Below are 121,896 nucleotides of genomic sequence, written 5' to 3' on the forward strand. Positions count from 1 at the left end.
CGAACTTGACCTAGATATCATCAAGATGAACATTCAGACCAACTTTCATGCAGATCCCATGAAAAATATGGCCTTTAGAGAGGTCACAAGGTTTTTCTATTATTTGACCTACTGACCTAGTTTTTGAAGGCACGAGACCCAGTTTCGAATTTGACCTAGATATCATCAAGGTGAACATTCTGACCAATTTTTATGGAGATCCATTCATAAGTATGGCCTCTAGAGAGGTCACAAGGTTTTTCTATTTTTAGATCTACTGACCTAGTTTTTGACCGCACATGACCCTGTTTCGAACTTGACCTAGATATCATCAAGATGAACATTCAGACTAATTTTCATACAGATCTCATGAAAAATATGGCCTCTAGAGAGGTCACAAGGTTTTTCTATTATTTGACCTACTGACCTAGTTTTTGAAGGCACGTGACCCACTTTCGAACTTGACCTAGATATCATCAAGATGAACATTCTGACCAATTTTCATGAAGATCTCATGAAATATATGGCCTCTAGAGAGGTCACAAGGTTCTTCTATTTTTAGACCTACTGACCTAGTTTTTGACCGCACGTGACCCAGTTTCGAACTTGAGCTAGATATCATCAAGATGAACACTCAGACCAACTTTCGTACAGATCCCATGAAAAATATGGCCTTGAGAGAGGTCACAAGGTTTTTCAATTATTTGACCTACTGACCTAGTTTTTGATGGCACGTGACCCAGTTTCGAACTTGACCTAGATATCATCAAGGTGAACGTTCTGACCAATTTTCATGAAGATCTTGTGAAACATATGGCCTCTAGAGAGGTCACAAGGTTTTTCTATTTTTAGACCTACTGACCTAGTTTTTGATGGCACGTGACCCAGTTTCGAACTTGACCTAGATATCATCAAGATGAACATTCTGACCAATTTTCATGAAGATCTTGTGTAATATATGGCCTCTAGAGAGGTCACAAGGTTTTTCTATTTTTAGACCTACTGACCTAGTTTTTGATGGCACGTGACCCAGTTTCGAACTTGACCTAGATACCATCAAGATGAACATTCTGACCAACTTTCATAAAGATCCCATGATAAATGTGACCTCTAGAGTGGTCACAAGCAAAAGTTTACGGACGCACGTACGCACGCACGCACGGACTGACGACGGACACCGCGCGATCACAAAAGCTCACCTTGTCACTTTGTGACAGGTGAGCTAAAAACACATGATTTCTAGATTTTTAAAGACAAAAATAACACCAACACCAAGAAGCACTTGATTATTAAACGACATTTTCTCTTTCGTCATTAAAGCAAGCAATCCAGAATAATGTAAATTATTTGGAATTTAGAAAAGCCTTCTTTTAGTTTGTGACTGCAATAAAATAAAATAAATTTTAAAGGTGATTCAAAGCATTTTAAGACTTTTTTACCTAAAACAGAACTATTTTAGTCAGGAAAATACGCAGAAAACTGTCAAAAGTGTCAGTCTCGCTACAGAAATCTGACACAAAATGAAATTAATATATATTTCAACAATAATACCGGTATATAATATCAGCTTTGATATCCAACTTAAAACTTAGACTTTCTGAAACAAACATTATAAACAAACATAACAAATTTTTTAACACAATTTTGTCACATTCTCAAGAATATTATATTGTGAAAAAAACAGAATTTTTTAAAAATGCAGACATGATTTCATTCATTTTATAACCTCTTCCAAAGTCACAAAAAATAAACAGAAAAGTTTTCTTTCACAAAACAAGAGAATGACAAATGGATGTAAGGAAAGTTCATTCCAACTGGTAATCTCCAAAGGCTCAGTGTGAGCTATTAGAATAAGTGGACTGTCCAGTATCCATAATTTACATCAACATCTCCTCTAAAACTACTGGTAAGATTTACACCAAGCATGGCCTGTAGCAACATTACAAGTTCCTCTCTCAAAGTTGTTCGAATGAATGCACTTGATCCCTTTTAGGGGCTATTAGAACAAATAATATAAAAAAAAAATTTCATGAACCCTTGATGGATCTCCATTAAACTTAGTTCATAGCATCATTCTAACATGTATATGAAAAGATCTTCTCCAAATTTTTTTCACAAAAGAAAATGAGTCGCACTATGAGAAAACCAACATGGTGCATTTGCGACCAGCATGGATCCAGACCAGCCTGCGCATCTGCGAACAGCAAGTTAAAAGCGAACAGCATATATCCTGACCAGACTGTGTTGATGTGCAGACTGGTCTGGATCAATGCTGGTCGCAAATGCACTATGTTGGTTTTTTCAGGGAACATTTTAGCTGAAAACAGAAATATACTGAAATAACATTTTCTTGTGGATCTTTAATATTTAGTTTCATCAAAGCAGCCTTGGAAGGAACTCTCTCAAATTAATTCAAACTGGTGCACTAATCATTCTAATACTGTGAAATCATTAATATTCGTGGGGGACTAATTTTCGTGGATTTCGTGGTTGAGTCAATCCACGAAATTTAATCCCAACGAACATGTAAAATTGCCATTCATTTTATGTTCAAAAGCTGAAATCCACGAATTCATATCCCCTCGAAATTGCCGTTCTGACCAAAACCATGAAATTTCATGCCCACGAAATTAAATGATTTTACAGTAATCTGTTTCAAGATTTCTGTACTAAACACCATAGCTACTATTCAGGGTTCAGACTGTGTGATACATAAATGTAAGACAGTCAATTTTCAGTGAGCAACTTAATCCACTACAGCCCTCATGTTGTCATTTAAATCCAAGTCATATAAGATAGCAGCCCGCTTCATCAGATTGAACTTTCTTTACACACTTTATATCAACTAAAACATGTATTATAATAATTGATATTGGTATTTCCTCAGAATATTTATTTATTTGTTTTGGGTTTAACGCTGTTCTTCAACAGTATTTCAGTCATGTAACGGCGGGCAGTTAACCTAACCAGTGTTCCTGGATTCTGTACCAGTACAAACCTGTTCTCCGCAAGTAACTGCCAACTTCCCCACATGAATCAGAGGTGGAGGACTAATGACTCCAGACACAATGTCGTTTATCAAATAGTCACAGAGAACATGCGCCCCGCCCGAGGATTGAACTTGCGACCCCGCGATCTGTAGACCGATGCTCTTACCTACTGAGGTAAGCGGGCGGTCCTCCTCAGAATATGGTTAAAAATCAAATTAAATGCTCTACCTGCCATCTCACAATAATTATGGATTCTAGGTATTTACATTGACATTTTGCGAAATTTAATATAACAAATGTATGCCAATGAGCAAAATGTTGAGACCGCCAGCTATCAATTGTGACCTTGACCTTAGGACCTAATTCTTGTGCATGACACTTCGTCTCATAATAGTGAACATTCATGCCAAGTTACATCAAAATCCCACCATACATGAAGAAGAAATGCTCCGGACAATCTTCAATTTGACCTTTGACCTCCAACTGTGACCATGACCTTTGAGATAGGAACATGGTGTTTATGCATGACACTCCTTTTGATTGAGGTGACCATTCATGCCAAATATAAACAAGATTAGTCCATGCATGTTGTCAAAGTTATGGTCCAGACAAAATTGGACGATGCACGAACACACGCACATACACCGAACCGCCAAAAGTGACAACTAGGTCGATCAAGCTCACTGCAAGCAGGCTCAACAAAAATGGGATAAAGGTTGAAATGAGGTAATGAATAAAATCAGATGCTGGCATATTTTGAAATTTTCAAATAGCATTAGCAACATATCTCGCCTCAAGTATGGCAAATTTTAAAAAAGAATCTTTATGAGTATCTAAAATATTGGCAAAATAATAGTGTAAGAAATATGTTTGCAAGTATAAAAGTATAAAGGGAAATTCTGGTCTGTGAACTTCCTAGGCTTTCTGATGGAAGAATGGCACCAAAATCACTTTTCAATGCATTTATTGCTGGCCTTCATCAGGTTTGTTTCATCTTCTTCTCTGGATCATAAATGTATCTTTTAAATGTAAGAAGAATTTTTATTGGCTCTCTGTCAGGTGTATCTTCATCCTGATTGGCCGACTCTTCACTTCCTTTTCCCTTTGACTTCTTCTTCCCACCAGAATATCTCTTCACAGTTTCTGCTGGCAGTCCACCTAGGATTCAGAAAAAAATAAAAATCTACAATGTTCCTAATTTTATATTAGTGTAAACATTGAGATGTAACTCAGCTGTAAAAATATAAAAAATATCGAGGGCTGAGCGCGAAACTATTGTATCTTGTTCTTTATTCATATACAGTTACAATAGTTTCGCGCTCAGCCCACGATATTAAGTTACTGCAACCTAAGATTTATCATCTTCATTTCACATTCAATATTTTGACAAATTATTTTAAGGATATATATCCTAGAAAATTAATCAACAGTAAAAGTTATACTTAGAATAAATATGTACATATAGAAACAGTTAGTGTATTAAATGTAATAGTATGTATAAGGTTTAATAACCATACAGTACATTTAAGTAAACACAGAATAAATACCAGGTCCATATTCATAAAGCTCCTAAGGGAAAATTTTCCCTAAGGGACTAACTTAGGGAAAAGTTCCAAGGCAATATGTGGACAATCCTAAAGACTGTTGGGATATCTGACATTATTGTCTCATAGAGTCTGGCATAGAAATGAAGATTATCAATAGATCTTACAAAGTTTACACTTTTCTTTTGTGCTATGTTGTTAAGGAAATTTTACAAAGTTAAGGATTTTTCTAAGTTTTCTCCTTAGGAGCTTTATGAATATGGCCCCAGGTATGCAATGTCACTTAAAAAAAATGGAAGTTTTCTTTAAAAAAAATGCTTTTAAATTACTACTGTAACAAGACATTGCATTGTGATTGCAAATCTACATGCATGCCGTAGCTAGCCTACATACTGAACCAAGAGAATATAGCTAACAAGAATTGTGGAACAGCCACAGTTAGCTTAACTGGTGTTCCTGGATTCTGACCAAGTATTTACTTGTTCTACAAGTAACTGCCAACTTCTCCACATGAGTATGAGGTGGAGGACGAGATATTTCAGACACAAAGTCTTATCAAATCGAGGGATCATTCAAACACACAACCCTGTGATTTGTAGATCTGCACACTCCCTACTGAGCAGAACAAGTGAGCTGGCAAATTTTCAGCAGCTGATATTACATATTATGTTTTCAACATCTTTTACATTTCCAAAGTATATCGTTAAGAACATGCAGATTAAATCTTACATATATTTAGTGTTTAAATCAATTCCATTTTAAAACATGGAACTTGTGTAGATTTGTAGATTTACCTCATGCAATAACAAGAGGGCCATGAAGGCCCTGTATTGCTCACCTGACCTATTGACCTAAAGATCATCAAGATTAACATTCTGACCAAGTTTCATTAAGATATGGTCAGAAATGTGGCCTCTTAAGTGTTAACAAGTCGACCTGGTGACCTAGTTTTTGACCCCACATGACCCAGATTCAAAGTTGTCCTAAAGATCATCAAGATTTACAGTCTGACTAAGTTTCATGAAGAAACAGTCATAAATGTGGCCTCTACAGTGTAAAAAAAGCTTTCCCTTTGATTTGACCTAGTGACCTTGTTAGTAACCTATAGATCATCAAGATTAACATTCTGACCATGTTTCATTAAGATATGATTATAAATGTGGCCTCTACAGTGTTTCCCAGCTTTTCCTTTGATTTGACCTGGTGACCCAGTTTTTGACCTTAATGACCCAGATTGAAACTGGACCTTGAGCTCATCAAGATTAACATTCTGACCAAGTTTTTGTGACGATAAAGTCATAAATGCTGCCTCTACAGTGTTAAGAAGCTTTTCCTTTGATTTGACCTGGTTACCTAGCTTTTTACCTTAGATGACCCAATATCAAATTCGTCCAGACTTTATTCAGGGTAACATTCTTACAAAGTTTCATTAAGATTAGGCCAAAATTGTGACCTCTAGAGTGTTAATAACCTTTTCCTTTGATTTGACCTGGTGACCTAGTTTTTGATCCCAGATGACCAAATATCAAATTCATCCAAGGTTTTATTAAGGGTAACGTTCTGACCAAGTTTCATTAAAATTGGGCCAAAATTGTGACCTCTAGAGTGTTAACAAGCTTTTCCTTTGATTTGACCTGGTGATCTAGTTTTTGACCTTAGATGACCCTATATCGATCTCTTCCAAGATTTTATTGAGGGTAACATTCTAACCAAGTTTCATTCAAATTAGGCCAAAATTGTGACCTCTAGAGTGTTAACAAGCTTTTCCTTTGATTTGACCTGGTGACCTAGTTTTTGACCTTAGATGACCCTATATCGATCTCTTCCAAGATTTTATTGAGGGTAACATTCTGACCAAGTTTCATTCAGATTGGGCCAAAATTGTGCCCTCTAGAGTGTTAACAAGTTTTTCATTTGATTTGACCTGGTGATCTAGTTTTTGAATGACCCTATATCGATCTCTTCCAAGATTTTATTGAGGGTAACATTCTGACCAAGTTTCATTCAGATTGGGCCAAAATTGTGACCTCTTGAGTGTTAACAAGCTTTTCCTTTGATTTGACCTGGTGACCTAGTTTTTGACCCTAGATAATCCAATATCAAACTCGTCCAAGATTTTATTAAAGGTAACATTCTGACTAAGTTTCATTAAGATTGGGCCAAAATTGTGACCTCTAGAATGTTAAAAATCAAATTGTTGACGACGACGGACGGACATCGACGGACACAGGGCGATCACAAAACCTCATCTTTGAGCACTTCATGCACAGGTGAGCAAAAAAGTAAAAAAAAAATGTTTAAAGATTAAGTTCCTACCTGGGATTCTTATTTTTATCTTTCCGCTCTGGCCAAACCCTCCCTCTATCACTCCCGCCTCACCCGTCGACAACATGATCTTTAGATTGGTGAACGTTGCTATATTTGTCTCTTTCTTGAACATGTTCTTCCCTATCACAGTGTATTCATCCATCACCCGCTCCACTAATCCTTCTTTCACTTTTGTCTTGTAAACTTTTATCTTTGGTAACACAGTTTCCACATATTTTGGGTCGGTCATTCCCAAGAGCAGTTTTCCATGGAACGCTATCCGACAAATGTTTGCATGAATATCTGTATCAAGTTTCGAACCAATCACTAACGCTGAATTTTGACATGTGACCGGTTTCTCAAACTGGACTAGAGCATACTGTCTTACAGGTATTTTATTATCGTCTCCGCCCTCGGCTGAATGGCCCTTACTTTTAGAGCTTTTTGAAATCAATTCCTCCTGGTACAGATATTCCTTTGAAAGATCAATGGAGTTTTCATCGCTGATTTTTATTTTAGCAGTCTGATTTTCGAGCGGTGTTGAGTCTGTGTTGTCATAGAAACCAAAGAATGTTAATCGTCCCATCACAGTGTCATGACCCGTCGTAATATGAAACTTTGCTTTTGATGTGATACTGCCCTGAAAAAAATGTTTGAAGTTGCTGTTTTTTAAATTTTCTAACACAGAATAATCCACAATCTTACATTGTCATATAGATAAGTATACATATGCAAATTATTAAATGTTCCTTTGAATTAATTGCAAAACATGTTATTTCAGTTTCAGATTTTCCAAATTTTATGATTTTTCCCCGATTTCAAACCTGTTGCCAAAGAAAAGGAAAAAAAGTAAGTAAACAATATATGAATGATTATTCAATGCAAGACAGAAATCAAACTCATATCTATCTGGATATGAACTCCTATGCTCAATTCAAACACTCGTACATTGTATACATGCTCAAAAATGCTTATTATAAGTTATATTTTAAATGCAAGCGATGAAGATTTTAAATGGAGATGCTTCGAGACTTCTGTCATTTTTTTCGTAATTTTTGAAGCTGTTGAACTCGTTGAATAAAACTGATAAAATGCCCGGCAGAGCCTCGCATTTTATTATTTTATTCAACTTGTTTGATAAATTCAATATGAAAAGACACTCATGTAATATCCTCTATATATATATTTGTTTATAATTTATGGCATTAAGTATCTATAGCTATCCCTGTTACAAAACCCACCTATTTTGGTTCATCCCGAGGCATGCCTATTTATTATAGAGCAGAACTTTTGGAACATTCTAGTAAATCTTGCTAGAAGTATGCAATATGGCTAAAGCTGAACCTGTCTAATAGCACCCACCTATACTGAGCAGCCACCTGCTTTAAGCAGCTACTCATTAAGTTCCTAAATTGATTTTATTGTTTTCACTGCAACTTGTCTTATGCGAATGCCTGTCTTAAGTAGCCAAACTGTGTTACTCCACCAGCTGGTTGCTTAATACAGACTTGACTGTAACTACTTCTATACTTTAAAAGAATTTTTCGTTGTATATTTTAACTGATAGTTCTAGTTAATAAAATGTACAGATAAAATAGTACTAACTTTGTAATAAGGTATTTTTTGTACAGAAATTACTGCAGCTTCTATAGTTGGTAGAGCTCCTGGGGTACAAATGGTCCCTCTTTCCAGCAACTTTGGGTCAAACTGGGTCACACAGATACCAGCTCTGTCACCCTGAAATATGAATAAATGTTTCATTAGGAAATGCTACATTAATGAGGCTAGAGGGCTTGTAGAGATCAAGGACATAAGACTTGTAAAACACAATATACTACATGTTTATAGCATCAAACACTATCCAGTCCAAAAATCTCTGTGTCTAATTTTTGGAAACAAGTAACGTACAGGTCTATCTTTTGGCATCAATCAATGTCTGTATGTATCTCTTGGATGTAGTTGATGAACTGGAGTATCATTTGGCAGTAGTCAATGCATTAGAGCAATGAATGTTTGTGATGATCATTTTTCAGCAATCAATGTACAGGACTATTTTTCTGCAGCAATAAATTTAATGGGCTCTTTTCTCAGCAATTGCTGAAAGGGTGTCTTTCCAAAGCAATGAATGTAAGGGTCTATCTTTTGGCAGCAATCAATGTAAACATTCATCGTTTGGTAATAATCAATGTAAACATTCATCTTTTGGCAACGTAAACATTCATCTTTTGGCAACAATCAATGAAAACATTCATCTTTTGTCAACAATCAATGTAACCATTCAACAATCAATGTAAAAATTCATCCTTTGGCAACAATCAATGTAAACATTCATCTTTTGTCAACAATCAATGTAAACATTCATCCTTTGGCAACAATCAATGTAAACATTCATCTTTTGGCAACAATCAATGTAAATATTCTTCCTTTGGCAACAATCAATGTAAACATTCATCTTTTGTCAACAACCAATGTAAAAAATCATCCTTTGGCAACAATCAATGTAAACATTCATCATTTGGCAACAATCATTGTAAATTTCATCTTTTGTCAACAATCAATGTAAAAATTCATCCTTTGGCAACAACCAATGTAAACATTCATCTTTTGTCAACAATCATTGTAAACATCCATCTTTTGTCAACAATCAATGTAAACATTCATCTTTTGTCAACAATCAATGTACAATTCTTTCTTTTCATATTCACTATAATCTGCAGCAGTTTTGTTCTCCCTTTCGTATTTTCTTTTGTGTCTTCCAATGAATGAAATAATTATACATTATTTTGTTTATGCATGGAAAAATTCATAAATATTTTTTAAAGATACAAATGGAAGAAAAAACCTTTAAACATTACCTGAACCACTTTTTCTACTGGTTTTCTAAACATCTGCATTGACTTGACTTTCTTTGTTACTTTCATTGCTGGAATCTCTATAGTCTAGAAAACAAGATGTAAATACTGTAAAACATTTCAAGCACCCAGGCTTTAAACCTAAGCATCTAGTCTCATTCAAGCAGCAGGGCTAGTGCATTTGTGCAAACCGGAGTCACTCCAGTATACTTGCTCACCTTCGCAGTTACATGCGGAGAACAGGTTTGCACTGGTACAGAATCCTGGAACACTGGTTATGTTAACTGCCTGCCGTTACATAACTAAAATACTGTTAGACAAGAGCTGTCTCCATAGGATGACACATGCCCCCGATGGCACTTGAATGAATAGTTATGGCTGATGTTAGAGTTTAGGACCTTTGACCTACGGACCTGGGTCTTGCGCATGACACGTTGTCTTACTGTGCCACACATTCATGCCTAGTTATTTTAAATCCATCCATGGATGACAAAGATATGGACCGGACACGCCCATCAATGCACTATCATAAAATATGACCTTTAACGTCTAAGTGTGACCTTGACCTTTGAGCTACAGACCTGGGTCTTGCGCGAGACACGTCGTCTTACTGTGCCACACATAGTTACTTGAAAATCCATCCATGGTTGACAAAGATATGGACCAGACACGCCCAACTATCATGAAAAATTACCTTTAACGTCTAAGTGTGACCTTGATCTTTCAGCTACGGACCTGGGTCTTGCGCGCGACACGTCGTCTTACTGTGGTACATATTCACGCCAAGTTATTTGAAAATCCATTCATGGATGACAAAGATATGGACCGGACACGCCCAACTATCATGAAAAATGACCTTTAACGTCTAAGTGTGTCCTTGACCTTTGAGCTACGGACCTGGGTCTTGCGCGCGACACGTCGTCTTACTGTGGTACACATTCATGCCATGTTATTTGAAAATCCATCCATGGATGACAAAGATATGGACCAGACATGAAAATTGCGGACAGACCGACATACTGACAGACCGACGGTTCAAAAACTATATGCCTCCCTTTGGGGGCATAAAAAAGCACTAAACCCAAAACAAACAAGATAAAACAATTTCTATTCTAGTTAGACTTAAAGCTGCACACATTTCACTGAGGACTGCAACTATAATAACAGTCCCCTGGTTCCCTATATTAAAGTTGCTTCTTTATATACTGTGAAATCATTTATATTCGTGGGGGACTAATTTTCATGGATTTCGTGGTTTAGTCATTCCATGAAATTTAATCCCAACGAACAAGTAAAATTCCCATTCATTTTATGTTTAAAAGTTGAAATCCACGAATTCATATTCCCACAAAATTGCCGTTTTGACCAAAACCAAAAAATTTCATGCCCACGGAATTAAATGGTTTTACAGTACTCTATCACACCTTACAAGTGAGTGTATATACATAAATATACAAGTACATAAAGGTACTTACATCATTGACCGACACACTCCCACTGAGGGCTGTCCCAGTCATCACAGTCCCCTGACCTCTAATACTGAAACAGTGATCAACAGAGAAGATGAACGGTCCCTGGACATCACGCTGAGGTATGTACGTGTTGGACTTGAGGGTGTCTATCAGATCTGTTAGTCCTATACTTTCTGTTTCCGGAGACTGTCACAGATAAAGATAAAATAATGCAATGAAAATATTAGCATTTCAGTACTACCAAACTAAGCAAAAGTACCATAAACTCTCATTCAATTAGATTTATTTGTTGGGTTTAACGTCAACACAAATTTTAGGTCATATGGCGACTTTCCAGCTTTGATGGTGGAGGAAGACCCCAGATGAACTTCCGTGCATTATTTCATCATTAGCAGGCACCTGGGTAGAACCACCGACCTCCCGTAAGCCTGACGGATGGCTTCCTTACATGAAGAATTCAACGCCCTGAGTGAGGCTCGAACCCACATAGATGTGAGGCAAGTGATTTGAAGTCAGCGACCTTAACCACTCGGCTACGGAGGCCCCTTTCAATTAAATTAAGTGATTATCATAACTAGTTAGCAATCAAACAAATATGGCATGATAAAATCATCACTGACTATACTGTTCTACAGTGGAAAAGTTTTTTACATGGAAATATTCATGATTATTCGAGAAAATTGTGGAAATATAAGTCAGTGTGAATTTCTATATTCACCAAGGAAGTTCATTATTGTCAGATAAATAAAAACAAACACAGCTTTGGCACTTTGGAACTCAACAGGACTGGCAAAATTTGTTTGAATTATAGGTTGTTCAAACCATCATAATATAATATAGATTATATATAGGGATTTTGCAGAGACCTAACAATAACTTCCAGCAAAGGGTAGCATTCAAATAATCCAAATTTTCATGAGCAATTTAAATTCAACTGTACCTCAGGACCCCCTGGTTTAGCAGCCACAGCTACTATAGGACTGCCAGCAAATCTTGTACTCTCTAGGGTCTTTAACATTTTCTTCTTCATCTGGAAAATAAATGTTTGGAACAATTTAAAGTGCCTCTTTCACAGACAGTTTTTTCTCTCTCTCAAAAATCCATAAAACTCTGGTACTGTGAAAATGACCAGCGGTACAAACTTAATGATACATGTACATTGTTTATGACTTTTGCAAGGCACATTCCATCATCCATGCCAAACATTATGGAAATGAACATCCTGAAAAATTTCTTCCTACCTATGGTTGTGTTAAATCACATTATAAATTTTTTAACAACCATTAATTTCGATAAATTTTAATGACTTATCACAATATTTAGTATTTGTATAAATATATGAAGTTCAAAAAATGATCATGTAACTGTTTTTTTACAATATGATGCATAGAAATGATTCTATCAAGTACATACAGTGCAACCGCTTCAGAGCAACAGTCTTTTGGAAATACAAATATTGACTGTTATGTCTAGGTTGTTGTTCTGGAGGGGTAAGTTTAATAGTACATTTCAGCTTAGGGAAATTTTGATGCTGTTCTTATAGAGAGGTTTTTTGCTCAAGAGAGGGCCACTCTGGAGAGGTTGTACAGTAGTATATTTCCAATAACCCAATAACTTACCAAAGTGAAGATTCATAACACAAAGAAGTCAGAATTATAAACAAACCTTGTCTATCATAGAGTCCTTCTTTTCCGGAGGTAAAAGATCCACTTTGTTTAGGACAATGATCATTTTGTTGCAGGTGATTTCGCCAATCACGAGACATTCAGCAGTTTGTGTTTGTAATCCTTTCACAACATCAACAACTAGAAGCATAAGATCAATGATCTGAGCACCTGAAACATATGTGAGTCAAACTGATAATGATTAAGAATTGGCTAAAAAATGTGTACAACAAAAAATGGGGTATTTTTAATGTGAAAACTGACCAGTGGATGTATCCATCAACATTTAAAGTCTAATATTTAGACCTTTAAACATTCATAGAGGACATAATGTTTGTTTTGAGTGAATATGGAATATATCTCAAAGAGAAGTGAGAAAATTTTAAGCGTGTAGCGCAAGTGAAAATGTGAAAAGTTTCTTACTTTGAGGCGAGATATTTCATATTCAGGAAAAACAAACAAATTTTCATTTTATTTCATGCTTAAAAACGTTAAAATATGCATTTTACAAAAAATTTTAATCTCAGTGCAGGAAACAGACGCATGTAAATGGACATGAAGTCAGATGTGCATGGACATGAAGTCAGGCGTTTTGTGACATTGGAAAGACACACATGACATAAAATTCCATTTTATTTTACTTTTAAAATAAATTTTACCATTTAACTCCCTTATAATAAATATTATATTGCTGAAACCTTGCTTAGCATTTTTGCTGTTGTATATGCCACATGTTCATTAACTTCAACTGCCTACTGCCGAACAATATGCCAAGTTTCATCAAAATACATGCATTATATTAACATAAATAGGGCAAAAGGTAATTTTAGTGCTTCATTATTTTAACAATCATGACAACAGTGTTCATATTTATTTAACTTATTATAATAAGTTCTGATAATTTAAATATTAAAATATGTCTTAACTTTTTTTTTTACTTTTTACAATGTTCAGTTTTTTATTGCTAAAATTTTTTTTCTTCGTGCATCTTATCAATTTGTTCCTTTTTGTGATAATGTTGTAGATGACAGTCAGATGCGGGAGTAGCACTGTGATTGACCCTCTTAAGCCCTTTTTCACATTCTACATCTTTCATTCTGTAGGTTGGGACACAATTACTCTACAAGGGGAACTAGGTTTTTTGTGTCACACTTATCAAATTACACGACTGCCGACTACTATTTTGAATTTCTTATGTCTATTGACTTGTTTTTTACTTGCATCTATTATTTGCATGAATATTATATATATACTTTAACAGGGTTACCTCCCATACCTTTTTATGCTGTGCTGTAACCGTGTGCTTTTCCTTTACAGCCATTTTTTAGTTGTTATTATTTTACCTTTGTTTGTCGGAAAATAGCTTTAAGCTAATGTTTTTGTTATGTAATATCCGACGTAAAGTTTCTTGTATCTTGTATGCATGCATCTAGTCCAACTTATCTGACGCCCTCCTAGGAAATTTTGAGATATTTTTTTCATATGGGCAATATCCCCACTCTTGTCAAACACTTGAATGACCAAAATAGTTGAAGCAACTTCCGACGAAATTTTCATCGCTGCCAACGATTTACATGCTTTAGGTTCTGACGTTTAGATTGTCTGTCACAAATATAAAACAATTTGAATGTCGAATTATTTTGACTAGCATGCGTCAGATAATTTCGACTAGATTAGGCAGCACCGAATAATCATACTGAATGGTTGAACTTTTCCTCCGACAAACAGAAAACAAATAAATACCTCCAATTATTGTTTTTATTAAGGAAGCGTGTCCTGGGCAATCTACTAGAGTGTACTGCACAACTCCTTGCTCCCCTTCATGAACCAGATGGGTGGGGAGATCCACTTGGAATGAAGAGAAGCCAAGATCAAGAGTTATCCCACGTTCTTTGCTCTGCGGGTTCTTGTCAAAGCTTGCAGTACTAGCTGTGGTACTGAGAGTTTTTGACAAGCTAGTTTTACCGCTGTCAACGTGTCCCAAAACACCAACATTGAAATTGAACATGGGCGCTGCCATTTTGTACGTCACGTGACACAAGACTGTGATATTTCCCGTGCATATGTAGTACCAAAAGTACGGAATTTGCTCATTTAAATACTTTTTAATTGTGGCGGGTTAGCTAAGTAGCTGTCACAAAACTTTATGAGATTATCTATATAAAGTGATTTTTTCTTAAAAAGATTATCTCAGTCCTGGAAATTTACATTATTAGCGATAAGTTACATTTTCTAGTAAAATTAATTATCCGTTGATCAATACCTTGTGAGCTACCATTTATTAGCTAGATAGTTATTTCGATACTTTCAGCAATTATCTTGATATTTGGAACTTTTCTGTAAAGTTCATTTTAATATAGCCTTCGTGAAGTTTCTTGCAAGAAAGAAGCACATCTAGAACAAATCATTGATTTATTGGAAAAAAAAATTCGGAAAAAATGCATGTAACTATGCTATGAAGTGTAAAATATAGGCCTAACATGATAGCGTCAAAGTATCTCATGGCAGTTTCAAGCACCATTGCAAAATTTTGCGCAAAAACATTTTCAGGAAATAAATTTAAAAAATCACATCTAGAAAATATCAGGCGCAACTATATATTTCTGAAATGTTTTCAGAAAGCAAAAGTGCACAAATTCCTCAATATTTTATATTACTGCGTACGAAACATCTACCCAGTTTTCTCATGACAGAAATATGCCACCATATTTTATGCATTTCTTACTGCTTTTGCATGATACACGCCAGTATTATTCATTTACTGATTCCTGTTTTTATTTTACATTGGCCCTGCCCGCTGTTTTGTGACTTTCTTGAAGTCCATTGTGCTTATTTGCATCAACCATCTCAACAGCAATCTTTAAGTGCATTGCGGCGGCCGTAAAAACTCTCCATACTTAGATTTAGTGTTGTTGAATTTTCTGTTCCTTTAGGATCATGAAGTCCATTCAGTATCAATGTAATAGATTTCTCTTAAGCCGCTGCTAGTAGTGATCGAGGGGTGCTGCATTTTCCATTACCTCCCATGAACAAGACTTGGTCAAACTGAGTCCGCTGCTCATGATTTTGTTTGCATTCTGATTCTAAATGCTCTTCTTACAGATTTTATTTTCAAGGCCTTTGACATCCTTGGCTTATTTATAGGTTGCACATTAATTGCTGAATTTTTTCGAACTACATTTTTTTCTTTTGTGTGTGATATAAATGATAATTTGAGGTTGTATGGATTTGCATGCTTTGATCTTTTTATGAAATGCCTAGCATTTCTCATAATTAGTTTTAATTAAATTGTTCTGTCTTCACAACTTTTTTTTGCTATTTACGCTCTATATTTGCGTATTCATAACCTAGAATGTGATACCTGAAATTTTATTAGCTCACCTGAGCACAAAGTGCTTATGGTGAGCTATTGTGATCACGCTGTGTCCGTCGTGCGTGCGCCCGTCCATCGTTAACAACTGTGTTATACATGCTAACATTTGGATACTAACAATAGGTAAATGCAATATTTCTTTGATGTCATTTATTCCGTAAGCTCTTATGTGGTTAATTTTTCTCTTAGGTGGTTAAAAGAACAATAGGGAGACCACATAAGTATTAATTTGTAAAGACGTCCGATCTCTCCAGAACTATTGGATAGATTTTGATGAAACTTAGCCTGGATGTTCTGTGGTTGCTCATCTACCAAATTTGTTCAAACTGTTGAGCTTGGTTACCCATAGGAACCATTAGAGCTAAAAATAGAAACATCTCTAAACGACATCACCTCATAAACCGATGGTCCGATTTTGAAATAACTTCACACAAATGGTCCTTATGTCACCCTCTACCAAGATTGTTCAAATTATACCGATTCGTCAAAAAAACAAAAAAAAAAACATGGCCGCGTGGCATGTATATAGTGGAAATTTAAAACATATTCTTGTATGAAACTTCTGGTCCAGTTTTAAAATAACTTAAATTTACACAAAATAACCTTGTGTGACCCGCCTCTACGAAGATTGTTAAAATTATTTTGATTCGTCAAAAATATGGTCGCCAGGGGGCGTGGTCACTTTTCCCTGCATGTGTATAGTTGAAATTTAAAACATCTTCCAGCTATTTTGATTCGTCAAAAAAGCACAAACAAAGAAATCAGGGCAATCAGAGTGCGTGATTACTTTTCCTTGTACTTTATAGTGGAAATTTACTTTAAAAATATTCTGGTGTGAAACTGCTAGGACAAAACCAAATTTTAAAATAATTTTATTCATATGGTCGTTTCGTTGTTTTCTACCAAAATTGTTCAAATTATTCCGATTCGTCAAAAAACTTGTCAAAATTATTGCTCTAAGGTCAAAAAAGGCCATGCCCGTGTCTTACATGTACTTAAATTAGGTATTAATGCGTGGGGGTATCTCTCCCATAGGCTTATATATAAGGAACTTTGAAAATCTTCTCTGAATCAATAACAGCTTGAGCCTTGATATTTGGAGTATGATATCAGATTTGTTACGTCTACCCTTATTGCTCAAATTATTGCCCTAGATTAAAAAATGTGTGTGACGTGTATTTGATATAGCTCAACAAAATCTTAGAAGAAACCCAACACATTTGAAGCCTTGTACACAGATGAGCGCTTTAGGGTCAATGACCCTCTTGTTCTTCTTTTGTCTAAATTTCTGTGGTAACATTTTGATCCCATACTTACATCAATTCTTCTCATAGTTAACAATGTCAATAGACAGCTCTTCTTTTACAAAGTTATACCCCTTTTTTGATGGAACTATTTTTGGTTAAATTTTTATATGTATACAAGCTGGTATCTCAGGAACTGCTTGATGGAATGGCTTAAAACTGAACGCACTTGTTAACGGTGACATATCCCATGGTCCACCCGCTCAGTTCAATAGGGAAAGTGCAGATCTACGTATCTCGGGGTCGCGAGTTCGATCCCCAGGCGGGGCGTATGTTCTCCTTGACGATGTGATACAAGACACTGTGAGTGACATCATTCATCCTCCACCTTTGATTCATGTGGCGAAGTTGGCAGCAACTTGCAGAGCACAGGTTTGTACTGGTACAGAATCCAGGAACACCGGTTAGGTTAACAGCCAGCCGTTACACAACTGAAATACTGTTGAAAAACGGCGTAAAACCAAAAACAAACAAACATATCACATGACTCTGTTCAGCTTTTCAGCGAAGTTATGTCCCTTATTTTCGACTTAACAGACTTTTTTTGGTGTAATCTGGTCTTAAGAGGGGGAAGTTCTATGACTCAGAGTTGTTGCTCCTTTTGTACTTATTTATGTATTTTAATTTATTAATTTGGAGATATCTTTTTTGTTGTTGACAGTCGGACGGACGAATGCATGTACACAGGCACGAAGGACACAGCATTATCACAACAGCTCTTCATGAGCTTTGCTCAGTTGAGTTAAAAATAGATAAGACAACCAATGTACCTGTATTTATGGATCTGGATAAGTATTGCACTATATGGCGATGTTTGACCGTGATGGTAAGCAAGTGTTCAAAGTATCAAAGCCACATATCAAATAGTTTAGAATAAATATTGAATGATATGCAAAACTTCAATAATTTTTCTATGTCCTAAAGGGCCATAACTGAGCAAAAGTCCTTGTTGTAGTTATGCAGTCTTGCCTAAATAATTATGTAGACTTTGATAGTAAACAAATGGTCAAAGTTTCAAAGCCATATGAAAATCTGGTTAGACAAAATATAGACTGGCACGAAATATCTAACTGATTTCCAAGTCCAAAAAGGGCCGTAATTCTGTCAAAATACTTGACAGAGTTACGTACACTTGCCTGCAAATGTTCAAAGTTTCAAAGCCACATATCAAACAGTTTTGACAAAATGTGGACTTGTATGAAAACTGAACCAATTGCAAAGTCGAAGGAGGGCCATGGTTCAGCCAAAATAGTTGACAGAGTAATGAACTCTTGCCTTTAGACGGAGATTATGATGATAAGCAAGTGTTCAAAGTTTCAGAACCACAAGTCAAAACAGTTTTCATGAAGTCTGGACTGGTATAAACACTGATTTCAAAGTCCAAAAAGGCCCATAACTCAGCCAAAATACTTGACAGAGTTGTGAACTCTTGCATACTGATTGAGACATTTATAATGAACAAGTGTCAAAGTTTCAAAGCCATATGTAAAACGGTTTCCACAAAATATGAACTGATACGAAAAATTTAACAACTTAACTTCCGAAAACCGCACACCCTTGGGACCTGAAGAAATGCCCATTTTTTTTAAGTTTCCGGTACTTGAAAGTACGGAGTGATTCAGACAAGTACAGCTGTGTACCGCAAGCTGTGTTTTGTAATTTAGAGCAAGTTCAGACTCGAGAATTATCTTAATATTGTCCCGTAAGTGCAGTTCAGGATTAGGACATTTTGAAGGCACCTTATTCTTTTTAAGTATGAAAATAATGGAATGGTTGTAAAATGTTATACTCTAAAGGGTTTACTCATTTTTTACCTACTGCATTTCAGCTTTGGAGTTACGCAGTTTGTGTAACTGTTGAACCAATCACAAAATTAGATTATTGTCCAAAATTAAATTTTCACACTACTTAATTAATTTCTCAACTAAATGCATGCCTTTAAGGATACTGCTATTAAAAGTCAAGGAAATGATTGATGTAAACATTCAAATTAAGTCTGCTAAACATTTCTTTAATGAAAAGTCATTTTATAAATATCACAACCTTCATCCTGCATTTGATCCTTTGATCAACAGGCTACTTTGATTTATATGATGTCAAAGTAATCAGTCAGTGATAATTGAGCCGTGCCATGAGAAAACCAACACAGTGGCTTTGCGACTAGCATGGATCCAGACCAACCTGTCAGGATCCATGCTGTTCGCTTTCAAAGCCTATTGTTATTAGAGAAACCATTAGCAAACAGCATGGATCCTGACCAGACTGCGCAGATACTGGTCGCAAAGCCACTATTTTGGTTTTCCCATGGCACGGCTCAATTATAAACAATGGAATCATCAGGGCTCCGGAAATTTTGATAACTCAATCGGTCCGAAACGAAAATCCTGACATCGGCGCTACCCCACCCACTGCATTCCCAATATTACATATTTTGTAAAACGTGATAGAGTAAAGATATAATCATGTCATGCATTAAAACTGAGTTACCGGTCACCGCGTGTTTCCATACAATGAAGACAGTTATTCAGTGTTATGTGTGATTGTTACTTTGTTTAAATTTCGATTTTTTTCCGAGAAAATACTTGTAAGGATAAAATTACCGAGGCATTGACACCGTGTGCGTAACTAGTCTAAAAGCCAATGCACGTGACCGGTACCGTATACACGGCAGATACTTTGTGATGTTTCCTCATTCTTTGACGGAATTCTATAAAATACAATTACATGACACATATTCTCTGCTAAACAGTCTCGGTATTTTAAGAATACTCTGCCGCGGACCGAATGTGTACGTTATATGAACGCTGAGATCGAATTTCCCGCATGTATAGTACCAAAAGGTCACGCGTGTTGGCCACGGATATTTCATTTCACTTATGTTGTACTTCAATAAGCAGCTACATTTTAAAAGTTATATGTTCTCTTCTGATGTAAACAAAATTTCATTTTGAAACGTTTTTTAAAAGACCGATTTGATAAACAGCACCACTCCGGTTTGCTTTATCATTCGTGTTTTTTTTTCTTTTTCTTTTTTGCACCGTCGGGTTGCAAAGACGATTTTCTGCACTTGTTTCAACTGGAGCCCCAACAAATGAATCTTGTAATTTTTTCAAATCAAGTAATTATAAAAAATATTTTGATTGGTTTTCCGTGTGATGTCTCATTAAATCAAAGACCTATAATGTACAATTATAGCTCTTTGATTAAATGCAGTGACCATTTGTTTTTTACCATGATGAAACATAGCCTTTTGAAATAAACCATCCGTCGGATTTTAAATAAAAGAAGTGGATCCCAGTCGAAATGAGTTGGATCCAGTCAGACATATTTGGAAACCAGTCAAAAATGTTTAATACATTGCAGTCGGCTGTCTGCAAACATTAAAGGATGTGCCACGCTAGTACTGATTGCGTCACGTGCTAGTTACGGACCGATTATCAAAGTGACAGTCAGACTGTTTGACACGTTTATTGATTATCTGAGGGTGCGACCAACAATTTCCTGCTTGGCAGTAGATGGTGTATTGAGATATCAGACAGAAATTTATACTTTTCTCCATTTTTACGGGACCGATTTTTTTTGTTTTTTCACTTTATGAATCGGTCTGAAAAGTAAAAAATCGGTCCAAAACCGACAAACCGGCAAATTTCCGAAGCCCTGGGAATCATCAATGAAATTTTACCATAGACATAGATTTGCATTCAAACAAATATCTACTTGTCTGTATTGTGCAGTTTCTGGAAGAAAGACTATATTGAAATTACTAAAGTCTTTTTTTTAAATATTGTCCGGTGTTCAGAATATGAAGGTCCCGTATTGAGAAGTACAAGTTACAAATATATATAGAAAATAGAAAGGAAAAATTGGGAACCAGAAAATCGTGCGTTTTTAAGAAGTTTCCGGTTTTTGAAAGATCCAGTATTCAGAAGTTTCACTGTACCAGCTTGCATATAAATACTTACTTTAACCAAAGCTGGATACTGACACAGACAAATGGGTAAGGGCAATATTCATGATATCTATTTTTCGAATACTCAAGCTAAAATAAATATTAAGTTGAAACTCAAGTAATCATGCCAAGAACATAGCAAAATATGAAAGCAAAGAAGGTTTTATTCAAGAATGCGTAATTTAACAGGAGGTGTTTTATTCGAGTTTCTCAAATAACTCCAGTAAAAAAATTGATCACGAGTCTCCCTCCATGGCTACTTCTGCCTGCGCTCGCACATAAAATGGTCCCTGGCTACAATAAGCCTTTAACTGTACAATATATGGCTGTCCAAAAATCTCTGCAGAAGTTGGTGAATTTGCTAGAGTTGAAATAATTGCAAATTTCCCCTCCTTTCCTTCTTTAGACTTCTCTGTCGAACGATCGAGAAGGTATTCTCGAAAACCTGGATGACTGTTCATTATAGCCTGGCTCCAAGGTTGCAATGCCAGAGAATTGTAAAAACTAAGGAGAGCTATGCGTAAATCTGGAAACGGCTGATCAGCCAGTGACACAAGGTAGTCAAAAGTTCGAGTCCCTAAATTGTTATACCAACATTCTGTAAGTTTCAACAGCTCTGAAGTTTGATCTGGAACCTATAAAAGACAAAAGTCAAGAGGAATATGAAGCAATCAAAGTCACTGTTAGGTATTCAGTCACAACAACATAATTAAGGTCATATTTAGATTTTTCAGCTTCAACTACAGATAAACAAGAAGGTCGTGATGACCCTGGATCGCTCACCTGAGTAATATGAGCTACATGTTTCAAATGTCAAACTGATGATAAAATATAAAGGAAGTCAGTAGGTCACATTCATGGTCAATGAAATTCAGTATTACGATTTGTGTGCAAAACTGTGTATGTCATCAAAATTTCAAGGCTGTATCTTAAACAAGAGGACCATGATGGTCCTGAATCGCTCACCTGTCCCCACATGACCCAGTTTTGAACTATGACGTCGTTTTTTCTATCATTTGGCATAGTGACCTCGATTTTGAGCTCATGTGACCCAGTTTTGAACCTGACCTAGATATCATCAAGGTGAACATTCTCACCAATTTTCATGAAGATCTCCTGAAAAATATGGCCTCTAGAGAGGTCACAAGGTTTTTCTATTTTTATACCTACTGACCTAGTTTTTGAACGCACGTGACCCAGTTTCGAACTTGACCTAGATATCATCAAGGTGAACATTCAGACCAATTTTCATGAAGATCCATTGAAAAATATGGCCTCTAGAGGGGTCAAAAGGTTTTTCTATTTTTAGACCTTCTGACCTAGTTTTTGACCGCAGTTGACCCAGTTTCGAACTTGACCTAGATATCATCAAGATGAACATTCAGACCAACTTTCATACAGATCCCATGAAAAATATGGCCTCTAGAGAGGTCACAAGTTTTTTTTATTATTTGACCTACTGACCTAGTTATTGACGGCACGTGACCCAGTTTCGAATTTGACCTAGATATCGTCAAGGTGAACATTCTGACCAATTTTCATGAAGATCCATTCAAAAGTATGGCCTCTAGAGAGGTCACAATGTTTTTCTATTTTTAGACCTACTGACCTAGTTTTTGACCGCAGTTGACCCAGTTTCGAATTTGACCTAGATATCATCAAGATGAACATTCAGACCAATTTTCATACTAATCCCATGAAAAATATGGCCTCTAGAGAGGTCACAAGGTATTTTTATTATTTGACCTACTGACCTAGTTTTTGAAGGCATGTGACCCAGTTTCGAACTTGACCTAGATATCATCTAGGTGATCAGTCTGACTAATTTTCATGAAGATCCATTGAAAAGTATGGCCTCTAGAGAGGTCACAAGGTTTTTCTATTTTTAGACCTACTGACCTAGTTTTGGATCGCACGTGACCTAGTTTCGAACCTGACCTAGATATCATCAAGATGAACATTCTGACCAACTTTCATAAAGATCCCATGAAAAATGTGACCTCTAGAGTGGTCACAAGCAAAAGTTTACGGACGGACGCACGGACAATTTGAACAATTTTGGTTGAGGACCATAAGACAATGCTACAAACCAAATATCAAAAGTGTAAGTGTTGTGGTTTCAGACAAGAAGATTTTTAAACTTTTTTTCCTATACAAGTCTATGTAAAACTTGGGACCCCCGGGGTGGGGCCATATTTGACCCTAGGGGGATAATTTGAAAAATCTTGGTAGAGGACCACTAGATGATTCTACATACCAAATATCAAAGCCCTAGGCCATGCGTTTTTTTACAAGAAGATTTTCAAAGTTTTCTCTACATAAGTCTTTATAAACCATGTGACCCCCCGAGGCATGGCCAAATTTGACCCTAGGGGGATAATTTGAACATTTTTGGTAGAGGACCACTAGATGATGCTACACACCAGATATCAAAGCCCTAGGCCCTGTGGTTTTAGACAAGAAGATTTTTAAAGTTTTTCCTTTCGGTTGCCATGGCAACCAGAGTTCTGCATGGAATTCAATTCTTTGAACAATTTTGAAAGGGAACCACCCAAGAATCATTCTTGTGAAGTTTGGTGTAATTCTGCCCAGTGGTTTTCAAGATGAAGAATTTTCTAGAAATTGTTGACGCACAACGGACGACGAACTACGGACATCAAGCGGTCACAATAGCTCACCTTGCCACTAAGTGACAGGTGAGCTAAAAACCCATTTGCCTGACACATTCTTGTTTTGTTGGATTTTAAGGCACACTTACACAATTTCAGGTTGTCTGATGGCTTTTCAGCTTTTGATGGTGAATGAAGATAACAGGTGCAGCTTTGGGCATAATTTCAGCAAAGACGTTAGTTTACTTGCTTGATTTCAGGCAAAGACTGGCACCCAAGTATACACAGTGACCTTCCATAAACCAGCTGCATGAATTGTGCCTCTACAGATACAGGTAGAGACACCGACCTGCTGAAAGCCAGCTAGGTAGCTTCCTCATGAAAATGTTTTACAACATACACCTGAATTCCAACATGCTAGAGTGGAGGCAAGTGCTTCAAAGTCAATGGCCTTTTCCACTCAGATATAACCCCTGCCACACACACACCCCTAATTTGAAATGTTATGCAAAATATTCAATTTATAATTAAGTAGTGACTAATATATACACAGTTTAAGAAGCCTTAATTGTACTTTCTCCAGTACTTGACATTAGAGTTAGATTTCTTATAATTGCAAACAAGTTCACAAAATGAAAATGAGGTGGAGAACAGTATACCTTTAATTTGAGAAGTGTAGCAAGAGCTTGGAGAACAACAATCTTTGTGTCATGCTGGGTTTCTCTCAAAGCTTTACCTATACATCTTACACCTGTATCCATCTTGTTACCTGCAATATAGAAACAGTAGAACATGATCATGGTCATCGAGTTTTACCTATTTATCTAACCACTGAATCTAAGGATCCCATATTTACATGTTTAAACGAGTCAGTGTCGTGTTTGACTGCTAAACATTTACAAAATTTCTATCTGCTTAAACAACACAATCACCCTTCCAATGATCAATGTTTTTCTCTGTTCATGAAATGGAATGAAACAAGTGTTTTCTGGCTGTTAATGATATTAAGGTCTCTTTTTTCAGTTAAAACAGTAAGCCGCCATTTTGCACATCTGAATAGTGATAAATTCCGTAATCGGTACGAAAATATACTGTGTAAGAGTTCACATGTATACAGTGCTAAATTTGATTCAATTAAAATAAATTGTTCCATTTCACATTGGAATTACATCAAGCAGTGCCAAACCCAGCGCGGAAATGTCAAAACATCCTGAACTTGTAAAAATGTTACCAAAAAATTACCGCGAATTTATGATATTTTTTTCCTATCAAATTTCAGAAAATAATGCATTTACGATTATGGGCTCTCGTTATAAAGGGAAAAAGCTAGCCAGAGTCATGGATGAAGACAATATACTGGGATAATTTATTGCCGCTTAAATGGTATCGTTTCGTGTTTGAAAGATCGTGTAAACGTTTACAAAAATCTGTAAATGTGGTAGCCTTACCTGCATCTATCTAGTTGCAATTTAGAAAGAGTATAACATGATGAGCAACTTACCATAGATACATGTATCTAATAATAAGAAATTTTTTTAACACGTTACAAACATGATGACAGTTTTCGCAAGTAGCAAACATAGAGCTAACGATACCTAGCTTTTCCAGGGCCAGCTTTCCCTCCACTGAGCTTCCAATGAAGCCTACGGTCTGTATGGCCAGACTGTGCATTGAGTCACTCTGTGGTGCTGAGAGATTTGTGAACACTGTAGATACAAATGTCTCATTGGCTGTCATAACTTCTTTTGGGTGAATTCTTGCAACGCATCCAAAAAACTTTATTAAACCTGAAAAGAAAAAAAAATGTTATAGAAAATCCTACCAATAAATTAAAGATTTTTCATTCAAATAGAAAAAAAAAAATTCTAAAGAAGCTTTGCAATAACAAATGGCATCAGTTCCATCACATTCATCTGGGCATACTGTAAAATAAGGTGTTTTTTGAATAGTACAAATTTTCACGGATTTGGTGGTGGAGTCAATTCATAAAATAAAATCTCAATGAACAAGTAAAGTTTTGACTCATTTTTAATTATTCCCAAAAGCTGAAACCAACAAATTCAAGTTACCTCCTTTTAGTCAAATACACAAAATTATTTCCCTGTAAAGTAAAATGATTGCACGGTATATCAACTATTGAAAGTCATCAGAAAGATGCCCTTGCGGCAGCAGTATAGCAGACGTCACAAATAAAATTTCTGATCAGTATCTTAAAGTCTTATTTTCATCATATAAATCTTTTTTTAGTGCCAAATTCCAACTTTTCTGACAAAATTTGAAATGCTGTTTTTGATGGCTTTAAGCTGCCATCTTGTTACCAGTTACTCTCCTTTCAGAAGCCTGGCACAAAAAGATATGATTTGGGAGGTAAAAGTAAACAAGGAAAAGGTGTTTCACCAAATGGCTGTCAATTTCAGTAGGAGTGATGCTATACTGAACAGACAATTTTCAATTTTCTTTTAACTTAACAGGATGGTAGCATTATCCCAGTAGGAATAAAGAAAAACATTCCACTGTGTCATCATTGACAAGTGATCTACCTCTCATTCACATTCTATGGAAATCACAAAAGCAACAAGAGCTGTCACAGAAGACAGCACGTTCGACAATTTCTATGCTGAATAGTGAAACTGGACACACCTGAGGAAACTGAAGCTGTCACTGGAGTGTTTAATGACTCCAGTGGTGGATGAAGATATTGCACAATGGCTTGAGTCTGTGTCAAAAGTATTTAATTTAAGTAATAAGAGAGGTAAAGACAGTGTATCAAAACACTATATAAGTATAATTCTAAGCAAAAAGGGGGAATAATTCATAAAATATTGGTGAAAGAGTTATGCAACTTGTGTCATATGATGTGGATAATGATGTGGAACAACTACTTCAAGTTTCAATGAAATGCATTTCGTAATAAATGAGATATAATAGTGAAAATGCATCAAAATTAACCTTAAATTCTAAGTAAAAGGAGCATAATTCATGAAAAATTGGTTCCAGAGTTATGCACCTTGTGTCATATGATGTGGGTGATAAGGTGAAACAACTGTTTTAAGTTTTAATCAAATCCATTTAGTAACAAGAGCACCGCCTTGCGGGTGCTGACGCTCATCTGATTTTTTTTGTATAATAGAAATATTGTCCTACCCATGATTTTCTAAGTCTAAAAAGGGCCATCATTCTTGCAAAAAGCAGGATAGAGTTATGTTTCTTGATGTACAGTGTCCACTTATGATGGTGAAGAACTGTTGCAAGTTTTAAAGCAATAGCTTTGATAGTTTATGAGAAAAGTTGACTTAAACATAATATTCAACCAAGAAAATGATTTTTCTAAGTCCAAAAGGGGCAATTATTATTGCAAAAAGCAGGATGGAGTTATGTTGCTTGCTGTACAGGGTCAGCTTATGATGGTGAACAAGTGTTGCAAGTTTCAAAGCAATAGCTTTGATAGTTTAAGAGAAAAATTTTACCTAAACATAAAACTTAACCAAGAAATCTGATATTTTCTAAGTCCAAAAGGAGCCATAAATCTTGCAAAAAGCAGGATGGAGTTATGTTTCTTGCTGTACAGGGTCAGCCTATGATGGTGAACAAGTGTTGCAAGTTTTAAAGCAATAGCTTTGATAGTTTAGGATAAAAGCTGACCTAAACATAAAACTTAACCAAGAAACTGATTTTCTAAGTCCAAAAGGGGCAATAATTCTTGCAAAAAGCAAGATGGAGTTATGTTTCTTGATGTACAGGGTCTGCTTATGATGGTGAACAAGTATTCCAAGTTTCAAAGCAATAGCTTTGATAGTTTAGGAGAAAAGTTGACCTAAACATAAAACTTAACCAAGAAATCTGATATTTTCTAAGTACAAAAGGGGCCATAAATCTTGCAAAAAGCAAGATGGAGTTATGTTTCTTGCTATACAGGGTCAGCTTATGATGGTGAACAAGTATTCCAAGTTTCAAAGCAATAGCTTTGATAGTTTAGGAGAAAAGCTGACCTAAACATAAAACTTAACCAGGCAACGCCGACGCAGACGCCGACGCCGACGCCGACAACCGCTCAAGTGATGACAATAACTCATCATTTTTTTTCAAAAAATCAGATGAGCTAATAACTGAGATGGATTGAAAAGTGTATCTAAACTTAAACCTGTGTGTGTGTGTTCGGGTTTAACGTCTTTTTCAACAATTTTTCAGTCAAATTAATAACGTTGTCTACTTGTAGCAGTAAGCACAATGCCAAGCTTTATAGTGCTGCCTCACTGGAATATCACGCCATAGACACGTGGCATGATACCATACCCAGTCACATTATACTGACACCAGACTGACCAGTCCTAGCATTATCCTCTTAATGCTGGGCATCAAGCGAGGAAGCTACTAGTACCATTTTTACGTCTTTGATATGAAGTGGCCGGGGATCGAACCCAAGAACCACCTGCACTCTGAAACTCTAGTTAAAAGGTTAATTCATGAAATACTGGTGTAAAAATTATGGCACTTGTGTCATATGATGTGTGAGATCATGTGGAACAACTACTTTTGGTTTAATTTAAATCCATCTATAAATAACTGCCATCGAGTAAAAGTGCATCAAAACTTTGACGTGAAATTCTAAGGGGAATAATTTATGAAATATTGGTGTGAGAGTAATGGCCCTATTTTAAGTTTAAAGCCAATGCATCTAGTTATTACTGAGATAAGGAGAGAAAAGAGACAGTGTAAATAAAATTTAACCAAGGTTTGGACACGGAAAGATGCCAACATTGATGCTGGGATGAGTAGGTTAGTTCTCCATATACTTCGTGCAGTCAAACATAAAATCTTACCCAAGCCCACACTTGGCAACATGGCAACATCACCTTTGGATGACAATGTCCAACCATGTCAAAGTAGGTAAAGATCTCATTTTCAGTATAACAAGATTTTTATGTGTAAAGTGTCCTGGAGTAAAACAACAGTACCTGGTACAAGAAATCCTGCCAGAGGGTCAGATTCTGATGACCTCATCATGTTTTCCAGTGTAGCCAAAACTCCTTGCTGGTCCAGGTATGTGAGGCCATGTTCTACAAGGGCAAGGTCAGACAAAAGCTCGAGACAATTGAGCTGCACGAGGATATCGTCACGATGAAGCTCATTCAGAAACTGTTGTAGTAATCCGCTCTCAGAACAACTGTGTAATCCAGATATAGACTGACTGCTGATGGTCACAATTACCTTCCAAATAAAATTCATACACATTATTTTGTAGATTAGTGGTTATTCGTGATTTTGCTTATATTCTAAAATACAGAAACAAACAAACTTAAAACACTTGTAAATGCTAAGAATTATTTTCAGAAAGAAAACTGACAATGAAGTGCTAATTCTTAACACAAGCTGGCAGAAGGACTGCTGGCTCAACTTTTTTTAAAACATCTGCCAAAGATAACTGAAACTGAAATAAAAGATTGAAATGCATTAAATGGAAGAGCTGTTTGTAATACAGATACGCATCCTGTCACTGCCTTTTCTTAAATTCAATCCTGAGATCAATATGACCTTGACCTTTCACATACTGACCCCTAAAACAAATAGAGGTCATCTACCATACTAGACAAAGGCAATTTTTCTGTGATGTTTGAAGGCAGTAGGCTCAAGGGATCTTTACTTATTTAGTGGGAACCATTTAAAGTCTCCAGGTCACTGAGATTTTGTCCTTTGACTTACTAACCAACAAAATTATTGGGGTCAAATATTGACCTCAGGCAATCATCCTTTGAAGTTAGAAATCAGCAAGCCAACCATTCTCTAGTTATTGAGTGAATACCGTTTCAAGTCTCAATGTCACTGTGACCTTGGAACTTTGACCCCTTAAGCAAGATGCCCCATCTACTGACCACAGGTAATCATGCTATGAAGTCTGAGAACTGTTGGCTGAAGCCTTCTTTACCTTAGACTGAGGGGAAATGATTTTCAGTCTCAAGGTCACTGTAACCTTGACCTTTGACCTACTTAACCTCAATGTAATAGGGTGCAATTTTCACTGTTTGCCTTGTTTTCGTTGCTTCAGAGGGATCTACTTTTCAGATTTTATTCATCAACTGATTACAGACAATCATCCTATGAAGTTTGACTCCTGTATGCTAAAGTGTTCTTTAGTCAGTGTTAGTTATTGAGCAGAAACTGTTTTCAGTCTCGGTGTCTCTGTGAACTTGAACTTTGACCTACAGAGTCCCAAAAAATAAGGGTTCATCTACCAATAACTGGCAATCACTCTTTGAGAATAATTCAGCAACAGCTCTAGGCCAAAGTGTTCATGTGTTACTAAGTAGACTTCGTTATCAGTTTCCAGTGTACTGTGACTTTGCGCTTCGGCCTACTAATAACCTTGTATCTTGTATAATAATTGACCACAGACCATCATCCTAAAAGAATTTGATCATTGTGAGACAAAGCATACACTACTTATTGATAAGACCCAAAGTGTCTATGGACCGATATTCATATAATGACAATATACCCTCTGTTCTTCAAAATTGGGGTTAATTGGGGATGGCATAAAAATCTGGAACCTGTGACGGGATATGGTTGGTTCAAGAAAGGAACCAAGATCTTATGGTGATACAATTTATATGCAAGTTTGGTGAAAATCCAATTACAAATGAAACTGCTATAGCCAATTCCTGGCCCTTTCGGAGCAGTTACTCTAGAACCAACATGTATAACAGAATATGACTGGTTCAAGAATGGATCTGAGATAATATGGTGATACAAGTTGTGTGAAAGCTTGGTTTAAGTCCAGTCATAAATGAAACTGCTATTGTGTAGACAAGACCAAAACAGCTTATTTCTGGCTCTTTCAGGGCCATACCTCAAGAACCCATGATGGAATATGTCTAGTTAAAAAAAACTGGAGATCTTATGGTGATACAAATTGTGTGCAAGTTTGGTTAAAATCAAATCATAAATGAAACCACTATCGTGCAGACAAGAAATTATTGATGCACGCACAATGGATATCAAATAGTCACAAAAGCTCATCTTGAACCTTTTGCTAAGGTGAGCTGAAAATTAAGTAAAATATTTTACCTCTATGTTTGACCTTGACCTTTGAGCTACAGGTTTAAGTATATTAATCTGACATGACATCTAATAATGGTAAGTGTATATGCAAAATTATATAAATATTCATATGTTCATAAAAAGCTATAACATAAAAAAACGTAAAATCTTTGACCTCTTAGGTTGACCTTGACCTGTCAGCTTGGGGTCTATGTGTTGCAGACTACACACATTGTGTAGTTATGGCAAATTGTACAAACAAAGACACAGGGGTTACACTGTATGCTCTCTTTCCCACACCCCAAGTGTTATGGTGTGCACATAAAAACCTTAAAGTCACAGAGCACTGCATTATGACATAAGAAAATTCAGGGGAACTCTTACATGCTGATTTTCAAATGTTCTGAAGCAAACAGAAATATCATACCTCATACACTCTGAATCGTACAGTGTCATTGGAGGAGAGGATGTCCTGTAAAGCTGACATCACCGCCCCACCATACAGTGTGGTTATACTACCGGTGCTTCCACCTGTCACAAAGACGAAACTTTAAGTTACATGCATAGTTATGAGCCATATCCAAGATAGGGACCTATATCAGTACAGCGAAGCATCTAGCATAAAAAAGTCCAACCGATGTTATCTACCTATCTAACACTTAGAATGTGCATTTAGAAGTGTTTTATGCTGGTTATATAGCTAGATTCCCCTGCCTTCGTTGACACAACACTTACCTTTTAACTTTTTTTTTTAAATTAAGAAAGACTTTATGTTTAAAGTCTCTAACGCTGAGCATTAAATTGCCCTAAATCTTTCCCTTTTGGTTAGTTGTATATAATATTTTCATTTAAGAATTGAAAATGTATAGTTCTAGAACAAGGCAGATACATGTAACTATGAGAATCCTTCCTTCTACACAACACTTAAAAGAAGTAGACCAGTTCTCAGTTTGGAGAAAAGTAATGGTCAAAAAGGTTTTGAAAGTTTTCAGCAACAATTTAATGCACTAGTAATATGTCATGTTCCACTTTAACTTTTCTAAAATATTTACTGCACACGGCATCTAAATTATTATGCTATGTATCATGGAAAACTACATGTAAGATGAACTGGCAACCTGTATTTACCAGCACCATCAAACAGAAGATACTTAAGGTATTAGGCCCCTAATAGTAATGTTTAAAAAATGGCATTTGCTTGGTATATTCTTACAATTGACCATGCTTTGCACTTATATGCAAATTTTTAAAAACTTTTACCGTGCCGTTTTTTTATAAATTTTGTGTAATTTATGGTATTTCCTAAAGCTCAAGTAGAGACAAATTTCAAAGTGTTGGCCTTTATCCAAAACGTTTTCAGAGAATTTATTATTCCATTATTTTTTATGAAAGAAACATCAAACAACTGGTAAACAATCATAAAACTTAAAATAAAAACTGTCAATATCCTTTTTTCTAGGGTGCCTCGAGTAAACGGATTTAATCAGACAGAATTCCAACTCCAATATTGAAAAATTATGGTCGAATCCTGCGGGTCTGTTTTGAATTTTGCTCACTTCATTCAAAAATAAACTTGGGGCAGAAGTAAAACCTACCTACATTTCTTCCACAATATGTAATCTAAAGAATGAAGGCAAAATAGAGAACTTTTACCGCACGTAACTCAGTATTTTTAAAGATGTCTAACTCTACCCCTTCTGTTTTAGAGGTAAATTCACTTTTAACAGCAAGAAATCGCATATCAAATGATTTTTTTTCCATTTTTGTACAATAAATCAATATCAAGTCTTGAAAGAAGTAAAAACTTACTAGAAAAAAAGGAAAACTGGGAAAAAAAATTTGGTCCCAGTAGGGCTTGAACCTACGCACCCGTGAAAATTGCTGTCAAAGTAGGTTTATTGTAGGAATTGAATACTCTTCAAAAAGGAGGTACTCTATTATGGGCCTAATACCTTAAAGTGCATCAAGCAAAAACTTACCAATATTAACCAGGGTGTTCCCAGCAATTTTAGCAACCTCAAGAACGTCATCTGCCATGGTTTTAACAACTTGTATAACCAATTCTTCATACTGTAACAACTCATTTACCATTTCTCTACTGATTCTTTCAATCTTAAAAACAGCAATTTATCACTGATATTCACTGAAATATTAGGGTAAAATACATCTGATAATTTTACAGAGAAAAATAGGAAATATAATTTCCATTGAGTAAATCTGACTTAATACTGAGTTATAATCTAACTACCTCAGTTTCAGTGGCGACACTGACATTGTGGGTATATAAATTTGTGAATTTCAATATAAAAATTATGAACATAAAATGAATGGGAATTTTACTTTCATAGCTCGCTGAGATTAAGTTTGAGGACTGCAATATAGTATTCCAATACAAAATTGATTATCTTTTTAGTAATAAACATTTACACCTGTACATAGATATACATTAAGTTTTTTCATTACTCTTAGAATTCTTAAAAGTATTTCAGTTTTGTGAAGTTTTTCATATGACGAAACACAATAACAACAGCTGTATCATGACAGCATGCTAGCCTATATTTGCAGATTTGTAAAATGGATTTTCTATCTAAGTATATTGTCCATATTCAATGAGAAATATGGGACATGTTTTTGCGCTTGTGTTTTATTGCACCCAGAACATGCATGAAGTTTCAGTTACGTACCTGTATCAATTTTAGACTGTAATTTTCAAAAGTTAACAAACGGTGTTTACTAATTTTTGCTATGATTTGACCCAGTGACCTAGTTTTTGATCACACGACCCAGATTCAAACTTGACCTAAAGATCATCAAGATTAACATTCTGACTAAGTTTCATGAAGATACAGTCATAAATGTGGCCTCTACAGTGTTAACAAGGTTTTCCTTCGATTTGACCTTGTGACCTAGTTTCTGACCTCAACTGACCCAGATTTCAATGTGACCTATAGATCATTAAGATTAACATTCTGACCAAGTTTCATTAAGAAATGGTCATAAATGTGGCCTCTACAGTGTAATCTAGGTTTTCCTTTGATTTGACCTGGTGACCTAGTTTTAGATCCTACATGACCCAGATTCAAACTGGACCTTGAGATCATCAATATTAACATACTGACTAAGTTTCATAAAGAAAATGTGGCCTCTACAGTGTTAACAAGCTTTTCCTTTGATTTGACCTGGTTGCTGACCCCATATGACCCAATATCGAACATGTCCAAGATTTTATTGAGAGTAACAATCTGACTAATTTCATAAAGATTGGGCCAAAATTGTTACCTCTAGAGTATTAACAAACTTTTCCTTTGATTTGACCTGGTGACCTACTTTTTGACCCCAGATGACCCAATATCAAACTCGTCCAAGATTTTATTAAGACTAACATTCTGACCAAGTTTATGAAGACTGGATCAAAATTGTGACCTCTAGAATGTTAAGCTTTTCCTCTGATTTGTCCTGGTGACCTAGTTTTTGACCCTAGATGACACAATATCAAATTTGTCCAAGATTTAATTGAGGGTAACATTCTGACAAAGTTTCATTCTTATGGGGCCAAAATTGTGACCTTTAAAGTGTTAACAGTCAAACTGTTGATGACAACGGACGACTGTCGAACGAGGACGACAGACACAGGGCGATCACAAAAGCTCACCTTTAAGCACTTCATGCTCAGGTGAGCTAAAAAATTGCAATGTAGTGGCAGTTTATATCCTGCCTCACCTCTGAGATACAAAGCTTCCGTACAGCTGCTTCATCATTGGTCAAGCCAGTCTTTATTTCGTCTTGAAACTGGGTCAGTACAACATCAGGTGAGAGAGCTTTTAACAACTTGTTCAGCACATCACAGCACAGTTCTAACTGCTCTCTGAAAAGGAGGAAAATAAGGTGCCTTAATGTCACAAAACACAGCCAACATACAGTTACCTTAGCCTATTATAAATTAACACAGATCCATACGCTCGAGATGTTATTCCACTGGTCACCAATCTTCCTTCCTGTGTAGTCTGGGCTTCAAATTTCAATTATGACAACTAAGTATCATGACCCCCTACCCCGCCCCACCTCCCCACCAACGTGCTACTCTCTGCAAAATGGTAAAGATTCCTTCCCATTGGTGGTCACCCAATTATTATCGAATTATCGAGATGTATGAAGCTGTAAGTTGTGTCAAAGTAACAAAGTAATTTGATAAAAGCCATTAAATAAAATCATCTTTGCTTGTGATAAGAGTAGAAAAGTATTTTTACTTAATCTCAGAAAAGCAAAGAAAAATAAATTTTGTTCTATTGCTTTATAAATCACTTTGCTTATTGCTTCTCTGCATATTTCTTGTGTATTTTTACCAATAAGCACATTATACCTCTGCTGACCAGCCCAAAAATGACAGTAACATTATGCAACCAGTTTTTGAAACAATAACATGGTTCGAATTTTGTTTTGAGCAAAATCTGAACAAGAGGGTCATGATGACCCTGGATCGCTCACCAGAGTAATATGAGCTACATGTTTCAAATGTCAAACTGTTGATTTTTAGAATTTTTTTGGAAGATTTTCTGATGTACAATCAAGTAACCCCTGGGGCGGGGCCAAGTTTATCCCGGGGGTCATGAATGGAACAAAGTTTGTAGAAGTCTACTAGGCAATGTAACATATCAAATATCTAAGATCTAGGCCTTCTGGAAAATATCTTTAGCAAATTTTTGAAGATTTCCCTATATACAATCAAATAACCCCTGGGGCTGGGTAAATTTGACCCTGGGGGGTCCAGATTTGAATTTTTTTTGTAGAAGTCTACTAGGCAATGCTACACGTCAAATATCTAAGATCTACGCCTTCTGGTTTATTTTTAGAAAATTTTTGAAGATTTTCCTATGTACAATCAAGTAACCCCTGGGGCGGGGCCAAGTTTATCCCGGGGGTCATGAATGGAACAAAGTTTGTAGAAGTCTACTAGGCAATGTAACATATCAAATATCTAAGATCTAGGCCTTCTGGAAAATATCTTTAGCAAATTTTTGAAGATTTCCCTATATACAATCAAGTAACCCCTGGGGCTGGGTAAATTTGACCCTGGGGGGTCCAGATTTGAATTTTTTTTGTAGAAGTCTACTAGGCAATGCTACACGTCAAATATCTAAGATCTAGGCCTTCTGGTTTATTTTTAGAAAATTTTTGAAGATTTTCCTATGTAAAATCAAGTGACCCCATTGGGCGGGGTCAATTTGACCCCGGGGGTCATGATTTGAAATTTTTTGTAGAAGTCTACTAGGCAATGCTACATGTGAAATATCTAAGATCTAGGCCTTTTGGTTTATTTTTAGAAATTTTTTGAAGATTTTCCTATGTAAAATCAAGTGACCCCTGGGCCGGGTTCAATTTTGATCCAGGGGGTCATGATTTGAACAGATTTTGTAGAGGTCCATTAGGCAATGCTACATGTCAAATATCTAAGCTGTAGGCCTTCTGGTTTATTTTTAGAAAAATTTGAAGATTTTTCTATATACAATCAAGTAACCCCATTGGGCGGGGTCAACTTGATCCCGGAGGTCATGATTTGAACAAACTTGGTAGAAGTCTACTAGGCAATGCTACATGTTAAATACCTAAGATCTAGGCCTTCTGGTTTATTTTTAGAAAATTTTTGAAGATTTTCCTATGTAAAATCAAGTGACCTCTGGGGCGGGGTCAATTTTGACCCTGGGGGTCATGATTTGAACAAATTTTGTAGAGGTCCACTAGGTAATGCTACACATGAAATATCTAAGCTCTAGGCCTTCTGTTTATTTTTAGAAAATTTTTGAAGATTTTCCTATGTAAAATCAAGTGACCCCTGGGGTGGGGTCAATTTTGACCCCGGGGTCATGATTTGAACAACTTTAGTAGAGGTCCTCTAGGCAATGCTACATGTAAAATATCTAAGCTCTAGGGCTTCTGGTTTTTGAGAAGAAGATTTTTTAAGATTTTCCTATGTAAAATCAAGTGACCCCTAGGGCGGGGTCAAGACCCCGGGGTCATGATTTGAACAAACTTGGTAGAGGTCCACTAGGCAATGCTTCACACCAAATATCTACTGGTAAGCTCTAGGGCTTCTGGTTTTTGAGAAGAAGAATTTTAAAGTTTTTCCTTTCTGTTGCCATGGCAACCAGAGTTCTGCATGGAATTCAATTCTTTGAATAATTTTTAAAGAAGACCATCCAAGGAACATCCCTGTGAAGTTTCATCAAAATTGGCCTGTTGGTTTAGGAGGAGATGTTGTTTAAAGGAAAGTGTGGACGGACGGACGGCTGGACGCCGGACGGTGAGCGATCACAATAGCTCACCCTGAGCACTTTGTGCTCTGGTGAGCTAAAAATGGGAGACTTGCAAAGTTTTGAGAGCGCAAAATCTAGAAATATGTAGCTGCTGAATGTGTTTATAATGTATATATGTATGTATATAATTGGTCTATGATATATATCGATTGTCCAATTAGCTCAGTTGGTAGAGCATCTGACTTGCAAGCAGAAGGTCCCAGGTTCAAGCCCTGAATCCAGCTGCACATTTTTCTCTTCCTATTAGACATTTGCGAATTAAGTCTACGTGGACTGTGGACACCTAAGATGAAAGATTTTTCAAGGGGACCTTCTCAACATAATTTGATTATATTATGCGTGGTAGGAAATTGAGTTTATAACGGCAATACGGTTTGGGTTATTATATCATCACTATGCGGTAGGTGATATAAATTCAGATGTGCCTGTTTTTAGCTTGACTTTTCGAAGAACAATTACAGCTATTGCACTCACTCCGGTGTCAGCGTTGCCGTTGCTTAAAGTTTTTGATAAAGTCAAATATCTCTGTTGCTATCAAAGCTATTGACTTGAAACTTATAATAGTTATATACAGTTGTCTTACGACAGCTCTTCGCTGTCTTACGGACAGCTCTTGTTCCCTGTTTCTGTCCGTCAGAGAGAAGTTATGCTACACATATTGCCAAAAGTTTTAAAGTGAGCCATGCGCTCTGCATGTTGTCATAATGTGGTGAACATTTGTACCAAGTTTCTTTAAAATCCTTCAAGCAGTTCAAGAGTTACACATTCCACTCAAAACAAAGTTATATGACCTTTGACCCCACCCCTAAGTTTGACATTGACCTTGTCTCGATGTGGTGGACATTTGTGCAAAGTTTCTTTAAAATCCCTCAAACAGGTCAAGAGTTACAGAGTGGACACAAAACAAAGTCATATGACCTTGACACCTAAGTGTGACCCTGACCTTAAAGCGAGCCACCTGATACAGGCGCTCTGCACGTCGTCTTGATGTGGAGAACTTTTGTCAAGTTTGTTTAAAATCCTCTAAGGGGTTAATGAGTTACAGAGCAGAGTTGACAAGAAATTGCTAACAGACAGACGGACACACACACAGACAGACAGATAGACAGATGGCCAGATGAACACCTGTGGTATCCCGAAATACGTCCCCTCGGGTGTAAAAGGAAAGGAGAGGCAAGCTATTAGGTTTTCCACAATGATTTTTGTGCATATCTATTGCAAAAATAAAAAAAAAAATCCACTAATTAAGCAAATACTTGCAATGTTTACAAGTTTGTCTACCAGCCATTCGGCAGTTTTCCTCATTAATATGCAAATTAAGTCCCGCCCATAGGTAAGAGAACACCAGATTTTACGTAACATCCTCCAGCTAGACAAAAATGAATGAAATATTAGTATTCGGCGAAACATGAAAACGTCTAAACTCGACGGATTTTATGGGGGAGGAGGGGATGGGGGCCCTGCGACCATCCCCTCAAAATACACCCATGATACTTAACAGTAAAGTGGAACATGCACATGTTAGATAAGTATCAGATAGAACATATTCAGTAGTAGTACAATTCTTAAAGTTCCGATAAATTATGACCACGCCCGCGACCTTGTGGTTTATTTGCAAAATATCTGGTATGTCCACTTCCCTGAGAAGAATAGTTCCGATAGTGCCAAATGTAAACAAATGTTTAAATTGGCGCTTATGACTTTTGAGTGTTACTGTTAGTTTGGCTTAAATAGTTTTTCAATGTTTGAGTAATATTTAGTGCTTTTTAACCTACGATAGTTTGATGGCCACAATTGTTAACCTATACCGCAAAATTAGTGATGTGACATCACATGATGAGAATATATGGCTGACTATTGTTGTTTGAAGTGCACATGAATGCTTCTTGAATGATATCTATTTATTTTCACACAGTTATTGATGCATATGACATGAAATTTTGCGGTAAAGATAGTAAATATACTGTTGTGTTGTTTCTTATTTCATGTCGTTACTTCGAATGTCAAGTACTGCGGCATTACAGATGGAATATATTTATAATCAGTATTTAAACCTATAGCATGTTAAGCGTTGGCAGCGAGGAAAATTTCATCAGAAATTGCTTCCACTACAATTGTATTTTGGTCTTTTGAATGTTTGACACAAGTGGGGGATATATTGCCCATATGAAAAACTTATTTCAGTATTTCTCAGGATCACATCAAATTTGTTGGACTAGAGCACAGGCTAGGCGTCTGGCATACATGTGATATGTCCCGAATTGTCTGGGATTGTCCCGGAAATTACATACTCGTCCCGGTGTCCCGGACAGTGTTGAAATGTCCCGTAAAAATAAAAATACAGGAACAAATAAAAACAATCCCCTAAAAACTTGTTTTTTGTCTATAAGTTGTTGAATTTTACACAATAAACAGTCCTCGGTGTCACATTGTTTATTCCTAATTATCCAATATCAGTTTCATGCCCTCAAGCAGGATACGTGTTGATAAAGCCCGCTTTGATCACGCGACGATCTTTTGATGACACTGATTAAGTTACAGTCGGTTATTATGATGACCCTGATTAAGAATTGACAGGATTATGCAATCAATAACTGTTTTATGATACTGAAATTAGGAACAATAGTCGAAAATCTCGTTGTTTTTAGCACACTGGCGGTAAAGCTACATGTAGCCTTTATGGAAGAGATTATTGAAAACGGTCAATTAAACGATAATTATTTTGAAAGGTTGTAATAATTTAAGATCTAGATCGCTTGTCACACATATTCTAAATTAAAATGTTGAATGCCGTTGCCGACCGACCCATGAAAATTGACCCGACTCAAAGTATTTTATATCATCGATTTTATCTAAAAGATTTATTTTATTCCTTTAAGGATTCAATTTAATTATTAGATAAACGTTTAAGCTTTAAAATGATACCAAATTAGCTAGAATTTAAATCACGATAACCAGGTTGATTCTTCGTATATAGTAAGTCTCCTAATTCTGTTCACCTTGGGACCGCAATAAATTCATGTGCCGAACTATAGATGTGTATTGCCTGTACTTACCTCCCTTAGAAAGCTAGACGACATTTGTAGCAAATAATTACGCTTGTAGTTACAAGCCAGTGAACAATATTTATCTCAGAAAACTACATGTAATATTATGATATTTTTGCATGAAACAGACGAATACCAATGTCACGGTGTATGTCCCGGACAAAAGGTAAAAATCCCGGAAATTTTAACTCAGAATCCCGGAAATGCCCTGAAAACATTGGCTGTGACTAAATACAGAGTTGGTGCGCCCGTGATATATTACAGACTCCGGTATATACCGGATTAACTAAATTTGAACAAAAATACCTTAAATGTATATATTTTGTAACCATGGTGATTCTAACCCTAACCTTTAGTCAATATATTATGCACATTATACACTAAATGCATGCGGACATGCAAAAAAAATGAGTATTTTTGCCGTGCGTTCCATTTGATAATAATTCCGCGCATGCGCCGAACGGCTGTACCAACTCTGCAATGAGAAACATTCGAAAACATTATGGCATGTATGTGTCTGGTTACCGGATGGCTAGTCACACTTCATTTATTATGCTTCAATGTTAGCTAAGGGTGAAGAGACTTCCCCCTAAGATCTATGTGTTAAAGCCCTGAGATTATGTGGGTGGGGTAATTATGACAAAGCAATTTACAATAACAAACCTATTTTCTGTAGAAAGACAGTCAAAGACACTGCTAAAAGATACATTGGCAACAACAGAACATATTGACTGAACTGGTATATTTCCCAATAAAGCCTTCAAATCAGACAAAACTTCGATTTTATCCTCTTTATTTGGCAGAGAATCAATCAACGAGTTTATGGGCGCAGCCATGTTGTTGTTGGATCACACTAAAATGCTGACGACTTAGATGACGATATAGGTATGACAGTTGTAAATGCCAGGGCTTCCATTAGGATTCAATTTCATGGAGTCAGGACTGCCTTACATTCAGATTTTGGAGTCCCTCTTAAATTTTCTTGGAGTCCTTTGTAGTATCACTTTGTAAAATGACCTTCAATATCATCATCATATCTAAATGGTTCAGAACAATGTGTAAAGTAACAAGGAAGTGTCTAGCCGTCCGGTAACCGGACGCCTAGCCTGCGTTCTAGTCGTCCGGTTACCGGACGGCTAGCAAATCCTCGGGGGATTTTCTAGTCGTCCGGTAATTGATTTCTTAATGAATAAGTAATGATTTTATATAGTTTTAAATGTTATTTACTTAAAATATGAATACTTATCTGATTTTTCAGTCGATTAAACGCAAGAGACCGTGTTTGTTTACAAATCTGTTGATATTCTATTTTTAGAAATGATAAAACATTGAGCGCCGAACGTCCATATGCTATTTTGTAAAAAGTGATGTTTTTTTCTAACGGCCTAAACTTTAATTATTAAAACACAAATTTATATTTATTTTTTGAAGAATGGAAAGCTTAAAAAAGGCAATGCATTCATTAATTTTGACTATTATAATTATTTCAAAATAAAATGGATTAATTATGAACGCTTAACTACTGCTTTTCTTAAAGTTTTGAACATCACGCTCCCGCTTTTGAAATTAGATGTCATTCAAAACGGTAATTCATTCAAAAATATTTGAATACTAAAATATGAAAATTGAAAGTTCTTCAAAACTGTTTTAATTTTAAAAATTCCGATCCCATAAAAGCCTCCAGATGAACAGATTTTAATAAGTGACGTCACGTCGATCTCGCCATTATTGAGTTCGGCAAACTTCCATTTTATCGGCTGAATAATGCAGTGATTTATTGTAAATGATTATTGTATGTATTTACACAAACTTTTGTTTACAGATAAGTATCGATATCTTAAGTAAATAACATTAAAACTATATAAAATCATGTCTTATTCATTAGAAAATTAATTACCGGACGACTAGAAAATCCCCTGAGGATTTGCTAGCCGTCCGGTAACCGGACGACTAGAACGCAGGCCGGTTACCGGACAGCTAGACACTTCCAAGTAACAAAGTAACAGAATTTAGAGAAAAGTACCATTAGAACGATTAGAAAATATTTTATTTTACAAAAAAATATTTTATTGTTTCATTATATGTATAGCAACAATCAACATTTTTATTAAAATCAACAAACTTACTGTTGTTCAGCTACATAATGGAAATCCACTACATTTTACTTGGAGTAGAATCCACAGGTGCCCGTCCAGTCTTGGTGCCCATATGGGTGCCGCCCCTCCAAAAAAAAAAAAAAAAAATTAAAAACACTGTTTTCAGCCCAAAACGAAAAAAAAATTCATTCACCATGCATTTATAAAATAGTAAACAATCCTATTCTACCTAGTAAACAGCCTTAAAAACTTACATTTAAATTCTAAGACGCAAACAACGGAATAGGTTTTCTACTTTCGTTTTGAAACAAAATGGCGGATCGTCACTGTTATTTTGCAAGTGTCTAGACAATTTGGCTTGTTTGAATTTAAATGTAAGTTATTTAAGGCTGTTTACTAGGTAGAATAGGATTGTTTACTATTTTATAAATGCATGATGTGTAAATTGCAGCAGGGTAGCTTGCATTGGTACTGAACTGGACATTTTGGTTGTTCCACAGCGTGTCCTAGTAAACCTCCATAGCGTTACGGCAAGACATGCACCTTTTCCATATGAGTATATATAGGGGGGGGGGGGGGGGGGGGGGGGGGGAAATCAAAAAAAATTTTTTTTTCGTTTTAGGCTTAAAACAGTGTTTTTATTTATTTATTTTTTTTTTTGAGGGGGCGGCACCCATATGGGCACCAAGACTGGACGGGCACCTATGGTAGAATCCTGGAATTATGTCAAATTACGTCATTCACCTGGCAATACCTAACCGGTTAACTTTCATCCCACATCAAAGAAAATCAATAAAGGAAAATTATGCCGACGTTTAGCTGCCATGTGCTTGTGTTTGTTTCAGGCTATTCATCAAAATGTGTCAGAGATATCAGTTCTTAATAGAAGACAAATTGAACGTTTTGTTGTTGTTGTTTTTTTTCTAAAAAATACTGAGAAAGTAGGATTTATCATTTAAGAAAATCCAAAGTAAGTAACAAATTTATTACCAATCGGGAAAAAAAAACGTTTAATTTAAACTGAGTGTGAAATGTCATTTGCTAGAAGAATATAGTTACTTGCCGAGGTTTTTTCAACTTTTTTGTGTTGAAATTATCGATAAATTTTCCACAGTTAGTTACTTTGTCTTCCAACTTCGGAGCTTCTTTCATCAACTTAATCTGAGCCAAATGCATATAATGTTTTATTGTCGGCAATTAATGCATTCTAAACATGTCAGCTGATCCGGATTTATAACGGTTTACATTTACAGACATATATGGCCTAAATCTGGTGGTTGCTACATACCCTAGTATTTTTGTTGTATTTTTGTACCAGTAACAAATGTTCTGTGTCTTAGTAACAAAATGTCACATCAGAACCATGCAGACATATAGTTCATGTGAATAAAAATGTCCGCTTATCTATGCGTACCTTGTAACACTAGTAACAAAAGGTAACAGCCTATATACTTAATTCTAGTAACAAAAAGGGCACAAGGGGTAACATCCACTACAGTTATAAAAGTTAAATATTCTTTCATTTACAGGCCCCTTAGTAACACAAGTAACAAAAGGTAACAGCCTATATACTTCTAGTAACAAAAAGGGCACAAGGGGTAACATCCACTTTAGTAATAAAAGTAAAATATTCTTTCATCTACAGGCCCCTTAGTAACACTAGTAACAAAAGGTAACAGCCTATATAGCTTCTAGTAACAAAAATGGCACAAGGGGTAACATCCACTACAGTTATAAAAGTAAAATATACTGTCATTTACAGGCCCCTTAGTAACACCAGTAACAAAAACCTCCAGATTTGAGCCATATCTAGGAAAAAGTGTTCCTTATAACCGAATGTTCTATTCGGTTACAGTAAACCTCACTTATAAGGAACTCGGTTATAAGGAACAATTTTCAGTTCCCCGATCTAATTCTTTCTTTATCCAATGTAAAAATCCTCGGTTATAGGGAACTCCGTTATAAGGAACATTCGGTTATAAGGAACACTTTTTCCAGTCCCAAAGAACGACCCCTCGGTTATAGCAAACAGACATAAAGAATAAAAAAAATTGAAAACCAGAAAAAAATGGGAGTATCGCTGGTAACATTGGAGTAACGTCGGCACTTGCACGCGCTTTCATGCACATGAATAAACACAAATTATTAATTTAGAATTACGATCTTTATTTTTAACGGATACGATAAAAAGAAAATAATAATAAATAATAATAAATAATATAATATCATTATTAACATTTACAGAATAATAGACGATAGTAGGCTAATATACTCTCAAGATTATTTTCGAGAGCTACATGTATTAGGTGTTTCATGTTAACAATGGTGAACGAAAATCAGTAACAGTCATGTAATCCCTGGGGTATCAATATTGGTCATTATTGTCTCATACTGTCCTAAATAAACGTGCTAATTACGTGTAATTAACAATGGCAAACAGTCCATTTTACCAAATCTTTAATTGTAAACATTATAGCAGGTGCTAAAATGGACTATAGCAAAACTATATATAGGTATAAGTTACACTTTAATCCGTATCTAGTGTCTTGATCTTGCTGTATTAATGTTGAAGGTTTGATTTCTATACGATATTTCCCTTGTACATGTACATGACAACATGGATAATGTGTGCAAAATAAAAATTTGAACATTTATTTGATATAAGTATTGATGCCAATTCTCGAACAAGGTAAGGGGAGAAACTGTAACATATCTTATAGTCATAATGTAGCGCTCTCTAAAAAGAAGATAGAAATAACAGACAAAAATAAACACAAATTTAGAAATTACGGACATTCTTACCGACGTACATTTTTGCTTATTTTTATGGTGGCTGATTTCTGCCATTTCGCGTTTTCACACCGCGACCCCGCCAAGTGAAAACACGAGAATTAACAAGTTAAAATGGCGGGGGCGCGGGGCGAAAACTCGCTATTTAGCGGGGTCGCGGAGCGAAAACTTGCTGTTTAGCGGGGTCGCGGGGCGAGATTTTAGTAACTGGTATGTCGGGGGCGCGGGGCAAAAACACGATAATTAGCGCTGCTTAAACGTCGAGTTTTCGCACCGCGCCTCAACATCCCAGTTACTAAATCTCGCCCCGTGACCCCGCTTATTATCGTGTTTTCGCTCCGCGCCCCAGCTAAATAGAGAGTTTTCGCCCCGCGCCCCCGCCATTTTAACTTGTTAATTCTCTTGTTTTCGCTTGGCGGGATCGCGGGGCGAAAACTCGCTATTTAGCAGCAGGGTCGCGGGGCGAGATTTAGTAACTAGAATGTCGGGGCGCGGTGCGAAAACTCAACGTTTAAGCAGCGCTAATTATCGTGTTTTCGTTCCACGCCCCGACATACCAGTTACTAAATCTTGCCCCGCAACCCCGCTAATTATCGTGTTTTCGCTCCGTGCCCACGCTAAATAGCGAGTTTTCGCCCAGCGCCACCCGCCAGTTTAACTTGTTAATTCTCGTGTTTTCGCTCGGCGGGGTTGCGGGGCGAAAACGCGAAATGGCAGAAATCAGCCACCATATTGTTTAGCTTTAACGCCGTGTTTCAACACCATTTCAGTCATATACATGCAGACAGTTTACCTTACCATCTCTCCAGGAAAGTACCGGTACTACTACTAGACTCACAACTTTCTCACATAAGGCTTCATGGTCGGCCCGGAGTCTGAACACATAGCCCTTTTCAAATGTGGGTCTAGCCCTTTTCAATCGTGGGTCAAATAGTGTTCGCTATACAAATTGTGTTCATTATACAAACCTCGGTTACAAGGAACTAGATCGCTATACGGATATAAGGAACCTCGGTTATAAGGAATAATTTTTAGAGGTCCCAAGCTGTTCCTTATAAGCGAGGTTTACTGTATCAGCTGATCAACAAATCAGCTCAAAATCCTACATGTTTTTTCATAGTCCCTATAGTCAGCGACAAGGAATAATATATATTCTACTTTCATTTATACTGAAAGTACTTCAGTCATTGACTAATTATTTATTTCTTACAGGGATATAGCCCTCACGTATGTGTTTCCTATCTGATGATCGCGTGAAATATTTCAAAATAGAAGGAGGCATTGCTTGCATTTTGACAGTATATTCACTGCGGGATCGAATAAGGGTAATTTAAAGAAAAAACAGTTGGTTTAACTTTACATCTCTTTGTCTGAAAACTGATTTTGACTTTTTTTCCTGTATAGGAAATGCATTGATTTGTCTTTTCATTCAGATAATGTAAGTGTATATGAATTCACGGAGACAAATTTTCGCTGAACGGTCGTAGATATTTTTGCGCAATTTTGAATTCACGGAGACATAGGCTGTAAATCATAAATTCGCTCATGGCAAAATATCCACTCAAGGAAGGCAACTTCAAGATATAAAATAGAGACAAATCACGACTATGTCAAGAATTAGTCATAGGTACATATCGATACATAGTAAACAAAATACGCTTTTGTTTACAGACATAACAATTAAATAAACAGACATTTTCTTTTTGTTCTTTCATTTAACTGTTATGTGATTTATTTTTCATTATCTTATATCTTTTAGCTCACCAGAGCACAAATTGCTCAATATGAGCTATTGTGACTGGTCATTGTCCGGCGTGTGTCCTGCGTGCGTCGGCGTGCGTCGTGCGTCAACATTTGCCTTGTGAACACTCTAGAGGCCACATTTGTGACTCAATCTTTATGAAACTTGGTCAGAATGTTAGTCTTGATGATCTCTTGGTCAAGTTTGAAACTGGGTCATCCGGGTTCAAAAACTAGGTCAGTAGGTCAGATCAAAGGAAAAGCTTGTGAACACTCTAGAGACCACATTTTTGAACCAATCTTTATGAAACTTGGTCAGAATGTTAGTCTTAAGATTTCTAGATCAAGTTTGAAACTGGGTTATGTGGGGTCAAAAACTAATTCAGTAAATCAGATTAAAGGAATAGCTTGTGAACACTCTAGAGACCACATTTGTGTCCCAAGTTTTATGAAACTTGGTCAGAATGTTAGTCGTGATGATCTCTAGGTCAAGTTCAACTCTTGGTCATGTGGGGTCAAAAACTAGGTCAGTAGGCCAGATCAACTCTGGTGGGCGATATATAGGGCCATCATGGCCCTCTTGTTCCGAATATTCGAAACTGGGTCATGTTGGATCAAAAACTAGGTCACCTGGTCAAATCAAATGAAAAGCTTATGAACACTCTAAAGGCCACAGTTGTGTCCCAATATTTATGAAACTTAGTCAGAAAGTTTGTCTTAATCACTTCTAGGTCAAGTTCGAATCTTGGTCATGTTAGGTCAAAAACTAGGCCAACCGGTCAAATCAAAGGAAAAGCTTGTGAAATCTCTAGAGGCCACAGTTGTAACCAAATCTTAATGAAATTTAGTCAGAATGCTTGTCTTGATGATCTTTAGGTCAAGTTCAACTCTTGGTCATGTGAGGTCAAAAACTAGGTCAGTAGGCCAGATCAACTCTGGTGAGCGATATATAGGGCCATCATGGCCCTCTTGTTCCGAATATTCGATAAGTGAAACAGTATTCAAATATTCATGTAATGAACGAATATTCGTTGCCATCCCTTGTAAAAGGTGATTGTCATACATGTGTAACTATATTTATGAAATGTATTCATTCTCGGAAAGGGAAGTGCGCCGAAGAACGGCAGGAACTATAAGACAACAACAACATGGTTCAATGTGGCTTGACTGCCATTCTGGATTCAATACGAATTCATTTTCATTTATGGTTCAATCTGACTTGACTGACATTTTGGATTCAATAAGCGTAGATTGCCCTACATGGTTCAATATATGGCTTGACTGACATACCGAATTCAGAAAGTGTAGACTGCCATACATGGTTCAGTCTGGCTTGACTGACATACTGGATTCAATACCATTTGATTGTCATACATGGCTCAATTTTGCTTGACTGACATACTGGATTCAATAAGAGTAGATTTCCTTTCACGGTTCAATATGGCTTGACTGAAATACTTGACTCAATGAGAGTTGATTGCCACACATGGTTCAGTGTGACTTGACTGACATACTGGATTCAATAAGAGTTGATTGCCATACATGGTTTAATATGGCTTGACTGGTATATTGGATTCAATAAGAGTAGATTCCCTTTCATAGTTCAATATGACTCTACTGACATACTGGATTCAATAAGTGTAGGTGGCCATAATAGTTCAATACAGCTTGACTGACTTACTAAATTCAATAAGAGTTGATTGTCATACATAATTCCATCAGTCTTGGTTGACATATTGGATTCAACAAGAGTAGATTCCGTTACATGGTTCAATATGGCTTGACTGACATACTGGTTTCAATAAGAGCAGATTGCCATACTTGGTGCAAGGTGGCTCGACTTATATAACTGATTCGGTAAGTGTTGATTTTTAGCTCGACTATTCGAAGAATAGTCTAGCTATTCTACTCACCCTGGCGTCGGCGTCGGCGTCGGCGTCGGCGTCGGCGTCACACCTTGGTTAAGTTTTTGCATGCAAGTACATACAGCCATCAATTAAAGGCATATAGCTTTGAAACTTACTTTTTCTTTTTCTAGGTCAATTACCAACCTCTCTGGGTCAAGTCCCATAACTCTGACATGTATTTTGAGCAAATTATGCCCCCTTTTGGACTTAGAAAATTTTGGTTAAAGTTTTACATGCAAGTTACTATCTCCAAAACTAATGCAGATATTGATTTGAAACTTCACATGTGTCTTCGGGGTTATAAAACTAGTTGATAGCAGCAAGTCCCATAACTCTGACTTTCATTTTGGCCAAATTATGCCCCCTTTTGGACTTAGAAAATTCTGGTTAAAGTTTTGCGTGCAAGTGCATACAGCTATTTCTAAAAGGCATATAGATTTGAAACTTATTTTTTCTTTTTCTAGATCAATTACCAACCTCACTGGGTCAAGACCCATAACTCTGACATGTATTTTGAGCAAATTATGCCCCCTTTTAGACTTAGAAAATTTTGGTTAAAGTTTTACATGCAAGTGACTATCTCCAAAACTAATGCAGATATTGATTTGAAACTTCACATGTGTCTTCGGGGTTATAAAACTAGTTGATAGCAGCATGTCCCATAACTCTGACCTTCATTTTGGCCAAATTATGCCCAATTTTAGACTTAGAAAATTCTGGTTAAAGTTTTGCGTGCAAGTACATACAGTTATTTCTAAAAGGCATATAGATTTGAAACTTATTTTTAGCCCACCATCATCAGATGGTGGGCTATTCAAATCACTCTGCGTCCGTGGTCCGTCGTCCTTCCGTCCGTCCGTCCGTCCGTCAGTCCGTCCGTCCTTCCGTCCGTTAACAATTTCTCGTTATCGCATCTCCTCAGAAACTACCTGGGGGATTTTGACCAAACTTTGTCAGAATGATGTATTGGTACCCTAGTTGTGTCCCCCTGAAAATCAGACTGGTTCAACAATTTTTTAGTAAGTTATGGCCCTTTGTTTATTTCTATAATTTACAAAGATTTATATAGGGAAAAACTTTGAAAATCTTCTTGTCCAAAACCACAGAGCCTAGGGCTTTGATATTTGGTATGAAGCATCATCTAGTGGTCCTCTACCAAGATGATTCAAAATATTTCCTTGGGGTCTAATATGGCCCCGCCCCGGGGGTCACATGGTTTTTATAGACTTATATAGGGAAAAACTTTGAAAAACCTCTTGTTCAAAACCACAGGGCCTAGGGCTTTGATATTTTGTATATGACATCATCTAATTGTCTTCTACTAAGATTGTTCAAATTATCCCCCTAGGGTCAAATATGGCCCCGCCCCGGGGGTCACATGGTTTACATAGACTTACATAGGGAAAAACGTTGAAAATCTTCTTGTCCAAACCACAAAGCCTAGGGCTTTGGCATTTGTAATGTAGCATCATCTAGTGGTTCTCTACCAAGTTTGTTCAAATTATCCCCCTAGGGTCAAATATGGCCCCGCCCTGGGGGGTCACATGATTCATATAGACTTATATAGGGAAAAGATTTTAAAATCTTCTTGTCAATAACCTACAACATTCAAATTTGGACCACATGTATGGTTTTGAGTGGCAAGATGAACCTTGACATGAGTTGACCTTGATTTTGACCTAGTGACCTACTTTCACATTTCTGTAGCTACAGCCTTCAAATTTGGACCACTTGCATAGTTTTGTGCACTGAAAAAAACTTTGACCTTGACTTTGACCTAGTGACCTACTTTCACATTTTTGAAGGTACAGGCTTCAAATTTGGACCACATGCATAGTTTTGTGTTCTGAATTGGAATTTGACCTTGATTTTGACCTACTGACCTACTTTCACATTTCTCAAGCTACAGCCTTCAAATTTGGACCACATGCATAGTTTTGTGTACCGAAACAAACTTTGACCTTTACATTGACCTAGTGACCTACTTTCACATTTTTGAAGGTACAGGCTTCAAATTTGGAACACATGCATAGTTCTGTGTTCCGAAATACAATTTGACCTTGATTTTGACCTAGTGACCTACTTTCACATTTCTCGAGCTACAGCCTTCAAATTTGGACCACATGCATAGTTTTGTGTACCGAAATGAACTTTGACCTTAAGATTGACCTAGTGACCTACTTTCACATTTCTGTAGCTACAGGCTTCAAATTTAGACCACATGCATAGGATTGTGTACCAAAACAAACTTTGACCTTGACATTGACCTAGTGACCTACTTCCACATTTTTGAAGGTACAGGCTTTAAATTTGGACCACATGCATAAATTTGTGTTCTGAAGTGTAATTTGACCTTGATTTTGACCTAGTGACCTACTTTCTTTCACATTTCTCAAGCTACAGCTTTCGAATTTGGACCACATGCAAAGTGTTGTGTACGGAAATGAAATTTGACCTTGAGCTAGTCAGTAAGTCTTGAAATTTGGAACACTCAAAAATGGCACATTGGTGGGCGCCAAGATCACTCTGTGATCTCTTGTTTCTTTTTCTAGATCAATTACCAATGTCACTGGGTCAAGTCCCATAACTCTGACATGTTTTTCGAGCAAATTATGCCCCCTTTTAGACTTAGAAAATTTTGGTTAAAGTTTTACATGCAAGTTATTATCTCCAAAACTAATGCAGATATTGATTTGAAACTTCACGTGTCGTCGGGGTTATAAAACTAGTTGATAGCAGCAAGTCCCATAACTCTGACCTTCATTTTGTCCAAATTATGCCCCCTTTTGGACTTAGCAAATTCTGGTTAAAGTTTTGCGTGCAAGTACATACAGCTATTTCTAAAAGATATATAGATTTGAAACTTATTTTTTCTTTTTCTAGATCAATTACTAACCTCACTGGATCAAGTCCCATAACTCTGGCATGTATTTTGGGCAAATTATGCCCCCTTTTGGACTTTGAAAATTCTGGTTAAAGTTTTACATGCAAGTTTCTATCTCCAAAACTAATGCAGATATTGAATTGAACCTTCACATGTGCCTTCAAGGTTATAAAACTAGTTAAGAGCAGCAAGTCCCATAACTGATATGCATTTTGGTCAAATTATTCCCCCTTTTGAACTTAAAACTCTTTTGATATTTAACCTTTTTGGGTAATATTTTCCTGCTTCTGGGACAATATTTCGAATAGTCGAGCTTGGCTGTCTTACGGACAGCTCTTGTTATACATGGTCCAAGGTGGCTTGACTGACATACTGAATTCAATACTTGTTGATTGTCATATATGGTTCAATCTGACTTGACTGGCATAATAGTTTCAATCAGAGTTGATTGTGATATATGGTTCAATATGGCTGATGTAATAAGTGTTGATTGCCATATATGGTTCAAGGTGGCTTGACTGACATACTGAATTCAGTACTAGTTGATTGTCATGCATGGTTCAATATGGCTAGACTGATATACTGGATTCAATGGGAGTTAATTGTCATACATTGTACAATATGACTTGACTGACATACTGGATTTAAATAAGGGTAGACTGCCATACATGGTTCAATGTGGCTTTACTGACATACTGAATTCCACACTAGTTGATTCATAGTTCAGTCTCGTTTGACTGGCATAATGGTTTCAGTAAGAGTTGATTATCACACATGGTTCAGTATGGCTTGACTGACATACCTGATTTAATAAGTGTCGATTGCCACACATGGTTCAAAGCGGCTTGACTGACATACTGAATTCAATTCTAGTTGATTGTCATACATTGCTCAATATGGCTTGACTGACATAATGGATTCAGTAAGACTTGGTTGTCATACATGGTTTAATCTGACTTGACTGACATATTTGATTCAATAACAGTTGATTGCCATTCATGGTTAAATCTGGCGTGACTGATATACTCAGGGGTCACACTGGCCTCCAAAAACAATAATGGCCAACTTCTGAACCTTGACTGACATACATGTAATTGTTTCAAGCAAAGTAAATATTTGTCTCTTTCCTTTTTATTTATCTAAAATAACATTTATTCAAAAACAGATGGCAAACATTTTTATTCTTTAATGCTTTTATTTTGAGAATTTGGACAAAAAAAGGATTTTTTTTTAAATTAAACAGAATACAAAGTAACTTTCAACAAAGATGTTAAGTATATTGACAAAATGTCAGAAAAATTTTTCAGTCCACTGACATATTGTAAAATACTTCCAGATGCTCCTGTTTTTGTCCTCAAAAGTTATCTTCCTCTGCTAATTATCTGTAAAGAAAATGGATAGAACCCATTTCAGAAGTTATGAATTTCTTTATGTATATAATAAACATACATGTAAATAATTTTAGGATGATTTGCAATTTTAGCACACAGCTAATGTTAAAATGAAAGTAAGAAATTATGTTTTAAACAGTCTGTATGAATATATATATGTACTGCATCCGATTTTGTTGAGTCAGTTGGCTATTTTGACCACCTTCAAAAACAACTGATGGGTCTGGCATGACAAAATAGGTTACCTATAGAACTAATTCACAAGGTTTAAACATTTCTAGGACTCACAAGTAGCATCCTTTTCACAGATATATAGAAGTTGGTTGTTACAGTCGTCATCGTACCAATACTGGTAATAGATAAAGACGAAGACACAGTCATGACTTGGATGTTGGTTCTCTTTATAAAAAGTCGGACTGAAAGACACTGGGTCCCCTGAATAATGCCATACAAATTCGTCCTCAGTCTGTATATCATTCAGTCCAATCCAAATTGTGTCAACTTCAAAATTCAATCAAATAATAAACTTATATTTTAAAAAAATATAATTGTAAGGTTTATCACTATTGGCGTAATTATGAGAAAACAGATATTTTACTTTTAAATCAAATTTAGATATCACTGCACTTGACTGTTTTCATACTTTTCTATTATCACACTAAGTTATTGCTGGTGCTCACTTTGCAGTTTTAATGAAAGGTTTATATTCTACAATGTAAATCATCAAGAAAACGTCATAATGGATGAAGGTGTTCACTGGAGTTTCATAACTCCGATAGGTTACACTTGTGGTAGAGAGTCATAATAACCTTACCATGAGCATTTTACGCTTAGGTGAGCTAAAACCAAGCATTATTTAGCGAGGTAAACACAAAGTCATTTATAATCAGAACCAATTTTGATTTCTGTCAATATTGATTTTTATATTTTATATACATCTGCAGATAAAGAAGGCCTAGTAAATGAGATACACTCATTACATGCCCCAAACTAGAGTTGTCACAGGAGTGACAAATTATTCCCCCACAATATGGCCTTGTCACAGAACTAAGCCAATGTCAAAGCTTAACTTGCTTGACCTTTGACCATAGACCCAAGCGTTCTCAAGTTATCATCTGGAAACCGTTTAACTGTTCCGTGCCACTTTGACCTTGACCTTTGACCTACTGACCTCAAAGTTTTACTTGACCTGAATTTTATGATGTTACGCCTGTGTACCAAAATTTTTGATCCTAGGCCGAAGCGTTCTCAAGTTATCATCCGGAAACCATTTAACTGCTCTAAATCACTGTGACATTGACCTTTGACCTACAAACCTCAAGGTCGAATTTGACCTGTATTTTATGATGTGACACCTGTGTACCAAAAATTATTTAAATCAGTCAAGCCTTTCATGAGATATCATCCGGAAACCGTTTAACTGTTCAAGGTAACTCTGACCTTGACCTTTGATCTACTGACCCAAATTTGAATTTGACCTGTATTTTCTAATGTTACATCTGTGTACCAAAAATTATTTAAATCGGTCAAGTCTTTCAAGAATCATCATCCGGAAACCATAAAACCAACGGACCGACAGACAAGCTCACTCCTATATACCCCCAAAACTTCGTTTTGTGGGTGTATAATGAACAATAAAACATTTACCTCCCCCCACATTCAATTCTCCCTAGTTGAGTCTTTTGTAATACATTCCCAACCAAGTGACAGCCGTAGCAAATGTTATTTAAAACAGCAATTAAACTGTCTGACTTACATAAATCAGTTATCGTATACGTAAAAAACACTTCTTCTGGACTCTGGAACTCTGCAAGATATCCACCCGTTTCATTGCAGGCAGCCTGATAATAATAAAGTGATAAGTTTGATTATCTTTGAAAATTGCATATTATTCATTTCATGATTTCATGTCATTTGTGTTGTTTTTTCTCATTGCAATTTTCCTATTAAGATAAATTTCATTTCAATGTCTGAAGCTCTGCAGTGAATACCATTCACATGGCCTGTCAACACTGACTCTCTCTCTCTTTTCAAGTGAGATGAAAAAAGAGCCAGTTATACTTCCATGTGGTGCTAATGATGACAGGAACTGCACAAAAAATGAGGATGAGTTGATGATTTACGTTCTGTAACAAATTTAAGACAGGCAATTTAGTTCCATTAGAAATTATTACATTTTTCGTATGCAGGTTGATTAGCAGATTGAAAGTAGTTCTTTGATTAGCAGATTGAAAGTAGTTCTTGATGCAAGGACTTTTGAAAGTTGGGAGATAGTAGCAGCTCAAACCAAAACTGGACATGTGCCTATATACTTGGTATTAATTCACACAAATTAAATTCATTTAACAATTGAACACTGATGTTAATGAGTTATTAGAGGAAAGCATCTATGAGAATATACAATCGAAAACAATATGACTTTTGTATACATAGTCATGTCTATAGAACGCCAGACAAATGGACACAGACAAAAACAAAACTACTAGTATGTCCCTTCCACTGAGAATATCTCAGACACATGATTATTTTGAATATTATCTTTAGAACATGTGGATCATAATATCATAGCTGTATAATATCATATAATATCAAAGCCGTAATATAGTAACTGTTTCTGCTAATAAAAATTAGGCTATTTACGAGCCCATCAATAAGACTTTTAGCGATTTAATCTAAAAGCAACAAAATGACTTTTGAAAATAAGAGTACTTTCAAGTTTATTATCATACTAATTGCCACATAGGGTACACAACTCAGTTTAATTCCAGAGTAAGAAGGCCTTAAAAACTCTTTTGAAATTGACAATTCTCACATTAACACTCTGAAATCAAATGTGCGCTGGCTCCATCTCTAATTCTTAGAGCAATGCCTTTGCAGCAGTGGCTCCTCCTCTTGGAAATATGCATATAAACAGATGAAACTCGTCAAAAATCAAATAGGTTTAAGTTGTAAAAGATATTTTTGCTAGCAAGATATAACGACAGCACTGAAATCTCTAATAAATGTAACCTTGAGCTGCTTTTGAGAAAGCACATGACTCCAACAACTGCCTAATCATTTAGTGATTCAAAGTGGTTTGGTAGTTCCGATCTGTAATTTTTAGTAGGTCTAGATGGTTTGGATGAATGTTTCGAATCAGGAATTCATGGACCATAATTCAAATGTGCCTGGACCGATTTGGCTAGTTATCCAGCTTGGCCGAGGACTTACTGGGAAACACATTTTGTTCAAGTTTGGTAAAGATCAGATGAGAAATGTTCGACTAAGAGTGCGGACAAGATTTGTGACAGACTGACAGGAATAAATCAATGTGTCTGCCTCACCAGTGTGTGGTAGGAGATATAATTAGGGCACAATATATAGACAGATGTCCACTTTCGGTGAACTGGTCCTATATCTAACATTCAGAAGTTCTCACTTCAAGTAATGCCTTCACACTGCCAATTGATCTGCATACATAACAATTATAACCATTCTGAGTGGAACTACATTGTCCAATTTTATAAAGAAGATCTTAAATTTCTTCAAAATAAAAAAAAACACATCTGTATTTGTTTACTTTTCTAATATAGGTCTTGTCTTAGGCACCACCTCAAATGTAATTGACTCTTTTTTCAACTTGCCTCCAACAAAGAGAGGGAGCCAATTTTATATGCTATGATTCATTTTATATAAAGGATTCCTTATTCTAGGTCATATACTTTTTGACTTAAGAGTAAAAAATTGTTTGTTTCAGTTGTCCCGACCTACCCTTAATTTTTGGCCCGATCCTAAATGTTTTTATAGCCTTGGAGAATATTTTTTTTCAACTTTCTGACAAAAAGTTGCAAAACTGCATTTTTTATGCATTAAACATGGTCACTGATGTTAGAAATCATCTTACTGATGCTCTAAAGGCATAACTTTCCAATTTGTATTCATTTTTTTGACAAAAAAAAAATAATTTCCGAAAAGTCTCCCTTAAAAATATCCAAAAAACCCCAAAAAATTTCCGACCTACCTACCCTAATTTTTAGCTCACCAGAGCACAAAGTGCTCAGGGTGAGCTATTGTGATCGCTCACCGTCCGGCGTCCGTCCGTCCGTCCGTCCGTCCGTCCGTCGTCCGTCCGTCCGTCCGTCCACACTTTCCTTTAAACAACATCTCCTCCTAAACCAACAGGCCAATTTTGATGAAACTTCACAGGGATGTTCCTTGGATGGTCTTCTCTAAAAATTGTTCAAAGAATTGAATTCCATGCAGAACTCTGGTTGCCATGGCAACCGAAAGGAAAAACTTTAAAAATCTTCTTCTCAAAAACCAGAAGCCCTAGAGCTTAGATATTTGGTGTGAAGCATTGCCTAGTGGACCTCTATCAAGTTTGTTCAAATCATGACCCCGGGGTCAAAATTGACCCCGCCCCAGGGGTCACTTGATTTTACATAGAAAAATCTTTAAAAATCTTCTTCTCGAAAACCAGAAGCCCTAGACCTTAGATATTTGACATGTAGCATTGCCTAATGGACCTCTACTAAAATTGTTCAAATCATGACCCCGGGGTCAAAATTGACCCCGCCCCAGGGGTCACTTGATTTTACATAGGAAAATCTTCAAAAAATTTCTAAAAATAAAGCAGAAGGCCTAGGTCTTAGATATTTCACGTGTAGCATTGCCTAGTGGACCTCTACAAAATTTATTCAAATCAGACCCCCGGGGTCAAAATTGACCCCGTCCCAGGGGTCACTTGATTTTACATAGGAAAACCTTAAAAAATCTTCTTCTCAAAAAGCAGAAGCCCTAGAGCTTAGATATTTGACATGTAGCATTGCCTAGTGGACCTCTACTAAAGTTGTTCAAATCATGACCCCCGGGGTCAAAATTGACCCCGCCCTAGGGGTCGCTTGATTTTACATATGAAAATCTTCAAAAATTTTCTTAAAATAAACCAGAAGGCCTAGAGCTTAGATATTTCACATGTAGCATTGCATAGTGGACCTCTACAACATTTGTTCAAATCATGACCCCAGGGTCAAAATTGACCCCGCCCCAGGGGTCACTTGATTTTACATAGGAAAATCTTCAAAAAATTTCTAAAAATAAACCAGAAGGCCTAGGTCTTAGATATTTGACATGTAGTATTGCCTAGTAGACCTCTACAAAATTTCTTCAAATCATGACCCCCGGGGTCAAATTGGTCCCGCCCCATGGGGTTACTTGATTGTACATAGAAAAATCTTCAATATTTTCTAAAAATAAACCAGAAGGCCTAGAGCTTAGATATTCGACATGTAGCATTGCCTAGTGGACCTTTACAAAATTTGTTCAAATCTTGACCCCCCAGGGTCAAATTGACCCAGCCCCAGGGGTTACTTTATTGTACATAGGGAAATCTTCATAAATTTGCTTAAAAATAAACCAGAAGGCCTAGATCTTAGATATTCGATATGTAACATTGCCTAGCCGACTTCTACAAACTTTGTTCAAATCATGACCCCCGGGGTAAAATTGGCCCCGCCCCAGTGGTTACTTGATTGTACATCGGAAAATTTTCCAAAAAATTTCTAAAAATCATCAGTTTGACATTTGAAACATATTACTCTGGTGAGCGATCCAGGGTCATCATGACCCTCTTGTTTTTTAGCATGTTACCAGAAACAAAAAAAAAATTAGGCCTTATGAGCATCACAAACAAAACTCCACTATTTTGGCTATTTCAAGGGCCATAACTATCTAATAAGCATTACATTTCTCAAGAAGGATGTTTTCAATGTCACATCATGATAAAGACTCGTGCAAAGTGTCATGAATTTACACCAAATACTTTTTCAGTTAGCCACTTCATTAGGTGAAAATGTGCAGTTTTGACTATTTCAGGGGCCATAACTTTAAAAATAGGGAATGAAGCCACACGTAAAATAAGAGGTGCACAAGTTTATTACATGATAAAGATTCATGCATGGTTTCATCATTTAATATCAAATACTTTTTGAGCTTGGCACGTCACAAGGTGATACTGTGCATATTTGACTATTTCAGGGGCCATAACTCTGGAAATTGGGGGTGGAGGCAGTCGAAAAATTGGTGGTTTGCCTGTTCATTTCATAAAGTCATGTGCAAGGTTTCATCAATTTATAGCAAATACTTTTTGAGGTAGGCGCGTGACAAAGTGAAAATGTGCATTTTTTACTATTTCAGGGGCCATAATGCAGGCAAAAGGAGACGGAGCCAAACGAAAAATAGGAGGTGCACAAGTTCAATTCATGATAATGTCTCATGCAAGGTTTCATTAATTTATATGAAACGTTTTTGAGCTAGGCACTTTACACGGTGAAAAGGTGCATTTATAACTATTTCAGGGGCCATAACTAAGGAAATAGGGGTCGGTGTCAGAACAAAATGGAAGGTGTGCATGTTCATATTACAATAAAGACTTAAGCAAGGTTTCATCAATTTCTATGGGATACTTTTTGAGGTAGGCATGTCACAAGGTGAAAGTGTGCATTTTTGACTGCCATAACTCAGGAAAATGGGGGGTGGAGCCGGATAATAAATAGAAAGTGCATAAGTTCATATCATGATGAAGAATCCTGCAAGGTTTCATTAATCAATATCAAATATTTTTAGAGTCAGGTGCGTACACAAGCTAAATGCTTACAGACGACAGACGCCGGACATCAAGCGATCACAATAACTCAACTGAGCATTGAGCATTGCTCAGGTGAGCTAATATAGAGACTATTATGTATCGTTTAATTAGATAGAATTTTGTGCATTTAACTTGTTAAGTATATAATGTCATGTGAAAAATGATAACATACAACAGCAGATAGCCAATCTAACTTCGTGTCACTAACATAATAACAGCTACCACTGAATAAGGTCCATCCTTCTTCTGGACATGGTTCAACAGCTTCTGTAAATTAAAAAAGAAACACATAAAGATTTGTTACAGTAGACATGGTTCAACTGCTTCAAAATCTGTAAATAAGGACATATCTATCCTGCAAACATGGTTCAGCTGCATTATTTCATCACCAGCGGTAACCTGGGTAAAACCACCGACCTTTCGTAGGCCAGCTGGATGGCTCCCTCACATGAAGAATTCAACACCCCAAATGAGGCTTGAACGCACATCAATGAGGGACAAAATCCAAAGCTTTTAAAATGCCATTCAAAGTTATATTGTCAAATGAAAAACAATTTATCCTGAAGATGATTATTTAAGATAAAAGTATGATTCTTACGCTTTGAACACATCATCATTTCTTCAATTTCCTTCATAAGATCTATTTTTGTCGTCCAAAATATTTCTTAAATAAATTTTATTATATATACTGTTCAATTCAATTTTGATAATGGCACTGTGGTATAACTTCTAGGTTTAAGTTAATAGGGTATATTCTCATAAAAAAATTGCAATCCTTACTTGACACTATATGAGGACAGAAACAAAGTAAATTTCAAGTTCACATCTGTAAAGATATCATATACAATTCTTACAACAAAATCAAGGATCAAGGCCCAGTCAGCAACAAAATATTATATAACAGCACAAATACCTTCACAGTTCCTCCCTTTAAATCCATCAATACATCTGCATGTGTAATTGTCTGCAACCTCTACGCATGTACCACTATTCTTACAAGGGCTTGTGCTACACCTGTCCAATTCTGTATTATAGAAATATGTTATTTAAGGATTCTTCTGGAATAGAAGTATTCAACACCCCAAATGATGCTTGGACCTACATCAATGAGGGGCAAAATCCAAAGCTTTTAAATATATTGTCAGATAACAATTAAACAATTTATCCTGAAGATGATTATTTAAGATAAAAGTATGATGCTTACACTTTGAACACATCATCATTTCTTCAATTTCCTTCATAAGATCTATTTTTGTTGTCCAAAATAAAACATTTTATTATACATTCTGTTCAATTCAGTTTTAATAATGGCACTGTGGTATAACTTCTAGGTTTAAGTTAATAGGGTATATTCTCATAAAAAATTGCAATCCTTACTTGACACTATATGAGGACAGAAAGAAAGGAAATTTCAAGTCAGTCTGTTCACATCTGTAAAGATATCATATACAATTCTTACAACAAAATCAAGGATCAAGGCCCAGTCAGCAACAACATATTATAAAACAGCACAAATACCTTCACAGTTCCTCCCTTTAAATCCATCAATACATCTGCATGTGTAATTGTCTGCAACCTCTACGCATGTACCATTATTCTTACAAGGGCTTGTGCTACACCTGTCCAATTCTGTATTATAGAAATATGTTATTTAAGGATTCTTCTGGAATAGAAGTATTCAACACCCCAAATGATGCTTGGACCTACATCAATGAGGGGCAAAATCCAAAGCTTTTAAAATGCCATTCAAAGTTATATTGTAAGATAACAATTAAACAATTTATCCTGAAGATGATTATTTAAGATAAAAGTATGATGCTTACACGTTGAACACATCATCATTTCTTCAATTTCCTTCATAAGATCTATTTTTGTTGTCCAAAATAAAACATTTTATTATACATACTGTTCAATTCAGTTTTAATAATGGCACTGTGGTATAACTTCTAGGTTTAAGTTAATAGGGTATATTCTCATAAAAAAAAATTGCAATCCTTACTTGACACTATATGAGGACAGAAACAAAGTAAATTTCAAGTTCACATCTGTAAAGATATCATATACAATTCTTACAACAAAATCAAGGATCAAGGCCCAGTCAGCAACAAAATATTATATAACAGCACAAATACCTTCACAGTTCCTCCCTTTAAATCCATCAATACATCTGCATGTGTAATTGTCTGCAACCTCTACGCATGTACCACTATTCTTACAAGGGCTTGTGCTACACCTGTCCAATTCTGTATTATAGAAATATGTTATTTAAGGATTCTTCTGGAATAGAAGTATTCAACACCCCAAATGATGCTTGGACCTACATCAATGAGGGGCAAAATCCAAAGCTTTTAAATATATTGTCAGATAACAAGGCCCAGTCAGCAACAAAATATTATATAAAATCACAAATACCTTCACAGTTCCTCCCTTTAAAACCATCAGTGCAATTACATGTGTAATTGTCTGCAACCTTTACACATGTACCATTATTTTACAAGGGCTTGTGCTGCAACTGTCCAATTCTGTATTATAGAAATATGTTATTTAAGGATTCATCTGGAATAGCCATTTATGAATGTTATCACAATGTTTCCTTCAGCATTCTTGAGTTATCATCTGGAAACTGTTTATCTGTTCCGGGTCACCGTGAACTTGACCTACTGACCTCAATAGAGCCATCTGTTGTACATGGCCAACCTCTCTATTAACATTCATGATCCTAGGCCCAAGCATTCTTTAAGTTATCATCGGGAGACTGTTTCACTTTTCTGGGTCACTGCGATCTTGACCTTTGACTTACTGACCTCAAAATCATTAGGGGTCATCTACTGGTCATGACAAACCTCCCTCTTAACTTTCATGATTCTAGGCTTAAGTGTTCTTGGGTTATCATATGGAAACCATTTAACTGTTCAGGGTCACTGTGACCTTTGAGCAACTGACCTCAAAATCAATAGAGTCATCTGCTGGTCATGGCCAACCTCCTATCAGCTTTCATGATCCTAGGTTCATGGGTTCTTGGGTAATCATCCAGAAACCATTTAACTGTTCCTGGTCACTTTGACCTTGACCTTTCAGCAACTGACTTCAAAATCAATAGAGGTCATTTGCTGGTCATAACCAACCGCCCTATCAACTTTCATGATCCTAGGCCTAAGCGTTCTCGAGTTATCATCCAGAAACAAATTATTCTATTGACCAACTGACATACGGACTGACATACCATCCGACCAACAGACCGACCGACATCTGCAAAATAATATACCCCACCTTCTTCGAAGGGGGGCATAATTACAATAAGATAAGTTTCTATAAAGAAGATTCTAAAGGTTTGCACTAATGTGTAAGGAAAATTGATTAAGTCCTCTGTTATCTACTTTGTAATGAAAAAGCAATCTGAAGAAAAGTCTTGATAGAGGAATATAAAAGGATATCTGCATCAAACATTTCTCTTTTTTTCATACTTTCTGTTTGACAAAGAGAATAAAGGACCAGAACCCTTTGTCCCCAGGTGTTTAGACGCATCTGCAAAATTTGAACAGTTTATTAAAGAATCTTTTATACCCATGACAAATTGCTATATTGTGAGTGCTACCAAAACATGTTGAGAAAAACAAAACTTCTTTTCGGATTTAAGCTTCACACACAAACTAATAATCCACTTCCATAAGGTTACAAAGCAAGAAAATATCGGCAAAACTGATAAATGTTCCCCGATGTATACAGAAAAAGCATAAAAGCAGAGTTCACTGACTGGGCACATACCTCATCCTAGCAGTGAAGCTTCAAAAAAGAAGTTTCTTAAAAAACAGGCAAGTAGCTGTTTGGAAAAGCACTAACAAGATATGTGAATTTTCCTCTTTGAAGTGTAGCCTGAATTTTCATTGAATATCAGCTAGAGGTTGAAAAAGAATACTTTGGACAAGGAAGGCACAATAGTACTGTTGAATATAGTACTGCTGAATAATCAAAGGCAAATAACTCAGTGAAAAAAAAACATCAGATAGAAAAACAAAAATAATATATGCATTTCTTGAGAGTGAAGCTTAGCTTCCTATGATGTTTTACTCAATGCAAGTGAGTGATTGCTGATAAGTACTTCACACACAGCAAAATTATTGATTCTTTAGAACACTTATCTAGATGAATCATTGGACAAGAACAGTGAAAAATCATTGTACCAGAACATAAAGATTATAATTATGCCCATCTCCTCTTCCTATTAAGTAATGCGTTATTCCAACCTGAGTGATTTCTAAGAAATATTACAGACAAGAAATGATGGATGGACAGATACACAGACGGACTGATGAGCAGCCACAATATACACCCCTTTCCCAATCAAGGAGCATAATAATCCACTTCCCTGTAGGAATAAATCCTCAAGGTTACAACAAAAATTACTTCCCTTTTCAATATAAAATCAAAAGGTTACAACAAAAATTACTTCCCTTTTCAATATAAAATCAAAAGGTTACAACAAAAATTCTTTCACTTTCCAGAATAACACCAGACTGTAACCTCCCTTTTCAGAAATAAAAGCACAATGTAACAACCTTAATTCACTTCCCTTTTCAGAATTAAACTTCAAGCATACAACTTAAATTACTTTTCCTTCTCCAGAATAAAACTCCATGGTTACAATCTCAACTATTTTCCTTCTCTTCATAAAAATCTCACATGCTCACCTAAAAATGTATTTCCCTCTGTGGAAATCAACATATTGCTTATCATTTAAATTCTTTTCAATTGTCTTGTGTCAGAAAATCATTTTATGATGTATGTCTGAAAAATACATGTCTAATTTCATTTTCTGAACAATCAGGCATTTTAATTAATTCTTTTTAACAAACACAACACAGTTCATATCTGCTAATATTACCATTACATTTTTCAAAATATGCACTTACCATCTGATTCCGATGAACTTTTATCTTTCTTTGAGTCTGATGAACCTTTATCTTTCTTTGAGTCTGATGAACCTTTATCTTTCTTTGAGTCTGATGAACATTTATCTTTCTTTGAGTCTGATGAACCTTTATCTTTCTTTGAGTCTGATGAACCTTTATCTTTCTTTGAGTCTGATGAACATTTAGAACATTTATCTTTGTTCGAGTCTGATGAACCTTTACCCGATTCTGTGTCGCTTGGAATGGGCTTGGCATTTGCAACACTATCAGGTCCTGTTAGACAGGTTAAAGCACATGCTAAGAATATAACCTGAAATATAAATAACAATATACGAAGCAAACAGAACAAGCAGATTTCAGGTAAATGGTATTCCCCATAATATATGATAAAGTTTTACCCTTAAAAATGCATTGTCTGCAGAGAAAAAGCACTTGCATGCAGCTTAATTTTGGACACAATGAAAGCTACAGATTTAACAGAGTGTACTTGCAATTTTTCATTGCTAACTAAATTATCGATCGAACACAAGTTCCTATATTTAGTAAGCATGACTTTGACACACGCTACCAAAACTACAATCAAAAACATTATTCCCTTTCAAAGCTTCCTATCTAGCTGGTTTGGTTTGCTTACCTCATTTCTAACTGAAATTATTATAAGGCAACGGCAGTCGGTAACACCAATGGATGCTTCCTGAAGCAAATATCAGAAATGGAAGGTGGGGGGGGGGGGGGGGGGGTTGCGGGGGAATTCAAAAACAGGGTCATACAGTTATGGTTCTTATTTATTGCACTTCCTCTCAAAGACCTTAATAAATGTGTTAAGTATAAAGTCAATCCTTTATATAGTTTCCAAGTTATTCTCAGGACAATCTTTCATACATAAGGGAGATAATAAAAATTGGGTGATCTATAGTTACTGTTTATATGTACTGAACTTCCCCTCAATGTGTTCTAAAAGAATTTGAAGTTTGAAGAAAGCATCTTTCATAGTTAAGGAGAGAATTGCTCTGTACAAACTTTTTAACACAAAGTTTTGTTATAAGGTGGTGATTATATTGTTTGAAAACAACAGGAATGACCACTTTAAAACAAAGATTGGTGTGTTCTAAACATTAGTTTATATACTTTTTTAATTCACCAATTTCTAATGACTACATATTTATTGAATGCAAATTGAAAGTTACTGATAACGTTCATTCTCTAACAATTGTTCATTAATCAAATTATATATATAAACACAACTTACAGCACAATATAATATCAGTTTCATGGTTGATTACTAAGTGAACAATTCGTCTGGCTTTAGGATATCTGTAAAAGATGTAATGCTGAAAATAGAAGGCAATACCGTATAGCGGGTTAACTCTGCGGGTTTTTATTTCTGCTAAATTTGCGGGTCGAGGCTGTCACGCAGAAATAAATTTCGCACATTTAAACTATCAGCAGATTTTTTTTGACTTTTGACGCAGGTATTAACTTTGATATTTTGCTTAATATAATGACCTGTTATTTTTATTTCACGAGTTTTTTGTCTACTAACAAGTTATTCACACCGTATCGATTGTGGTTGATTGCTTTTGTATCAATCTATTGTCCACGAATGAATGGTTACCGTTTCGGGCGTGTAATCTTTACAAGTGTATATCACAAAACACTACGTTTCTGTAAAGTTAAACTAACTAATTAATTTGTGTTGTTACTGCTGTAACTGAATGGACAGTGAACGGACTATGTACAGTACTAGAATTTGCATTTGTTAATATTTGTAAATTAAAATCTAGTTTTCTACCAGCAGTGATACATTTTATGAAAATGTCTTTCAAAATGAATTACCGATACTAGACCTTTTATTTTTAACTCTGATTATTGATCATATGCATGGTAATGAATAGAGAAATCAGATTTAAACATAAATCAGCTGCGCCAACTTCACTGTCTTAGTTTACGACATAGATAATCATTTCCTATATATCTCTATAGCAGCAAAATCAATCGGATCGAGAAATCGATAGCCGATAGCGTATTTTCAAGGGAAACAATTTCATCGATAAGCCAGCGATTTGGCTATGAAAGCTGGCAATCATAGTGAATGTACCACCAAGACAAAACTAACGAGAACGATATGCATTTGAGCGGTTGATTATGACGTAGTAATTGTGGTAGCTATGCACAGAATTTACTTCCAGATTATGCAAACCGCAGATATTAATTCCTGCTTTTCTCGAAGGTTGCAGAAATAAAAACCACAGAAATTAACTCATTTTAGGACAAACCCTCAAAAAAATTTCACGCAGAATTAACCCGCTATATGGTATAATGTTTAAAAGCATTTTTCTTCGTAAAGGTATATTGGAGGATATCATGAACGAAAGGATTTTTGACACAAAGGTACTTCTTCCTGTATAATCCATATATGTATTAAAGTTTCACAATTTTGCTAACTGCCCTCAGTAACAGTCAAGTCATACTGTCATAGTTAAGGCATAAAAAAATGTTGGTTTCCGGTATCCCGACCTACCCTAAATTTTTGGCCCGACCCTAAATGTTTTTATGGCCTTGGAGAATTTTTTTTTTCAACTTTTTTTACAATAAAATGCAAAACTTCACTTTTTATGCTTTAAACTTGGTCAGTGATGTTAGCAATCAACTTACTGATGCTCTAAAGGCATAACCCCCTTATCTGTATTCATTTTTTGATACAAAAATAATTTCCGAAAAGTCTCCCTTAATAAAAAAAATCCAAAACAAAAAAAATATTTCCGACCTACCTACCCTAATTTTTTTAGCATGTTACCGGAAACAAAGAATTTTTTTTAGGCCTAAGGATTATTGCTCAAAACCTGCTGCAAAATACAATATTATATTGGCATTCCTCGCATATATTAATGTAGTAATACAAATAACAACTGAAAAGTGCTTAAATGACATACATGGAGAATACACAAACAAACTTGGAAATTCCACAAAAAAAAAATATTTTCAAACTTTGCATCAAGTCAAAGGTTCTGTTTAAAAATAAATCTGTTTATATGCCTTAATAGGTACACTCTATGCAACATATAATGTTTTGTTTGTTTGTTTTTGCTTTAATGCCGTTTTTCAACAGTATTTCAGTCATGTAACGGCGGACAGTGATTACCTAACCAGTGTTCCTGGATTCTGTACCAGTGCAAACCTGTTCTCCAGAAGTAAATGCCTACTTCCCCACATGAATCAGATGTGGAAGACGAATGATTTCAGACACAAAATCTTTTATAAAATCGTCACGGAGAACATACGCCAACATGAGAATCAAACTCACAACCCCATGATCCTTAGACCAACACTCTTCCTACTGAGCTAAACAGGCATGACGAAGCTAACATTTGGTACATAGGAAAACATGATGATCTGAATTTATGCCATTATGTTATATTCCAATAATGGTGACTGCATTATTTTCCTTTTTTTTTGTATTAAGTGTTTATATCAGATCATTTTCAATTATATGACTTTTTCATTATTATGAAACTGTCAAATGTTGATTTGTCAATAAAATAAAATGTTCTAGTTTTCACAAGGCCTGTGGTTTATATGATAAAAATAATTATTATGAATTCTATTAGTAGTTATTATCATTATGCATTCAAGAAAAATTGATTTTGTCACAAAATTTCATCCTCTGTCATCCTTAGTCATTATCACAAATTTTAAAGGCCGGGACCTCAATAAAACAATGAAAGACCTGTCTTTGCCAGATGAACAAAGTGCTAAAATTATGTTCACCAAGAGCAGCATTCTGTACAGGAATAAAAAAATATTTGGTAACTTTAAACACATTTTAATGTCATTTAACAACACTTTTTAATTGATAGGTATATTGTAACAAGTCAAAGTCTGATAAAATGAAAATTAAGGAATTTAGAGAGTGAGAGAGTAGCTTTTTTAAAAGGAATTTCCTTTGATTTTTTATTTCTTTTTCTTTCTTCATTTTAATATATTTTTTTTGTTCGAACTCTTTTTAAAGAAAACAGAAGGAAATTTTAGGAATTTAAGGGCATACACTATGCATTTAAATATGCCAAAGAATGCCCGCGCAGCATAATGTTGAATTTAATTTTTTTCGAGGGGCATGTCCCTGACTCCGATGATAGATGGCTACACACTGATTTTTCCAAAGCTGATATTATTTCATATTTCATGGTGTTATTTTAATCAGGCATGCAAACTTATTTCATATTAGATAAATATTTTATTATATTAAATAGATTGTTACTGACTGAAAGGTATTTTGTCCTCCAATGTTATAATTATTATCTTTTCTGCCGCTGAAATTTAATTATTTTCAAGTAAGATGTTATTTTGAATGCTTCACTAATTTAATCTTTATTGAAAATCATTTTGACAACTTTAGTATTAAAGTAATTATATAAACCAGTAGGTTTAATAAAAAATAACATTTTCCTGAACCATAAGTGTTGAATCCCTGCAAAACAAAGAACAAAATTACTTTAGCCATTAATATGAAACATTAAAGAAAGAAAACAAGAAAAGAAAACTTACCTTTAAAAAGATATTGAAGACCGATATGATTTCTGTTGCTAGGAAACAATCCTAAAATAATTTAAGACACACTGTTTGTCCTAAGTAAAATATAATTTTAAAGAAATATATTAGAAATATATTCTTGAATTTATCAAAGCTAAAACGAATTCTGCGTCCGGCTGCAATGATAGCAAGTAGTGAAATGCTCCTTTGCATGTTCTTAATATTTGTTCAAATACAGACTTTCCAATTAAAATTTGCATTAAACCTAGACAATTTGCATTAAACATAGACAATTTGCAGTAAACAGAGACAATATCAATACCAAATAACAACTCAAGAGGATGCCTCATGGTCACACACACAGTTATTGGACAAGGACAGACAACAACAATGTCTCATGATCACACACACAGTTATTGAACAAGGACACACAACAACGCAGAATCTTTAGTCACTATAGATTCTGTATGAAAAGTGAGTGAGTTGTTAAATGGGTTTTACGGCGAATCGACACAAAAAAGTCATATATCGTCGATCTATATGGAAAGAAAAATACGTCTATTTTCTTACAAACAACGTCTGCGTAATTATATTGAGGACCCTTTTCTCCTTTCCTTGAGATTTTATGTGTAATCTCACATTATTCACAAAAAAAAAAACATGACCAAAATGGCATTTCAAAGCTGGACATTAAAATCTCTAAAAGAACATTAAATTATAGCTAACAGTAACAATTAAGAGGGTCATGATGACCCTGGATCGCTCACCTGAGTAATATGAGCTACATGTTTCAAATGTCAAACTGATGATTTTTAGACATTTTTTGGAAGATTTTCCGATGTACAATCAAGTAACCCCTGGGGCGGGGCCAATTTTACCCCGGGGGTCATGATTTAAACAAATTTGTAGAAGTCTACTAGGCAATGTAACATATCAGATATCTAAGATATAGGCCTTCTGGTTTGTTTTTAGCAAATTTATGAAGATTTCCCTATGTACAATCAAGAAACCCCTGGGCCTGGGTCAATTTGACCCTGGAGGGTCAAGATTGGAATAAATTTTGTAGAGGTCCACTAGGCAATGCTACATGTCAAATATCTAAGCTCTATGCCTTCTGGTTTATTTTTAGAAAATTTTAAAGATTTTTCTATGTACAATCAAGTAACCCTATGGGGAGGGGTCAATTTGACCCCGGGGGTCATGATTTGAACAAATTTTGTAGAAGTCTACTAGGCAATGCTACAAGTCAAATATCTAAGCTCTAGGCCTTCTGGTTTATTTTAAGAAAATTTTTGAAGATTTTCCTATGTAAAATCAAGTGACCACTGGGGCGGGGTCAATTTTGACCCCGAGGATCATAATTTGAACAAATTTTGTAGAGTTCCCCTACTAGGCAATGCTACATGTCAAATATCTAAGCTCTAGGCCTTCTGGTTTATTTTTAGAAAATTTTTGAAGGTTTTCCTATGTAAAATCAAGTGACCCCTGAATCATTCTGATTTTGCTCATAATCGAACTCATCCAAGATCTGGAGGTCATACACATTCTACATAAATATGATTATGATTGGTGAAGAAATGAATATGCTAGAGTGTAAACAAAGTGCAATATAGATCCAGCAAATTTTGTCAATCAAGGGCACATAACCCTGGACATACTGATCCGATCTAACCCATAATTGAACTCTTCCGAGGTCTTGTGCTCAAAAATATTGTGACCAAGTTTGAGTAAGATTTCTTGAAAATTGTGGATGCTAGAGTGTAAACAAACTAAATGTGAACGAATGGACGGACATACATTCATCGATCCTTCGGCTCAGGTGAGCTGAAAAGGGAAGAGAAAAGAAATGGACTGGTAGAAAATGAAATTAAAGAAATATGACTATGTGTGAAGTATACCTTGTTACAAAGCAGTCTATATATTACTTCGTAAATTGGTGTAAAAAATCAAAATTAAAATATCTAGGATTGGTTAGGTCATGTTTGGATTATGGCGCGATAATTTGGGATCCTTACTTAAAACGTGATACTCTGAAACTAGAAAAAAATCAGCGTCAAGCATCTCGTTTCATGTGGAGATTATAGATCTAGAGAGGATGGTTGTGTTACTAGTATGTTAAAATCCCTGGAATTACTAACACTTCAGGATCGCCGCACTGCATGCAGATTGATTTTCCTGTTTAAAGTGGCCGAGGGTTTGGTCCCTGCCGGATTTTCTCCAACCTGTTCGTGTAAAGAGGCAAATTAAACCTAGTGAATTTAAGGACTATGTGTCATCTAATGTAATTGAAAATCATGCAGTGTATCATAACAGAGGCTTTAAAGTAAAAAACTGTAGGACTGCTCAACTAAGGAACTCCTTCTTCGTAAAGACCGTAGTGGATTGGAACCACCTGGACGGTAGTGTTGTTCGTGCAGAGACAGTTGAGGGCTTTAAGGCAGACTTCCATTTTGACTAAGCGCACCCCGCCCCCACCCCGTTGTCGTAACAGGCTCTACAGATACAGAATAAGCAAAACACCGTTTTCAATGTTTATATCCCTGTGACCTTGACCTTTGAGCCGAAACCAATACGGATCATGTACACATCAAGACAACATGCGTATGAAGTTTCAAGGTCCTAGGTGAAATACTAATTCAGATATTGAATGAACAAAAAGTAGTGGAAATAAAAGAACTTATTGCCCACCGTTTAAAAACACACTGGTTCGACGTAAATAGGGTACGCGTTTATCCCCAATCTTTAGCAATAATACCAATGGAGTTTCTATAGTTAATAGAAATAAAGTTAACCAGTAGATGTATGTTGCTTCAATCTTTAGAAATCCATCTGCACTGGAAACAACAGACTTGAACAGTTAATAAATTCCCTCGCGATTCGCTTCCTGTTTTGAATTGATGACGTTGACGTTTACTGTCTATCCACTGTTGTGTAACGTGTACATCCCAAACACAGCCATGTATCGCAAAGTTGGGCCTAACGCCTAACCGGAAAATATTGTAGACGGGTTGCTGCAAAAAAAAATCCAAGAACAAGTATCCTCGCGGTATCAGTTTTGGCGCATATAAGTGGTAAATCCTTGAGTAATGCCGTTGTTTAACTCATTCTACCCTAATGCCTTATCTCCACTTATGCTCTACTGATATTTATCTAGGAACCACCTAGGAGGCTGATAAGCTAATCTACCTCTGAATACCTAGAGATATAATGAGAGATAGCATTGATTTTGTAGTTGACTGCACAATTTTACTTGGGGTATTGTTGTTAATTAAACACACATGACATCAGATATGTGTTAATAGGTATGGAATTTACATTCTTTGTAAGTTAATTGAATAAGCTACACAGCAAAGTTAATTTCATGCAGCTGTGCAATACAGTTATTTTTCAACAGACTGTTGAATTAACATGTATAAGGACACAAAACAAGTGGACACAATCTCTCATCAGATTTCTTTTTTTGATTTACAAAATAAACAACATTTATCACTTGCTTAATTTTATTATTTACATATTTAATCAACAAATAAATACAATTTTTTAAAACTTACTTGAAATATATATTGTTTTTATTCGATATAACTCTTATTTTACAAAATAGTGAATCAATATTTATAGAAAAATAGTGAAAGCATTATATATGAGGATGTAGTAAAACGAATATAAGTAAACAGTTTAACTATTTAAGACAAAAACTATAACTGTCTTGAAAATAGAATTATTTTTGACTAACTGTAAGAAAAACGTTTGTTATGCAAATTTAAATTTCGATACTATTTCATAAAATTTATAAATTCGCATGTGTCAAAATAACTGAATAATATACAACACTTTATTCTATTGCACTAGAGACAATTTCAAAGTTTAACTTAAATGAATGAATGAATGGATGGATGGATGGATGAAATAAATGAATGAACAAATAAATATTTCATTACATTTCTAAACCCGGATGTGGTCAAAATATGTGAATAATAAACAACACTTTATTCTATTGCACAAGAGACAGTTTCAAAGTTTAACATAAATGAATAAATAAATAAATAAATGTCACTGATCAATTTACAAGTAAAGAAAAAAGAATTTATGTATTTTTTATAAAGTTTTTTTTTTCAGCTAAAATACAACAATAAATATTACAGTGAATCATAGAATTAGTAGGAATTTTCACAATGAAAAATATCAAATATATACCTAAAGGCTTTTTCTCACACCACACTTGTGTTTTTGTTTTTATGTCTGCCAAAATTTAACAGATTTTAATGAAAATTGAATACACTGTACAGTTGAATTAAATATATAACAACAACAAATGTACAATGTACATAGATTCATTGAACTATGACGGTTGAAATAAGGTATCTCAAAAATAAAGTTACAAAATAAGTGCATTTGGCACTGGTTGCTTATGCAGCAAATACTGGCTACTCCGGGCTCAAACAATTCTGCCGCCAAACTTGCGTTACAAAGGAAAGAATTTGCTATTATCTTGACATCGGACTTTTTTTGAAAGTGTGCATTACTAGATTACTAAAGTTTTATTAAGTTCGGCAATGAAGATTGTCAGTGACAGTAACTGTGCCATATAAATCCGCAAAAATAAAGAGTGCATATTTTAAATTGCAAAAACTTATAACTATTTCGTTGCATATTCATCAAAATCTGCTCGAGCAAAATACAACGTCCCAGATAGCTACTATTATAATAACCCTATTGTAATATCAGCGTGATGATCCACGATATGTATATTTCATTACTCCACTTACACATAAAGTGCTACATATATCCTACAAATATTTGTTTTATTGAGTTACTAATACCCATTTTTCAAAATGTCAGTGTGCCAGTCCTTGAAACAAGGCACACAGACATGAACATTGCACTGTAAACACATATTGAAACATTGATGCCGCCTTTTCCTTTTGCTACATTGACGGCACCTTCCACGTTTCAAGCCATTACTTGGAAAATGGCCGGCATTCACAGTGGCAAGAGATGCCTTCTCGTTTTCCGTATAATCCGCTATCAATTGCTTTGCAACGTTCATTCTAAAGTCAATCAATGCGCGTTCCTTGGGTGTTCCTTTTCTCGTTTTTAATTTGTGATACGGGGATTCTTTCATTACGATGAAGGCATTTACCAAAGCTGTATCCCATAAAAACCAAAACAGGTACAACCACCATTTTCTTGACGTACGGAAGGTTGAGTAGGCTGTTCTCAATTGGTCAGCATGATCAACCCCGTTCATGTAATTGTTGTACTCGGGAATTGTTACTGGCGCTGGTAATTCCTTGATGTCACCGGTGCGCGACTTTCTCGATACAGAGGAATCAATATTTGCTGGATTATCAGCAGTTGAAAGAGTAAATATTTCTTTATTATCTTTCCAAATGCACGCGACTAATTCTCCTTTCTGCGCAAATTTCATGTCTCCTTGATTTTTCACGTCCTTCTTTTTCAAAGTTGTATGTGGAAAGCCTTTCCTGTTAGATCTAACAGTTCCCCTAGCGTATGTTCCATAACTCCTGGAATAACATAGGACTTGAGAAATAATTGTCCATATTCACAATGTGGTTTCGTCCATTTATTCCATTCATCATTTCAGTAACAACACGGTGTGCAAGTCCATTCTCTGCTGGTCCATCACGACCAGTATAAACCTGAAAGTCATTCACGTAGCCATTTGCCAGATCTGCCCGCACCCAGATTTTTATGCCGTATTTCGTCGGTTTGGCCGGCAGATATTGTTTGAATGATAGACGACCACGGAATTTTACCATAGCCTCATCAACACTAACGTTCTGATGCGCGTTGTAATTTTGGAATCACAATTTCCTAACTTCATCCAGAATAGGTCGCACAAGAAAAAGTTTGTCATAAGTTGGATGACCCCTTGGTTGCATCTTTGACCGATCATTTACATGAAAGTACTGCAGGATTTTCATAAATCGGTCACGTTTCATCACTTTCCTGATGGACAAATTACCGAAGGTCTTGTCTGTAGACCAGTACATCTGAGTCTGTGGTAACTGAAATCACAAAAAATAGCTGTTCAAATGCTTGCATATAAACAAACTTATTTTGTGTCTATACTGAAGTCAATATACTTAAAAACCTTTACAAAAAGACGATAAAAAGCTGTATATGTACAGCCGGGTCATACATCTAAGTCCGTAATTAACTTCAGCATTATAATCCAAACAACCAAAATTAATGTAAACTTGTATGCCAGTGTTTTTTTTCCACTACTTTGAAAATGGGGCCGGGGCAACTGGGAAAAATGCACCGTAAATTATCCAAACAGGGCTTTTTATTTCAGAATTATAAGCTAACAATACTTTATAGGCAAGTTAGTGTTGATTGGAAACAAAAACGAAGAAATTCTATAAGCAAACATATCTCTGTGACTAAGCTAGCAATACACAGAATTTCAGAATTGAACCGCGCCATGAGAAAACCAACATTGTGGCTCATTATGCCCGCACGACGCATTAATGCGTCGTCCGATTCTTATCGGTATATCGCGTGCCACATCTAAGCGGTGTTGTAAACTACCTCTGGATACCGCATGCCGCGTACATGCGTCGTCACAGTAGTAGCTCTGAATTCCGCGTGACGCATTAAGTCGTCACATTTTATTGGTCTTTTGATAAATGCTTTAAGTTCTTTCTATCACATTGGACCAATCAAAATTTTTGTTACGTAACATTTATGAGACATTACATAAAATGGCGGATGATGTGAAATAAATGTTTTCGTACTGGAAGCTGTAAAAACGAGCGTAGTTTTAACAGAAAATTAATACTCTAGTGATTTCTCCAAGCCTGAATATTCAATATGGATGATTCTGTAATTGATTTTAGTGACAGTGATTTCACAGATTTTGAGTCGGACGATGATGTGCCTTTAGCGGATTTGATTCGTAATTTTGATGACAGTTCTGATTCGGACGGTAGTGGAAGTGAAAGCGAAGACCAGAACAATGACACTTGGTCAGTAAATGACAAAACACCACGCCCAAAGAGGCCATTTATTGGGCCTGAACCGGGACCTACCACTTTACTGAGCCCTGATGATAAAGAATGGGACTTTGTTGAGCTTTTCTTTCCAGTAATGTTTTGAGCTTCTTGTCAAACAGACCAATCTGTATGCCAGTCAGAAACAATCCAGGAAGCCGGATCCTTCATGGCGACAAGCGACATTTGTTGAAATGAAGGCATGGTTGGGAATCCGCGTGTACGTGAGCATTATTCAGGTATTATAAATTCTATAAATAATAAGTCAAAAAATTTCCAGGAAATAACAGCAGTACTAGACTAATGTTTACTTTTCGCAATCGTTTTCAGTTGTAAAATTATTTTCAGATTCTATGTAGAATCTATCATTATATTTATTTCTAAAACCAGATATGCGACTGAAATGTACCTATAACTATAAAAAAGACAGACATGAATATCTGTTTTGATAAACGGTGACTTGCACCTTCTAAAAAAGAAAATATACATGCCTTACGGACAATAAATAAATATTGTTTTGATTTGACAACACTGTTGCCTTAGTCGATGTGCAGTAAATTCTTTCACTACTTTGTTTCGTCATGGTTTAGAGGATAGCTATCAAATAGGGATCATCTACTCTGCATGTCCAATCACCCTATTAAGTTTCGATATTCTAGGTCAAGCGGCTTTCAAGTTATTGATCGGAAATGGTTTTCCATGTTCAGGCCCCTGTGACCTTGACCTTTGATGGAGTGACCTCAAAAATCAAGAGGTCGTCTACTCCATAAGTTTTCCCTCCTATGAAGTTTGAAGGTTCTAGGTCAAATGGTTCTCCAGTTATTGGCCCGAAATCAATTGTGACGGACGGATGGACTGGGCAAAAACAATAACTGTGCAGAATTTATTTCTAAAAGAACATAACATACACCATGCACAACTAGGGTTACTACTGATCACTTGTGTCAAGTTTCATTAAATTGTGCGCATGGATCCAGGAGATGAGGCCCGCACAAAATTGCGTACGCTGACTCTTAAAACAACAAAAAAAAAAAAAGTTCCGTAGCTCTTTTTTTCTGAAAGAATTTAACATGCACCATGCCAAACTAATATTGCTACTGATCACTCGGATGAAGTTTCATTAAGTTGTCAAGGGGATGAGGAGCGTTTGCGCGAAAAAGATTGTGTCTACAGACAAACAGACAGAGAACCTGAAACCAGTATACCCCCCTTAAAACTTCATTGTTCGGAGTCTAATAACAGTTGATTGTTGTAATTGGCTTGACTGACATACTGAATTTAATATTAGTTAATAGTCATTCATGGCTCAGTGTGGATTGACTGACATACCAGATTCAATAAGAGTAGATTGCCATACATGGTTCAATGTGGCCTGACCGACATACAGAATACAATACTAAATGATAATAATACATGGTTCAGTCCTGCTTGTCTGACATAATAGTTTCAGTAAAAGTTAGGGAAGGCAATGAATAGCATTTTTGGTATTCGAATATTCTTTACAGACGGTCTATATCAAACATGATGCGTTCACACTAGTCTCACACTTCAAACAATGCGGGCAGTTTTTACGAGGCTGTCAGTCAAACGTTAAACCACTTTGATTAGTTACGGGGCGGAGCTAATCACGTCATTCGAGTGAAGTTACATCACGGTGATTTGATTTTGTCGTCCTTTGAAAATATTGGAAGTCCTTTGTACGCCTCTGACATTGTGTATAGGCGTACGGGTCATAATTTTTGGCGTATTTTACGCCGGGACGCCGCTTGATGGAAGCCCTGATTAATGCTATATTATTATTCTACTGTAGATGAAATAAACCATCTTATTTTATGCTAACTAATGAAATACCGTATTCTATCAGTTAAATATTTTCATTTATCTCGCCTCCTACTAGATTCTTGCATTTCTATTGGTCAACAGACGTCACGTGGAGACAGGATATATTCCATATCCTGCTAGTACATTACAGATATGAAATTTGATTAAAAACAAAATGGCTGCCGCACTGCTATCGTAATTAAAACAAGTCAGATTATAAGCCCAAGCTATAGATATCATTTCCGAGATAAAAAAAAATTAGCGTTGTCTTGCCGCTCTTATTTTTCCTATCTAAGTTAGGTTCGTGAAGTGAGTAGAAATTATATATAGAAGAACAGTAACTCTGTATGGCACGGCCGCGATTGACCTTGACCGTTGACAAGTTGATGTTGTTTTAGTAAAATCATCGAAAAGCAAAGGAATTAACGCATTTGTACGACAGCAGTTTGTTGTAGGATTATTTAATCTATCTGCAAGATAAAGGAATTAACAGGAAACGGACTAAAGCGGAAGTTTTAAAAGACATTTCTGAAATCGTCTAATCTGATGATTTTTCGAAAGGATGGAACGTAAAAGTTTTTCAAAACCAGTTCATAACCTGTATAAATGAGCTTCTGTGTTTTGTGATTCTGTCAAAATACAGTTCATTTTTCATTTTATGGCTGGTATTTATCAACTATAATCAAAGCATGAAAACCAGGGAAGATTTCAGGATTCCAGTCTGCACTCAAAGAAGTATAAAATACACAGAATGGCAACTGGCTGTAATCTCGCGTGAGCTCGTGTCAGAGCGTGATTCGGCGTTATCTTACTAAAAACAAACATCGGCGAGCATGGAGTTACAATTCGTACCTTTAAGACTACATTTAAAATACATGTTAGCTTCTAAAACAAAAGTAGTTTAATGTGAAATGGTCTTAAGACACGAAGTACACGTTTTTTTTTTTGCCATCGAAAGAAGCCTGGTCATACGGTGATAATTATTTTACCGATGAATAATTGCTTTCGCATACAAAATGGCGCGTGGAGAAAGCGCCACTTCCGGTAAACGAGATCTCGTTTTTTTGTCACGGGAGGTTGGCGAGATTTGCTCTATATGCCTTTCAAGTTGCCAATCTATTTATTTTTATAGCTCTTTGCTGCACTGTAACTGTAAGTAGCTTTATTATAATATAAAATCTGTGTCAATCAGTACAGTGAGGATGTAAAAGGTAGTCGGCAAGCTACGCTCTCGCCTGATATGGATTTCCTCGACAGCGTATATCCTGTATCCTGTCACCAATAAGCAGTGTAACTAATATTATTTTATGCTTTCCAGTGAATTATAGAGTTTTCTCAGTGAAATAAAAGTGATAATCCACAGTTTTGAAACAGTAGATTATCATTTTTATTTTTCACTGTTTTTGCCGAACTAGTTCCGGTTCTCCATCGCAACTGACGTCAAATTGTATACCGAGCGTTATGAATACCGGGGACCATAATGACGATGACGTTGTTAAAATGACGTCATTTGTGTTATGCTTTCTGTTGACCTTTCCCGCGATTTTCGACATTTTATAAATTACGCAACAGAAGTAGAGTTTTACACATGAAATAAACAGAAAATTTGTTTGTGTCAGTGAAATATCAATTTTATTTCACTCGTGAGCAACAAAAAAAGTCATTTTCACTCGTGGCTACGCCACTCGTGAAAATATCAGTTTTTGATGCTCACTTGTGAAATAAAATTGATATTTCACTGAAACAAACAAATATCCTCTATATCTCATCGCTCACACTGTGAAACTATGAAATCTACATTTTCACACTGTGAGAGATATAGCTCCGTCCCCACATACATTGTGTATGAATTTTAAATTATTTGCTTAAAACAGGATGAAAATTATAGTCGCACTTTGTTCTTTATAACATATTTCTCGACTCAAATTATTTTACTTAAAGAAAATTTCATACCGTTATGCAGCAAAATCTAAAACAAAATGGAACTTTATGTTGCATGCGTCTTTATAACGTCGCAGCACGTCTGACGTCATGTCTGTTTACGCGCGTCTGTTTCCCGCGCTGAGATTAAAACTGTTGCAAAATGCATTTCTCAACGTAATTGAGCATAAAATAAAAAGAAAATTTGTTTGTTTTTCGTGAACATGAAATATATCTCACCTCGAAGTGAGAAAATGTTCACATTTTCACTCGCGCCACGCGCTCGTGAAAATATTTGAAATTTTCTCACTTCTCAGTGAGATATATTCCATATTCACTCAAAACAAACAAATATCCTCTATGTATTCTATCAGTTAAATTTTTTTCTTATTCTATCACTCACACTGTGAAAATATGAAACATTTATTTTATGCTAACTAATGAAATACTGCATTTTATTTTATGCTAACTAATGAAATACTGTATTCTATCAGTTATATATTTTCATATCTCATCACTCACACTGTGAAAATATGAAATCTATATTTCCACACTGTGAGAGATATAGCTCCGCCCCCGCATACATCGTGTATGAATTTTAAATTATTTGCTTAAAACAGGGTGAAAATTGTGGTCGCACTTTGCACGTTATATAGTATATTTTTCGATTCAAATTATTTTACTTAATGAGAATATCATCACGTTATGCAGCAAAAAATAAAATAAAATGGAACTTTATGTTGTGTGCGTCTTCATAACGTCACAACATGTCTGACGTCATGTCTGTTTACGCGCGTCTGTTTCCCGCGCTGAGATTTAAAAATGTAGCAAAATGCACATCTCAACGTAATTGAGCATAAAATAAAAAGAAAATTTGTTTGTTTTTCGTGAATATGGAATATATCTCACCTCGAAGTGAGAAAATGCTCACATTTCACTCGCGCTACGCGCTCGTGAAATTATTTGAAATTTTCTCACTTCTCAGTGAGATATATTCCATATTCACAAAAAACAAACAAATATCCTCTATCTAACAGTTAAATATTGTCATATTTCATCACTCACACTGTGAAAATATGAAATCTATATTTTCACACTGTGAGAGATACAGCTCCACCCCTCATTACATTGTGTATGAATTTTAAATTATTTGCTAAAAACAAGATGAAAATTGTAGTCGCACTTTGTTCTTTATAGTTTATTTCTCGATTCAAATTATTATACTTAATGAGAATATCATAACATTATGCAGCAAAAAATAAAATTAAATGGAACTTTATGTTGTATGCGTCATTATAACGCCAAAGCACGTCTGACGTCATGTCTGTTTACGCGCGTCTGTTTCCCGCGCTGAGATTAAAAATAGTTGCAAAATGCAAATCTCAACGTAATTGAGCATAAAATAAAAAGAAAATTTGTTTGTTTTCGTGAATATGGAATATATCTCACCTCGAAGTGAAAAAATTTCCACTTTTGCACTCGCGCTATGCCCTCGAAAAATATTTATAATTTTCTCACTTCTCAGTCAGATATATTCCATATTCACTCAAAACAAACAAATATCCTCTATGTATTCTATCAGTTAATTTTTTTTCATATTCTATCACTCACACTGTGAAAATATGAAACATTTATTTTATGCTAACTAATGAAATACTGCATTTTATTTTATGCTAACTAATGAAATACTGTATTCTATCAGTTAAATATTTTCATATATTCATCACTCACACTGTGAAAATATGAAATCTATATTTCCACACTGTGAGAGATATAGCTCCGCCCCCGCATACATCGTGTATGAATTTTAAATTATTTGCTTTAAACAGGGTGAAAATTGTGGTCGCACTTTGCACGTTATATAGAATCTAGTATATTTTTCGATTCAAATTATTTTACTTAATGAGAATATCATCACGTTATGCAGCAAAAAATAAAATAAAATGGAACTTTATGTTGTGTGCGTCTTTATAACGTCACAACATGTCTGACGTCATGTCTGTTTACGCGCGTCTGTTTCCCGCGCTGAGATTTAAAAATGTAGCAAAATGGACATCTCAACGCAATTGAGCATAAAATAAAAAGAATATCCTCTATCTAACAGCTAAATATTGTCATATTTCATCACTCACACTGTGAAAATATGAAATCTATATTTTCACACTGTGAGAGATACAGCTCCACCCCTCATTACATTGTGTATGAATTTTAAATTATTTGCTAAAAACAAGATGAAAATTGTAGTCGCACTTTGTTCTTTATAGTTTATTTCTCGATTCAAATTATTATACTTAATGAGAATATCATAACATTATGCAGCAAAAAATAAAATAAAATGGAACTTTATGTTGTATGCGTCATTATAACGCCAAAGCACGTCTGACGTCATGTCTGTTTACGCGCGTCTGTTTCCCGCGCTGAGATTAAAAATAGTTGCAAAATGCAAATCTCAACGTAATTGAGCATAAAATAAAAAGAAAATTTGTTTGTTTTCGTGAATATGGAATATATCTCACCTCGAAGTGAGAAAATTTCCACTTTTGCACTCGCGCTATGCCCTCGTAAAATATTTGAAATTTTCTCACTTCTCAGTGAGATATATTCCATATTCACTCAAAACAAACAAATATCCTCTATTTCTTGCATTCCAGACGGGGATTTCCGGTATTTTTACCGGTGCTTGAAAAATCCATCTTACACAACTCTCGTGCTTTAAATGACGTATTACGAACTACATATATGTAGAAGATTTATGTAGTTATTTATATTTTATTTCGAAAAACGGAATAAAAATCCAGTACCTTGACAGTTCCTCTTTGTTCCTGATAGTATATTTCTCGATTCAAAACACGTTATTTTTTCAAAAATTCATAACGTTACGCTGCAACTGATAAAACAAAACCGAAACTAAACTTTGTTATTTGTCTTTGAAACGTCATGACGTCTTTCCTGTTTACGGACGTTGGTTTCCCGCGTTTTGTTTAAATACGCTGCTATAAGAAATAGTTTTAAAAAGAAAGCGTTAGACTGATTTTATTTTTTATTATTATATCTTGATATCGGTATGCAAGTAAAGGATTCTGTCACTGGTTATATGTGCAGATGGGAATATCCGTCTCTCGGGTAACTGTTTAGACGGTAACTCGGTAGGAACCCCGTTACCGCCTAAACAGTTACCCTTGAGGCAGGAAATTCGCATCTGCACCTATAACCAGTGAAAGAATCTTATAATATTTTCACACTGTGAGAAATATAGCTCCGCCCCCTTGTGTATTGTGTTTTATCTTAAATCATTTGCTTAAAACAGGATGAAAATTGTAGTCGCACTTTGTTCCTTATAATATATTTCTCGATTCAAATTACTTTACTTAATGAAAATTTCATAACGTTATGCAGGTAAAAATAATAAAATGGAACTTTATGTTGTGTGCGTCTTTCTAACGTCTACATAAGTTCAGAAAGTGAATAAGTCTGACGTCATGCCTGTTTACGCGCGTGTTTCCAGCGCTGAGATTAAAATTTATTGCAAAATGCAAATTTCAACGTAATTAAGCATAAAATAAAAAGAAAATTTGTTTATTTTGAGTGAATATGGAATATATCTCACTGAGAAGTGAGAAAATGTTCACATTTTCACTCCATTTGTCTATGCATTTATACATTATATGTTATGCATGTATACATATTAATAAAAAACATAAGTCATGGGATTTTTTTAAAATTCTATTTAGGCGGATTTATTTAGTATACCCCAAGTAAGGTTGGTGCTATTCTTGAACACTAGCATTTATTGAAACATATATTTTTCACTAAATAATGGCCTCTGCAGATTATTATTATTATGTTTAGTAAATATACACATTCTACTAAACATTAGGACATATTTCATCATCATTTAGGTGGGGCCAAACTCGGCCCAAATCCTACGTACCCCTTTTCTCACTTCTCAGTGAGATATATTCGATATTCACTCAAAACAAACAAATATCCTCTATTTCTAAGCTGTCGAATATACATTGAACTTTATGAAAATAATTATTACCCCTATTTTGATAAATACCAATAAACAAAGGAAATAAATAGAGAACAGAAAAAAAAACAAGTAAAGTAGGGAACACGTATCTTCAAAGAGACTTTTTAACTGACAGGTAAACACTGTGGAACATCTCCCAAACTGACAATACAAAACATTTCCTTGAAATGCCACCAAAGTGTTAAGTATGTGTCCACCAGGCGCGCAAAAAGACGCAGAACTTTGCGTAGCTATCTATACATGATCCTCAAGAATTAAAAAAAAAATATCTAAAAATGCAATAAAGACTGACTGAAGGGGGAGGTGGTATATACCGATATATTTCCTTTCTTTCAGAAGAATTCTTAACAGCGATTTTTGTCGCGATTTAAATGATATGAAGTGATATGAAGTATATATTAAGTATAGGAACATTTATCTTTCTTGAAAAGTTCATCACCGCGAAGTTTAAATATGGCCGAATGCAAATCAGATGGTTCGACTTATCCAGACGTTTAGACGAGAACCTGAGTCTACATGATGAAGTTAGGTACAACGTTCCCGAAGCATACACTTAACAAATTTTCTAACTCTCCCAGTAGTCTTTCCGCTTTAATGTTAAAACTACCGTCGTCCGAAGGTATTTCTGTGAAACTTTCAGGACAGTTTAAGGAATATCAGACATTGTTTGATGGAAAACTAACTAACAACAAACATTTCCGTAATTTGTACATTTTATGTTTTATTTGATGTAACCCTGATGATTTACAAAGTCATAATTACTGCCAGTAAATGCAATTCATGACATGAAAGTCATCGTTCCTAATCTTAAAAAAAATGATTTGATTGGCACCAAAATAGTTCTCAGTTGATTAAAAAACAAACAAACAAACAACAAAAAAAAAAAAAAACACAAAAAAAAACAACAACAAAACATGTAAATTGTATTTACAGCACACGCAACAATTAGTCAACTCTGTATTTACAACACTTCGTGCGATCGGTCAGTTCAGCATTTACAGCACAGGGAGTATCGGTCATCTAAGTACTTACAACATAGGCAAAGAACATTCAGCTCAGTATCTACAGAAAAGGGAGCAATCGGTCAGGTCAGTATTTACAGCATATAGAACCATTGGTCAGTTCAGAATTTACAGCACTGGGAGCGATCGGTCTCGTCAGTGTTTACAGCAGAGACAGCGACCAATCAGCTCAGTATTTACAGCACATGAAACGTTCTTTCATCTCTGACAGTACTTATTACATAGGGAGCAATCGCTGAGCTCGGTTTTCACAGCACTGACAGCGATCAACAGCTCAGTATTTACAGCAAATGAAACGATCTTTCATCTCTGACAGTACTTATTACACAGGGAGCAATCGCTGAGCTCAGTTTTTACAGCACCGACAGCGATCATTCAGCTCACTACGGCCAACACGGGGAGCTATCGTTCAGCTCTGTACCTACATCACATTGAGCGCTCTTTAATCTGTAACAGTATTTACAGTATAGGAAGTATCGGCTAGCTCAGGTTTAACTACAGAGACAGCGATCATTCAGCTCAGTATTTACAGTACAGGGATCGATTATTCAGGTCAGTAGTTATAGCACAGTGAGCTGTCCGTCAGCACAGGATTTACCGCACAGGAAGCATTTAGTTAGCTCAGTTTTTACAGCACAGAGGGCGATCAGTCCGCTCCGTTTTAACGGCACAGGGAGCGATCGGTCAGCTAAGTATTTACAGCACAGGGAACGGCTAGTTAGCTCTGTATTTAGAGTACAGGGAAAGATCTCTCACCTAGGAATTTACAGCACAGGGAGAGACTGGTTAGTTCAGTATTTACAGCAGGTGGACTTTCGAGACCAGAGAGTACTGGTTAGCTTAGTTTTACAGCACAGGGAACGGTCGGTCAGCTCAGTATTTACAGCACAGGGAGCGATCCATCAGCTTGGCATTTACAGCACAGGGAGCGATCCATCAGCTTGGCATTTACAGCACAGACAGCGATCTATCAGCTTGGCATTTACAGCACAGGAAACGATCGATAAATTCACTATTTACAGCACAGGGAGCGATCCATCAGCTTGGCATTTACAGCACAGGGAGCGATCTATCAGCTTGGCATTTACAGCACAGGGAACGGCTAGTTAGCTCTGTATTTAGAGTACAGGGAACGATCTCTCAGCTAGGAATTTACAGCACAGGGAGAGACTAGTTAGTTCAGTATTTACAGCAGGTGGACTTTCGAGAACAGAGAGTACTGGTTAGCTTAGTTTTACAGCACATGGGACGGTCGGTCAGCTCAGTATTTACAGCACAGGGAGCGATCCATTAGCTTGGCATTTACAGCACAGAGAGCGATTTATCAGCTTGGCATTTATAGCACAGGAAGCGACCGATAAATTCACTATTTACAGCACAGGAAGCGATCCATCAGCTTGGCATTTACAACACAGGGAGCGATCCATCAGCTTGGCATTTACAGCACAGGGAGCGATCCATCAGCTTGGCATTAACAGCACATGGAGCAATCCATCAGCTTGGCATTTACAGCACAGGGAGCGATCCATCAGCTCAGTATTTAGAGCACAGGAAGCGATCCATCAGCTTTGCATTTACAGCACAGGGAGCGATCCATCAGCTTGGCATTTACAGCACAGGGAGCGATCGATAAATTCACTTTTTACAGCACAGGGAGCGATCGTTCAGGTCACTATTTGCAGAAAGGGAACGGTCAGTCAGCTCTGTATTAACAGCACAGAGAGCGATTGGTTTGTTCAGTATTTCAGCAGATAGAGTATCGGTGAACCCAGTATTTACAGGACAGGGGGTATCGATTAGCTCAGTATTTACAGCACAGAGATTGACCGATCAACTCATGATTTACAGCATAGGGAGTATCGGATAGCACTGTATTTACGGGACAGGGAGTATCAACGGTTAGCTCAGTATTTACAGCACTGGGTGTATTTATAGTACAGTGTGTATCAGTCAGCTTAGTATTTACAGCACAGACAAAGATCATTTAGCTCAGTATTTTCAGCACAGGGAGTGATCGGTCAGGTCAGTTTTTTTAGCATAGCTAGCGAAATGTCAGGTCAGTATTTAGAGCACAGGGAGCGATCGGTCAGCTCAGTATTTTCAGCACAGGAACCGATCGGTCAGGTCATTATTTGCAGAAAGGGAACGGTCAATCAGCTCTGTATTAACAGCACAGAGAGCGATCGGTTTGTTCAGTATTTCAGCAGATAGAGTATCAGTGAACTCAGTATTTACAGGACAAGGGGTATCGATTAGCTCAGTATTTACAGCACAGGGTGTATTTATAGTACAGTTTTTATCATTCATCTTAGTATTGACAGCAGAGACAAAGATCATTCAGCTCAGTAGTTTCAGCACAAGGAGCGATCGGTCAGGTCAGTTTTTTAGCATAGCTAACGAACTGTCAGGTCAGTATTTAGAACACAGGGAGCGATCGGTCAGCTCGATATTTTCAGCACAGGGAACGATCTGTTAAGTTAGTATTTACAGCACAGGGAGGGATCGGTCAGGTCAGTTTTACAGCAAAGACAGCGACCATTTAACTCAGTATGTATAACAGAGGGTCAGTATTAACAGCACAGGGAGCGGTCGGTCAGCTCAGTACTAACAACATAGGGAGGGATCAGACGGCTCAGGTTTTACAATACAAGGATCTTTAGCTAAGACTGCCTACTTATTGGCTAAAACTGTGTAAAGTAACAATTATAAATCATAAAAAATAACTTTCAAAATTTATTTACAGTCTTGTGCATTAAATGTATAGACATGTACAATATTCAAATCATCATTTGTAATGTTTGAAATATTTGAAATATTTGAAAACCTCCGTTTTTCAGATTCTAAGATATATTTCTTAGCATTTCAATATCACAATTACATCCGTTTGTACTTTCGATTTATTACATATCTAAAAATATTATCTATTGGCTTTCAATGGACCGCGATCGTGCAATATTTTTCCATATCATGACGTGGAACTCTTTCATATCGGACGTGGAATGTTTTATTAACGTTGTAATGGAAAGAATCGCGTGACGTCCATGGCATTCACGCTCACGTTGCGACAACAAGTTGACGTCATTTTCACGGAATTTATTAATGCGCGCGTCAATTTGATTTGCATATTGCATTTTCGGAGAAATTATTTTCTTATTTTTCCTGTCTATCGTTGCAGAATAATAAATTTAGATATAAATTTATCATTTGATAGTGGATATGTAATAAAAAGGTTATCAACTTTGTATGTGTATATATGCACTCGTTCTTTCGCGGATAATATTGCGCTCCTAAAGTCGCGCAATATTACCGCTACAGAACTCGTGCATATATCCACATACAAAGTTAATAACCTATAAATATTTCATCTAAATATCTTCAAATATAATTTTATGTTGAAATTCACAAACATTGTGTTGAAGGTGTGTCTCACTGACAACACAGACATTTACCATTTTACAAGACACAATATAATATACCCAGTTATAAACTTTGGAAAGTTACATTGCAACATGAAACTTCATTTTTTTACCGTATAAATTTACGTTCATATTTCATATCGGGCTCATGATGTCATTTGCGAGGTCACTTTCATTCGTGCCGTTGCGTTTAAAATGTTAAAAATAGTATTTATCATTTATATAATAAGAAATTATGTAGATGCGTATATCATAAAAAAATATTAGATTCGAATCGGGAATATATGCACTCGTTCTTTTGCGGAATTATATTGCACTCCTAAAGTCAAGCAATATTTCCACTGCAGAACTCGTGCATATTTCTCATCTAATAACCTAAAACTATAACGGTTTCAAAAATGTCATAACAGAACTGACATAAAATCATTTCACACTGACGTCGTTTCAAATATATCATACGTCTATTTGTTACAATGAAGATATTTCGACATTTCAGCAAACATATGATAAAAAACAACACTGCCACAAAAAATTCCTTATTTAGACATTATCGCACAATAATGTTCAATATTTCAGAGCAGAATTGATCAAAAGTCATTTGATATATCGTTTGCATTCTTCTGTGCAAAAAGAACACTCGGTTCTAAGTATCACTTAATGCAACTCTGGTATAGACGTAATGCAAAATTTAGATAAGTTATTTTTTGTATGTATTTTTTTTCAAACCAACTGTTCATGAATGCAAAATTGTGATATGATGACTATGCCCAAAAAAAGGGGAAAAAAACTGACATAAACTGTATGCATGAAAGAGATGTGACATCAGATTTTATCACACTGTTCTTTCTATAAATCGAGTATCTAGGTTTTTGTTACATGACGGATCTAAAAATAAACACCATATATCTTGGTGCAAAAGTCAAGCATTGGAAACATATTTGGCTGAAATTTATTTCTGATGTCATAACGGACTTCGGGCAATAGCCTTTGCTATTTACCGGCAAACAGTTAAATAGGAGTAAAATAGTTATTAAAGCTGTAGAAGACGTTCCATTAAAACAGTCTGAAATGTTTCACTCCATCCAATTCTTTACTACAATAGTAGTCAAAGATATCAATAAATCTTTAGATCTACTGCAGAATTCCACTATCCATGGCAAATTGTTACATGACATTTAAGATAAATCGCCGGTCCATAGTTTGTACTATTGACCTGTATTTAGTTCAACATAATACTCGCTGTATGAAAGTTAATTGCTGATGTCATGCAATGAAACACCTATCGAATAGAAAGTAGTACGGAAAACTGTTACAATTTCTATTTAATAATCTGAAGAACAAGCATAGAAAAAAATTAATGGCTAGAGCCTAACCACGCAGGCATTTTGTATAAATTCAGCTTTAAAGAGCCTTCAAGTGTACATTAAAATGTCAAAATATTTCAAACAAACAGTATGTATTAAATATATAATAATCGATTAACATTTTCAAATTTATAAGTTATGAATATGAACTAAAGGACAATTTACTTCCTTCTATTTCTTATAAGATATGTACTGTGTGATTAACGCAGTAACTGTCTTTGTCATAATTGTATATATAGAGGATATTACATGAGTGTCTTTTCATATTGAATTTATTAAACGAGTTGAATAAAATAATAAATGTGAGGCTCTACCGAGCATTTTATCAATTTAATTCAACGAGTTTAATAAATTTAATGTGGAAAGTCACAAATGTAATATTCTTTTTATCACATGTTAGCCTTTCCTTAGGAAACATAAAAAAAATCTGCTTTCTTCTACTATATAAACAAGTCAATTTGACCAACGTCTCCTATACTATAAATGAGGTCGACGTCAAAGCTTTATTGCACTAGTGTATTATCATTTTTATTTAATGGCTTTATTACACTCCCGCGACGTCAAACATGTGATAAACATGTCTATAAGGTAGATTCAGTGTGTTAAATAAATAAAATTATACATATAGACTAGAAACATCTGAAGTACGATGTATTTTTCGTTTTATTACAGCTATTCAGAAATATAAATACTTTTTGCATTTTTCTTAAAAAAAGGTCTGTTTAAAAGACATACGACACATGCTGTAATGTAAGCTTGATATAAAACAGTTCTGTTGCACGTTATTTTCATGAAACACTGTCAACATTTATGCCAACTCAAGTGATCGTAATTTGCGTTATGATAAATACATATTCAGAGTCGCACTTTCTTTGTAGTAAAACAAAAACCAAAGGTATCATCACGTGTCACGCGGAATAAATTTGTTTTCTCTCTAACATACTGGCGTGCAGCTGCTTTCTGTTCAATATCACAAATTCTAATTTCAAGTATTGTCCCATCTCTAATATCCATGTCAAATGTTTCTACCGTTGCTACTTGTGGCAGTGCAGGAAGACTGTCTATAAACTTGCACCACGTGGGCAGACTCAGTGTTACTTCTTGAAGTGTTATTTCTTTCAGATTCTTTATATCACACGGACGTGCTATAATATTGTCAGTAAAAGAAAAGTCCCATAACGTTAGAGAACTGAGACTGACTAATGACGGCAGCAGTCTGGTAAGATTTTTAGTAACAGTTTTATAAGACCTCATAAAAAAACCGGCATACAGCTCAAGATGTTTTAATTTATCTGCTTCACATAGACAGTTACACATTTGTTTCATCATGTCAACGTTTTCAATACTAAGCGTACACGTTTCTAGATTGTCAATGTTACAACTGACCATACAGAATTTCTCACTATAAATATTAAACGCTATATGATTAAGACTTGTATTCTGATTCAGGTATGTACACAACGACGAACAAACATCATGTGGAATACGGTCGGAAATAGTCCCTTTCATCTGAAGCGAAGTTAATTGTTGCATTTTCGGTAATATCGAAACAAGATGTGTTATGATTTTCTTGTCTGTTTCTAAGAAACTGACAGTTTCAAGCGTGAAAACATTTGTATCAAGTATTTTTGTGATTTCATTATTAATCCTGTCATCACTAATGCTGGATTTTATTGCCTTCAATTGATCACATTTTCCAAGATGTTTCACGGCAAGGTAAACTGTTTCGTTATCAGTTTTTTTCATGAAGCACCAAAACCTATCTAAATCTATCGATAGAACATACTTCGAAACAACATACTCACAATACCTTAGCAAATCTGTTGAATGCGAAACGTAAATATCGGCAATATACACAGGTGTGTGAACATTTTTTGCACTTGACATAGCTTCTTCAATACACATAAATATGCACATTTGAATATCTTTTATCAAATTATGATGATTTGAAGAAAAGCTATCCTGCGGTACTGTATTTCTTTCCTGAACAGCCGATTTGTCAACAAGTGTTACGTCATAAATGTACTCACTAACATTTGTCAGCAGCTGTGGTTCTAATCCACAAAGCATAATTAACACGTTTGACTGATCTAAGATATCAACAACCGTTTTGCAAGTGCCAAAGTATTTCCTTAAGCACGTTTTGCAAACGTCTGCAAGATCATCGTCATAGTTCGGAAATAATTTCAGCGACTTCAACATTTCTTTTAGCCTACTAGCGACATACACTGCGGCTAAGTATTCTTGCAATGACTTGTGAAAAAATGAAAATAATGATTGTTGACTTGAACTTGCAGGTAAACTTACGTCTTGCTCTTCTGTTAAGATGCCTATGTTCAGACAATACTTTATTACGTTATTTGGTATGTTCAGGCGTTCTAATGCTGAGTTACTGAACGTCAGTTTGATTTCTTTGTTTTTGTCAAAAAGGGTTTCGTACGCTAACAGTGAAAGATACTGTATAACACGGATGTTTTCTCGGAGGGCCTTGATATCACATAAGTAGTCAGGCAAAAGTGAAACGTCCATACGTGCTTGTGTAGCTCTCTCGCATTCTTGATTTCTTGAAGTCGTCTTCAGCGCATTCCATTCAAAAAAGAGCGCTAACATATTACTGTATATAGCATACTTCGAATTTTCTCGGAGTTTATCGTCAAACCATAGACAAATTAACTGTTGCAAGATTAATGGTATGTGGCTGATATCGGAAACGCGTCTGGTTTGAAGATCAGTTTTACATTTCTCTGCATTTTTGCTTTGTTGAAAACTGTCATTTGATATGTATCTATTCCGCGTAGTTTGATTCTTTTATCTACCTCAGTATCACTTATTTGCAAGGTATCAAATTTCCATTGTCTTGAAGTTGTTATAATGGTATAATCAGCATCGAGCTCGCGTCCTGGAAGTCCTGGGGTCAGAAATTGCGAATCATGTTTACATTCTGGTATCCATTCATCGAGACCATCAAGTACAATAAGACATTTACCTGATTCATTTTGTAAAATATGTCCAAGCGCAGGATCATGATATGATTTCTCTAACATTTTTTCTATACTGTCACAATCGGAAGAGTATCGCAGTAAAACATAAAATAAGAATTTAAAGCTTTGCATTTCTTTTACTATCATAATGTCTGATTTGTCTAAATTGATTTCTTGATGCGAATGAGCGATACACCAGAAATGCACAAGCATTTTACAAAACATGCTTTTCCCCGTGCCAGCGTCTCCGATTACGTAAATATATTTTGCGGGCTTTTCGCTATTTTTGAATATTTCGTGCATTGAAATCGTAACCTCTTTCCATTCTTTAGATTTTTCATTCTTTATTTCTACAGTCATCCAGGGAGGAACATATACATCACTCACATTCTCTTGTTTTCTTTGCGGTTTTAGGGGTACCGTGGATACCATTCTGACGTACTTTTCATATCGTTTGACCAACTTCTCCTGAAAGTCTTTAAAAAGAAATGGCAATTACACCTTTGAAGTATGTAAGCATAATTGAATTAAACAGGTACACATTTTCTTTAAACATTCGCCAGTAATCCGACTTCGGAATATTTTCACCCTTGCCTAATGCCCTAAAACGTTGGGGTAGACAAAACATTGTCACTCCATCAGAATACTTCTATTATGTTATTTAATTTCTATATTAAATTTTACATACTGTAAAACTAAACTGGAAATATAACACCAAAATAGGAGTAAAATAACACTTGTTCGTGTAACATATCCTAATTGTTTTCATTGATAAAAATGTCACAGGGTGAGAAAAATGTGCAGCCAGACCGGGAATCGAACCCTGGGCCTCGGAATACCGTTCCGATGCTCTACCGACTGACCTACCCGGCCGCTTACACATTTCCTCCCCGTTTTAATATTCAAGTCCTGTACCGTGACATACTCCCCCGCTATATAAAGTTCGTCCTCGAATTTCTAATGGTATAGAGAACAAGGTAAACATGATCTCGGAGTATATTCAGTCACGGTCCCAAGTTGGGCGCCAAATGTAACAGGGTGAGAAAAATGTGAAGCCAGACCGGGCCTCGAACCTGAGGCCTCGGAATACCGTTCCGATACTCTACCGACAGAGCTACCCGGCCGCCTACACACTTTCTCTCCGTTTTAATATTCAAGTCCTGTACCGTGACAAAAAACACCAGAGAGAGTATTTATTTCTGCATATATTACATAAAACAAAAGGGCCAAGATGGTCCCAGGTCTCTCACCTGAGAAACATAAAGAGTGTGAACATGTTTGACCTAGTGATTTCACAGAAACAAATATTCTGACCAATTTTCATTAAAATTGGACGAAAAATGTTGTCTCTTTATTAGTGTAAACAAGTATTTTCTTCAATTTGACCTAGTGATCTAATTTTCAATCCCACATGATCTACATTCGAACTCCTCCTAGATATCATCAACGCAATCATTCTAACTAAATTTTATGAATATCCAATGTAAAATGCAGCCCCTATTGCCTACACAAGGCTTTTCTTTAATTTGTCCGGGTGACCTAGTTTTATTTTAGAGATGACCCACATTCAAACTTGACCGAGATTTCATTGAGACAAACATTCTGATCAAATTTCATGAAAATTCTGTGTAATATGCAGTCCCCATTGCATACACGTTTCTTGGATATTATAACCTAGTGACCTATATATGTAGTTTTTTATCTTTGATAACCCATATTCGAGGTTGACCTAGATTACATCAAGGCAATCATTTTGACCAAAATTCAAGAAGATCAATTGAAAAATACAGCTTCTATCGAATACACAAGTTTTTTTCTGTGACTTGACCTAGTGACCTAGTGATTTTAATCCCAGATGACCCACTTTCAAACTTGGCCTAGATTTTATCAAGATTATCATTCTGACAAAATTTCATGAAGGTCAGTTGAAAAATACAGCCTATATTGCATACACTATGTTTTTCTTTGATTTGACCTAGTGACCTAGTTTTTCACCCCAGATAACCCATTTTCAAACTTGACCTAGATTTTATCAGGATAATCATTCTGACAAATTTTCATGAAGATCAGTTGAAAAATATAGCCTCTATTGCATACACAATCTAAATGTTGACAACCAGACAACAGACGACTGACAGACGACAGACAGACGACGGACGCCGGACATCGAGCGAACATAAAAACTCACATAAGAAACTAAAAAACAGTAGAAATCCCACTCCTTTTGGTACACTATCCTATTTGTTTTTATGGAAAATAAATAAAACAAGTTTTAGTTGATATCCCCGCTAAAGTATGCGCTGTGTCAGAGTAGAAATTTAAAAGCAAGTAATAGGCAATTACTGATGCAATCTTGAAAAAAGCTGAACATGTACCACCAAACTATAATGTTATATAATTGTTTTAAGTATAATGAAGTCATAGCATTGGCTACTTCATAATGTAGGTAGATGTGGGTTATGAAACAAGTAAAAGGCAATAATTCTAAAAGAAACTGAAGGTCATATACCAGTAAAAAGATTGTTCTTTGTTTCAAATAAAATTCAGCCACGTCAGATCAATTATGGTATAGTTTCTAGATTTTCTCTCCGCCAGAGTTCAATCCATGCATTTGCTTCAAGAAAACGAAACGAAAAAGGGGTGTTCAATAGTATGCAGAGAAATGTTAGTCAGTTGAAGTCAGGTACCCTCATATTGTCGCATTCAGTAAGCGGTCCGCAGAATAAACACCCTTCTTTAGTTTTCTAGTACACAACTCGAAAATAGGACAATTGCCATATTTAATTTAAAATACATTCCACCAGTGAAATTATCCCGTTCACATGCAAATGCGCTGAAAATAGAACAAAATATGATGTATCTATATAAGGGACTTTTTAAGACCGAATTACTGCTGTATGACCTGAAGAGATCCTGACAAAAAGTGTGTGCATCACTGCGCTATTCTGTTGCATATTCATGTTTAATGAAATTCTCTCAACTGGCTTCTTGGTTATATACTAACTTTATGATTTTAAAGCAATTCAAGGTTAATAATTGTGAGGATGTTGGTGTGATTCTGATGAAAGTTGGATATGCACCTCCAAAATGAGCTCGTGTGTATGTTCTATAAGTATGAGGAAGGTCTATCAATTGGCAACTTTAAATCTATAGATATGACGGCAATTAAAGGGCAGTAACTCAGCAATTCCTGAACAGGGCATCCGAAGGTTATCAAGTACCAATGTACTATTCTAATTTATTTCAGTATAATAAGTCTCTACTAATTGGTTGACTGGTTGTTTGGGTGTAAGGATAAAACCACATTCTGCTGTATACTTAATTTGAATATGAGCCTATTCATTACCTTAATATATTTAATTGGTATTTATGCATTTTGGAACAGTTAAAGCACACTTAATCTAAAGTTAGTGAACATATCATAACAACGTTGCATGGCTCGTGATCTTTATTTGTACCAATTTCGCGAAGATCCTTCAAATGTGTGTTTAAAATAGAGCATGCATCTTCCCTTGATGTCTTTTCCTGACCATTATGACCTCGAGAACAGCATGGTTAATTTACTGACCTGAGACAATCATCTTATGAAGTTTGACACCTGTAGGCCAAAGAGTTCCTCAGTTATCAATGGGAAACCGTTTTCAGTCTGAAGATCACTGCGACCTTGATCGCTGACCAACTGACGCCTCGATAAGTAGAGGTCACCTACTGACCAAATGCGATCACCCTTTGACCTTTGACGCCTGTGGGCCAAAGTGTTTTTCATTTATCAATCGGAAACCGTCTTCATACCCAAGGTAACTGCTATTTTGTCCTTTGTTATATTAACCCCAAACAATAAGAGGGTATATTTACTGGCCTCAAGTAATCATCATATTAAGTTTGATGCTTGTGGATCAAAGCATTCTTCAGTTATCGGGTCTGAAACAGTTTTCAGTCACAAGGTCACTGCGACCTTGACCTGTGACCAACTGACCCCAAAAGTTATGGAGTTCCTCTACTAACTGCGGGCAGTCAACTTGTAAAGGCCTAAGCGTTCTTTGGTTATCATTCGCCATTGGACAGACGGACAAATGGATAGACAGACTGACGGTCCGATTAGTATATACTGCCCCGTTTTGGGAGGACATAGAAATAGAGGGCAATAACTCTGCAGATATTGAAAAGAGCATTATGAAAGATGCACATTCACTACCGTCCTTTAGTGGTCTATAATTGTGATATTTTTCATGAAGATCTTTCAACGGGTCTGTCGTGTGAGAATTTTCGAATTGATGAAATATATTTAATACGTAACTCTTTGGTTACTGAAGAAATCCTGACAACCCTTGCCCATATACCACTGCCATATAGCGATCTACATTTGTGTAAAGTTTCATGAAAATCCATTTATAGGTTACTTAGATATGTCAAAATATCCAAATTTACAACTTCAAGGGGAAAAACACAAGAGATAACACTACATAAGACTGCGGGCTCACGGACACACAGTGAGACGGAAAATGCTAAACTTATATCAATCGGCCTTCAACATAGGATTAGAAGGGTTATTATTACTGCACACAGGGTGTTTACAAGGTATAGAATTGTAAATCTATCTATTTAGTGTAAGAATAACAAAGACTTATTATAATGTCGTTTACAAGCGTTTCAGGAAAAGAAGCCGCTAAATGGTTTCCCTTTTAAGCACATCATGTTCTGTAAAAAAGCCTGGTGTACCCATTTCTACAAACTTGAACAACACCATATAATGATGCTACCGATTAAGTTTGATGAAGACACATCAAGGAGTTCATAACGAGACGAGATTATATTTCAATTCTAGCGCGCTCACAAAGGGGCAAGCGGAACCATTTGAACAAATTTGAGAGAGAACCTTGTCAGGATAATGCAGATCAATTTTGTTGTAATTCTGACCAGTAGTTTTGGAGATAATGCTTATTTAATTTGAGAAAGATGGACATTATAGGCTGTAACCTTTGTTTCGGATGAGCTAAAATGAACATAAAAATCCAATCCATAGTAAATAAATGTCTCACACCAATTTTTTAAAGTAATTTTGCAACTTTATAATTTGTGATAACCTCTCGTTTTATTCCTACTCTCATCGAGTAACTATAAACAGCAGGTATTTATACAGTTAATTTTGGTTGTAAAATCATACCATTATAAAAGATTTTTTTCACTGAAATGTTTAATATATATATATGATAGGGTTATTATAATAATAGCTCGATCTGGGATGCTATTGTCGGCTCGAATAGATTTTGCCAATCTTTGCAAACTCCACAAGAACCAAATACAAAATCCTGGATCTAGCTACTGTTGTTATAGCCCTTTAATTATATACCTCCACCTTTTTCTTATCGAACAAAATTTAATATGTTTTTTTTTCGATGTTAGAATAGGAATGAGTGTAGTTTTGTGTGTGCTATTTATATAACTGGGTCGGATTATGCATATTAAATGAAAGTGTTCCGGCAACATTCAATATAAAAGGTACAATACGATTTTTGTCTGTTCGACAATATCTGACTAAATATCTGACTAAATTTGCACTATATTAATATTTCAACACCAAGACAACTTTCATTTTTATACCATAATTTAACACAAACATATTTTGTATTTACACTATGATTTTTTTTTCACTATGAAGACATAATACCCCAGTTTTGGTGTTACAGTATCTGATTACCTTTGCAAAAGAATGTTTAAAAAAATGTAACATTAATTGTGTTTCTGATAATAAACACATTCCTGGGGTTCGGACACTTCGTTAAGTGTTTACACCGCAAAAAAAACCAAGCAAGCAACCGACCAACCTATTGCAAGGTGACTCCTTCATACCCCACTCCACATTATTAACTAGAAATAACAATATTTAGGCTTATCAACATGAAGGGTAAATCTGTTCCTGATATTGGGGATTTAACTCAAAACTGAAAGCATTCTTATTTGCGATTGCTTATCGTTTTATTGATACTACAAGAGGCCAATGAAGTCATTACACTTAAATATTGTTTTGCATCATTTTTTTTTGTATATTCAAATGTAGTAAAAAGCCATATAAAGAAATAAGTCAACCGAATTTGTACACATAATAAAGATTATCGCTTCACCTAGTAGTACTAACTAACTATTAGTGACTAACTAACTGGCTGGGTGGCTGGCTGGATGGCTGGTTGACTGACTGACTGGTCGCACCATCTAACACACGGTTTGATAGCGGTCACTAATATATAATGACGTTCAGGCATTTGCTTTGTCTGTGATTCCAAAGTCATATTCGAGTCAGTGTAACGGTGTTTGGTGATTATGCTGCTCAAGACGCGCATCTACTACCTTTACTAAGATTTTTAAAGGGAGATTAGACATAGGCCTCTAATTTTTGAGAATATTAGGATCAATATTGTTGTAAACAGAGATCTTATTCTCGCACTAATTCCATTGATGTATTTATGATGTTCGTTATCAAGAGGCAAGAGTTCCTCAAGACATATTTTCAAAAGTCATGTTAGTAAAGTGTCAAAATTCACAGGATTTGTTGGAGATTTTTCAATTATTTCCTTTATCTCTGCTGTCGTTGTAGGAGCTAAATCAACAAGACAGTTTGCTACTTCCTGATGTTCTGAAAGATACAAGTCTGATGAATCACAATCAGTTTGGCTATGGGAAATAATGCGATTCCTAATGTAGACAATTTCCTCGATGAATGTAATCACTAAATTTCTGCGCAAGTTCCATTGTGGATGAGTTTGAGGGGACGGGTAGCATCTTGATTGTCTCCTAGTAGGTATATTTTGATTATCTTGGCCTTATCAGAGAAGTAGCCGGTTCGAGCTTGAATGAGGTGTTTATTTACTGTAACACATTGGTAGCAATGATGTTAATTTTATGTTTTACTTAATTAATTTGGTATTTTTTTCCTGATGTTAGAGCCTTTCTCAGCATTTATATTGTGTTGTCTAACTTGTTGAAAATAGGGTTAGTGCGAGGCTGGTCTGTCTTGTATTTTCTGTTGCATATGTTGTCTTGTTTGTTGTAAGCCGTTTTTCATCTCCTCCTTGCTCCCCCTTTCGCCCCATCCTTACCCCTTGCATTTGTGCTTCCCCGTCCTCTCCAACTTTACTTTGAGTTCGTTTTCGTGCCCTCCTTTGTTTTGGCTGCCGGGGCCCTGGGACGGTGCACGGTTGTTTTGTGCTGCTTGTTTGTGTGTTTGTGTCTAAAGCGGTCCCCTGCAGTGTTCTTACATCTTACTTGTCTGTTTTTTCTATGTTAGTTAGATGGGTGTGGTTGTGGTATATCTTTGATACATGAGTGTCTGCGCTGTTCTGGTTAACGTTGTAGTGTAACTGTGATTATGGAACGTGGCATTCCCTTTGTAAATTCATCCTCGTTCTACACCTGATATTATTCTGCAGTAGTTATAACAACATCTAATGTTTGACCAAGGGCAAGGGAATGTTCATTCACACGTTGACGCATACCTCATGACTGAAGTACCCTTCATCTTGATCTAAAGCAATATCGAGATGGAAATTCATGTCTCCCACAATGACTGTAGCATATCATTTCAGGAAAGTTGGCCATTCTTCCTCTAGAAGCACACTAGTATATAAAACGTTTTATTTGTTGGTGGTGGTCTATGTATCACTATCAATCGTGCAGAAAATATATTGATAGTCAAAGTACGATCCATGTATTCAGATATTCAACATAATGTTCATTACCATGATGGAAAGTGTGTGGGAAAGAGATGGTGGGGTAGAATTCTCAATATTTCATATTTTATACAGGCAGACTTACTTTTCTCCAAAGTTAGATAAATGCATTTTACTCATGTTTTTGTTTAGCTGCTGAGTAGTACTTTTTGTGTAATGCTGTGGATAGTTTATTAAGTCACATCTTACTTTTATACTTAAAGTAATTCAAAACTATTAATGTAAATTCATGTTTCCCTAAACTTATTATTTTCTACAATGGTTTCCCAATTTATAACACTGCCATAACTTATTTGTAGCAGACTTTCTGTGTTAGTTTTAAGAAAATCTTTGCTTTTACACGTAAAGAGTGTTCTAACTTAAGTGATGGTGTTTAGATGAAAGGAAAAAGCAGTTTCCGTCTCTAATTTCATCACCATGTCTATGGTTTCTTTAACTGTTATAGGCATTTTATTGTAAGAAGGACTTTTACTAGACCATGTAACTCATAGTTTATGACAAGAATTCTGTCCATTGGACATGGATGACCCAGCATACTCTGCGATCCTCTTACTAGCAAAGTTTCCATTACAGACCATCTTAACATGAAGGATGCTCGACTAAACGTTTGAAACAAATTTTATTCAGATAAGGTTGTGCTTCTGGACCACGTTGAATCTATTCTTTCAAAAAGTGTATGAGGAGTTGAACACACCAATTGGTTTGCACTGTGATCTATTTCGTGAAACTAAGAAAGGTTCATAATTCTATACAAGAGGGCCATGACGGCCCTATATCTCTTTCCTGAGTAGAATTGCTTGCTTGAACACATTTTTGGTTAAAGCTTTAAAAACAAAACAATAAAAACAACAACAAAATACAAGAGGGTCATAATGACCCTGGATCGCACATCTGAGTAATATGAGCTACATGTATCAGATGTCAAACTGATGCTGAAATATCAAAGAAAGTATAGGTCAGTAGGTCACTTTCAGTGTCACTGAAAGTCAGTTTAAGGTCAGTGTGCAAAACTGTACACGCCACCCAAATTTCAAGGCTGTATCTTAATAACAAGAAAGTAGGTCGGAGCGGGGACTCTTTTCACCCCAGTGGCATAATTCGAACAATCTTGTTAGAACTGCACTGTGCAATGATACATATCAAATATCAAAGGCCTTGTACTTGAACTTTCAGACATTTTTTTTTTTCATTTATAAGTCTATGTAAAACTTGGAACACCCTAGGTTGGGCCTCTTTTCAACTAAGGGGCATAATTTGAATACTCTTGGTAGAGGACTACTAGGCAATGCATCATACCAAATATCAAAAGCCGAGGTCTTTCAGTTTCAGGGAAGAAGAGTTTTAAAGTCTTTCCTATATAATTATATGTAAAACTATGGACCCCAGGGAAGGGTCTCTTTTCACCCAAGGGTAATAATTTGAACAATCTTGGTAGAGGACCATCAAGCTGCTACATACAAAACATCAAAGGCCTAGGTCTTGTTGTTTCAGACAATAAGGTTTTCAAAGTTTATTCCTATAGAAGTCTATATAAACCCGAGCCTGGACGGTGCAATGATTGACCCTAGGGGATACTTTGATCAAACTTGATAGAGGTCTGTTTGATAATGCTACATATCAAATGGACAAGAGGATTTTCAATATTTTCCCTTTACAAGTATATACAAATAATGTGACCCCCCGGGACGGGGACATATTTAACCCAAGGGGACTAATTTGAACAATCTTAGTAGAGGATCACTAGATAATGTTACATACAAAATATCAAAGCCCTAAGCCCTGTGGTTTTGAACAAGAAAATTTTCAAAGTTTTTCCTATATAAGTGTATGTAAACCATGTGACCCCCAGGGCGGGACCATATTTGACCCTAGGGGAATAATTTGGACTGATTTGGTAGAGGACCATTAGATGATGGCACATACAAAATATCAAAGCCCTAGCTACTGTGGTTTTGGACAAGAAGATTTTTAAACTTCTTCCTTTTGGTTGCCATAGCAACCAGAGTTCTGCATAGATTTCAATCCTTTAGGCAATTTTGATAGGGATCACCAGAGGATAATTTCTGTGAAGTTTAGTGTGAATCTACTCAGTGGTTTTTTAAAGAAGAAGATTTTTTGAAATTACAATAAAGCCATATGGGGAAAATAAGCCCCGACCCCTGGCGACCACGTTTTTTCATCAAAACAGAATGGCTTAGGCAATTTTGGTAGAGGGCCATTTAGAGATCATTTCTACAAATTCTTTGGGCAATTTTGAATGGGGGCACCCAAAGATCATTTCTGTGAAGTTTAGTCTAACTTTGCCCAGTGGTTCTGAAGAAGAAGATTTTGACACACGACGCACGACGGACATCGAGCGGTCATAAAAGCTTACCTTGAGTCTTCGGCTCAGCTGAGCTCAAAACTGGTGTGTGGGTCAAGGTAAGGATTATGCAAGATTACTTTCGAAATCTGTAAAATATATTACAAGTGGTCCAAATTTGGTCCTTTTTGCCGTAGCTTAAAAACAACAAAGTAGGTCAGAAGGTCACATTGACGGTCACTGAATGTCAGTTGAGAGATCGGCATGCCAAAAATGTACATGTCATCCAATTTTCAAGGTTGTATATTAAGAAACAAGAAAGTAGGTCAGTAGATAACATTGATGGTCACTGAAAGTCAGTTTAAAAATCGGCATGCAAAGCTGTACACGTCGTCCAAATTTCAAAGCTGTACCTTAAAAACAATGAAAGAAACGTTACATTTGTCGGTGGTGGTCTATAATATCAATATCAATCGTGCAGAAAATCGATAGATACTCAAAGTACGATCCATGTATTCAAATATTCAACATATGTTCATTAGCATGATGGAAAATGTGTGGTAAAAAGGGGGTGGGGTGGAATTCTCCATATTTCATATTTTATACAGGCAGGCTTACTTTTGTCCAAATTAGAATGAGACTTCGGAACGTTTGTGAAACCCGTTCTGGATCATAAGATTTGTCATAGGCACCGCTTCATTTGCCATTTAAGTGAGCTTCATACATCTTAGACAAAGAATCATGAGCATGCAAAATAAGAATATCTTCAGTTTTTATATACAGTTACATTGGTAAGGGCAGCGCGTTTGAGTTATGTTATTGCAAGATTGTGTGAAATGGATCAACTGTGTTCAGTTTAGAAAAAAGATAGCGATAACCAACGGGAAGACAATGAACGCAGTGGTTCAGTGGTTACGCTGTCTAATTACGACACATGGGGTCGTGACATTGATCCCACATTCCTTCAACAAGCCTAATTAACATTGAAATAATAGTCCCATGTACTAGCACGTTACACCTGGTACCCTATAAACAAGGAAAGCTTCTTGAATTATAGCTTTTTCTGTAAATTGCACGCACTATCCTCCCACTGATATTACTAAAAGTTTTCTGGAGGAGTCGGAGAAATCATACCAAATGGCGACTATAAATAATATTAAATATAACAGCAACAACAGAAACAACGACAGATTAATCTAACATCTACATCTCCACAGAGTCTTGATAATAAATATACAGTCATAATCTCTGACATTTACGACTATCATACCTGTTTTGGCCTTGCTATTCTCAGCTTCTTGTCTAGTCTGGGATTTACCCGCTATCAGATCTTCAGTCAAGTTCTTTACACGCTGTATTAGAAATTTAATGTTTACATAACAGATAAAAATTTCAAAAATATGAAAATCACAGTAATATATTACATATATTACAATATCAATACTATTAAACTCAGTACATATGCCATTTGGCCCATTTCCTATCAAAAGTAACTTGACATCAGCAATAATGTATCGCAATACAACATTGACGATGATATCTCTTAATATATAAAAGTAACAGTATTGTATTTCAAAAAATCGTTACACGAAGTTCAATCTATGTTCGAAACTAAATCTTTATGTTTAGGATATGTTTGAAGGAATCTATTGGCCTGTTTCACTGTAAACTGAACATATCATTTAAAGAGTGTAAGATAAGCATAACACGCCACTGTCAAACATTCTATCTAGTTTTAACTATATTGATATATTTTATACTTTCATTGTGTAAAGTTTGAAAATTAACAAATCTTTTACATTTGAAATGATTCTTCTTTCTAACGCTGCATTTTCATGTTCAATTTTTACAACTTTTAATTCGTTTCCGCGTTTCCAAATTCAAAAATAAAAGTATTTTGATTTTTCTAATTTGCTTATCACTAGTACCACCTTGGAAAAACTCCTTGGGCAGAATTGAATAAAATACTTCTTTAAAACATCCATACTTGTTTTATATGATAAACGTCTCATAACAGCAGATGTCTTCAGTTTAACATATGTTGCATATTCCGTTAGATGCGTTCATCAAGAATAATTTGTGTTCTATGTAAGTTGCATTGTGAACAGATATCCATTGATAATAGATCTTGATTGAAAGACAATATGTTAACAGATGCCTATGTAAGTTTGATCCCAGATGAGAGAGGAGACCCCTGTATTTTGTTTCCATATTAACCCGAGTTTTGTTAGGAGACCTGTGATTTTCATTTTTTTTCTTTTATAAATGGGGTATAGTATCACAGGATGCTATAGTATCACAGGATGCTTTTTCATTATATCACAAAAAGCGAGTAATGTACGACTTTGCTCCAATCTTTCATTCTTATAACTTAAAATAGGTTTTGTTCGGTGGTCTTAAATCTTTCATTTACTACAAAAACAGATAAACACTTTTTGATTGGAATACCATTTCTTTTTGTTAGCATTAAGCAATGTGAGTATTTATAAATTGCATTTTGAATGTATAGAAAAAAATGACTGAGTATGTTCATTGTAAATCTACGGTTATATAATCAATGTATTTACCCTTCCGTATGAGCAACAATTTAACTGTATCAATTAACTACCTTTGACAGAAACAAACTATATGTTTATATTAAAGATTTAGTTGTCTATCATAACTTTAATTTTACCTCTAACTCCAACTTTCATTCTTGAAGTTTGAGCTCTATATTTTGTTCTGCTTCTACTGTTTTTGTCGTCAGCTGCTTTTCGATCCCAATTCTTTTCTGTTCAATTTTTTCTGCTGTCTGCTGGAGGTTAGCTTTAATAGCTTGACCTTCCTTCTCAAGCATGCGTTTGCCCTCGGTAGCTGTAGTTCTTACTTCATCATTTGTCATTACCAATTCCTTTCTGAGTTTCCTTCTTTTCTGTTGGAGTTCAGATTTAATAACTAAACCTTTCCCCTCAAGCTTGCGTTTTCCTTCAGCAGCTGCAGTTCTAAATTCATTTCCAGCAACAAGTATCGTTTGTTGAAGTTCTCTTTCCTTCTCGTTGATTGCAGCCATGGCAACACGGCGGATTTCGGCCTCGTCTGTAGTTGTTGTAATGAAATCTTCCCGCTTTAGCTTTAAAATAGACCATTTTTTTACTAAAAAATGACTTCTGATGTGATCAAATTCAGAAGAAGACATTATGCAAATAGGCAATTATATCTGATGTAACTGTTTTGAATTCAGTTTGCTTATTTGTTTAAAGGGAATTCCTATAGTTTTTTATGCGCATCTTTCTGCGCAGCCGACACTTTCTATGGAAAACTGAACTGAAGTCAACATTTGTTGAAACATGTTACAGACAATCTTAAATATGAGGAATTTTGAATGAAATAACATTTTTGATAAGTTATATCAGTAATCAAATGTTGATACTGGTTTATTTTGTATTGACAAGTATCATGCCTGACAGGTATCTTGCTGTTTTTGTGGTTGTGTTTTCACATCGCATTTTAGTACAAAGACAGTGTTGTTCATATAATGTAAGATAATTGACTTAGTACTGATAAGACAATATCACCTTTCAGATTATTTAGTATTCAATTATAGAAAGAATTAAGAATTTTTAAAACTTTTTTTAACTTTTAGCAGACATATGTAATCAATTTGGCCAGGTTCGCGCCATTTTCCGTCCGAACAGGTGTTGTATTCTAGCGGTCTTAACATAAAATTTAGCCCGGTGACCCATACATTTTTAGCCATTTTTATGCTCACAATACAATTATCTATACACAAGAAGAAAAAGAAAAAATTCTATGAAAGAGTTTTTTCAAAATTTAAAAAAAAATATTCTTCACTATGGATATTTTTCATTGAAAAAAGTTCACAAGAGTAAATATGAAACAATATTTTTTTTTCATTTGTACCTATTATTGTAAGGATAAAGTATTATAAATATGACTATGATATCAAATAAGTATATAATAAAATCTGTAAAAAGAAAAAACCGTATTGTGCTGCCTGGATGTATATTTTGGTTGGTATTTATAAAAAAGCAGAAAATTATGAAAATGTTGAAAAATCGCTGGCAGTTTCAGCAACAGTGGGTGTGTTCAAAACAATTTTTCACAAAAACAAGCCTGGTGACCTATTGTTTTTATTTGTTCATTGTTTTCAGCACAAATTTTCCTATCATATATTTGAATTTAAAAAAATTCTATGAAAGGAAAAAAACTATAGGAATTCTCTTTAAAGAGAGATTCAGATGGAGTAAAGGATTAACAAAAATACTTCTGACGACGGTAGAAGCATTCATATCTATAACTGATATGGATTCGTAAGAAACTTAGTTTATTTAATCTTAATGTTTTACAAAGATGACATATATGTGCTATAGTCATAATTTTGATACTTGTACCTGGTGACAATATTCCACGGAGATGGCTGTTTAAAAATATAAGACCAACATGCCACCTTTGATTTTAAATCTTACTGATTTTCACTACTGATTAAATAATGATATGTGTAGGATGAACAATTAATGGGATACGTAAACGTAGCTTGTTAAAAGTAAAAAGTTCTTTCTCATTTCATTAGCTTATTTTTAAAAGAAAATAAACGACGATGAATTCTCTGCAAACGTTTTAGATAGTGGCCATCACATTGAAAATTGTCTCTTCTTGAGCTTGAGGAAATACCATAAATTATAAAAAAAATACAAATAAAAAAACAAAACAAACAGACACACACAAAAAAAACAAAAGAACGGCACGGTAAAAGTTGTTTAAAATTTGCAACACAGTGCGAAACATGGTCAGCTTTAAGAATATACCAAGCAAATGCCTTCTTTTTAACATTACTATTAGGGGCCAAATACCTTAAAAAGAAACAGTCACAAGTTGTGTTGATAAGAAAAAGACATTAAATGAGTTTCAATGTTTTACAGTCAAAGGTTGCCAATACATGCAGGAAGCTCATGAGACAAAGTCTTTGCATGTTGCCTGTAACGACACATCTTTGAAATTTTATTACCTCTATTAGGTTTTTAACGGCATCTTTAGATTCTTGTCTGTGTTTAATTTCATGTTCATCTTCCAAAAGTTCTATCATATCATCTATATAATTGTTAACCTCCGTGTCTTCTAATTCCATACTGTGAGAGTGAAATATATCGTTTCTAGACTTGCGTACCTGTACAACATAAACACAACAAAAGTGTAACTGAAACTAATAACGTAAAATGATATTAACAAAGAGCAACCCTGAAACTACTGTATGTATTGTCTTTAATCGTGGTCTTCCTACCGACTAACTAGTTTCTTCTCTTAATCTTATTATCTCAATATATTTCCGTCTAAGCTTTGATCATCTATGTGTTGAAGGAAAAGGGACACAATTATACAAAATTTATATGAATAAACACAGAGTGGGAACAAAAAATACACAGAGTGGGATTACAAAATACCTGTTTCGGTAAGTGGCGATTGTATGTCGTTACTGGTATTTTAAGCCCGTTAATATATGCAACACTGCATTTACCGCATGAGTTTAAAATTGATTCAAATTAACATTAAGTAACTGTAATTAAGTAACTGTATCATTCTCCATCATGTTCTGTGTCCATTATCAAATTAGGAATTTTCTTCATGAATCCTTTAGGCTAATAAAGCTTTACAAATGATATCCAATATGGTTATTAAAAACGAATATAAAAAGACCAATATTTACCCTTGAGAAAACATCTGTACCAGTTATCACACACTTGATATGTTGTTGGAATTCTATGTTGTTAATCAGCACATGCAACAAGCCAGGACAGTCAAATTCTACCGCTCTACTTTTATTTGCCTCGTATCCTGGAGCATTTATAAAACATTTTGCGACAGCCCATGGTTCAGTGCACCATTGTTGTGCGTCCGTATTTTTCCAGTTTGGAGCTGGCGGGGTTGAAGCATGGAGTTGAATTATTTCATCGTAGATGGCGCCACATACTTTGTTTGCACATGATATTTTCCCGCGTGGATGTAGGCAATTACAGTATGTTTGACCAAGAGGACATTGCCTAGTTTTGGTTTGGACATGATCAGGTTGGAGAGTGCGTACGTCGCAAAGTCCGCATGTCACTGCCGAAAGATTGTGTTTCCGTTTAACTTTATCTAAGATAGCAATATGCTGCTGGTTAACAAGATGGTCGCAAAATGGTTCCAAACCTTCTTTTACGTATTTTATCCCAAGACCTGCCCTCACCCAGTTTCTGTATTTTACGTTCTTAAGCTGCGCCTTGTGCTCCATGTTTGAGTTTTATCTGCAGGAAATGTATAATACAAAATGCCGTTACTTTAGAGGCATTCGGAATACAAAATGTCGAATCAATATTTGCTGCAAATCAAAAGCAATGCTATGATATGCACCGTATTCATTTACTAAACACATAATACAATATTTCATTTAAAGTAAAGTGCAACTGTTTAAGGTACACAAGTTCTAAAATGACGGAATGTTATCTGCATAAAAGAATAAATTGACAAGCTGGAAAACAAACCGATCGCACTTTTAATACCACAGCACTTAACAATGTTTCATGCATTAATCTGACGTAATGTACTTTCTAATAGCAAAATTATGCGTAGTATATAGTCATTCCGTAATTCCATTGTTTCATGTGCATGTGCCAAAGTCAGTGACCGTGACATTTATCGTGCCCTTGACCGACTTAGGTACATGTGGGTCACCTCCATTCTAAATAAGTCCGTGACAGATCACGCCTCGAGGTAGTGCTTATATAACTACGTTTTATTTTTTTTTTTTTTGGGGGGGGGGGGGGGGGGGGTTAGGGTTCTCAGGGTGTCCCCTTACCACGGCATGTCACATGACAATTGTTAGATTTTATGCATGTATTGACGATAGTTGTTGTGATTTAAATAGCCCGCTTAAATATTAAACGCTTAATTGAGCATAAAGAAGTATATGTAATGCTTAAATATAGACACGTTAATCTTTTAAAAGCTTATTTAAACCATACTATATAGTGTGTTTATTTTGTTAACATGGCCATTATTACTATAAATGTGTATTTCATCTTTCATATGCAATATATTTTCCACGTATCGATTATTTACAAGCTTTAAATGCAGAAGTTAATCGTGGGGATTCCTATATGTATAGCATTATACATGTATATACATGAAAGTAGGTCATACTATACTTCTGGTAAAAGTTAAAGTGTATACTAGTATCTAAAATGATTTTAAAAGAATCAGAGACTACTTGGGTGATGTTAATCTCCCTTGGCACCGATTCTTGAATGTCAAATAACAATTGCACTCACAATTTTATATTTTATATGTATAATATTTAATTGATATTTGTTAAATTTAGATTGATCATACAAATGATTACATGATTAATAAATTCTTTATTTTTGTAAAGTCATACACATTAAGCATTGGCATTTACTGGCATAAAGTCTAGCGACAAATTGATTAAAAAACTTCAGTATATGAAATAAAATGACACTACTTTCGATTTCAGATATGCTTAATTTCAGGCATGTAGTTATATATAAAGACTCTATAGTTCTCACTCAGTTTTATTAACGTTTCACTATAAGGCCTTTATCAAAATGACAAATACCGAGAATTACTCTACATCATGGCGTCTCATAATATAACATTTGAAATACAAAACCGGAACTGACGTAACGTTATTAAACGTCAACGTCAAATCCCGCAAAAAATCGATACTCATTTATGATGCACAAGGACTGTCTTCTGGCCTAACAAGGGTGGTATAGTACGTCATCAACAGGTGCGCGCAACACTTCCCGATGCGGCTTTTTGTGTCAAAACATCTCGATTTGGTGAGTAAACTTGCGATTATTACATTGATAACTAATAGATTCGAAAATGACATATAGTTGAAAGTACCCGCAAATGCCTCTAGTTTATCATTTACGTTTGCATTTTTCAAGAAAGCCTTCCGTTTAAGAGAACATTCGTGCACAATGCACTTCATGGAAACACTTCCCTATTCACCACACCATATTATGTCGCATAACAAGAGTTTACATGCATTTCTGATAAATCCAAGCATTGACGGGTGTTCTTTTTTGGTAAACAGATGTCAGTGATACCTTGATTAGTCACTGGAATCTAAACTTTCCGAAAAATCAGTAAACTAAAATTTCGCCTTCCCGGTTCACCAACTGAATTGATGTCCTTCCCGGCTCACCAGTTTCCAGCATGACTAACATCGGGCTGGTGCTCATGTAAATGTGATCACGCTTGCCTGGGAGTTCTATTAATTCGAATAACTAATTGTTAGAGTGCTTGCACTAGATGGTCCGTAAACTTCAGTTAAGCATTTGAAGATAATATTGAAAGAACAAGGCATATCTTGGACATACTAGTATGCTGTATACTATAAACGTGCATATGTATGACATAATTATGTTCTATCATGTCCTTATATTTGTTATTTTAGGTACATGAAAGATGAAAAAGGAAACAAAACTTCTAGTCTGCATCAATGGAATCGTCAATATATGTTAAAAAGGATTGCTGAGTGATCAGCATGCAAGACATAATTGACGTATTATATTTTCCAAAAGCTGTACGACATAATATTTGAGAAGTGGAGAACATCCTCTAACGGAATTACCCCAGACAAGGATTTCAACGCTCAACTAGGTCTCCGTACCAAACTTTGTCACGACTATGTCGGTTCCTGTTTGAAGGTATGGATATAAATAACTGATTTAATTTCAATAATGTTACAATAGATAAACCTTAATAAGGGGTATAGTAAGATAGGCACTTCGAGACATGATAATATAAATAGAAAGTATTTTGGAAGCCATTAGTTAACTTGTTACTCTAATTATTTTTTCATGATAACTATATATGGCGTGTCATCGAAAATAGTCGAGTATGATGGCTTTGATTCCGAACTTGAGTTCAAGGCAAGACTCGATGAGACAAATAAGAATATGCATTGATAATATGCTAAGTAAAGCAAAATTATATAGTTAAATTTTATCATGTGCTGTTTTTTAAAGGAGCAACCTTTTAATATATTTTTAAAGGTAAAAAGTCGCACCAATGCAGTTTAGTTTTTAATGATATGCTACTATTTAATTTGTTTAACGTTTCAGGGCCACGTGATCATCAAAATTGCGCGGGAATATGAGAAATTACTGTATCGCGCCAACGAAATGTTCTTATTAAGGAGTTTTAGATGTGCGCAGGGAAAGACCAAGAGCGACTGCAACCGAATTATAATTACCACGTAGTAGAATGGGACATCGATTGAATCTACACTAGAAAGCGGTTCAGGATTTAACATTTGACTAATGTTCAGATTTTGCTTGCTAATCTTAGTGCACCCAATTACATGTTAAAACTCGAAGTGAGCATGAACAGTGGTAGAACAATTTTACTTGCAATGTAAATTATTTTGCTTTTCTTTAACAGTTTAGTTGTTGAAAATGTTGTTGTATAAAAGATTATTTAAAATAGGAAATTTTACTGATTTTTTATTTAAACCCTTACACAGTGGAAGCCGTTGTGACATAAACATACGCACATACACTTTCAAGACATAGCAACATCTTCCTTTTTATTAGCTAATGTTATATATTTACACAAATCAACGAAAGTAGATTTGTTACTTGATTATAGCAATTCTAAATTTTATACACACTTATAAATACGAGTATAATGATAACGTTTCATTAACTTTGGACGTAATTCTTTATAACTCAACATTTAAAAAAATGAAATTCACCTTAAGTTTCATTAAGATCACATATCTGACAAATTCTTTCCACATTGTATGCTTTTATTTTCTTCTATCAAGAAGTAGTGTACATCTCTATGTCACATATTCTCAACAATTGGAAATATTCAGACACGACAGAAAGACAAGAAGTGGAGATGCACTGCCTAAACTTCAAAATCAACAAAAATCAGAATTTAATAACTCCAGAAACCATTAAACTGGAAAATGCAACTACACTAATTATAACTCAGAAATTTCATTAAAAACACACAAAAATTGATAAAGTGGCAATGTAGTATAATCTGTGAACGTTTATTGACCGAAACATAGAGATAACAATATTTACATTGTTGTGTTTTACCCGTTATGAGCATGAGTGTCAACTACATTTCATACAAAGTTTAATACTGCTGTTGCCTTTCATCAAAATCTGTCAAATGTTATTTAGAAGAAAGGAGAGGCACTGACAAGACTCTGTGACTTCAACACAGACAGACAAAACAAAACATGTTTCAATAAAAAATCACAATTGTTTGAAGTCACGCAAAATCACATTAAATTCCGTCTACAAAAGCTGTCCATGGCTAAATATTGTACGGTAGTGGTCACACGTAACAGTGAGCTGTTTTAAACGGTGTCTGCACATATTGCCAGTGAGTGAACCTCAAACAACGACTACTTCTGTGGTCTTCATTTCTGACTTTTTCACAAACATCCACAACAAGCGGGTATTGTTCTTTCTACAATTCTGATTTTTTTGACGTGTCATTTTATTCCCGAGAAATTCATGAATCACTATATGCAGTTTATGTTCATCTCTCTACGGATATCATACTGCTGAACCCCAAGTGTTTAGCTTCATAATTTAATTCTGATAAACAGAATATCTCAGGTGTTTCTGTTGTGATCTGAAAAAGAAAGAGTAAATCTGTCATAATACAGCTCTTGAAAGTAAATTAAACACTGTTTTTACTGACATAAACGTTCATTGCTAAATACTAGTTTTGCTGGTATGGCAACCGAAGTACCATGCGTCAAAATAAATTGAAAGGCTACATATAATTAAGTCAAACACGATGCCACACGGGCGGTGAGCCGGGAAGTGCATCGTTTTACCTGGTGAACCGGGAAGGCGAAATTTTATATTACTGATTTCTTTGAGACTATAGATTCCAATAATTAATTAAGGTATCACTGACCTCTGTTTGCCATAAAAGAACACCCGTCAAGGCATTTAGTCATTAGAAATGCATGTAAACTCTTGTTATGCGATATAATATGGTGTGGTGAATGGGGAAGTGTTTCCATGGAGTGCATTGTGCTCGAATGTTCTCTTAAACATAAGACTTTCTTGAAAAATGCAAACGTCAGTGATAAACTAGAGACACATGCGGGTACTTTAGACTACATGTCATTTCAAAATCTATTCATTACCAATGAAATAATCGCAAGTTTACTCACCGAATCGAGGTGTTTTGACATAAAAAAGCCGCATCGGGAAGTGTTGCGCGCACCTGTTGATGACGTACTATACCACCCCTGCTAATGAAGTTATGATTAAATAATAAAGACTTAATGTGCAGAAACACATCAAGCTAGTAGTCCCAATGCTATCATTGGAAATAAAATTATATCCTAGTCAATGCGTTGGTAGGACAATGAAAGTTTATATACCATAGATATATGACAAACAAAAAGCTAAAACAAACCAAGATACTCATAAAATTTTGCACTTAACCATTAGATCATTACTAAAATGAACAAAAATAAATTTAAAAACGAATAGTTTATCATCAAACAAAATAGAAACTATAAAAAATAGGCAAATTTTACGTATAAAGGGAAGTAATTACAAAAAAAATCTATAAAAGACGTATCGCTCATTGTTGGCGTACATTAGCGTAACTGACGTTATCGTCGTTTTTAACCGCTTTGGCGTTACAGTGATTACTTGGGGTGTTTGGGCTACAGTTTTCATAAATCATATCGTTCCGATATTTAAAAGAACTATTTGATATAGATTTCGAATGATGCTTATTCAATCAAATATTTATCAGACAGTGAATATATTGCAATGTTTGGATACAATTTCAATACGTTTACGTTATTTAGTTTTCAAACATAACGTCGACGTTACATTAATTTCACGGTTGTGACATTTCGGCTAGATTTTGCAATTTTCATGTGATAAGTTTAATTTATATTCAACGTTAGATTTATGCATATCAATTTGCAGACATGTGTATGTACTTTTAGACTGTATTCGCAGATTTGTAAACAAATACATATTTCTGTAAATATTTCGGCACGTAACAACTTCGTAATTGCATTTTTTGACACGTGTGACATCGCGGCTAGATTAAAGTATACATAGGCTATATTAAACGCCATTATCCAAGTTAAAACAGGACAACAACTTACTAATTCAAAAGTAGAATTTATGTACTTTTTGTCAAAATAAATATTATAGAAAGCATACAATAGTTAAGAAACTACAGAAGTTTTAATAAATCCGGTCGAGGAAAGACATAAAATCTTACGTTTTCAGTTGGATCTGTCTTTCACTTCCGATTTGTTACAGAAAGTATTGAAAAGCAAATGACTGAAATGACGTCAAATATAGTTGACGTCACGTCACCGAGTCTTCTTATTTGACGGAAAAAAAATAATTTTATGAATTAACTAAGCCGTTATGTAATGCGCATTGGTAAATTTTGTTACATCTTACATGACGTTTTTGTGTTCTTTTCTATTATACCATGTCGAATTAAATTTTTACTACTTATTGAACGCAGATGCGATCACATTTACTAACAGGACGATTGTTTTGCCTTTCTTGTGATATAAGCATAAAAACAACCGTATTTCTAAAACTAATTTCATGAAACATTGTAGTGTAAGAAACTTACAAATTCCCGATGTTCGCCAACAACGTACGCAACGTCATAAGTATTGGAACCAGTAAAATATGACAAGTATGTATCCGAAACTCACACAAATGTGCGTTAAAGGCAGATAAGAGGACATAATATATGAAAGAAATACATATTGAGAATATATTAATGGGTCGCAACGACAACCAACCAAATTTAATACAAAAACGCTTACTTAAAACCAAAATACCTCCGGATATTAAATGTTACTTAAGCATCAATTTGATTGAGTTTATTTATATTCTCTCCAAAGAGTGATTTTGTTTTGTTTTGACGTAGTCAAGTTGTACCCATCTATACCCAGATGAGAAGGTTTAACAGCTTGTGAAGAAGCTCTCCAATGCAGAACTAACCCAAATGTCACAACAGAAGCGGTTATGAAAATGATAAATACGGTACTAACGAACAATGTTTTTTCATTCAATAATAGCGAGTATGTCCAGAAGGAAGGAGTGGCGATAGTGTCAAAGCTAGGTCGTAATTTTGCTTGTTGCTATATGCGCAAATGGGACGAGAAGTTGATGGAGAATGAAAAAGTACCAATGTTTTACAAGCGTTACATTGATGACGGATTTGGGCTGTGGCAACATGGACTAGAAGATCTGTTAAAATTCAGAGATTTTGCGAATCAGATACACCCGAACATAAAAGTGGAATTAAGGTGGCATACAACAAGAATAGAATTTCTGGACACGACAGTCAGAATTGAAAAAAATAATGAAATTACAACAGTCTTATATTCGAAACCGACGGACAAACACTTATATTTAAACTGGAAATCAGACCACCCTCAAAACGTAAAAAAGGCAATTCCGTATGGATTAGGAGTAAGATTGAAAAGGATTTGCTCGACGGAAGCAGACTACGCCAAACACAGACAGGAACTAAGAGGCCAGCTAAGGAGGAGGGGTTACAGCGGAAAGTTTATTGAAAATCAGCTGGATAGAGTGGACAAGATAGATAGGGCTAAACTATTAACACCACAGAAACTCAAAAAAGAGAAAATGAAGAGGGTACCTGTAGTAGTGACTTACTCCAGACATCTCCCGAATTTACATAATATTGTACGTAAACATATGAACACTTTACACAAATCAGAACGAATGAAACATATATTCAGTGACACCCCAATTGTAGCTTACCGCAGGGACACGAATATTTCTGACCTTTTGGTACATGGAAAGACAAACAAGGTTATGAAGCAATACCAAACGGGCGATTTGAAACCAAGATGTAACGGAAAGTGCGTGGTATGTGAAATGATAGACAAAGGGAGGCACAATAATGACAAGGCTATAGCGGCACGGATAGAGCGAACTCAAACCTGCCAGGCATGGAACCTGGTATATGGGATAAACTGTATCCAGTGTGATAGAATTGTGTATATTGGTGAAACGTCAAGATCGCTGAAGGGGACATATGGCTGAAACGTACGAAACCAGTGGCAGAACATTTCAATACGCCTGGTCATAGCATAGGTGATGTCGGGGTGTCGGTGTTAGAACACATGAAGGAAAACAGTAGATACTACCGACAGATCAAGGAGCTTGAGTGGATCCACGAGTTGCAGACAGAGGTGCCAAATGGACTTAACACGAAAGCGAAACTTGGAGTTCTTTGGAGAGAATATAAATAAACTCAATCAAATTGATGCTTAAGTAACATGTAATATCCGGAGGTATTTTGGTTTTAAAGGTGGATAATCAGATTTTGGCCATGTAACGGATTTGTTCGAAACTTTAGCATCTGATCATTTACACTCATTTATGTTCACTTAACACTTAATACAAATTAGATTTTCACTGGAGGTATTTTTAAAATTTCATTTTCCTATCCTGGTTGCCCAACCAAGATAGAGTTATTTTATCATAAGTATAAATTTGATAAACATACTTTGCCTAAGGAAATGTATAAATATTAGACATATTGTAATATATTTGTAAAATATTTGCATTAAAAATTATGTATTTAGATGGAATTCATTAGAAACGCAAGTTTGAAAAAATATTATTACCTCCCTTTGCCTATCTTGGTTGCGCAACCAAGACAGATTGGAAATAAATGAATTTAGAAGCTACACACAGCTTTTAAACTTGCATTTTGGTTCAGATTGTTCAATAGTTGATATGTCTATCAAATGCAAATGTAAAACTAGACATTGTATCGAAATAAAAAGAATTACCCAGCTTTTTATATACTTTCATATTAAAGGGGAGTAATTACAAAATTTTATAAAAATAATAAAATATACATTTCAAATAGGAATCTAACTCTATGTAATCGGTCTTTTTGTTCCTTAAATAATTCTCTACCAGAATATACAAAAAGTAAAAAATGTCATTAAATGTTGTTTAAATGTGATTGACCACCTTTAAGTAAGCGTTTTTGTATTAAATTTGGTTGGTTGTCGTTGCGACCCATTAATATATTCTCAATATGTATTTCTTTCATATATTATGTCCTCTTATCTGCCTTTAACGCACATTTGTGTGAGTTTCGGATACATACTTGTCATATTTTACTGGTTCCAATACTTATATAGATATTTTTTGTAATTACTTCCCTTTATACGTAAAATTTGCCTATTTTTTTATAGTTTCTATTTTGTTTGATGATAAACTATTCGTTTTTAAATTTATTTTTGTTCATTTTAGTAATGATCTAATGGTTAAGTGAAAAATTTTATGAGTATCTTGGTTTGTTTTAGCTTTTTGTTTGTCATATATCTATGGTACATAAACTTTCATTGTCCTACCAACGCATTGACTAGGATATAATTTTATCTCCCATGATAGCATTGGGACTACTAGCTTGATGTGTTTCTGCACATTAAGTCTTTATTTTTTAATCATAACTTCATTAGGCCAGAAGACAGTCCTTGTGCATCATAATTGAGTATCGATTTTTAGCGGGATTTGACGTTGACGTTTAATAACGTTACGTCAGTTCCGGTTTTGTATTTCAAATGGTTAGAGACCACCAATTGTTTTCCCATAGACTTACATTGTAACATTATGGCGTGTACGGCCTTCCATACATCGAAACATGTATATCTAATTACAAGTTTTTCAAGAACTATCTTAGTTCTACCAAAATATCGGACGAAAAACATGAATAGTGATACTTTATTTAAGTAATTTTCGTGTGAATGAGATGACCCCCTGTTTACATCATTGACATGGCGGGAGAAATTCGTTTGATAAAACTTTTTTTCAATTCACATAAAATGTAGCAAATTTTGTCAAAATGTATAATAAAATACTGTAAATGCAGTGAAAAAATATCAATTTTGAAAAAATAATCACTTCCTGGGTTTGTTTCATGACTGACCAATCAGAACGCACAGACGTTACCTTATTCCCAGGTATACACTTACCTCATTCCCAGTAAGTTCCCTGTACTTTTTTGAATTGGTGGTCTCTGACCTATAGATGAATGTTTCGTATCACGTTTTCCAATTTTACAGTGATATTGTGAAAACATGATCCAATACCAAATGTCTTACAAAGTTTCATCAAGAAATGTTCAGTTTTAAGAAAGATATGGACAGTTTACTGAGGCCACCCCCTGTCGATTTATATGCCCATACTCAGTCCCTGTTGTCGTCAGGTTGCATGTTTTCGTGAAAAGTTCAGTTATCTGCATTTGATTTGACTTTGAAGCTGAAATGCGATTCATTCCGTAAAAAATAGAAATAAAGTCCAATAATTTTGATCACTCTTTAACATTACAGAGAAAAAAAAAAGATCCTTTTTGGCCCAAAAGCTCAGATAAAAACGGGCACACCTGTTAAAAAAAGAGGCCACAATTTAAAAAAGAATCAAATTTCACGCTTATTTTTGCACGAAAACGTCTTTCTACATCATTTACAACAGATTTGTGGCCATTTACATTACCTGTGATGGCTTACGACGAAAGTCATGTTTTAGCTCTACTATAGGTTAGAGACAACCAATTGTTTTCCCATAGACTTACATTGTAACATTATGGCGTGTACGGCCTTCCATACATCGAAACATGTATATCTAATTACAAGTTTTTCAAGAACTATCTTAGTTCTACCAAAACATCGGACGAAAAACATATGAATAGTGATACTTTATTTAAGTAATTTTCGTGTGAATGAGATGACCCCCTGTTTACATCATTGACATGGCGGGAGAAATTCGTTTGATAAAACTTTTTTTCAATACACATAAAATGTAGCAAATTTTGTCAAAATGTATAATAAAATACTGTAAATGCAGTGAAAAAATATCAATTTTGAAAAAATAATCACTTCCTGGGTTTGTTTCATGACTGACCAATCAGAACGCACAGACGTTACCTTATTCCCAGGTATACACTTACCTCATTCCCAGTAAGTTCCCTGTACTTTTTTGAATTGGTGGTCTCTGACCAAATGTTATATTATGAGACGCCATGATGTAGAGTAATTCTCGGTATTTGTCATTTTGATAAAGGCCTTTAATATGGCCGAAACGTTAACAAAACTGAGTGAGAACTATAGAGTCTTTAAACATTTGGTACCCCTTAGGGTAAATACTGTGTAGTTATATATAGCTTAAATCTAATGTGTTCATTTTTTGATAAATAATATTTGAAATATTGTAGACCTATCAGATAACGTAAAGCAAAACTATTTTACCTAGATATTTTATATTTCCCAGGACTCATTTCCGCCATGTTTGCAAGGAATAAAATAGATCTACGCATGTGCAGGATTTATAAACAGTATATTACACAGATACGATATGATTCACCGACATACCGCAGTGGCGCTGGAACGACAAATGTAAACAAATTCTCGATGGTCTATATGGTTACTATGATATTAAACTGTATGAAAAGAAGTCGATGGAAAAATGTTCTCAGCAATAATGTCAGGGCATTTTTTGACAATCGCATTTAATTTTATATCTTTATTCTAATTCCATTTACACATAAGTGCTATTCTTTTACTAATCTAAGACAGAAATATGAAATTTATACGACACAGTGTTCCATTTCAGACCTGCAAAAATAGGAGCTGCTATTTATTATGACTGGTTGGAAAAGAAAATGATAGTGTGTAACTGGTGAAATTTGGATTTATAATACATTTGTAAATCAATTACTCTTGCCTAGCTCAATTTTTAATCACAGCTGTAAACTGGTTGCGAACAAATCAGTTCGTTGACTTTAAATTTTGTTGGGAACTGCATTGAGGCAAACTTATGGAAGCGTCCTGGTGCCAGCAGAGAGATTTAAATTTGTCATACGTACGACTTACTATCTCCTACGTAGGAGTTAGTATCTCCTACGTAGGACTTAGTATCTCCTACGTAGGACTTAATATCTCCTACGTAGGACATAGTATCTCCTACGTAGGACTTAGTGTCTCCTACGTAGGACATAGTATCTCCTACGTAGTACTTAATATCTCCTACGTAGGACATAGTATCTCCTACGTAGTACTTAATATCTCCTACGTAGGACATATTATCTCCTACGTAGGACTTAGTATCTCCTACGTAGGACATATTATTGTTGTTGTTGTTGTTTTTTTTTTGTATTTTTGGGGGACTATGTAGTTTGGATATAGTCACACTGCGCTACCCACAAGGTGCACTTCTAGGCATTGCTCCAGGCATGGGCAGACATCAGGTTACAACCGCCGACATTCCATAAGCCAACCGGGCAGTATATGAGCATGAAAAATTGAAACATGTCATGTGAGGTTTCGAACCTTTACCATTCGGCTATGGAGGCTTCTCTTGAAATTATGTAGAGAGTTCAAAAGTATGATTAAAGTATATCATGAAAGTTACTAAATATAATTACCGCCAGTTATTGTTTTGACCGATTGTGTGATTTGATTAATAAACTTTCTCTCAATAAAGGCACTGACCTACAAATTTTGGCTAAAAATGGTCTTTCTTTAAAATTGAAGTTCGGTCATACATACTATGGACATTAAAATTCGAGTTTTTGTTTCTAAACTATCCTTAATCTACTCAATCAAGGAAAAAAGATGCCAGAGCCGGGAATCGAACCCGGGCCGCCACGGCAATGAAAATTTTCCTGCTGTCTTTAACAATATACACCACGGAGGAATATGTATACAATGACCCTTGAATGTAGATATTTAATAATTAGGCAGTTTACCTCAGTAAAACGTTACAAACGCTTTTCAATTTCCAGTGTAAAAGATAGTTAAGACAACTAGTTCTTATGTGTTTCAATAACATATAATCTGTCAGTAATTAATTCAAAGCTTTCTTAAGCGGTATTAGCATTAATTTCTTGAAACTGGTACCTAAAC

The 121,896-nt window shown here is 35.5% G+C and overlaps 4 protein-coding genes across 12 annotated transcripts in view; all 4 read right to left on the reverse strand.

Annotated features, from left to right (window-relative positions):
- The window catches only part of LOC128549119 (selenocysteine-specific elongation factor-like), a 16,620-nt gene extending 1,781 nt beyond the window's left edge, over positions 1–14,839 (reverse strand). The window contains exons 1-8 of the mRNA XM_053525412.1: positions 14,552–14,839; positions 12,810–12,979; positions 12,085–12,174; positions 11,148–11,330; positions 9,676–9,759; positions 8,426–8,557; positions 6,830–7,460; positions 1–4,127 (exon numbers count right to left, since the gene is read on the reverse strand). The exon at positions 1–4,127 is cut by the window's left edge and continues 1,781 nt beyond it. Of these exons, the coding sequence (XP_053381387.1) occupies positions 3,949–4,127; positions 6,830–7,460; positions 8,426–8,557; positions 9,676–9,759; positions 11,148–11,330; positions 12,085–12,174; positions 12,810–12,979; positions 14,552–14,828 (1,746 nt within the window). The 5' untranslated portion in view covers positions 14,829–14,839 and the 3' untranslated portion in view covers positions 1–3,948. The remainder of the gene's footprint in view (positions 4,128–6,829; positions 7,461–8,425; positions 8,558–9,675; positions 9,760–11,147; positions 11,331–12,084; positions 12,175–12,809; positions 12,980–14,551) is intronic.
- A 6,741-nt stretch (positions 14,840–21,580) lies between these two features.
- LOC123556570 (26S proteasome non-ATPase regulatory subunit 5-like) lies at positions 21,581–41,305 on the reverse strand. The gene is made up of 8 exons (XM_045347389.2): positions 41,100–41,305; positions 34,799–34,943; positions 33,058–33,190; positions 31,506–31,609; positions 28,999–29,251; positions 25,639–25,830; positions 24,703–24,812; positions 21,581–22,069 (listed from the first exon to the last, which is right to left on the reverse strand). Exons 1-8 carry the CDS (start codon positions 41,270–41,272, stop codon positions 21,671–21,673), a joined length of 1,509 nt encoding a protein of 502 aa, XP_045203324.2. The 5' UTR covers positions 41,273–41,305; the 3' UTR covers positions 21,581–21,670.
- Positions 41,306–52,949: 11,644 nt separating this feature from the next.
- Positions 52,950–69,608, reverse strand: LOC123556517 (delta-like protein C). 6 transcript variants are annotated; one of them, XM_053525416.1, is made up of 11 exons: positions 69,325–69,607; positions 66,029–66,093; positions 64,933–65,089; positions 64,780–64,824; positions 62,002–62,112; positions 61,388–61,498; positions 60,783–60,893; positions 60,042–60,136; positions 55,001–55,085; positions 53,533–53,745; positions 52,950–53,235 (listed from the first exon to the last, which is right to left on the reverse strand). In XM_053525416.1, the coding sequence occupies exons 2-11, from the start codon at positions 66,050–66,052 to the stop codon at positions 53,228–53,230; spliced, it is 960 nt and encodes a 319-aa protein (XP_053381391.1). In that variant the 5' UTR covers positions 66,053–66,093; positions 69,325–69,607; the 3' UTR covers positions 52,950–53,227. The 6 variants fall into 6 exon arrangements, with proteins under 6 accessions (XP_053381391.1, XP_053381390.1, XP_045203234.2 ...); XM_053525415.1 differs by having other exon boundaries at positions 64,906–65,089; XM_045347299.2 differs by having other exon boundaries at positions 64,780–65,089; positions 66,029–66,110; positions 69,325–69,608.
- A 20,843-nt stretch (positions 69,609–90,451) lies between these two features.
- Positions 90,452–120,345, reverse strand: LOC123556510 (uncharacterized). Of its 4 annotated transcripts, none has more exons than XR_008367476.1 (6): positions 120,241–120,344; positions 108,610–109,186; positions 107,914–108,072; positions 105,583–106,017; positions 104,179–104,260; positions 90,452–93,358 (listed from the first exon to the last, which is right to left on the reverse strand). XR_008367476.1 is itself a non-coding variant. In XM_053525414.1 (4 exons), the coding sequence occupies exons 2-4, from the start codon at positions 109,171–109,173 to the stop codon at positions 105,598–105,600; spliced, it is 1,143 nt and encodes a 380-aa protein (XP_053381389.1). In that variant the 5' UTR covers positions 109,174–109,186; positions 120,241–120,345; the 3' UTR covers positions 105,194–105,597. The 4 variants fall into 4 exon arrangements, 2 of the variants coding, with proteins under 2 accessions (XP_053381388.1, XP_053381389.1); XR_008367477.1 differs by lacking the exon at positions 90,452–93,358 and adding an exon at positions 103,167–103,321 and having other exon boundaries at positions 120,241–120,345; XM_053525414.1 differs by lacking the exons at positions 90,452–93,358; positions 104,179–104,260 and having other exon boundaries at positions 105,194–106,017; positions 120,241–120,345.
- Positions 120,346–121,896: the final 1,551 nt, after the last annotated feature.

This window comes from Mercenaria mercenaria, chromosome 15 (assembly GCF_021730395.1).
Source record: "Mercenaria mercenaria strain notata chromosome 15, MADL_Memer_1, whole genome shotgun sequence".
NCBI classification, from domain to species: domain Eukaryota; kingdom Metazoa; phylum Mollusca; class Bivalvia; order Venerida; family Veneridae; genus Mercenaria; species Mercenaria mercenaria.

What these genes read in the sequence shown, in the direction of transcription:
- LOC123556570 (XM_045347389.2), bottom strand. Translation starts at nt 41,272, where the DNA reads ATGGCTGCGCCCATAAACTCGTTGATTGATTCTCTGCCAAATAAAGAG. An exon ending in GAACACCCTGGTTAATATTG is followed by an intron (nt 31,610 to 33,057) that starts GTAAGTTTTTGC and finishes TCTTTGTGACAG; the next exon opens with GTGGAAGCACCGGTAGTATA. An exon ending in GGCAGGATTTCTTGTACCAG is followed by an intron (nt 25,831 to 28,998) that starts GTACTGTTGTTT and finishes TTTTCTTTTCAG; the next exon opens with GTTTAATAAAGTTTTTTGGA.
- LOC123556517 (XM_045347299.2), bottom strand. Translation starts at nt 66,052, where the DNA reads ATGAAACTGATATTATATTGTGCT. An exon ending in TAAAGGGAGGAACTGTGAAG is followed by an intron (nt 60,894 to 61,387) that starts GTATTTGTGCTG and finishes TCTATAATACAG; the next exon opens with AATTGGACAGGTGTAGCACA. An exon ending in GTATACGATAACTGATTTAT is followed by an intron (nt 53,746 to 55,000) that starts GTAAGTCAGACA and finishes TGAATTTTGAAG; the next exon opens with TTGACACAATTTGGATTGGA.
- LOC123556510 (XM_053525413.1), bottom strand. Translation starts at nt 92,511, where the DNA reads ATGTTAGCGCTCTTTTTTGAATGGAATGCGCTGAAGACGACTTCAAGA.